The sequence below is a fragment of the Zosterops lateralis genome (genome assembly GCF_965231275.1).
Source record: "Zosterops lateralis genome assembly, chromosome: 1".
In the NCBI taxonomy this organism is placed as follows: Eukaryota; Metazoa; Chordata; class Aves; order Passeriformes; family Zosteropidae; genus Zosterops; species Zosterops lateralis.
The window spans coordinates 92367537-92511288 of record NC_139762.1 but is presented as its reverse complement, the minus strand read 5'-3'; the positions used below and the strand labels follow the sequence as shown (position 1 = coordinate 92511288).

At 42.1% G+C, this 143752-nt stretch overlaps 3 protein-coding genes across 5 annotated transcripts; all 3 read left to right on the top strand.

Moving 5' to 3' along the window:
- Positions 1 to 29557: 29557 nt before the first annotated feature.
- On the top strand, positions 29558 to 95091 carry PARD6G (par-6 family cell polarity regulator gamma). Of its 2 annotated transcripts, none has more exons than XM_083878662.1 (3): positions 29558 to 29685; positions 42470 to 42692; positions 92379 to 95091. In XM_083878662.1, exons 1-3 carry the CDS (start codon positions 29614 to 29616, stop codon positions 93236 to 93238), a joined length of 1155 nt encoding a protein of 384 aa, XP_083734788.1. In that variant the 5' UTR covers positions 29558 to 29613; the 3' UTR covers positions 93239 to 95091. The 2 variants fall into 2 exon arrangements, with proteins under 2 accessions (XP_083734788.1, XP_083734789.1); XM_083878663.1 differs by lacking the exon at positions 29558 to 29685 and adding an exon at positions 31606 to 31667.
- A 656-nt stretch (positions 95092 to 95747) lies between these two features.
- LOC310919873 (biogenesis of lysosome-related organelles complex 1 subunit 4-like) lies at positions 95748 to 102721 on the top strand (the record flags this gene model as incomplete). Its single annotated transcript, XM_083879451.1, has 5 exons — positions 95748 to 95960; positions 96265 to 96336; positions 97550 to 97651; positions 98332 to 98466; positions 101741 to 102721. 5 exons carry the CDS (start codon positions 95748 to 95750, stop codon positions 101837 to 101839), a joined length of 621 nt encoding a protein of 206 aa, XP_083735577.1. The 3' UTR covers positions 101840 to 102721.
- An 11189-nt stretch (positions 102722 to 113910) lies between these two features.
- On the top strand, positions 113911 to 139302 carry GLIPR2 (GLI pathogenesis related 2). Of its 2 annotated transcripts, XM_083857261.1 has the most exons (5): positions 113911 to 114411; positions 126220 to 126328; positions 129682 to 129785; positions 136721 to 136798; positions 137742 to 139302. In XM_083857261.1, the coding sequence occupies exons 1-5, from the start codon at positions 114399 to 114401 to the stop codon at positions 137900 to 137902; spliced, it is 465 nt and encodes a 154-aa protein (XP_083713387.1). In that variant the 5' UTR covers positions 113911 to 114398; the 3' UTR covers positions 137903 to 139302. The 2 variants fall into 2 exon arrangements, with proteins under 2 accessions (XP_083713387.1, XP_083713386.1); XM_083857260.1 differs by lacking the exon at positions 113911 to 114411 and having other exon boundaries at positions 126138 to 126328.
- The last annotated feature ends 4450 nt before the right edge of the window (positions 139303 to 143752 follow it).

Here is a 143752-nt window from a genome sequence, read left to right as displayed (position 1 = left end):
TCATTTGTAATTAGCATATCAATCCCTCCTACTTAACTGGCTGCCAGTCTGAAAGTCCACAGCAGGCCACCATCCAAAACATGGACTTTAGGGTGGTGTTGGCTGCTAAGTTTTTATGTCCCTGCTGAAAGAAGAGGTGCCCTCTATGGTGTTTTTCATAAATATTCCTGACTCTCCCTGTCTCTATTATTGTGTCTTGCTCGTGTAGGATTGGATTGTTCATTTCTGAAGGCAATTTTAAAACATCTGGAAGCAATCACTTTGCTTTCAGGGCTTTTTTTATACTCACCTTTTTTTTTGCACTTCAATCAATTTCATTCGGCCACTGGGGACTCCAAAGAGCCCCTTTCTGAGCATACCCCAGCACGTGTGAAATAAAACATCATACTTTGCTTACTGCCATAGGGCAGGTTTTATTTCAGCTTAATCTTTAACTGATGTTCTCAGGCCTAATCTTACTTCCCTCCCCCTTGTGCTCCTGTGCAGGGAATATTGTTCAGAGCAGGCTGCAAATGCCTGGTGGATCTCTGTGCACTCATCCAACAAAAGCTGTGTGCCCAGAACCAAAATGGATTGTATTCATCAATTTTCTTAGTGCTTCCTTCCAAATAGGTGGCTCCAAGGACTTCCATGGGGACCTTCTCCACAGGTCTGCTGGGAACTTCCCCATTACAGCCCACTGTCCCAGCATGCTATCTCCCATTGATACAGGGATCTTTTCAGCTGCATCCCTTCAGATTCGCCCACAGCTTCTCTCCTGGTTTCCAGCTAGTAAAAAAGCCAAAGGAAAAAAATGCCACCAGCCACCTGTGCCCACTGAGCTGTTTGGCTGGGGCTCCAGGGCACAACCACAGCATAGCCAGTGCAATGTCCCACACTTCTTCTCCTGACTGTAGGTACCATCAGGAGTTTCAGATGGAAGTGAAGGACACGCTGCTGGTTCCCAAGAGACGAAGTTTCTGAAGGTGCTGCATGATGCTTTGTGTTGTATGCATACAACAGTGCTTGTGGCCCTTCTCACAGGATCTTCATCCTTGGCTGCTTGATTCATCAAACATCCTCTTGTGTGGGTGCAGCCTAGCCAACATGTCCTGTGTGCAAAACCTCTGTCCTGTGTGACTCCTGTGTGACTCCCTGTGCACCAGGGCACAGAAAGGTAATGGCACATTGCACTGGAGCTCCAGATGTAGAGAGCATTTTTGACACTTGTACATGTTTTCAGTAACTATTCTCATTCTTGCTGTTCTCTTATATTTTGATGTTTATTTTGACTTTTATTCAACACGTACAATAGAAATTATTAAATCTTGCATGAAACATACACAAATTTGCTGTATTACTGGAACATTTCATTTGTTGCCATTTAACAGATGAGGCTGGAGAAAGGGAAGAGTATTTTTGTATACAAGATTGAATTTCTAACTTTCAACCATATAAATAACCAAAAAAGAGTAATGCATGATACATAACTCATTCTCTGAAAAAGCCACCTCTGAAAAAAAATTACTGATGCTGCATAGTTTGGGATCCTTTTTTGAATTTCTTAGTTTTTCAAATCATCTAATTCAATGGGGCTTTTTATGTCTTACTAATAATTCTGAAAGTTTTAAAATGTACTCATTCTAACCCAAGGAAAAGGCATCTCAAAGCATCATACCTTTTACATATAAGTGTATATGTACACACACTCATTTGCAGTAAGTCCATCTATTATAACACACATATAAATATATATATATTTCAATATACTTCTAAAAACAAAACCACAAGGAAAATCCTCTCATCTCCTTGACAGCTCTTTGTGTCTTTGACAGATGTTTCTAATAAAGCAGTACGATGCAAAGTGTTAAACAATAGTTCTGTTCAAGTCAGTGTGGCTTCTGCCACTCATTCCTTGTAGGGCCAGTACTGTACTCCAATCTCTGCCCAGACAAATTAACAGAAATGTTAACATCACAAGCTTTCCATGTGGGTTTGGATTCAGTGTGAGTATCAAATCATCTGTGAGACCCTCTCCCCCCTCCCTTTCTGAGTGCTCTTAACAGCTTGAAAGGATCATCTCTAATGTTATTAGAAAAAGAAAAAATATTTGATTAATGTAATTTGCTGTTGCTTATGCATTTGCCTTATATTTTCTGCTGTTGCAATATAAAAATTAAAAGATACATTTCTGTATTTGCATATTATGTCAATTGAACACTTTTATACAACACATTGAATATGTCTCTCTAGCTTTATCTCCAGGAGACAGAGCAAATATCCCCAGATTGAGGGTAATATAGGGCACTTTGCAAAGTGTCTGAATCCAGAAATAATTCTGAGAAGCGCTGCTGCAGAGTGTAATTCTCTCTCTGCCTGCTTTTTGCTCCTTTCCTTCCACAGGAAAAAAAAGTGGGGGAGTTATTAAAAACATTTCTGTTACCCATCTTTGAAATGGTTCTGTGTTAAAGCTAAAGGGAGACAGGAGGTGTTTCTCTCCTCATTATCTTCAGAGTGACCTCAGCACTGGTTTTGCCTATGGAATGCAGGGGTACATCTGCTCCACATCAAAGTTCATTCCACATTTTTCTGCCCTCTGTCATCCCATATTTGCAGTACATTCCCTTCTCTTTTCTTAATTTTCTTTTGCTTTTCCCCATTCTTGGCAGACTTCAAGGACACTGGAAAATTCACCATAGCATGTGTTACAAAAACAAAGAAGAATAAGCCTTTGTTATTTGAGGATCATCAGAACAATTTCTGATGAATTCTCAGCACTCTTGCATGTGGTCTGCTTTTCTAATGCTGTTATTCATATAATTTCCAATATAAACTCTTTCCATCTACTGTTTATTTTATTAGGTTTTGGTGAGCTTTGCTGCACATGGATTGCAGTTTGGATTACAAAGGTACCTTTAATGCTGCAACAGCAAACTGCTCTGTAAGACATGAGTTTTTCTTTTGTTTATGGTGCAGAGGTGCCAAAATACACACATACACACACAAAAGAAAGTGTGACAAACCTCAATAAAGACTGACTGCTCAGCATAGCACACAAGCACACATTTACTAAAATGAGATGCTGCTGAGCTAGGAGATATGTTCCTCATATGTCCCAAGAAGTGAACAGGCAGATCTAATGCAGTATTTTCCTCACAAGGATGGAGCCAAAGATTATTTGACTCTGGCCTGACTAAGCTATGAAGCAATAGTGGTCAGAGTAAATTTTAAATGCCAGATGATTTTGCGTGGTCTGCAACTTTTAGCCATCTGCACTACACTGGAGATATTGAGGTTCTTGGGTTCCCTTTTTAAAAAGTTGTTTGATTTCCTTTAGGGCAATGTCTGGAGCTCAAGCTCATCTCCTAAAGGACTAAATGATTAGTGTTCTAATCTAGAACAGCACTGGAATGACATAGGTTTTAGTCCCACACACCACCACAACAGTTTGTACTCTCAGGCTGTTCCCTGTGCCCCAAGTTAGTGCATGCAAGGTGCAAACTTCAGCTTCCTGTTATTAAAACACCCACTCTGGCTGCTATACATCCATTTCAGATGCACTGGAATAAAAACAAAGGTATTTTTGGGGTGCCACATTGGGAACAATGGAACCAGGCCATGTAATCTGCAAGGCAGGTGGAACTAGGCTGCCCTGGGGGTGGCTACTATGAGCAGCATGGATAAGATCTTTTCTATACCAAATGGCCTGGCCACACAAGCGCTTCATGTCCTGCCATAGATGTCATTGTGCCTGCAGGCACGTATCTGAAAACATTGAAAACTGCTCCACCAGTGATGACAAGAAGCATTATTCCTTTTTACTGCACAGTGAAGTACATAACATCCCTGAGCATCAATTTTTCTGAGCTAGAAGTGAACTGGGCTTCTATGATGGGCATATGGGTAAAAAGAAATGTTCTGGGCATCCTCCTGATCCCTTCTACTCAGGCTACTCCTGCTGGAGGCTGGGTTGCTTTATCCCATGTTTACATGTGAGCCTCTCAGTACCACAACACAGCACTGATGGTCACAGCAGGCTAAAAATTAGGTCTGCTTGTAAAATGCTTTGAAATCATCTTTTCCTTCTCTTCACACAAATCAACTTACTCACCCGTAACTAATTCCCAAATGACTTTGCTATTTGTCCTCAGTTACTTAACCCCCTCTACAGAATCTGCATGCATAATTTGCATGGATTTGAGATGGGAGAGGAAGATACAATTTTAGTTTTACTCAAACTCTTGGATGTGACTTTGGTATAGGAAGCTCAAAACCAAAGACCCCAAAAGGTCAGCTGAGTCCTACTTCATTTGCACATCTTTTATCCTCTTCAGGCTTTTTAACAGATATCTCTCTCAGAGAACAAACTTGAGTCCTTTGTCTTTCCCTCCTGTTGCCTTTTTTGTCTAGGAAGGCCACTCACTGGTGTAACACTGGATCAGCTTTCAACAGCTTCGCCAGTGTGACAAGGACCATTGCAGGGCCCAGATCACTATAAAGCAGGCATGGAAGAGAGTCTGTGGTTCTTCCCAAATTCATTGGTGGTGTGCTTTTTTTCATAGTTCCCATCTGCATTACATTTAGTGCCTCATTTTCCAATTGCTTTTGTTTTCAGGAAAATAGAAATAATTTGCGCCATCACATTGCATTTCTTGTCTATAGTCAGACAAAGGGTAAATGGTGAGAATCCATTGTGAGCATTTACCGAGTCTTCTCTGAGCTCTTCACTTCTCTGCCTTTGAATTCCAGGGATAAAACCCCTGCTATTCTCTTTTGCCTGTGAAGAAACTTTTCCGTTTCAATCCTGCCTTTTAGGTTCTGCTCTCCAGCTCATTGCGGGTTTCGCAGAACACAAATAGTTGGAATATGCCATCTATGGGCCTGAGGAAGGCTTGCAAGCTCTAATAATTGGTCACAGAGGCCTGTTCTGCTGTTTAAAGAGGGAGGCAAGCTGTATATTCCATTAAAAAAGTAATGGCAATGTTTGGAGACAACTCCCATCCCTCATCTTAAACCACTCCCATTCTAAATATAAACCTGCCTGGCCACAAAAGTGCTTCCTGTTAGCAAGCGAATACTGATTGTGTGTGATTCAATAGCACTTTATAGTGGTGATAGAAACAAATGGAACAAAACTTTCCTGATGTTGTTTTGATGTTTGGTTGGGGTTTTTTCAGATATAAATTAATGTCTTACCTCACACAGCTCCTACCAAAGTCCCAGCTGCTGAGCCAGCCTAGAGTTGTCTAAGATCAGCTGGACTTTCTGTTACTCCTATCCAAGTCATATTTGGGGATAAACAAGGCTCATTTGCCTTATTTAGTACCTTTTAAAGTGAAATATCATTTCAGCCAATAAAAGGCTGCAAGGAAAAACTTCAGATCGATCTAACACATGGGCTGAGCAAAAAAAGCTTTTCCTGGAAGTGCACAGCATGACAAATCATGAGACATATCAGTATGTAACCAAACCTCATCAGCACTGAGAGGTAGTTAAGAGGGGACAAGACTAATATTCTTATTCTTGAGGCTGGATTCACGGCTTTTCACATTGGAGCTGCTCCAGTGTGTCAGCAGAGCCAGAACCCAGCCCTGGTCCGTGGCATGCAGTTCAGTAACACACTGGAGGAGAAGAGAGGATCCAAGATACACAAAGTAGTCATTGCTCTGTGTAATTTGTGGTAATTACTTATGTGCATGCTTTAGGCCAAGGTTGATTGAGTTACCCCTCAATGAGAGATAGCTGATCAGCTCAAATCCCCTGAAATTTATCTTGACCTTAGAGCATGCACAGGGACCCTTATTTTGAAAAAGCACAACCTCTGGCCAGGGCTTAACTTCCCCTCACCATGCAGTGGTGTAAATTCTGTAAATTCTGCTCTTTGTTACATGTGCCTATAGAACCAGACAGATCAGGTTTATGTCCCAGTTTAAGTCATGGCCACCAGAAACTCACTCAATGAGACAACAATATCAGCCAGCACTTTCAAATTTGGAGTCTCTGGTTCAGACCCATAGATCCATATTTAGTGTCTTTTGACAAATGAAGGGACATTGTCTGTCCAGCACCTTTTAAGAGAAAGAAACATTGCTTTTTAAATATTCTAGGCATTTAAGCCAAAGAGGACAGCTGATACTGTCTCCTCAGAGGTTGCTGTCAAGCCAAGTCTTTCTTGGAATGATCCTTCTGCTTTGTGCTACAAGTTTGTGTTAAACCTGTGTAAACCTGTTTGTTCATCAATGGCCAGAAAGGTTGTTCCCAGAGCAAAATCAAACATAAAAATCCTCAAATTCTCATGGAGCTACTGCTCAGAATCTATTTCCTGAAAAATATTACAAAGGGCATGCAGTAGAAAAGGCAACCTAGTCAAGAGAGAGCCACTAGCAGGCACTTTACACTGGACACTAAGAATAAGCAGAGGAAGAGGCCTCTGGCCAGAGACACTGAAGCTGCTCATGCCACAGGCATAAGCAACCTCTGAATTAAATCTGCTGCCACCTTCTTGAGTAAGGCTGACTTTCAGTGATATGTTGGTGTGGTTCACTAGATGCTCCCTCAGACTAGAAGTGATGCAAAGCCTAGATATTCTTCTCAGTCAGCCTCCAAGCGATTCTTGGTTATGCCTCCTGGTGATGTTATCTTGAGGTTAGTGGCCTTGAGAAATAGTGACCAAGTCAATTACACTCATTAAAGAGAATGGCTGAAAGGAGAAAGTGTTAAAGGTGTGTGAACAGTTTCTCTAAACAGCAAGCTAATCTAGAAGGAGCAGCTGCTCTGCACTCTGATTTGATTGTTTCTGAATTAAAGTGTTCTTCAGCAAAGTGTGATATGGATTCACTTGCTGCAGACACCACAGCCATTATGCTCCTCTCATACATCTACAGCTTATCCATGAACTGTTACTTTGACCTGATACTCTTTTTTCATATCCTCAGATACTGGCAGCATCTAAATCATGCCAATTTTCTGCACAGCTTTTTGCTCAGCTCATACACATATCTAAATACTAATCTTTCTCTAATCTCCTAAAGCTCTCCTCCAGGCTCGTGCTACTTTCTTTGCATCCCTACCACAGATCTCACTTCTTGACAGCATCAAATACAGGCATTTTCAAAGCCCTTCATGAGTGAATTAAGGATCCAGTCTCCCTTTCTGGATACAGACAGGACCTTTGAAGACCTTCAGTGATGGGCAGAGAGGACTGTGGGTGTCCACTTCTTGTAAGTTAAAAACCTAAAAAAAAAAAAAAAGATAATTGCTAGCTGTACTCAGATGAGTGTCAGTGGTCTTCCTCATCACATAGCTCCACAAGGAGCTCCAGGAATTACTGTGGGGGAGACTCCTTTGAGCAGCACGAACTGCATCTCTTCCCTCCTTCTTGTCTTTCTCCATTGAGTGTAACTCATAAAAGAAAGTGAGTGCCTGGAGGATGTGAGGATCTATCACCAGTTGCTAGTGCTCCTTGCGAGAGCTCAGACCTGTGTCTTGAGAGCTGTGCATGTGGCTTGAAACAACACGGACACACCAGTGCTGGTGTCATGGCATTATGAGGTGTGTGCTCTGGTGAAGCACCAACATGTGCTTATGCTGAAATTCAGAGCTAAGTAGGAAAACAGATTCCATATGCATCAGCCCCAGTTTCCCATTAGTTATTCACAGTTTGTTAGACAGAGCAGGTAGTTCACTTAAAGTTCTGCTTTTCAAATCCATATGATTGCTGAAAGTGATGGTTGGATTATTATGCCAGGTGCAGAGCAATGAGTAGGAGCACTCAGCTTTTCATCCACAAATAAACATTTTTCCAAAACATTTTTGAAGTACCAATCCCAGCATTTAGGCTTCATTATGCTTAATTCTGTTGTTTTTCCTGTGGGTTTGTTTAAAAACAGGAGAGAAAAAGCAAAGGAAGTTCATAATTTAGTAACTATTGTAACCTTTCCAAGGACAAAAAGGAGACCTGATCATGTGTATGTGCTTTCTGGTAGGACACAGGAAGGAAGAAAAATAGACTAGTCTAGATTAGACTAGAAGCTCAGTTTGGAGACATAGTGGCTCACCTTTATCCACTATAAATGTATTCTTCCAGATGCATGTCCTAAGTCTGACATGCATAAACCACATGCTGTGAGCTGCTGGGCCTATCAGTCCAAAATATCTAAGAGACCACAGAATAAATCTCATTACAGCCTGGTGGCTGTTGTGCAAAGCTTTAAATTCATGTTTTGTTCTTACCTTAGTGTTTGTGGGCTTTGGATGGGGAGCAGAATGTTAATATTTCCTTCACTTGGCAGGAGATGGCTGTACACTCCACACTATGTTTTGTCGCTCAGTTTGTGGCTGGCTCTCTTCTTCCACTGCATTGGCACAAGCACCAGTGAAACCCAGTATTTCCAGCTAGTTGAGTGATGAAGCCACTAAAAAAGCTTACTAAAAGAGCAGCCCTTGTAACTGTGAAGCAATTAACACCTTCATGAGGGTGATAAAAGAAATAATGGTGGTGGAGACAAAGAGGCTTCTCAAGGTCACAGCAGGGTCGGGGCAATGCCAGTGGCAAAACCTATGGCTCTCCCTTCCGGGACATGGCTTCAGTCACCTCTGTCCTGGCTCAGCACTGCTCCCGCTGACCAGAGCACAGGATACATGTTGCTCCTTGTTACATGGCCACCTTTGTTCAAAAACAAGAACTTTGAGGTTTAATTCTGCTTTCTTTGACTGGTTCACATGCATGCAGAAGTTCCAATGCATCAATACTGTAAATAAAAGAGAGATGTGAAACTGAGGGGGTTTTAGGCTCCTACCACAAATGGTTATTTATTTTGCATTGCTTTGTGGCCTCACTGGCATGCTGCCTGTCTCATTTTACAGTCAAGAAATGTGGACCTCCATCACATGGTACTTGTCACTTGTCAGACAAGCTCTGACATCTTTTGTTATTTCTAGATGAACAAAACAGAAAAAAATAGCTGATGTGTATAGAGAAATTACGTATCTTGTGATTTCAAAAGAACAACATTTTCACATTGTCTTTATATGGAGAAGAAGTTTTGCTGCTTCAGGAGTCCTTGGACATCTTCTATTTGAGTCTCTGTGAAATCGGGTGACACCCAATGCCTCTCTGCTCCTGTATGCTGGGCTCTCTGTCTGCTCAGTAAGTTTTACCAGTGCCAGAAACTCAGAAATGGTAATTTATGCTTATTGGAACAAGCATTGCCTGCAACAAGAGTATCTGCTCCTGTGTAAGAGACTTTTCGCTTTGCAAGGTGATCAGTCCTGCCTGTCCTTCCTTTTTGCACTATAGTACCTGATATGAAGTTGCCCCAGAAATCCTGGTTTAAAAGCTTGCACTGTGCTTGATGATGGACCACTCTGAGCCCTTCAACATATCACTGTAAGCCCAGACAAAGAAAAAGGATTAGGGCTTGTGCTCCAGCTGTGCAATAACCCTACTCATCAGAGACTGAAATCCAAACAAAGTCAAGACATATGCTTATATACATTACATACTGAAACACCAATCTCCACTCCCATACAACCAAGTGCAGCATGTGTTTAATGGACATAACCTGGGAGCAGTGAAAATATGGATAGAAAGTAGCAGAGAAGGCAAAACAGGGTAATGTCAGTCTCAGGGAACAAGCTCTAAGAAAGCAGGACTAGAATAAGAGTGAGTTGTTTTTTAAATTGCTATTTACCAGATAGGATGTATGTCTATTTGAAATTAACAGCAGCATTAGTAAAAAAATCTACTAAAATCTGCTGAAGTCAACAGAAAAGAGGGTTGGTCACTGTAATATCTGCCAGATCCAAATTCATGTCTGAGTAGGAAGGTAGATTTGGGATTTAAAAGGACAACCCAGACCAAAACAGGGAAGTCCAAATGCCATGTTAAATGCTTGTTAACCAGATTTATTTTCCTCCCTGTTCCCATTCTTGCAAAAAAATTGGTAAATGGAGTAAATAGCTCTTTCCTCTCTTGGATACCTCTGCTGCTGGCTGAAGACAGCACAGCACTCCTCAGATGGCAAAAGCAGGAGGAATTCCTTTCGTAACATCTGCCTACGTGAGGGTCCTGGAATCTGCATCTTCCCTGAGCCTGCTTTAGCTCACCTCCCTGCCTTCTTGACATTCCCCTCTTGTCCAGCAGATAAGAGCACATTTTTGAACCAGTTTTGCAATTACCCATCTTCTCAGTTTTCTTTCCTGACCTTTAAAGGGGATGCACCAAATAAATGCCTTTGTACAAGCGCCAGACTTTCTGCAGGGTGGCTGTTTCAAAGGAGTAAATATGATCTTTTCATAAATACCATGTCAGGCCCATGTAACTCACAACTTATTTATTACAGCCGTAATGCACACCGTGGAAGCCGGGGCTAGTGTTGCACAAGAACATCTATCTAAAGCATTTCAGAACTGCAGAGCAAGGTAGAGAGCTAAATTTTTGTGCAAGCTGCTTGGCCATTGTTGAGTCTAGCTTTTACTTGAGTTTCATGAAGCATTTAAAGCTATTCAGAGTTTAGAATAAAATGATAAAAATATTGCGGCCTGTGAATTCCTTGTTAAGCATGTGGTCTTGATATTCAAAATCCAAACTAGCCACCTAGGTAAAAGGACAGAAAACTCTTCTGTGACATTGAGTGTATCAGTTTGCCCCCACTGACTAAGTATTTCCAGCCTCCTTCAAAGCCTTTTGGGGTTTACACACCCCCACAGGGCTCACCTGAGCTGGACAGAAAGCTGCTTTAATGAAAATCTTTCCCACACTGTGCTGTCGTCATGATACCATCAGGAGGAGAAGATGGCCCCTGTCTTTGGTGGGCATTGGCTCCACACTTGTGTCCCAAAATGTGGGCAGTGGGAAGCCAAGAGAAATTCCTTGTTTTACTGAGAAGCTCAGCATGGACCTGAGGTGTCCTTATCCAGATGGCAGTCAAAAAGTAGTATTGGTAGGGAAGCATGGCTGGGTGACAAGTGCCACTGCTTTGGTTAACCCCTTCATTTCCCAAACACAGCAGTGTATGGGAGGATTACAGCTAGTATGGAAGAGCCATGAATTCAGAGCATCACACCCTGCAGCTGGCTTTCCTGCCATACATGTGTAGTATAATTGCTAAATTCTCCTTGACTCCTCTGTCTTCTCCTGGTGTACACATGGCTGGTAGATTGTGAACCTTGAGGAGGTGGTGGGTCCCTGGGCTTCAATGCAGTTGTGGTCAATGTGATTGTGTTCAATGCCTTTGCTCACAGTTTCTGCCGTGGAAGTTGTGTGTGTAGCTCTAACAGATCAGAGACAAATATTTTATACTTAGCAAAAGCAGAGATACCATCTCAGAGTTTTTTTTTGGTCCCAGTGAGTATGCCTTGGCATTTTTACAGGACTGGGTGCCTCTTGAAAATGTAGCTCCAAGACCTTTGGTGGAAGCAATTTGTTCTTAAGATGAAAAAAATTTTCAAAGCCCTTTCTGTCTGCTGTCATTCTGCACAATAGCATTTGATAGTGTTTGATACATCCTGAGACAAAGGCTGGCATACCAATAGTAAATGCACGAGATAAAAATAGTTAATGAGCAAACTGCACTTGCTTCACTCTGCTTCATGAATAGTCATAGAGAGATCTTAACCTAAAAAGATCTGGTGTAGCATGCATTGCTGTTGAGGTGAAAACACTTGTGTATTCTTCATCTCACACAGCCTATTTTTGTTTATCAAGACACAAGTAGGTATCAGTACTGGATGCTTAGCTTTCACCTCTAAATCTGGCTTTCAGATCTAGTGGTCTGACTTCTTCCATTTTTGGGGGGATTTGAATTAAACATCAATTCTTTTCCATGATGGAAGTGATTTAAAAGCAGCAACTCCATCAAGAGGTTTTGAGAATCAGATTTCTTGAGAGCAAGTTAAATGAAATGCGAATAACTTTGCTTTTTTACTGTAATTTTCAGATGAGAAGAATAAATCAGAACCACAAAAGGGATGTTAACAGAGCTAAAGTTATTTAGAGTTTAAGTTTTGTAGAGCTATTGGCAAGATAAAGTCTTTTGTGGCTCTATATCACCCTTCTGACAAATAATCCAGAAAGTTATACTATCTGCTGAGCCTGGGGGTAACTTCATTAGTAGTCATCATATCTTATTTGAATTACACATACAGTTGAGTGTTTAAATTACAGGAAGACTTTGTGTTTAAGGGTTTCCGCATCATGCCGAGGCTTGGGGAAAAGAGTCAGGTTTGACACATAATAGCGATTGATGTGCTACTTCAAATGCTGGTGTTACTGGAAAGGAAGGAACTTCCACAGGAAGAGCAAAGGAAATTATACAGGAATCAATAAAGAATGCTAAAAATAGTGCTTGACTTATCTTCCATGTGAGACAAAATACCCTACTCAAGGGATACACATGCTCTGTCTTGGCTGGTATATCCAAACTGCTCTTACTGGTGTACAGGCTGTCAGGATTTCCTCCAAAGTCAACGGAGAGAGGCAAGCGTCTCTAGAGGACAGTTCATCCAACTTACCTAAGGAATTGTCAGCAAAAAGAGAATGCTATAGAATCTGCCATTTTCCTAATTGCCATCAGCTTCACATGCTTAAAGTCAAGCATGTGCTTAATTAATTTCCTGGAGGGTGCTCATGGAGCTGAACACCTGGCAGGACTAAACAGCTAGCTTGGAGGAAAACGAAGAAATTTGCAAATGTTCTGGATGAACCTGATGAACAAAACTGGGAAACGAGGAGAGCTTGCCTGCAAGGATGACTAAGTTGCAAGCTTGGAAACATAATAGGTCCCGAGAGAGAATATGATTAGTCAGGTAATTTACAGGTAATATGCTTTCATCGTTTTCTACTTAGCATTAATTTTCTAAAGCACCAGGCAGGAGCTTGCTCAGAGGGAAGGAGGAAGGTGGCAGTGGAGCAAGGGGCTGGGGTGGCATTGTCCCTGAGGGATGCCATGCCATGCCATGCAGGGAGCAGAGCTCCAGTCCCTGAACCATGCCCAGCCTTGTCTGGCTATGCTTTTGCTTATCCATGAGCATCCTCTTTCCATCCACCAGGCGCCTCTGACACCATCAGCACAGGGTGGTCATGCTTGGAAAGGGGAATAGCCACAGCCATTTGCTTACACATTGGAAAAACCTTGATATTTTGGGATTCAAACCAGAAGCTTCAGCTCGGAAGTTCACAGGGATTTTAGCTGTGCAAAGCAGAAGCAAAACTGAGCAGTGTGAGTTGGGAGATGGTGTTGTTAACTGAGGCACTAGCAAACAGTGGAGAATGTGACAGGGAAAATGATGGGTATATGGCAGATTCTGGGGGGAAGAGAGGGTGTCACATGGCTTTCTTCACACTTGGGATTAACCTTTCCACACTGCAGTGGCTATTATATCTGACTAGGCATCTGGTCAGATCTGTTAATTAGATCTATTTTAAGCCCATGTTTAGAGGAGCACTCTTAAAGAACAACAGATTACATGAAGGACAAATACATTTGTATCCAAGGTCCTTCTGCAAAATGTGAGAAACGATGGTTTGGGCACAATTAAGGAGGAGATTTTGTTTTTTAGATGTTATTAAAGCCTATTATACAAACTTCTCAGGGCTCCCTACACTCCTTAATGGGGATTCTATGACTAGATTGAGAGCAATACAAGGCCCTAAATTTGAAGATTATAGCCTGTAACATGTCACAGAAAGTTTTTAACATCGCCCCTCTTAATCAGCACCAGACAAACATGTGCAAGGAATAATACCCTCCCTACATGCCTCCCACTTCCAACCTCCCCATCTTGCAAACAAAAAACTGCAAGAGCCAACAGATCTGCTCTGGCTTGTTTTACTTCACTTTGAGCTTATTAAAATGCTGTGTTTGCAGTTTATATTTGTTGGCACACTGTTATTTCAGCGACATTTAAACAAGAACTACATAAGCAACGGGTAGATCAAGAGAGTAGCTCATTTCATTCTGTGTTTTGAAGGGATCTTATGTAGTCTTATAATCACCAATTACATTATCTGTGCTATTTATTTGCTTTTGATTTACTTACTTCAGAGGATGACTGACTTACTTCAGCTGTTTCCCTTTGTTTCTTCTCATTTCTGCTTTCAGTTTCTTGAGTAGCAGCATGACAAATGCAGCAACAACCAAATTAATCTACCAGCAGCAAGTGTTTACAACTCTAAAGGATTGTCTGTGTGGATGTTTAAATTAAATAGGAAAAAATAAATCTTTATTAAAAACAGTGTTTGTAATGTATGACTTCACTCTCTTCTCTTCTACAAGGCCAGACCTTGGTATCCAAAGTCCCTGGCATGGAGTGAGTCCTGCTTCCATGGCTGGCCATCCCCCAGCTGATAGCTGCTCTCTTACTGGTGTGAGGCTTGGACAGGGCAGCAGAAAAGGCTGCCTGCAGCCCTTCATGGGTTGGTACCATCCAGAGAATTGCTGCAGGCCTTTGCTTTGGTTTGCTAAATGCCCTTTTTAAAATCATTGCTGGTTCCCAAATAGGTTGATCAGGAGCACTCAAATGAAGCAGCTACCTTCTCTGTACAAGTTGTAGCTATGTCTGTACAAGTAAATTTATTGTGCCCTGCTCCACTCCCTGGAACTAAGAGCCCCAATACCAAATGTTTAACCTCTGCTACTCACCAATGTGTGTGTCTATCTCAAGCTGCCTTCTGGGAACAGTTTCCGGACCAGGAGATCTTTGGAAGATGATCTTTGGCAGGGGCTATGATAACAATTTGACAATACTTTGCAATTGTTCAACAATTTGAACAAAACTGTTTAATAATAGAACAAGCAGGTTCTGCCTCCTGGGAATGGTCCCAGACATTGTTATTGGTTGTGTGCTTGGACTCGTAAATTAAAAAATAAATTTACATGTGACTCCTCTTCCTGCTGTTCAGCAAAGCTCAGCTTGGTCCCACCCCAAGTTCTAGCCTTGTACTCCTTCATCCCAGAACTGAATGTCCACAGCCAGGCAGCACAAACTTCATGTCATCCACAAACTGCCTGAACTTCACCCCCTTGTTGTGTTTTTCAAGCAATCAGTCTGTCACTTGGGACTCTAATTTGAATGTCCTTAATAAATGTGAATCTTCTTTATCATGTACTGAGCTCATGCAATTCCCAGGCAATACCTACAACTTTTTCTGAAATTCAGAACCAAAATTCAGTTGACTCTTAGCAGAATCAATATCATAACTGTGGATGCTCTGCTTTCCTGGATTCATTGGTGCATTCATATGGTGAGGAGTTGGGCTACAGCAAAAAAGTTTTAAGATAAATTCATCTTCTGTGTGCTGCACAAGGCAGCTTTACCTCTATCTACTGAAACCAAGCCAAGAAGAGAAGGCAAAATGTTTCCTTTCCCATAGTCCAACAATGATAACATTTTTCATATCAGGTTCTTTTAAGAAAAAAATATACTATGCCTGCATATGTGGGAAATAAGTTTGTCTGACTATTTCATCTCCATAATTTTTTCCCTTTCTTGTCAGCTTCATTTTTTCCATAGACTCTGAGAAATGAGCTATTTTTCCCTCTTTGTCACTGGAAATAAACAGCTATTCTGTGTGAGCTTTTCCATCAGGAAGCAAAGCTGAATCTGCTATTCCCCTACACACAGATTACCAATTGCTTGGTCTCTTGGGTGGAACTGGTACTTTTTCTGCCCTGTCAAGGGTGATATCAATGGTGAAACCTCTGACAAAGGCCAGTGAAATTTTGAATGCTCTTATATGTATATATAATAATAGAATAATTGTGGGTCAGGCTTCACTGTCTAGCAAGACCTCCCTCATCCTCACTGCGAGCCCTGAATGTCTTTCCTGTTCTCCACTTCTCCATCTTCTAAAGGTTAAGGAAGCTGGAGTGACAGTTAATCACCCTGCAGCAGATCTGCTGTAGGTTAGCATAAAAGTTCCAGAATGAGTCAATGTTTTACCTGCAGGAGAGCTTTGCCTTCCTGTTAGAAACAGAACTGAGAATCGTTTATATCACATTGCTCAAATAGGCAGGGAAATGGGGAAAATAGTCAGAAATTATTAGGACTTGGTGAAATGAATGCAAGACATTTAGACAGGAAGTCATCCATGGTCTGAAGGAAAGAAAATCTTGTATCAGGAAATGACAAGATGATGTGTAAATGCAGATGAAGAAGGGATGATAACTTTGTGGCAGTAGGTTCTTAAAGGCTGGAGGAGAATCTTATCATGATGTGGGATCTGATATCAAAAGCTCACTGAACACTGAGGAGGTGGACACAGTCCAGTCTGATGTCCTGACACTGAAAAGGCAGAAGAAAACATTTCCCACAGCTTTCTTTTCTAGGAAGAGGAAGTCTTACTGGTATCACAAAAGACATTGGGTTTTAACTCCCCAGGCTTCCATATGGAGAAGAACAATGGTGGGGAATGTCATGGTAAAAGCAAGGAGCTGCTCCATGCTGTGTCAGACTGTGCCCAGCCATGGCAGTCACTTCAGTGCCATCAGCAACCTCACAATAAAGTGATGGTGAACAGCAGAGGAGGCAAAATGTGGGGTATCTGAAAGGCACAGTTGTGTAAAGCCACCTATTTCCATCAACAACGGGTTTGAGGTCCTTTATTCAAGGTGGGATGATCTGGATGAAACTTGAAGGTATCAGACAGCAGGGTCCTAAGGAGCTTCAGACAGATTCCTCCAGGAAGAAATAAACAAACAAGAAGGAGTCCTGGCCTGGTTTTGGTGTTCTTTTACTCATACAGGTTCATTAGCAGACAAAATTGTCTTGAAGGCAGCACAGGCTTCATATGCTTTTCCAGCTTCTCTGACAGGAGATAATGACTTGCCAACTGTCTTAGGCTCATTAGCAGCATAATTTCATATTTTAACTTTCCTGCTACTATGTTTGAGGGTGAATCCTGGCTTCCCTGTCCCTGTGAACTAACTCTTCCTGTTGTAGAGAAAACTCTTGGCAGTGTATTAAAGAGAAAACCTTTGGAGATTTTTTTTCCCAGTCATTCACTTTGAAGCTGATTTAAACTGGGAGACCTGCTTTTGCAATATGGTGGCTGGCTAAAAAACTCACAGGTTCCAAGGTAATGCTTATCTTCTCAGGAGTACTCAAATTGCACATGACAAGCTCAGTGACAGAGGGTTCACCATTCTTTTTTAATGTTTATGCCTGTCACACACTCCTTTACTTCATCTGTTACCAGATCACCTAACTGGTAGCACATTTTTCAAAAAATAATTTTGAATAGTGAAGTTAGACATTTCCCATGAGTATCTCCAGGAAGAAATATGTAGGTTTTATCAGTATTAATTCTTACCTGGCGCTTCCTCCCAAGAATTATTGTCCCCCTAAGAAATGGTTTGGAGGCAACTACACAACATAACTTAAAACATGCTGCACATTACTCCATTCTCATCCTTTTTGTGAAGAGAGAAGACCAGCAGCCAGTCAAAGCACTCTTTGTACTTGCCTTGCTTATGGCTATTTTATAGACTGTAACCTTCCTAAGGAAGCACAACCCACTAAACTTAGCTGGAAGGGACTAATGCTCCAAGCAGCTACTTGTAGGAAATGAACAGTACAAATTGATGCCTGATGTAGTTCTGCTGATGGGGTGTTAATGAACCTCCAGCCCAGAGAACCCTGTCTTGGACATGTGGTTTTCCCAGTTGCCTCAAATGATAGATGGTGCATTTTCACAATTGTTGCACTGTAAGTAAAACAACCACCTCATGTGTAATGCCACTCAGCCTGTAGCCTCAGAAAAATGTTAGCAATGATTACAAAAGGAATATTTTTTTAAAAAAAATTAGGATTTGGACAGCATACAGTACTGCTCCTCCTGGTGTGTTGCTCTGGCTTCTAGCAGCTGGCAGACAGAGGTTTCCAGACATAAAGAACATGCATGCAGCTCTGTGTTTATTAGCCCTGATAGTGTGTCTTCCATATGCCAAAGTGCTTTAGAACTAATTTAATCTTTTAGCTTTAATAGTATCCTATGGCATCCCATTGTTTAATGAAGTGCTATTGGGGAAAAATATTTTCTCTTTTTTGCTTTAAACCTCCATCTGAAGGTTCCTGATTTTTATCTTATAAGCAAATGCCAATAACTACTCCTTATTCACCTTCCTGCCCCAGCACAGGAAGGACATCAAATTCTTGAAGTGAGTCCAGGGCCACCAAGATGATTGGAGAAAGATGGAGCAACTCTCCTATGAGGAAAGGCTGAGAGAATTTGTTTTGTTCAGCCTGGAAAAGGGAAGGCTTAGGGGTGACCTAATTGTGTCCTTCCAGTAACCTGAAGAGAGCCCACAAGAAAGATGGAGAGGGACTATTCACGAGAGCATGTAACGACAGCACAAATGGAGAGTAGGTTAAGATTAGATATTAGGAAAAAAATCTTTACTCAGAGGGTGATGAGGCACTGGAACAGGTTGCCCAGAGAATTGTGGATGTCCCATTCCTGGAAATGTTCAACACCAGGTTGGATGGAGCTCTTAGAAACCTGGTCCAGTGACGGGTATGTCTGGCCCATGGCAGGAGGTTGGAACTTGATCTTTAAGTTTTCTTCCAACCCAAAGCATTCTGTGATTCATTCACTTAATAATTTTATAACCTGTCCAGTTTCTCCTCTCAGTCCTCTTTTTTCCCCAGACTGTGGAACTTCAATTCATCTTCTGTATTAGAGAAGCTGTATCACACCTATGGCCAGCTTTGTTGGCCCTTTATGCACCTCACTGTGGGTTTATGTAATGGCATTGCTGAAGCTTTGCCCTTGCCCTCCTAATAAACCCAAGAGTCCATTTGTGTTATCCACTAATACAGAATCAATGTCACAGGAAATTGTTGTTTCAGAAAGCAGGTACCAAGTCTCTGCACAGTGATTACCCAAACTGCCTCACGTAGTCCTTACTACTTCACATGCTTCAAACTGCTTTGCATGAAAAGTCGCTGTACTGCTTTTCAGGTGCAGGCTTGCCAGCAGGAATTCATAAGAGAGGCTACCTGCCATACACTACCAACGCACCTGGAATGGAGTGCCAAGTGCCCAGGCCAGCTCAGCGGGCAAGAGGAGCAGCCTGCCTCAGGTTCAGGTTGCTGGCATTTCCTGGCATGAGATCCTGCCTTTGCTTCCTTACGGCACAGCCAAAAGTGAGCAAGCTGAAATCTTCTCCGAGTGCCTACCTCAGGCTAGTTAAGTCCTGTTGGGAGTTGATTTCAGCTTGGGATTTTTGTGGTTTGGAGGGGGTTGTTTGCGATTATTTTGTATTGTTTCTCCAAGGCAAAACGGCTCTACCATTGCCAAGGAAAAAGCTAGGGAAGGTACCTCTTACCCATTTTTAAAAGAAATAAATTGTGTGATCTTTCATTTGGAAATTACTAACAGTAGCAGGACCTGAGAGAAAGATTGTACTTACGCAGATGACATTTTTACACACTGTTTGGCTGAGTACACTGAGTAGGAGACTGATGGCATTGCCACTGACATACACCTAATTTCCTCCAAACATGTGAAGAGCCCTAGTTTGAACAACTTTCAGAGATCTAAGTGGTTAAATTTGCAGAAAACCTTTCCTGGTTAGCCACTCACAGCTCCTGCAGGTCATGCTGGGCCAGAGCACCCCAGTGGGGTAAGAGCGACATCAGTCCTGTGAGCAGCAAGGACCCCAGGCTTGGTGGGAAACAGCTCCAGGCTGCAACAGAAGAAAAAGCATCCAGCTAAGGAGAAGGAATGCAGTGAAACAAAGGAGCCAGGGGAACTTTCAAGAAACAATAGGGTAAGAGCAGGATAACCAAGATTCACCTTAATGCAAAGGACTGACTTGCTCCGGAGAGGAAGGAGAGTAATGAGGGCACTTGTTATTTACAGGATCCTGTTTTACATCTGTTCTCCCACCTGGATCCAGACCATTGAGCTCCCAGCCTTTACCCAGTGTAGGTACCTTCATCTCCCTCCTGTCCATGTATGCCACTAAGTCAGGCACCAACAGTATGTCTGCTCTGCAGACAGGCATTTTTTTCTAACAAATTTCAAGTTTAAAGCATGGAGCAGGCTAAAACCAAACATCATCACTTCCCCCTGAAAATCACCTGGGGCCCATCAACACTATGCTGACTCCTCCCAAAACACCCACTCTCCAGGGACTGCTTTCTCCTTTCACTCAGGGGAATAATGTCAGATTCTAGCCAGCTGCATGGCGCCAGTGCAAAGGAAACAAAAGCCAAGGCAGTTGTGGGAAAAGGCCATTGTTCCAAAAAAATTTAAGTGATGTCACTCTGCTCCCTAACAGTGTCAGTAAAGCATGCTTTCCAATACCAAGTGCCTCTCTCTTGCAGTTGCCTGCAGTGAGGGTAGAAGGCATGGAACAGATTAATCTGCTTTGCAGAGACTGCATGATTATCATAAAACACCATTCATTTTTCAGCATAGTCTCCATTTCCCCTGGACATGGAGCTGAGCAGCACTGTGGTGTGCGGCTGGATCCCTTGAAGGGACCTCACCCAACATGAGGGTGTGTGGGCAGCAGTGATGGTGTGAATGTACCTGTTCTCAGAGGAAGGAGAGCTGCTCGTGCTCCTCATTACTCTACTCCCAGGTCACCACCATTTGCATTGTGGCATCTGCGAGAAATCTTAGTCACGGGTTGTGACCCCAGCCCTGAACAGATGTAAGAGTTACATTTCTAATTATCTTAACACTCTTTTGGCTGGGTGTCATAAACACAAGTTAATTAAGCCTCGTGCTAAGCCTGTGATGCACAGTTACAGCTATTTCTCTTCATTCTGATTAACAAATGAAGAAGGTGAAGCAGCTTATACCTGCTACTCAGTCTTAAACCTCAAGCCCTCTGCTGGCCTCTCCACTTTAGTCACCGGGTGCACTCCCACCTGGACTTGGCAGATATTCAACAAGTTTGGACCTGTTGTTGATAAAATTGACAGACTACATTCAGTGTCCCTGCAAAATCCTGACAAAGTTTTCTTACAAAGATGAACATCATAAAGAATTTCAATGTTTGTTATTCTCCCTACATCACTGCCCTGGAAGTGCTTCCCCCCTCTTTCAAAAACCTGTGAGATCACTCCTGAAGACACCCATACCCATATGAATCATTAGGCAGGGTGAGGGATGATTCTTAATTGTCCATGGGGTGTATCTCTCTGTCATTCCCAGCATGTGGCCCTCATGACTTCTGCACCTACAGCTGAATCCAAGGAGCGAAAGCCAGACATATCTCCTTATCTCCATTGCACCCTACAATCCACTCACACTGAACTGCCTGCATCATGGTAAGACCCAGCCAGCAGGAAAACCTGTGCAATGGGTGGCAGCTGTAATACCTACATCTTGTGAGAAACCTCCTGGGAGATCAGGATGCTGACAGAGCTGCAGAGCCATGCTGGTGCACCACACATACTCAGGTGGACTTTGGGCAAGAAGGGTGGAATAAGACTTGATAGATATCCTGCCCTCCCTCTGAACCTTTACAGGAAAGCAGAAAACAACTTCAGCCCCTGTCTTGAAAGGCATCTCCCTTCCAGTCCTCTTGCTATCCACGAGCTGGTATTTCCAGGCTCCTCTAGCCTGGAAACAAGGGAAGTTGGGGCAAACTGGGCTTGGTGGGCACCACTCTTTATCCACAGGCAAAGTGTGTGTACCAGCAAGGCTGACTCCCCAGACCAACAACAATCCCTTTCCACAGGCAAGCACTGAAATGGCATTTCATTTTTTCAGATCAGATTCTCTAAGGAAAAGCACAAGCAGAGCTGTCAAAGGAATCTCAGTCAGATGGATCAACTGTAAGAGGACTTCGAAGTAACTCAAAGCAGACACTTAGAAATGGAGATATGCAGAATTAAGCAACTATAAAACTCTAACCTGGGGTTTCTATAAGCTCTTCATTGCACTTGCTAAGCAAAATTTGCTGATGTTCATGGTGATGATAAAAATCCCAGGCACCAGTCCTCAGTTAGTGGAATCCCACAAATGAAATCCTCTCTCTTTTATTTCATAATCTTTTTTATTGCAGAATTGTTCTAGTAAACTAGCGTAAACCTAGAGTGCTGCAATCAGGCCCTCTTCATTCAAAACTCTTCAAGCTGTAAAGGGAAAAAAAAGAAGTCTATTTTAGCCCAGTTTTAATCCATCAGTTCTGAGATTAATATGGGTTTTTAATAATTTATTGTGGATTTGAAAGAATTGGCAAAACTGATCACAGAGAAAGCTTAATTTGTGAGTGCTCTAGTGCTCTACTACTCTGCAGTGCCCTTAGCAGTCAAAATAGTATTTAAGAAAATACACCTTGGCAAATGTGCAAATTATTAGAAGCCCTTTCTACTGCTGTCTTGTATTTTGAAGAAAATATTATCATAGAAAGCTGAGGCTCCTTTGTTGAGCTGCTTATTCTGGTGAGTGACAGGCAGAACTGTACTTAGTGGGAATGCTGTTGAACAGATGGGATCCCTGTTTTGCACATGATTCTGGAATGCAATAAAATTGTTTGGTTCTGGGAAACAGTTTTTTCCTCCCATGACACTGTCAAAATGACCAAAAGATCTGATTCTGAAATCCATACTCCCATGATGAATTCTTGTTCATATTTCAGGAAAGTACAAGTTATGAAGGAAACAAAAATACTGGAACATCACCTCTACTTAGAAATATTCTCATTTCCTGATCTTAAGAGGACAGAAAAGTGAACTTGGTTTGGGAGTAAACAGAAAAAAAGAACCTATGTACATTGCTAGCAGCAGAAACACAGAAGGAAAATATGTAAATGCATCACAACCAAAAGCCTGCACTCACTTCAGCAATCTGGCCTGGAGAAGTGGTGTCAGGAATCTTCTGGGACATTTCTCTTTTCAGCACCTTTGGCCAGTAATCCTGAACACTTCCCATCTCTTCTCACCTCACAAAACCATGCTCTTCAGCAGCAGAGGTTGGGAAAGTCAATTGGCTGAAACACAAAGGGCCAGATTCTAGACTGGTATAAATCATTGTGGCCCCCCAAAAAGCCACACTGAGGCTCTGTTGCTTTACACCCACTGAACATCTGGCCCTCAGCCTGTGGGAAGAGAATATAATGTGCCTCATGCTTCATGCATTTCTAAACAGCTGCTCTGAAGGACTTCTTCAAGCCTCACATGAGGCTGTTTGCCTCCACTGAAAGCTCTGGAAAGGATTGATTGTGCACAAATGATTTAAATTACAGTGTTTGCAGGGCACAAAGGCACGCTGAAGGACATCTCCAATGCAGTAAGCCGCTTCTTGGCAAATCTCTTTGTAAATCAGGTGGGTGAAGAAGAGATTATGTCCAGTCCCAGCCAATTAGAGCTTCACAGTGCCTTTCCATACAGGAGTTTGCTTCAGTAACTCTGACAGGATCAGGTGATTTCAGGCTGGTACAACTATGGGCAGTAAATATCAGATGGAGTTTGCTATGTGAATATGTGACTTTTCCCTCTAACCTTTTTTTTTGTTATTATTTTTAATCAGGAATGACATCTTTGACTCTATCTTAACACTGCCGCTGGTCTAGCAGATCTGCCAAAGAAATTTTACAAAGAGCAGACTTAAAAAGTCATCTGAAAATTTTTTATGTTTTTTCCTACGAAGCTTTCAGCTGCAGCATGTTACATTTTTTAGGAATTCAAGTCAGTAAGCAAACAGACAAGATTTGTTTGTTGTATGACTCGCATGACTAGGACAGTTTCTTATTATTTCCTTTATTAGCAGGTGAGACCACAAACCACCACTTCTGAGAGGGCTTGGCTTACTAGCTAGACATAGTGCCTTACAAATTGCCTAAAGCTGCAACTGAGGGATATTGAGGTTGTTTATTTAAGGTGACATTTAGTCACTTCCCAAGTGGAAGTTCTCAATAAATTATATTCTCACATTCTGGTTGCTCCTTGCAGTAAATTGCATTCCATGCAAAGCTAAAAACCTCTCTGTGCTCTTGGTGAGGGAGTGAGCCAGTCTGGGCAAAATTCATACCCTGTTATGAAATTGTGAAATTCTCTTACCCTGTTACTAGACTCTCCACTTCAGCTGCCAGGAAACAAAGATGGTACATGGCATTCAGATGAGTTAAATTGCAACCCAAAAGAGATTAAAGCCAGTTTGTGATTGAGAAGAATGGCAGAAAGGTTCCACAGGCAGGATTCTCTGTTCACTGAGCAAGTTAGATAAGCACTTCAAAGGAAAGTGTGATTATATCTTCATGATAGCAGTTTTCTCCAAAAGGCATTAACTTTGAAAATTAACAACATTAAATTTCTTTTCAGATCTGACCAGCTTAACTCCATTAGAAAATTTGGTAACTACTGCAGAAAAATTACTCCAGTGTCACAGTGTGTTTCAGTATTCATAGTTTCACACAGAAAAATGCTTGGGAAGATAAAGATGATGCCCTCTGCATAAATTATTTGATAGCATTGGACTAATTAGAAGATGTATGCTGCATTGCCAGCTTCCAGTTATGCTTCAGCTTCCTGTAGAAGTAGGACCAGCAACAAAGGTAGAAGAGAACCAGGCAGACCCTTGGACACCCTAGGCCTGTGATCGGCAGTACTGCCTTTATATCAACAATATTTTAAAAGTATTTGCAGTAATCATTCTAACATCATGAGTAGCTGCTATCTGCAGAGCAGCACATTGTAAACAAAGTTTTTAACCTAAGTGGAAGTAGAAGGACCTACTTCTGGACACTGGGAGGGCATGACATCCATTTCTCTGCTGCAATGAATGACATCTGGGAAATGTTATTGCTTTTCCTGTTTTCCTCCTTGGTAAAGAATAGAAAACCAAGAATCAAAGCAATTGAAAGGGAGGTAAAGATCATTAAATTCAGCAGATTAATGTACAGAATAAATAATTTTTGAGTATTTTTATATTTCATGAAAAATGTCGAATTTCGGTGAGTCATGTAGTTAAAGCATACTTTGGATGCAGAATAAGGAGCATGATCCTCTCTCTTCCCTCCTTCCAACCCTAAACTCATCTCTGGCAACAAAACTCACCTTTCCCATCCTTGTAAAGCACTGCTGATATTAATCCCAACTGAGGTGTAATTTGGAAAAAGGATCTCATAACGCACCTTACTCCCTCCCTCGTGGTGCTCAGAGTTTGGCTGCTGGGATTGTGGTATCCCAGCAGCTTTGATTCCTGAATTATTTTCACACTGATGCATGTCAAAGTGTAACTGGTTATATGATATTCACCAGTAAAGCCAAATGGGATAATTTTCAGCTGACACAGGAGCATGTTGGTTTGATCTGCTGAAGCCAGAGTTACCTGCGTGCAGACAGCTTGGGGACCTCCATCCACTCCCCCGGCACATCTCTCTGGAAAAATACTGGGAGCTGCCACAGCAAGTGCTCATCCTCATGCTTGCTTTTGAGCTCTGCATGCAGATCAGCAGGTGCCATTCCCTCAACTACTGTTCTGGTCTCCCTTCTTCAAGTGTTTTGTAGTAAAGTCACACAAGAGGTTTCCTCAAGTGCTTCATCATCCTTGGTAGAAAAGAAGCATCAAGTTTCCCATGTCTTGAGAACAACCCTCCCCTGTTTCTGCTCTTTCTCCTCTTAAATGCACATACATCTCTTGTAGGCCTGAAGGCAAAAGCTCTTAAAAGGAATGGAAAAGATGATATTTTACTACCACAAGGGATGAAACAATGGAAAACCATTGGAGCAGCTGGTCTCTGGTCCTGGAGCATCCATTACTGCTGTGGCTGGTGGCATTATTCTTCTTGTTCCCCTCTAGGTCGCTCCTGCACTAAGGCAATGATGTTCCCTGGCATTGTACTCTGAGTCTGATGAAGTAGAAACGATCTTCACTGTGGCAGGAACACTGCTTGCTACAAGCAAAACAATAGTTGTCATGCTCCCTCTTTTCCTTCTTCGTGCTATGCTTCATTTTGGTTTACATTTAAAGAAACCAAAACCAGTCTGTTTTTTCAGCAGTTTCCCCAAGCCCTTCAGTTATTTGTAACTCTTGCAAGTTCAATGCAGGGTGCGGAGTTAGAAAAATAGCTCCTTGGATGTGAGTCTGGGGTATTTTTTCCTCTCAGAGCATGTAGATGACTTGTTAATACTGATGAGGCCTGCAGCAAGTCAGAGGGAAACCCCTTGCAAGCTGAAAGGCAGAATTGCAGGAATGTGAGTCTGGCACGTGTTGCAGCACTTTTTGTTGGTCTGGTAAATAAAAAGCAGTGAAGACAGGGAAATCTGAGTATTTTTTTAAATGGCCTGTTAGGATCCCTGCACTGTGGCTTCCCTGCCCGGTTTAGGGCAAGAAACAAGAATATTTGGTGAAGTATTCGCATGCAGGAAGGGGCTGGGTGACAGCAAATGTCCCGTCCCCCGTCCTCCGTCCCCCCCCCCCCCCCACGTTCCACATGCATCTGGGAACAGGGCTGCAAGAAAGGGCTGAGAGACGGGCACGCGGGAAGAAACAGTGATTTAAAAGCTCTGCAGGTCAGAAACAGGGTAAAGTAACCACAGATTACTAAAACAGATGAAGATTTATAGAAATTGTCAAAGGAATGCTGTGCCCTTGGCAAGCGATGAGAAAAAAAAAAAAAAAAGCAAACCCTGAAAGGTGGCTGAGCAAAAGCAGTTAAATTAAAACCATCTTTGTGACCGAGTCTGAGGAGGAAAACAGCTGGCAGAGGCTGCAGAGCCTCTGCAACCCGGGCTGGGGCGGCCTGGGAGCACCCCCAGTGCTTTGGATCCTGCTGCAGGGAGCCAAAGTCACTGCTCAGTACAGCAGCTCGGGCATGGAAAGGGGAGGCAAGACAAAAGGGAATTTTCTCAAGCTGTCCCAGTTGTGCCTCAGCTTTGCCCTGGAGGAAAGGGGCCAAAGTGGCACCTAGTTTGGAAATAGGGAAAAGTGTATCTTAGAGAATTTACAAGAACGGGCTGAATTGGATTTCAGGGAGGCTTGATTGAGAAGTATGCACGTTTAATAAATTATTAAGTGCTATAAAGAAATAATATTGATAAATCATACACAATTTATAAATACTTATGTAATATTCTATCTTTCTGCTAACAAAAGAATACAACCAGTTTCTTATACTGTGACCCCCTATTTTAGCCTTATTAACAAGCTGTCCAGAAACTGGTCATTTCTCAGATCAGAGTGGGTTAAAGGTGTCAACACTGACCTACAAAAGAATGGATATTTATCTCAGATTGAGACAAAACAGCAGAAATCAGATTTTGCTGAAGTAATTTGAAAGGAACCTTTACTAGCAGTGGCCTCTTTGGAGGTATAAAAAGCATATTTCCTCATATTAGTGTATTCACCTTGTTGCTATAATAACTGTTTAATGCAAGGTTTAAAAAAATGGGAAGGAATGAAACAGCCAAAAAGCAGCTTTTCTTACAGGTGAATTAAAAAAAAAAAAAAAAAAGGAAAAAGGAGAGGCAGTAATCTACCATTTCTAAATTCTTGCAGGATAGAAGAAATATTAGCTCCACTCCTCAAATAAAGTAGTTTTGTCCTCAATATACCTGTTAGCTTCAAAGACAGGGTAGATGAGAAAAAGAGGATTGTCTATTCATGTGGTGCTATAAATATGAACAGGATCTGCAGTGGCTGGGGAAGGGAGAGTAGAAATCCCTTTAGCTCTGCTGGTAAATAAACCCCTGTTTTATGCTTTGAAACATACATCTCCATTCTTTATTACTTCATACGGCTTACCAGCTTTTATCTCATCCAAATATATATATATTTAATTCTTTGTCATTGAATTCTCATTCTGGTTACACACAACTTGGTAAGCATTATTAGTTTGAAGAGTCTTTATTAATATAAAAGAGACAGTAATGAAAAGTTTGCACGCCCTGAAGTAAGCATAAAATAAAAGACAAGCAAGTTTAATGTGTACTTCTCAAATGGGCATCACAAACACAAGTACCCAATTTAAAATTAAGACTAAAATTGCTTGCTGGTTTCTGCCTATGTTTCTTAAAAAAACAAAAACAAAAACAGACTAAAGAAATTGAAACAAAAAAAATATCAAAAAACTGGACCGAAGAGCAGTTCTTCAGCTACTGATTAACTCCATGCCAGTGAACTGGCCTTGTTGCTCCAGCTGTTGCAGCACTAAACCACACAGGTCCAGCTGCTGGATTTCAAGATCCGTCTTTACACTGAAACATCCCAACAGGGCTGTTCAGCCCCTGAGCCCTGAGCACCCCGGGGATGCTGTATCTCCACAGCCTGGCCTTGGCCATCACAGCAGGAAAGCAAGGCTGCTGCACTGCTCATGCTAAGATGAAAAGAGGAAAAGATCAAGTTCATACAAACATTTCCTTTCTCAGCTCTCTAGACTTTATTTTTCCAGTTTAACTTACGGCAAGCCTTCCAAACACAGTGCAAGCCCAGAACATGTGGCAAATGTTCATTTCGGGTCCATTTTCCAGTAAGATGGAGCTGGTTTGTATTTGGGGTATGTGCTTTGATCCTCCTACTTGGAGTCACATGAAAAGTCAACTCAGTTCTTGCTTTTTTGCCCCTAAATTCGTGAGTATTCCCATCACTGCCACTGCCACCTGCCCAGCAAGCCTGGAGAAGAGATGGGTGCCTTGTAACGTCTGTAAGGACTTTGTGCTCCTGCCTTGGAAGGGCAGACGATCCCAGGAGATGCCGAGCAGCAGGGAACTGGTTGCACAGGTCTGTGCCGTGTCCTGAGCTTCCCTGCATCACGACTTAATGTTTTGGGCAGGATTGTGTAGGAAAAAACCACCACTTTCAAAGGCTCTCAGTGACTAAAAGATGCCGACTGAAGGAAAAAGGTCTTTTAAAGTTAAAAAGATCCTCTGCAGAAGACGTAAAGAATTTAAGTCCCTTCGAGATTCTCAAATTAATAGCCTCCCTAATTAGTAAGAGCTTCTAGCAGAGGGAGGCGGTCCACCGATTTATTTCAACGAGGGCGTGGTGGAAACTCTCCTCCCAAACCCGGCGATCTGTGGTCTCAAATTAACGACTCGCAGCACTTTTCAGATCCCAACCCTCTTTCAAGAACAATCAGCGCCGCCTGGGAAAGTTTGTGCGGGTCCCTTTTGTGGCGCACAACGGGCACCTCCGAGCGGTGCCGCGGGAGCGCTTCGAGCCCGGTGCGGGGCTGAGCAGCGGGGCCCGAGCCGCCGCTTCCCGCACCAATTCCTGCCGCGCCGCTTCCCGCACCAATTCCTGCCGCGCCGCTTCCCGCACCAATTCCTGCCGCGCCGCTTCCCGCACCAATTCCTGCCGCGCCGCTTCCCGCACCAATTCCTGCCGCGCCGCTGCCCCGCCGGGAGCGCCGGACCCCGCGGCCGCCCAGGGGCGTGTCGGGCAGAGCGGGGGCGTGTCCGGGGCGTGCAGGGGGCGTGTCCGGGCAGCACAGGGGGCGTGCCGGGGGCGTGTCCCGCCGTCCCAAGGCTCCCGCCCGCCGCCGGCCCAGCCGGAGCGCGAGCCCCGCGCGGATCCTGCGGGCGCCGCCGCTGCCGTTGGCGCGCGCGCGCCGGGAACAAAGTGGCCGCGGGAGCGGAGCGCGGCGCGAGCGGGGCCGGGGCCGCGCGGGAGGGAGGGAAGCGGCGGCGGCGGCGGCGCGGGAAAGGGAAAGGGAAGGCAGCGGGGCCGGGAAGATGAACCGGAGTTTCAACAAATCTCAGACTCTGCGGTATCTGGAGTGCAGCGCGGTGGAAGTGAAGAGTAAGGTGAGCAAAGCGCGGCCTCGGCCCGGAGCGCCCCTGCCCCGAGGTGCTCCCGAAAATGAATGGAGCCCCCCTCCCCGCCCCCTTCCCCCGTGTCTCCGCTCCCCGCAGAGCGGTGCGGTGCGGTGCGGCCGGAGGCGCGTCCCGGGCTCAGCCCGCAGAGCGGTGCCGGGCCGGCGGGGAGGCGGGATCAGCGCTCCGGGCGCAGCTCCCGGCCAGCCCGGCCCTTCCCCGCCCGCCGCTCCCGCTCCGCCTTTTGTTTCGCCGCGGGGACTCCGGCGGTGGCTCCGTGGGGCGGCTCGGGAAGCGCCGGGCGGGCCGGGGCTGGGGCTGGGACTGGGGCTGGGCTCGGCCCGGGGACACCGGGCGGCGGTGCCGGTGCCGCTCCCGCCCCACCCGGGACGCTTCTGCCCCCCGGTGCTCCCGCCGGCTCCCGGGGGGCGGGATGAGCGCCCCGACGCCTCCTGAGGAGAGGAGCGGAGCCCCGGGAGGGAGAAGACCCGGGTCCCCCCCGGTGCTGGCGGTCCTGCCGCAGGTCCGAGCCGCGGGAGGCAGAGGAGACCCGCGGGAAGGTTCCCCCCCGGCGGTGGCCGTGCCGGGATAGGCTGTGCCCGCTGGCGGGGCCGGGGAAGGAGCCGAGACCCGCAGGGCGGCCGGAGCTGCCCCACCAAGGGATGGGGCCGGGGGGCTGTGCCTGGCCTGGGTCTGGCTGAGCTCTCGTCAAGAGACTTTGATCGCTCTCGGTGGAACCAGCACACCAAAATCTTGCCTGTGCCTCCGAGGGCAAAAATAAGTTTGCGTTTAAGCAAAACTGAGACATCTCCCCGAAAGCCCGTGTGTGTACACATATAAGAGATAAGGTGTAGGGAATGCTTAAGTTGACAAGAGTCCAGATAACTTAAACCTTGCGGGAGTCCCTGAACACCTGTTGAGATGGTGTTGAAGGTGGTGTCTTTGGGACTCTCTGCTTGGTTCTGTTCACTTTTGTCCACTTTTGCTGTTAAATTTTGCACTCAGATCAAATGGCCTTGAGCAACACATAGAGCGGAGATGGCCTCAGTGGAAGAAGTACCTCGTGTTCAAGGGAGGCTCCAATAATTTTTAAACATGGCACCTGAAATGTGGGTTCAGCCCCTGATTTCCTAACCTCCTGTTGCCACTTGAAAGGGCTCAACTGGCCTAGAAAGTTTCATTCTGCTTCCATAGCTGGAAAGTTTTGGTTCGGCTTGTACTGGTTCTGAGAGGTAACCCACCCACAACATTCCTTGTGGCTCCCAAATGCTCCAGATCCTGTCTTCTGAATTATACCCCTTACATTCTGTGAGTGTTAAACTAAAGCCTTGACCACATACAAGAATTTTTAAGCTCTTCCTCTGTCTTCTACTCCAATATTGCAATAGCTTGAGTATGTTCTATTAAAAATTAGAAAGCAGCCTTACAGTAAAGAGCTCGCAGCTTCCCTTACACCTGCAGGAATTCTGTAAGTGAATCCTGCCTGGCACTATAGACACAGAGTGATATATAGGGAGATTGTAAGCCTAGGAATGACTGTGGATTTTTGGAGGGAAGGAAAATAAACTTGTATGAGTGGGACAGGTTTACTGAAGGCCTTCTGTAGCTCAGCGTTGTCACTGCTGTTGGCCCAGAAGTTAGTATGAAGAGCTCTATTGCATTGGAAGAAAACTTAAAATAGAGGCTAAATTCAAAATACCCTGTTAAAGGCCTACACCCAGCAATGATCTGTGAACCTGCAGCCTGTGTCAGTGGGAGCTGTGCTGTTGAATTTCCTGGTGCTGCTGAGTTTTACTGTTAGCATGACTTGGGCACAATAACAGCCAGGCTGTTGATGTAGCAGGCTGTTGGTGCTGACATTGCAAGATAGTTTTATTTTGCCTGCAAAGCTCGTGGGTTCCCTCTCATAGAGTTACTCTTCAGTGATCTGAAGGAGGTCTGGTGAAAAGCTCTGGCCAATGGTACCTTGCAGGGTGCTGTATAAAAACCTTATACCTCTTAAAAAAAGATGGTACTCTTGTAGGGTGGCAGCCTTGTCCCTGTGGGTCACGGTGTTGTTGTGCTGTGATCATCTAGAAATACAGAGCGTTGAGATTTTTTCTGTTTGCATGGACTATCTGACGCTGGGGAAACAAAAAGGTTCAGTAATGCTACTTTTGGTAGCCCTATGTAGTCAACCTTTTAAACACTTAGTTGCTTGTGTTTTGTAAGTATGAGGCCTGTCTGGGCTTGCCTGAGAACTTGAAAGTTGAGTCTGAGAAGTCATGATTTTGCAGCTATCGCCTGAGAGCGCAGGCTGCCAGGTGAGCGGAGGTGGGTGCAGCTCAGCCTCTGCGCCGGGGCATGCTGCTGGCCGCCGATCAAGGGATTCTTGGTGGCTTTTCAAAGGCTGGGGAAGTGGCAGTCTGTGGGCAGGTGGAATCCCTTTTAGCAGAGGAGCTGAGTGTGAGAGAGCACTGCTTTTACACAATGGTGTGAAATAGCTTTTCTCCTCTGAAGATTGAGTTTGATCAGAGGGAGCTCTGGAAAAAATGGTTGTGGGGAGTTGGGAGGGAGATAGTTTGCAGATGCTGGGGTTTTGATATCCCTGCTTCTGTTATGATTACCAGGTGGTTCCTTCCTTAAGGATAAACCAGCATCCTGCTGGTGTCTTGCATTAGTCACAATTCAGAAATGCCTCCTGTGAAGTCTGATTTTTTTTCTGGATTTTCTGAATTTCTTTCCTTTTCTCCAAAAAACAAGTTCTCGAAAGCCAGTTTATGCCCTTGATTATTGGAAGGGGAGAGAGTTTGTCAGTGCTAAGTACTACACTTCTCTGGAAATCCCCAAGTATCCTTAAGTTGTAAGATTCTTGATGTGTGCCAGAGGGTTGTTAAAAGCAGGGTTTGTGTGTGTGTATTTGTGTGTTGGAAGAGGGTGGGGAGAGGAGGACAAGGAGGGAGCATCTTGATGGCTGAACTCATTCCAGTTTTCAACATCCTTCTTGTGCCAGAGGGCCAAAACCTGCAGGCCATATTCCTCTTTTTTTTGTCCAGTAGACGCGTGAGGTTTGTGGATGATCGGATTTCAGCGGGTCTGAACCAGCCTGTACCTCTGCTGAACCTAGCCTGACCCATCACCCCCGCTGGGAATGTGGCCCAAAGCATGCTTCAGCTCACGATTCTTGTGTCTGGACTTTTCATGTCTGTGACTGCCTGATGGGGACACTGGCAGTGATATATTCTCTGGCTATGTCACTGCAGAAGGATGAGCTTTGTACCTTTTGGTGTATGTCAGGTCACTTTTTCTGAGTGACTGTAAGGTGCTACAAAAGCTTCATGGATCTCTGTGATGCAGCAAATACTGAAGGGGAAAACCCTCTGCCATCTGTGCACACCTCTGTTTTCAGACATGGCGGTGGTGGAAATTGCATCAGTCTTTTGCTTTAAGAAGTCTTCTTCTGTCTGGCTCTCTGCTTTCTCCCTTTCTCTGCCTCATCCTCAGTGGGCTGGCCTTAAAATCAAAACACTTAAAAGCTTATTGCTAGATAGGAAAGAGGAAGGGTAAAGGGAAACCTGCTTAGAAGTTGGTGCATGTCATAAGAAAATATTAATTGAATTGTAATTACACCTTAGCCCTTCTCTCCCGTCTTTCATGACAAAATAAATTAGAAGCTCAGTTCTTATCTAGGTGTTGTCTCTGTAGGTCAGGATTAATGTTTCAGCCCTTTTAGACAGGATCTGAAAACACATTATCTTGCTGGCTTAGAACAACTGTGTATTCTCATGTGTCTAGTACTCGCTGGCTCCTTTCCTCTGTTGGGTGACAAGTGAAGGATCTGTCCCCTCTCAAGAAACTGCCTCTAATCTCTGAAAAAGGTTTCCAGATGACCCTTTCTCTCCCCTTTTCTCCCTTTTGCCAAGAGCTCCAATGCCTGCAATGTGTGGGGCTTTTTGTGTTTGTTTTGTTTGGGATCTTGTGGCCACAGGCAGAGTTCTTAACCTATTTTTCATTTACTGTCTTTAGCTTTGCAGAGAGGTTACAGGCTTCTTTGCCTGTGAATATAAGCCTACAGAAGAACGAATGCTTTTAAAATAGGAATTCCTACATTAGTGATGGAACTTCACTTGAATTATATGTCCATGTAGCCAATCTTCTTTTGTCTTGCTCTGAGCGAAAGGAGATTTTTACGTTTTGTTCCCTTGAATGTTATATGCAGTTTTTCAAACAGGGGGTAACTATCAGCCCAAATTTGTATTTCTTTTCCAATCTCTTAGATATTTTGGAATAGTAGAAGATTTCCTCAGGCCTTTAAATGATAGCACTTTGAATTGTTTGTGAAAGTGTATGTTAGGGTTTTTTTCAACTTTGAAATTGACAGGTACATGTTTCTGGCTTAAAAGCAGTGGAGTACTGTTTTTCTGTTACTACTATATGAATTCCTATGAACTGTATGTACTAGTAAGAATTAATGTTCATGATTTCAAAGATGGCTAAATGTACTTGTTGTTCCCTGATAGAAGTGCTTTGCAAAAGAACCCTTTGTTGTTGATGAACCCTCTGGGACAATGGAACTTTTGATACTGACTGAGGATTGTAAAAACACAGCTACCTGACTCACGTGCTGACTGTCACATTTCTGCCTTATTAATAGTGTCATGATTTTATGCATTGCAAACTGATTTACAAATTAACAATAATGTGACTAACATCCTACTACTATAAACAAACTCATTAAGATAAATAGAAACAGTTATTTATAACCATTTTTTTATTCTCTCTTCTCGTATTCTGTTTTGGCTCTCATTAAATGTTGGTATTTAGATGGGTGCCGCAAATGGATCATTAATAAATCTTTAATCATTTTCTGCTGTGTCCTGAGTAGACATGATACTGTTACGGTGTTCAAAGACAAAAAGCATGTTTGGGATCAACTGTGCTCTGTGCTCTCACAAAGTCACTAGCAGCTGAAAGACTGTTTTGGTCTGAGGCACATGTAGCAGTCAGGGCTTTAGCAAGCCTGCCCAGCTGCCATAGATGTAGCATTCAAACAGCTTGTGGGTGCTTTGTCCTGCTCACGTGTTGTCCCCCCTTCTTGGAAGAAGTGTGCCTGTGCTGTTACATAAAGATCAATGGTTTAAACCTTTTGCATCATCTCCCCTGCCAAAGTTGCTGATATTGCATGTCCACATGACTGTTCAGCTGTGGCAGTATATGTATACACATTGTGTATTTGAAACTTATGAAGTGTAACATCAAGCAGTGTTAAAACTGCACCAATAGCAGAAAGAGCAAGCTTACTTTTAATAGCCCTCTCCAAAGAGATTTTAAAGGTCTGGTTCTGCACTGTCTGGTGTTAACTGAGAGAGGTCTACAAATTGTTTTCCAGCCTTGTGTACTTTGATTTCACTCTAACCCTGAAGCTGTATAGGCCTTCTGAAGTTTTAAGAAAAGTTTTCCATGTGTAGCACACTTCAAAATAGATCAAAAAGCAGTGCTCTTTTTAAATGCTACAGAATGTTAAAACAGACTTTAAGTCTGCTTAAAGTTTTTAAGCAGTACTTTAGATTCTTCCAAGTTAAGGTCATACTTGTCATACCTGGCATAAGACTAAAATAAGTGCAGTAAAAAGTCCTGTAACCATCTGATTTAACTTCTGTTTTTGAGCTTGAAAACATATTCGATTATATGCAAACCAAATGTGGCACGGACTCAGAAAACCGCAGTGCTTCCCCCTCTCAAATGAAGACAGTGTGCCACAGTAATAGCAACTTGAGATGGTCTGGATTGTTGCAAAACATGTCAAGAGAAAGAGACTGTAAACATTAATCTCTTAAGAGGTGTTGCCTCTGTTCCTTTCCCTCCCAGTTTGCTGGGCTTCTCACAGCAGGTATTGTTCTTATTCTGATGTGCTAAATAGCACCTGCTAAACTCCTGGTTCCTCTTTCATTACAAACAAATCTTTGTTTCTCATGGTAGGATAGCTTTCTGAAGTGGTCATACCTAGTAACCTTAGGTCTGTCTGCTAGGTGACATGAGAGAAAGTGACCACAGCTTTCATCTGAGCCACAACACTGGGTACTGTGCATGCTTGCTGCCCTTCACGGATGAGAGGCCAAACCTTTCAGCTGAAAAGTGTGGCACAGAAGTGTCTGTGAACAATTCTCTTCAGGTGACAGCTGCAATAAGCACCAGCACAGTGTAACTCTCTTCTTTGACCTGTACTCTGGCACTATGGGAGTAGTAGTGCCTCTAGGAGATACAGGGAAGGCTGGAACATTGTTTTGAGCTACCTGATGTCACAGAGCATGGTGTGGTGGAGGATATGCTCTGGTGCTCAGGTTTGATGTAGTCTCAGGTCTGTTTTATCACAGAGAGATGGTAGTTCCTCCAACAGTGTTCCTGAAGCAAGTATATTGGTATGGGCTTGGGTACCAGCTGTGCAAACTGGATGGTTGGCACTGACCAGAAGGCTGCTGTCTTGCATTCCAGTGTTCCCATGCTTTCCCATTCTTGATCCTGCCTCTAGCTTCTCTCCTGTTTGTAATACTTCTTAGTCTAGTAACTTGGGAATTTCTGATTTGCTTAAAACTTCATCCAGCCAGTCTGTCTTATGTGAGTAGTCTTCTCAAATTTAGTCTCGCCACACTAAAACAGTCCTAAAGGACACTGAACAATGGACCTTTCAACTTTAAAGAGCACCTCAGAAAATTAAATGTTGTTTACAGCCAAGTCAGAAAGGAATGTCTCTCGTGTGAGGTTAAAATACCTGTGGAGGCTCTGTCTAACAGGCTTCAGGACTAGCCACCTCCAAGGAGCTCTTGAGAGGCGCAGTTAATAGTGCCTTCCCCTGTAGTCCCTTATAATTCCCTTTGTGATAGACTTTGTGTGCACTTAATCTGAGCTTTTAGGGACCAAAAAAGGTTTTCCAGGGATTTGCTGCTTGCCTCTAATTACCTTCACAATGGCAGGCCAGGAGTTAAAGGATGAAATGTACCTTGGGAGACATTGCCTCCCTCTAAGTGAAGGCAAAATCTCCCGGTACAGAGGTATTCCCGTTCCCACTGGAAAAGCCTGAAGTTTGTTCAAGCAGAAATATCTGGGGAAGGGTGTGGTGCACCAGCCCCTGGGCCACCCAGCCTTGTGCCATTCCTCCTTTTTCCGCCCTGCACAGCTGTTCCCAGTCCCCCTTCAGGTCTGGCCAGGGGTGTGCGTGCATCTGTGTCAAATTACTTCTCTGCAGCTGTTGCTGGCACTGAGCTCGTGGGGAAACCTCTGGCGGCAGCCAAAAGGGTCTTCAATAAGTTTGCAACCAGCCAGAGCCCTTACTGGTTACAGGTTTCTTGTATCCATATAGATACCTCTCAGTAAGTGTTCTGAAAGTGGTTTGCTCTCTCTGGAGACCTTCAGTAGGGCAGGGCTGCCTTTCTGCAGGAAGCTAGGCTCATGGGCTTATCACAGTGTTGACCAGACCTGATTGCTTTGTCCCTTTGGATGGCAAGGTGCTAAATCTTCTTCTCCCTCATGCTGATGGTGACATGCCATGGATGTGTGCATCCTGTGTTGTATTTGTGCTTAAGCTCTGTGGTGCGATAGAGGGTGTGTTGCATAAAAATACAGGACCATCTCGGTGTACATCATTTGCAAACAGACTTTGGTTTGTTTCCAGAGATGCAAGGGACTGGAATAAAGAAAGGAAGACATTTGCTTTTGGAAAGGTAGACTTGACACTTAAATCACAGATTTATTTTAAAGGCTTTGCTTTCCTGCAATCAATTGTTTCTTGAAGAACAACACTAGGGGTTTAAATGTTAGGACATGAGGCAGTGAGGAAGGCTGGCAGTGCTTGGAGGCAGCGTGACAGAGATGGTAGGGAAAAAGCAGCCACATGGGTGACCTGATAGGAGAGGAACTACTGGAGCAAGGCTGGCAAAGAAAGGGATGATGGTTCCAAACATCCCTTTGGATAGCTGTTTTCACAGACTGCCCTGTGGTAGTGAGGCAAAATAAGCAGTGTCATAGTCTAGTTCCCAAAAATTGTGAAGTAAGGTAGCTGAGGCAGAGGAAAGGGTGACCTTGGCTTTAAGTTTCCCTTGAGCTGACAGCCAAGCATCTGTGAAGAGATCTCTATGAGACTAAATGCGAGGTGTATCTCATGAGCAGAAGATGACCTGAGGGTGCTGGGAACAGAGAAAGAAGAAATTCTCTTCCAAGTAGATGAAGGAGAAAAAAGGTTGTCCTGAACTGAGCCTTACAGACCCCTGAGGAGGGTTGAAGGAGTTACAAAGTTTTTCTTCAAAGGAAAAGGAGAGATGTGAAACATTGTGTCAAAGAAGTAGCAAAAAGAAGAGAAACTGTTCTAAACATTTAAGATACTAAAGCATGGCTGTGTTTTTCTGGGAGAGTTAAAGGAAGGAAAGAAGGAAGTAGAGTTAGAAGTATGGCATGGTGTCAATCAGGAAGAAAGGTTGGGGGATAAGGTAGTGCAATTGTGTCCCTGATGGGGTTTCTATGAAGGGCAAATAGAAGAGATGCTGTCTTGCTCTTACTCTCTCTTGGAAGAAATAGCAAGATGTGAGCAGAGGACTGAGCAGAACATGAAATCTCACACTTTCCATCAGGTCAATCATTTTAGTGAAACAGAGCTGCTCTGGAGGAAGCCATTGAAGAGAGAACTTGTTGCAGAGAACATCTGCATACTTGGTGGCTTCTTGCCACTAGTGACAACCACTCTGAGACTGGGAGCAGAGCCAGAGAATGCTGTGTGAGCTGGGGAGGATGTAACTGGGGGAGAAAGAGGGAGCAGAGGAATAGACATGAATGTGACAGCAGAGCTCTGAAGTCTCAGGTGAAGTCAGCAAGCACAAAACCATTTACACTGTTTTCCCTCCTCCCCTTTCTTGCCCTCTGCTCATTCTCACTGATAAAGCATCCCTGATTAGGTCTTTCCAGTTTTGAAAATCTCACATGTAAGCAGAAATTACAGTCTATGCAAGGATGAAAGTGTTTAGTTTTCTTTCTGTTCTTGATTTTTTTTACTTCATGAGAGAAGTAGGTGGCTAATGTAATTCATGTTTATTGCTAAATGTTGCTCTTTGATGTCTTCTTATTACAATAGCCTGATTTCAAAGCCAGCAATAAACTAGAGGGATGGCACCTCATAAACATAGGGCTTCATTTTTGGCCCTGTAAACATCTTGAAACTTAAAATTTAAAGAAAAAAAAGAGTTGCTCTCTTTTGCTTGCAAATAACTCCTTCATTTCACAAAATAACAGCTCTCTAAGTAAACAAGCCTCAAAATCCTGTTGCCTCATCTCCTCTGACCTCTTATGTCCTCTAGCCAGAAAAAAAAGCCACAGAAAGCAGTTGATTGCTCTTGATCAGCCTGTGTAAGTTTTGATCAGCTGTGTCTTTTTAAGCTAGCTGTGTCTTCCCTCTTTAGCACAACTTTTATCAGAACACTTTTCTGGGCATCTGTTTTTGTTAGGGGTTCCTGCCTGATGTGTTGCATTTTGTTGTGTGCTTTTTGTCATCAAACTGCAGACAACAAATACAGTGATTGGCTGATACTTTGAGGATCTTGGGATGGAGGTTTTTTTGTGAAACAAAATGTACAGTTCTTTCTAAGTTGTTGGTTTGTTGTTTTTTTTTTTCAGTCATAATAAGCTCTGTCAGACTAAATTCTTTTTAAGTTCCCTGCATTCCTTCTGTCCTCTGAATTCTGCAATACAGGATGCAGTATTTGCATTGGTTAAATAGGCCTGAGTAACTTACTTCATTATGGAAAACTGATCTGCTTGTTAAAACTGTTAGTTTATCAAACAGTGTAATACAGTATTGTTCCAGCAGAAACTTTGCTGGCAGACACCAGTCCTTGTGTATCTTTCTGTGAAGGGATGTGATAAGATGGACTTTGTGACTTAGAGAAGCAGATCAGTCGTTTTGGCTATCAGAATTTGTAGTTTCTGTAAGATACATGGTGGATGTTATCTTGAAATCCTGGCTGAATACAATGCAGAGCGCCCAGTCTCCAAGCTGAGTGATACTGCAAACCCCATTCTTGCTGTGATACTCTAACAGCCTCATTAGGGATGATGAATGAGCTGAAGCAGTTTTTTCCCCTCCTCTGAAAAGACCTGCTGACAATGGTTGCTGCCTGTGTATATGCACAGGGTGAATAAATCAGCTAAACTATTACTACGGTAATACTAACCTTTAAACAAAAAGAAACTCAGTCTCATTATCTGCTTAAATCTCTTGACTCTTCCCTTCTCCTCTACAGAATCACCTTCTAGCTCCCTTGCCTTAAAAAGCTAGGTCATACAGAAAGCACAAGTGAAATCTTTTGCATTTGTTTACTACTGTGCTATTCCCAGGCAAATGAAATTGACTCTCGGGCTTTCCTAAGGCTGAACATATGAACAAGTCAATTTGACTGTACAGCATTCCTGTCAGACCTCAGTGCCCCAAGCCTGCAGTGGCATTCCCACATGTCAGGCTCCACTGATCCAGTAGTTTGCAGTGTGCCTGCAGGGGTTAGGCTGGGAGGCTTGGCCCTTTTGACAGCTGTCTTCTCATGTGGCAACTTAAGCTGAGCTTTGGGTCATACCAGTCAAGCACAAGTAACCATCCTTAGTTTTCTCCTCTGACCTTTTCCGTGTCACTTTCCTGCTGGGTGTGATGTCCCTGCACAGGTCCTGGGCTCTACCTTGGCTGTCTTGGGCAGAGCAGGTTGGGTGGGTTCCCTCAGCAGACCATGGGGCCCAGGGGGCTGTGCAGGGTGGGTGTTGTGCTGCCTGGGGTACAACTGCACAGCAGCTGCTTCCCATTTACCATGCATGCTAATGGTCCTGAACGAGCTGTCCAGTAAACAAATGGTTGCTGGGATGGGCACCTGAGTGCCCTGGCATTTTGTCTATAGGAATCCTAAGGAATCCCAGGTTCCTGCTCAGCTGTGCAGAGCAGTAGATGCAGCTTTAAGCAAAACCTACAAAGACCTTGTTCCTGCCCCTTTAGTTTTCTCAGGTAGATAGGCATTAAACTTGACAATTGAAGATGACTTTTTCTGGCTTGAACCTAAGAAAAAGAAAACTTTAGGATACTTTTTAAATAAAAAGATTTAAGCTTGAAGCATGTCCACAGAAGTAAGTTCTCACTCGGATTTTTTCTGAAGAGGAGTAGGGGGTGGAGGACAAAGAAGAGCTGTTTTTCCTCCATTGGAACCAGCTGTGGTTTGTTCACATTTTGTGCATTTAGATGGGCACTCTGAAATCCAAACTGGAACTAGCAGGTAATATTGCAAACAAGCAGTGTAATTTGACTAAACAAGCTTTCAGATGATCACAACTAGGCTTTGATGCTCAAGAGTGGGATTTTCATAACTGAGGAAGTAATTTGAGAACATGCTTGTGCCCAAAGCCAGTAGGGTTATGTTGGCTTCTTTTTATCCTTTTTGCTTGAAGATGATTATGGTGATGATTCATACTTTTAGTCTCAACGAAAGAGTGGCTTGCATGGATAGTTGATTTAACAGCTGAGAACCTCTAAGCAAGTCATTCTCCATTTTGAGGAAGAATTTGTCTAGAGAAGATTCTCCTCCTTTTTATTTCTTTTGTGTGCTTGTTAGTTTTGTGTCTCTGGTTTCTAGCCCTGGTATTGGCTGACTTTGCAAATAAGAACTTCCATGACGTCCTAGTTACAGCCTTCTTCTTGGATCTTACTTGTTCATGGTGTTTCCATGTGTTCAAGAGTGAATTAGGATAGTTTTAGACATTCATTTGATGAACAGTAGTTTACTCATACTATACAATCTAAAATATTTCATTAAATGTACTAGAAAGGTGATTTAAGCTCTTTAGTCTAACTAGATGCCCGTTTTCATTATTTTAATTTCCTTAAATAGAGATCAGATTTTCCCCTCCTGTTCTTAACAGTATATTTTGTTTCCAATATCAGAAATAAGGACCATTAAAATCTTTTCTTCAGTCACTTTGACTTACTTAAAACAGCTTCATGGATTTATAACATTTTCTATTGTCTTGTGCCAAATCACACCCTCCTACTCCTGCTTTTTTTTTTTTTGACAATCATTTAATGGTCTATAAAAATAAAAGCCAGTGGAGTGACATAAAAATTAAAGCCATGAACATTAGCTTTCCTTCTGCTGCATGGATTGCCAGGAAATTCAGGGGTCATGTAGAGTGAGTATATTTTCTAACAACAAGCTGTGTGCTCACATGCCATGCTTCTTTAAAGGTCTTGTGGTTGGGATCCCAGTGGTATTGATGGGAAATGTGCAAAGAATTTTTATAAGGTTGTTTGAATAGCTGAGTAACTTCTTTTGAAAGCAGTAGAGTGAATGCTTCTGCTTTGGAGAAGACTGGTTCTGTGGATGCCTGAGGTGATGATAGTGAATGATGGACCTTCAAAGTTAAGTCCTACAAATGCAGTTACTTCTAGAGGATTTAATGAAAACGTAATACTTTAAAAATGGAATTTCTTTTAAGATGAAACACACCTGTGATGTCTTTGTAGCTATGGTTATGTTCTGATGGGAGGACCTAAAAGGCCATTAGTAGACTTGTAAGCATCAACATGTGACTGTATTCACCACAGAATAGGTTTGAATAGAAGAAGTTGGACTCAATGACCTCAGAAGTCTTTTCCAACCTGACTGATCCTCTGGCTCTCTAATTCTATGAAAAGAGAGGTGATATATACCACATTCAGGTGCCAAACTGGAGCATTGACCTGTGGTGACACATCTGCTGATGCTCTGTTTGCTTTCTCTTGCAGTTTGGGGCAGAGTTCAGGAGGTTCTCTCTGGATCGCTACAAGCCAGGAAAGTTCGAAGACTTCTACAAACTGATTCTTCACATTCATCACATAGCCAACCTGGAAGTGATGATCGGATATGCTGATGTGCATGGAGACCTTCTCCCTATTAATAATGATGACAACTTCTTCAAGGCTGTTTCAAGTGCTCATCCACTGCTCAGGGTTTTTATCCAAAGACAAGGTAAGATGCAGTTTCATTTCAGTGCCTCAAAGTGTGCTGCGGCAAGGAGAAGAGTGGATCTTTGGCACCCATTTAAAGGCTGAAATTATGTAAGAGGCATCTGGGAGTCATCTTGCTCTTCCTCACAGGCACTTCATTGCAGCTGGCAGGAGTGGCATGGCTTCATGGCAGGTAGAGGGACTGCACTGCTGCCTGCAAGATGTTTGAAGGGTACCATGCTGAGAATCACCATGAGCGCCTTTGTTGTCTGAGGCGAATGTACCTTGTGCTGCTGGTACCGTGTCATCACTTGAGCATGCCAAGTGCACCATTCCACTTGGTGGAGGGAGGGGAGCTTAGTTCTGCAACTTCACATTCAGAAATCTTATCTCTCCATCTTGATAGTTAGTGTCATACCCAAGTTATTCATACCTGTGTGTGAATGCACACAGATGTGTAGTTCTGAAAGGAAAAAAAGATAGTCAAACAAGATGTCATTTGTGACAATGTTAACCTGGAAAACAGGGAAATTATGATTTTTTTTTTCCCCTCTGTCCTTACACTAAGGAATACTGATTCTTCCCATTTTGAATCATCAAGCAAACCTTGGGCAGAATTGCCTGAATGTCAAGATGACATCAGGTTTAAGTGGCCTGTGTGTTGTTGTCCTTAAGGACCATGTTTGGCGGTTGCTTCAGAAGACGACTGGCTTCTTTAACAAGGTGTCTTCTCGTAGAGCTCCTTAAATCCCAGGGCAACCTAACACTGTTAGCACTTCCTCCACAGGTTTTTTTCAGCCATGCAGTGATTTATAGCACAGGGCTTTTGGAATTAAAATCTCATCAGCAACAGATTCAGAAACAAGACTTGATTTGAGACCTGGAGCAGTCATGTAGCTTTTTTTGGCCTGGACTCTTGCTGTGTACTGATAAGGATTTAGCAAGTGGCTTCCAGCTGCTCATTGGTGTGAGCTGGTGTAATGTGTGGTTTGATTTGGTGCCATCAGATACATCCAGGGCTGTGTGGCTCCTCTCTGTTCATGTTCAGAGCATATTGTCTGCCACCTTTTAGATGTGATTTTTAGATGCTCAAGGAGCCAGTTGAGGGTTTAGAGCAGTTTGTTTAGTTGATCTGTCTATTAGGTGAGTGGAACTGTCCGTGGGAGAAAACTTGCTCCTCCTTCTTGTGCAGAAAGTGCAAATGTGGATCACAAATCTGATTAGGTCTTCCTGCAATGCCTGTTAGGGCTTGTGAGTGTTCATGGTGGGTCAAGTAATGAGAAATCCCTTGCATGACTTTGTCGTGCCTACTTCAGTTTAAGTTTGTTCATGTCTCTGGATCAGTCCTGTTCAGAACACAGTCCATGCTCTGGACAGACTGCTGAAGCCACTGACCTAACCCTGCACTGGGAGGGGTTTGCCACTGAAATGCTGATCACAGAAGTAGGCAAATCAGAGAACTGTTGCCTACATATAGAAAAAAATTCTCCCTCTTCTTCTAGAAGTGTGCTGGTTATTAAGGTTTCTAACTTTTAACCTTAATAGAAAAGGGCAATATTTCCTTTTTAAAAAAGCTTTTATTTTACCTGTTGCTCAGTGAGAAGAATCAAGCTGACAAGTAAAGGAAGACAGGCCTGTTCTTCCTCACGTGTGGCAAAGCCTGAAATCTTTCCCAACACACCTTCTCCCTCTATAAAGCTGAAGGGAACAGTGAATTATGGCCTATCCCTTTGCTTAGTGCTAACTTTCATAAAGGACTCCTGAGGTTAACATTGGAGATTCCTACTTGTGGATGGTCCCTAACAGTCATGCTCATCTCCTTTGCTTAGACAAAGCCTTTAGAATTTCTTCCCTTCAAGAATGAAGGTGAAATCTTCATCTCTTTGTCCTTTGCTCTGCCGGGGGAATAGAGCAGTGCTGGTCCTTCTGTTGGAGACCTGCACAAGAGAACAAGGTGACTAGCAGCAAGAAATCATTGCGCCACTCAGGGGAATGTGGTGTGCCTGCACCCTAAATTCTGACTTCAGAGGCAGGAAATTAGTGTGACAGGGATGCTAGTAAAATATGTGAGCAGTCCTCTCCTGGGACTTTGAAGGAGACTGCAGAGCATGGGCTCTCTAGGCTGTTGGATCAGGGATCACTGCTTTTCAGTGGGAGTAGTCCTGAGACCTGGCTGCCAGAGGTTGTTCTCACAGGGGGGAGTTCCAGGGAACAGGGCAGAAGTATGCAGGCATAGAAGGACTGAATAGTTGAAGGTCAGGTCTCTTTTTCTAGCATAGCAAACTGTTTATCAAATGCATGATTAGTCATCCTGTCTGTTTTCCCAGTTTATAGCTGAGTTACCCTTTCTCTTGTCAGGTCAATTTCACAGTCATGTTAAAACACTTAAAACATTCTCAGAGTGGCAAAATAGGTAACTTAGTCTGTGAATAATAATCAAGCAACAATTTCCTAGTTTGATGTTTTTGTTTGCCTAGGTGTCTGAGCATAGTTTTGTGTTTTTTCAGTTCAAAAGGTTTTTTGTCAGTTGTCCCCAGAGGCAAACATTGTGCTCATTGCTTGGACTCTTCATGCCAGGTTGGTGTCCAGGTATGGGATCACAGTAGTCTCACACAGGGAATGTTAGTGTTTATTAGCCAGCCATTTTAGTAAGGACTAGAATTGATGTTCTCAGTATGCTTGCAAAAATTGCTGTTCCTAGTTTCTGGGTCTTGAAGAATCTGGGACATTTGCAGGTTATGTTTGAGTAAAGTGAGCTATAGCAAGTTTTTATAGCTCATAGTGATTTGTCTGCTTAAAGTATATGGTGCTCTTTTTTTTTCCTCCAATACCAAATTACAGTGTGGACAAAAATCCTAATTAGAGAACCAGGCTATAAAAAGAAAAAGCAGTTTTCCTTTGACTTGCTTTCCCAGGCTGCAAGTATGGGTCATGTCCTGTGTTGTCAACTGACGTGGCTCTCTTTTGCTTCATTAGTACAGTGGTGATTTACATCAACTGATACTTTGAGCATGAGGATTTGTTCAGTCAGCTGTAACTGATACCAGACATACACAGAACTCCCTATGGAAAGTGCCTGCTGCTGTGGAAGGGATAGATGTCTCTAAGACCTTAGAACAATGCAGGAACTTGAGGATGTGTTTGATTTGCTCCATAATAACTTCTGCATTTTAGCCAAGACCTGCATCAAGGAAAAGCTTATCTGATGATGCTGATCATGTTTTTCAAGACTGTTTGGTCTGTGTCTGACTTAAATTATAGCGCTTGAAACAATCTCTTGTATACTGCAAAAATATTTTAATTGTAAGCTATGAATTCAAGCAGAAACATAAACTAGAAAAACTGAAAGGAGTTAGTATTACATACTGTGAATGCATTACATTATTTCTTGGATGATTAAATGGAATGAAATTATTATCAAATCTTGCTTTAATGCCTATCTCACAGAGGCACAGTATGTGTTCAAACTGATCTGTATTGGAGCATCTTAAATAGAATGGAATGAATAGCAGAATTTTAATGAATTCTTCATTGTAAACCTGCCTCAAATGACTCCTTTGTGGGGAGGGAGGGGTATAAGGATGTAAGTGGAGGTCTACCAAGTAAAAGAGATTTGAGAATTTCTCCTCTTTTTCTTGTGTTACCTACTGGGGTGTGTTCAACCTAGAAAGTTCAGAAACTCAAGGAAGTGTGGCAAAATGAACAAGCTGATCACCCTGTAGGTACTCTGTGCAGTGCTGGTTTTCCAAGGTTTCTTTTTTTCCAAGTGGTATGTCTAGGACCAAGTAGAGCAAGCAGAGTGAAGAGAGTGGTTAACTGAGCACACCACTGTAAATCCAGGCTAATGATTTGGATTCTGATACTGGGAGAACTGATGAAGTCTGCTGATGACCAGACCATCACTTCCTACCAGGGTTGGCAGGGTTTATAGTGTTTGCATGGGCAGTAACAGAAAATCAGCTGAGGCTCAAGTTGCAAAGGAGGTGGGAGAGGCGGTGCACAGCCTGTCTAGTCTCATCCTGATGCCAGACTGAGGTCAAATGAACTCACCTGAGAAGCTTTTCTGTTTTGTCCACAACAGGAGTATGTTCTGATTCTATAAAAATAACAACAAATTAATTAATGTGGGGGCACTTCATCAATACTTAAGCAAATTCTAGCTCAAATTAACAATCTTTCCATCAGTAAAGTTATTTTTAAAGCATTCTAGAGGCTTAAATGGTTTCATTATAAGTGTTGTGCAAGTAGGAGACAGATGAAGCACTGAAGTGTCAGGTGACAAATTTGTATTTCAGGTTAACTTTGTCAAGTAATACACTTTTTGCAGGAACATGAAAGGCAAAAAAAATCTGAACAAGCTGAAGAGCGTTCTAATAGCCAATACACTGAACTACACTCCTCAGCAAAGTGGAGCAGGGCCTTACATCATAAATTAGTAAATACCACAAATTAACTGCAGCTGTTAATTGACATGGATGGAAGTTAGAGAAGGCTGATGACTTCTGATATCTGTGTTGTCTTGCATTTTGCAATGTGGAAAACTGACAGTGTGTAGAAAGCCATCAAGTACCACCTTCAGAAATTTGATACGTGTCTTTTCTTTTTTAGTTATATTTTTTAATAGTCCATTACTGTTACAGTAAACCAGTACTGAACACCAGTCATTGCTTTCCTCCTTCAGTGGTTAGAACTGCTGTCTACCATCAGTTCTCACTTAAAGCTTGATCCAAAACCAACAGGGGAAAAATGTGTGGTTACCTGGTTGGGTTTTGGATTTGGTTTCTTTTAATGTAAAGACTGGAAGATGCTGTTTTTCTCCAACTGCATACAGTGGCTAATATATTTAAAGTACTGTGCCATGCAATATATTTGTGCATGTTCAGAAGCAGTTCATTACTCTGCAGTTTGTTATTTACCTGGCAAAGTTTTGTGCAGCTCTAAGTACCAACATCTGTGCTTAGCTTTCTTTTATTTTAAATTCAGAGCAATCACATTCAGTTTTAAAATAAAAATGTGCTAATGGGAATCATGCCCAGGTCTGCCTGAAAAACCAGTGGTGGGTTGTTTTATTGTCTTTCATACTCTGAGCAGATAATCCCCAGGAATGGTTGTTGGCTGTCTAACTGCATGTGTTAAACACAAAAACTGGCTTTGAGGCAGCAGCTATTTCCAGCTACCTAAAACTTTTAACTCTCTGCTCAGCCTTCTAGAGTGGGTACAGTTACAAAAGTTTAAGTTCAATTCTTTCACACTTTCTTTTTGGTTCTTCAGTAATCATCCTGTTTGTTTTTCAGCACATACATTGACTTTGTTTTCTCAAAATATTGTATTTCTAAACAAGAACAATGTCATTTTACTGCTTTTGTCAAAGGTATTTGATATATTAAATAATACAGCAGGTTGAAGCACATATTAAGAGAAAATACTGAACTCATTCCAGTCTTCCTTTTGCTTGAGCTGAGCAGATTTTCAGAATGGTCTTTTAGGAGTCCGAGGGAATAGAATAAATTTTATTAAAATACAGAGAAGATGATTTGAGGTCTTCAGTTTATCTGCTCCAAAGCAGGGTGGGAGGGTGAAGAAGAAACTCTGCTGACACTTGGTGTAGCTCATGGGTGCACTGGAGGATGTGGCTCTGCTGTTTGTCTGTCTGTCCCAAGGCTGCTTCCCTGTGTCCTCTGCCCTGGCACTAATGTGCTCCAGTGGCTGAACTCCCTGAGCCAGCTCTTTGGCAGAAAACAAGTTGCTTCAGTGAGGAGCTAGCATGGGATAGGCTGATTTCAAGCAGCTGAACACTGCCATGAAGCCTCTGTTTCCTGGGTGGAAGAACTTGTCTGCCTTTGGAAGTGTGCAATTCCACTGGATTTGGAAAGGAGGCAAAGCATCTTGTCTTAGCTTTGGCAAGATTAGAGGATGGTGGTAAATTTTGTGCTAGTATATAGGACTTGCTGCTAGGCTTATATTAAATCCTTTCATGATTTTCTTCAGAAACATTTCTGGTTTTGAGCTGGAAGAGTCTTTGAAAGCTTGTCAAGCCGAGTAATCTTTGTCCTACTCAAGTACTTTGATATTTGAAGATAAGTAAAATGCAGCTGTTTGTTCCAGTGAAGTTTGGCAACAAATTACTGTAACTTCTCTGTTCCACCTTTCATGTGCAAATGATGAGGCTGGGTAATCATTATCTTTCTACTGGTTTATTAAGCAATTTTAAAAACATAAAGTTTTTAATCTGGCTTGTCAGACATAAACAAAAAATGGGCTTGGATTTTGTTGCTTGCATGGTTAGTGATACCTGGTGGCTGAGCAGAGCCAATGTGAGGCTGCTTCTTTCCTTCTCCTCAAAAGCTCCATTTCTAGGGCATGAGAATATTTGATTTTCATAATCAGTTACTTTCAATTGCAACCAGAACAGCTGTTAAGGAAGCATTTCAGTGAAAGAGGGATGGAAATAGCATAGCCTACAGCTAGGCTCTGTGGGGTCAGTCAATAGCCGATAGTGGGAACTGTTGCAGAAATATGTGCTGCATAAATATTTGCAGTTGCAGTGTACAGTAATCACAGAACAGAAGCTTGGCAAAAACAGCAAACAGTTATTGCACTTCAGTGTTAAAGCTACATGGCATTTGCTTTCAGTTTCCAAGTTTATTAATTTAATAATAACTACACATAACCAACTATATTAAGAATAAAATAGATTTTCACAGTCTTAAAAATTGCATCAGGCTTATACCAGCACCACACACTGTGCTGAATTTAGGCTAAAGAAACTTGTTTACAGTGGGAACTCCTGCAGCCTTTAATAGAAGCCTCTCCTCAACTCCATGCCTAGCTTCAGTTCCTAACCCACGTAAGAATGAGCAAATAAATACTCTTCTGTCCCTCCAAACTTCTGTTTGTTGTCATAGAGTTGTGGATTGCTGCCCAAAAAGTAGTTAAAAGAAACAAAATAAAAGATCTTCCCAATTATGTGTACTCACGGATAGTCTTAAGTAATGGTATTTCTTGTTTCCTTCCTTGGTCTGATGCTTTTTCTTTAAGATAGTGAAGCTACTCTGACAGGTGGTTTGGTGAGGAAGACTTGTCAAATGACCCACCTCTGTTATGGCCCCTGTATGAGGGGAATTTTCCACTATTTACCTTTTCTTACCTTAGTAGTCAAAACAAGAGATTCTGTTTCCTGCTCATGGCTCAGGTTTTTTCCTGTTGGACCTAATTGTCATTTCCCTTCTATGAGTGATGGAAACAAGTACAATGTGCAGATAATAATGAGAGTGGACAGTCTCTTCTTTGACACTGGATTTTACCTGACAAGACCTCACAAACTCGAAGTAGCTTTCACAAAGCACATGAAGGTAGATAGCACAGTGCAAATACAAATATTAACTCAAGATTCAGGCCTTCAGGAATAGGTTTTCTGCTAAAGTTTTGAGTGTTCTAAACCCTTAAGTACATTAAAGATCTTAGGACAACTTAATTGGTAGAGTCTTGCACTGAAAACAAGCATGCAGTGAAGGATATTTCTGCTAGGCGTTTGTGGTAGGCATTAAAAAATTAACTTCAAATATAGTTCAGCAAATATAACTCCACTCAAACTATTTTTTTAAGTGAATGAAACCTCTTTTGTCTTCAGTCTGCCTGTGTTGTTTCAAATTAGAATGGGTCAGTGTTAATACTGCATAGGAACTCTGGGTATTTTTCAGCTCCAAGAGAGAAAGCAGTCTGGGGGAAGTTGAAAGAACCCTTTCTTGAACCTGCCCCTGATGATGATCTCCTCGGATCTTATTTTTTCCTCTGCGCTATGTTTAGAGTAGTAAAGAACCCTGTGGGAATATTAAGGAAACTATTAACCTAGAAAACTTCACTGTTGTTCTTGCTCTTCAGGCCCCTGCCATATGCTGATATTAAGTAACCTCTAAAAGCTCCACATGAATAACCTCTGTACTACTTATCTCCCCTGCCACCCCCAATTTTCTTGTAGTTTTTCTCTTCTGCTTTTTCTCCCGTGTTTTGCTTTTTCTTCCTCTCAGCTGTCGGTTTTCTACTCCTTGCCTCAGCTTTTTAATTGCTCTGTGATGCTTTTGCTCCCTGGGCAGGAGAATGTGTTAGGTGAAAACACACAGGTGCTGGTGTTGCTTTACTCCCAGCACTAGAAGAAAGACTTGGAGAGCAGTGACAGAACAGGTGTGGAAGTAACACTTAATGAGGAGAATTGGCCTTTTGCTGTGAGTCTTGGACCAGTTAATTTTCTTCTCTGATTATCTCTTTAGAAATAATAGATTATTTGAGAATTTTTTAAAAAATGAAGTTGTAAAGTTTTGAAGAAAAATTATTATTTACTTGATATATAAATGAGAAATTCTGTACTGTCTGCTGTCTTTGGAAATCAGCTGGAATTCAGTGGAGTTGGGGAAAAGCTCTGTCTGAAAGGGCACTGCAAGGCTGCCCAGCTGCTGGTAGTGGCGAGCTCTGAGCCAGCCTTTCTGCCTCTTCAGCTGCTGTAGATGAACACAACTGCTTCCTTTAAAGATGAGTTACCAGCTGGGATTTGAAAAGAGCTAAAACTGTATTCCCTGGATGCCATGAAGGTGTCCTAAGAGGAGTTCTGTTAGCTATGGCCTCAGGATGGACACATGTGGCAGCCCATTTTTTCACTTTATTAGCCTGGCTTTGTTTTCATTCTGCCAAGAAATTGGGTAGTTTTAGTAGTATGATGTAATGATTTTGTATACAAAATAATGTAATGTCTACATTTTTGCATTTGTGTGCTTATTAAGGTCTAGTTTGAAATGCAGCTGATGTGAGTAAAGGGGAGGAAAACACGTTGCATTAACAAAACACATTGTGCTAATCAGAAAACCATTAAGTTTCTTGCAGTTTTCAGAAAATGAAAAATTCTTTCTGACTCTGAGTGAATAAATGAATGCTTTATAATAGAGCCCATAAATAACTCCAAGGGTAGTGCCTTTGTGGCTAATAAAAATTAAAAATGGAGTTTCCTAAACTTGTATTCTTTGAAGCAGCATGATTCTAACATGACTTATCCTTTGTAGGGGGGAAGAAAAAAAAGTATAAGACATTTGGAGTAGAGTATGCAATAAGAACTGTTAAAAATTTTGTTTCAGAACAATGCTTAGCTGAGACAAAGAATATCAATAGCAGGAGGAGTGTTTGTGTCTGCATTATTCTTCAGTCACTGAAAAGTGTACTGAACACTGGTGCAATATACTCATTGCATTTTAAAATCCCTGCATGTTAGAGAGGAGAAGGTAGCACGTAGGGAGTCAACATTTGTCCATCAAATCCTGGTAAAGGATTTATCTGTACTGCTCAAAATGTGAGGTACTTGTTTCCAGTGTTAAACTGAGCTTGGGTCATACAGTGCTATGGTTCAAAAGTTACTTCTTCATCCATGAGGTTCTCTAATGAGGAAGTGACTTTTCTGTATGGCTAACCACACCATGTCTCCATTTATCAGCTTGCACCCAAAAGTATCCCAAATGTTTGCCCTGGGTAGAAAATAATAGAGGGCAAACAGTGCTGACAACGATCTGCTAGTGAGCTCGACATGTGCATGGGTGACTGAAAATGCTAATACTGGTCGTGATTTTCACTAGATCTGGCTAACACTTCTTGTGTAAATAGACCAAGCCCAGAGGCACATCAGATTACTATTTTTTTAGTTGATTTCAGTAGTTGTCTGGCTGGTGGCTTTCTGACCTCTTCAAGGTATCTGTGCTTGTAATGGGCTGTGACTCTGAAAAACAGGAAACTTTTTTATTTAACTTAGTCTTCTGTCCAGGTCTCTTGTCTTTTGCTTGTGGATGCAAAGGTGCTGTTGTTAGTATTGTGGAATTTTCCCTTCCCTGTTTTTTTGGCTGATTTCAAAGGCAATGTGACAGCATTACCTGGCAGCTTTTGTCACTCTTGTGCAGAGTTAACATTTCTTGCCCTGAAAGAGGGGAATTGAATAGCTGCCTGCAGGCTGTCCCGAGGGTCCCAGCCTGTTCCCCAGAAGAACACTAGTTCCCTGTGTTGTATTTTGCTTAAAGTGGGATTTAACTTCTCCTTCCTTGATGTACTTGGCTACCATACCATAGCACTCATCATGCTGCCACACGCAGTTTCCAGTTGCCTGGCAGGGGACACGCTGAGTAACAAAGGAGTGTGGTGCTTGTGGGTAGAGGGTCTGTGTTGGAGGTTGTTCTTTGCTGTATGCTGCTCTCTGTTGTACAGGCACTGCTGGGCACTCTGGGGTGCTCATCTTTAAGCTCATCTCACAGGCATGCCATGCCACCTAGAAGGGATGGAGAGAAGAGAGAGGGGGAGCTCTGGGAGAAGCTGCAGCCTGGATATCTGTTGTGATTTAACATGCTCTGCTGTGGGCAGAGTGGCTTGGCAGTACCTCAGAACCTATCTCCTGTCTCTGAAACATTCCCAGAAGCAGCTGGCCACAGGAGCCAGCTCATGGGGTGCAGATCACAGGAAACAGCTTGCCACAACAAACTCGTCTTCCTTTGCTCAGATGACCCCTCAGCAAGGGTACGTGTCATCTGCATCAACTCTGGCAAGTGCACAGTGCTGGTGAGCAAGAGAAAGGATATTGTTGGAATTGTGTGCCAAGCCCTGTCTTACAGTGGACTTCACCAGTGTTGATCACCAGACCATGTGCAGAGCATCCCTGCAGCTAGTTTGTCCTGCCTCTGGATGCCTGGAATAATAATTTCCCTGGGTGGATTTTTTTAGCACTGTACCTCATTCGGTTCCAGTTCAGCTGGTAAGTGGCAGCAATATCCCACACCCTTCCTCTCACCAGTTGCATCCTGAGATCCTAGAGCTGTATTGCATCATGAGGAAGTTCTGGAGCTGCAGAGTATGGTCCAGGTGCCTTTCTACCATGATGGGTGTCATACAGTGTGTGGGTAGCACGCTCCTGAGTCTTGTTGGTCTGGTTTATGGGTGTGTGCTTATCGTGGAAAATCAGAGTTCCGAGCACCATCTGTCTTCAGAAATGTTATTGCCCCTGTTTCAGACCACTTCAGTTCCATGTAGATATCCCAAGAGAGCTGAAAGAGATCAATGTGATGAAAATGCTTACGTATGTGCAGCAGCCATACCTGCTAGTGTAACCCTGATTAGCCAGGCTGCTTGCCAGCATCTGGCTGAATGGTACCTTTCCATGGTGGCTGTCACAACTGGTGGAACTGAACAATTCCAGCAAACCAGGTCTCCCTGCCTTAGAGACCTCCTGGCACTACCAGGCACATCACTGTCAGTAACAAATTGCTGGATAACTGCTTGCACATGGAAGTAAGGAGCAGAGGTTGCATCCCTGCTCCGGAGGGATCACTGTGGAGGGAATGCTGCTGGAAGTATTTCAGGGGTTGTGCTGAGATGCAAAGATCTGAAAAGGTGGCTTGCTACAGTCCTGTGTCTGTAAGGTACACAAAGGCTCTGGCATGGCCTTGCCTCCCTCCTTCATGATAGGGCTGTGTCAGCTCTGCCATGCAGTTATGGGGTCTCTGTCCCTGCTCATTGCAGGGGGGTCAGACTAGATGACCTTTAAAACTACCTTCCAGCCCAAACTACTCTGTGATTACTCATATTTTGTTCCTGCTGTCTTGCTGAGACATTGTTCCTTGCCTCTTAGTGTTTGTACTGTTTCAAGGCAAACATAAGATTTGCTTATGTTATTAGCTTTCATGCAGCCTAAAATGAATCAGGAATGCTTGTTATTGCATGCAGTGAACCCTGTCCTGTTGGACACGGTGTTTGGCTACGGCACACGTGGATGGGCTCTGTGAGCTGATCCAGAGGTTGGTACACTTTGGTGCAGAGTATCAGGGCAGAGTTCAGGAACAAAGGGGAAGTCTTGTCCCTGTTCAGGTGCAGTCTGGGTCTTTGGGCTCACATGGCACCTAGCTTCCAACTGTGCACATGGCTGCTTCATTAGCTTGTGGGAAGTCTGATGGTTCTGAGACTGCTGCCTTCAGAGCTCTGAGGTTTCCTCCAGAATCTACCTCCCACAAACACAAAGTTCTAGTAAAATTCAAAAAGCAGGGGAAGAGAGAATGCACAGGAAATATCTATGGGAAAGATGAGGGGAAGAAAACTGGAGGAAAAAAAATGCAGAAGCTCATTGGTTTTAAAAAGAAAGACTTCTGTTCCAAAATCACATTTTTTATCTGCAAAACCTTGCTTCCTAGATGTTTGCCTAAAGACTTTATCTTAATGTAGTTAAAACACAAATAATTTTAAAACAAATAATCATCTTAACTCTATAGCACTTAGCATTCTCAACTAACTGGCTTGAAAATACTAGTGCAGAAACAGTAGCTGTTCTGAACAGTAATTTGAGAGGCTTAGGTAGCTGATATCCTACAATTTGTCTTGAATGGCTTTGAAGAAACTCTATCAGGGAGGACATCACAAGGAGGCTGGATGTTGAATTTGGGTAGTAAAGTACAGAATACAGTTCAAGCATTTTATCAGTCAATGGCACTGAAAATATTGGCATTTGGAAGGAACAGAGTGGTTGTAATATTTGTTTACACCTGTTGTTTTTATTTAAGTCTCAACTCAATCTTTGGCAACTTGAATATCAGTAAAATAAAGTTGCTTTGTAAGGTGTGGAAGAGTAGAGCTCCTGAAACACAGCCCCTGAAGTTGCTTGCAGTGTAGAGGTTCTGTAGAGGGTTTTGTTTTTTATTCTTCAGAGTGCTGCTTCTTTTGAAAACCGAGGGTGGGTGACAGATGATTGCCAAGCTGCCAGTTCACACAAGTGGTGTGTCTGCCAGGGTGGTGGCACAGTCACTGCCACCAGCCACTCCTGAATAATGTAATCATTTCCATGATAGAGCATATGAGCTTTTGCAACTTGCAGAATCCTGCTTTCCCAACAGCCGGAGGTGGGTACGCTTCTTTTTTCTCCTCTTGTGATGTGCAAGTTGTATATTTCTTTATCATCCCAGTAGGAGCTGGGTGAACAGCTTTTGCACTGGTTTGATAAGATTTTATTGAGGGCAACAATCATCAGGTGTTTTTAAGACGCTTAGATCCCATGCCACTTAATTGTTTTTAATGATGGGGAAAAAAACTAAGGAGTTTAGGTTTGCTGTCTAGTGCACCTTCAATTGGGAATCCACATCAGCTGGGAAATAATTGCCAGCTAATAGTTTTAAAATGGTTATGATGAGTAATCTGCTCAGAACACATGTATCCATTTCTGAGTGGTTTACTTTGACTAAAAGAACTGTCAAATGCACAATTCCACAATTTTAAAAAAGTTATTTCTTGTCTGTCATTTTCTCTATGTCTCTCCAAACACCAGCATGATACCACTGCTACGCTCTGCTGCACTTTATTTGTACTCTGATTCCCAGCCCTCCCAAGGTGGCAATGACCATTAACAATCTGAATAAGCAGCAGACCAGGACCTTTGGAGGATGGTGAGGTTCAAAGCTGATGGGCCAGGTTCAATTAAAGCCCTATAAAGACTCCAAGGAGAAGAATTGCTCCTCCAGATTGGGTTAGAAGATTCTGATTCCTCGTGTATGAAGATGGTTGTGTCTGACAGATCAGAGGATCTGATGTGACCAATGCAAGACAAAATCTCTTATGTCTGTGGGACCTCTCTTGCCCAGCAGATGTGCAAATTGAGGGCTGTTAAACTGCTCCTTCTCTTCAGACGAGGTGTGTTTGTCTGTTTTCAAAGCAAAAGATGGAGTTTAAAGGAAAGTCTACAACCACAGTCATCTTCCTCATGGTCGTCTCTGTGTGCATTCCCCTGGAAATGCTAGATATGGTATCTTTTGCCTGTAGTTTAAGTACAGATTTACAGGAAGGAAAGGAGTTTTATTTCAACTGTTTTGAAACTGTGTGGTACAATCTTTTTTTGTATTGAAATATATTTACAAGAAATCTTGGGCATATGTTACTCCCTGTGCTCTTGGCGTGGCAAAAATTGGAGAAAAACATCACTTTATACATCCACTCAGTAACTTTTTCTGCCAGGCCCTCTTTGAAATGAGGAATTTTCATTATTTTTTAAAAAAATGAACGAACCAACCAAACCTAACAGTGGCTGGTTTTTAATTTTGTATGTTGACTACCTTCTGCAACTGCTGGGAGGTGTTACATGTCCAGTTTTATTATCTCTGCAGAAGTTGAGTAAACAACTCCTGTGCTAGTGTGACATATTTAAAGCAGTCAAAAGCTGCTTCAGAGTGCAACACTTTTGTAGGTAGAGAGAGGAGCTGTGCTATAGGTGTGTTGTCTTGTGTTCCTGTATTATCTCTGAGAGGCAGGTGAGATACTGACTCCTTAAATAACAACTCTGGTCTTAAGCAAGCATTTCATAATGAAGTTATTTGACTCATCAGCTACTGGGAATAGCCCAGGTCCATTTTGCTCGTGGGGAAACAGGGCTCCATGGGAGAGGCTTTGTGAAGGCTTAGCACAATTCTCTGCCTGCAACTGCATTTAGTCTGTGTTTTCTCTTGTGGCTGGAATGCAGTGTGGTGGTAAATCGGTTAAGCTTAGGGCATGAGATCCTCTCCTAGGCTGCTTGTGCAGCTCCATGTTTTTTTTGCAGAAAAAGGAGAAAGAGACCTTATTTTGGAGTGCTGCCACTGTGTCTGCTGAATCATGACCATGAAAACTGCTGAAGGGGGTCTGTGCTAAATAACAAGTGTTGTATGCCAATGGTTATTTTTGGTGGTTTCAATTACAATCCTCCTTTCTCCAAGAACCACACTGGTGTTTGTGTAAAGGGATGCTGAACAGCAACAGCAAAGCCACTGAGTACCAGAGCCAAATCTGAAGAGGAGTGGACACGTTTGCAGCAATGTGCCTGTTCTTCTCAGCTGTTCCACCCTGTGACCCTCAGCCTCTTCCTTGTGTAAACATAGATGGAAACAGTCAGGGACATCTGTATTTAGGAGCAATATCAGGAGCTTAGCTGGGAAGAGGGAGCACAGAGGATGGAGCAGTTGTTAGGCTATTCAGGCTTTATCTCAGTGGGAAAGTATGAATGCATTTAATATTGTATTTGCTGGCTGGCATCCAGCACTGACCACGGTGCCTGCTGATGCTGCAGGGATTGCTTTGGATGGAGGAAGGAAGAATACTTCAGGAGCTTATTAGTAGGTTGAGAAGAGCAATATTCTTTCTTTCCTTTCACTTTTTGTTTTTCTTTTTTTTTCCCGTTCTTTCAGCAAGACTCACTGTTTAGACATCTTGTGAATAAATGGAGGAAATTTTTTGACTTCTGTTTTGAGGGGAAGCCAGGAGTGACTAACATTCCTTAATCTGATTTTATTGCACATTCTTGTCTTGGATATGTTTTCTCTTTTTTCCCTAACCAGAAGAAGAAAACAGTCCCTGATGCAAGTGGCTTCTAAGCTCTGTCTTCCTGTAGCTCCACATGTAGCTCTCTGTATCCGTTTGGGAACTGACTTCACATATTGTTTTTCTTTTCATGCAGAAGATCTTTCTGCAAACTGTGGCTTGAATAAAAACAGGAGGGAGTTCAGATACTGGGAGTCCCTGGTGTCAGCTGAGGCAGGCAGCAGATAATCCCTGCACTGTGCTGTACATTCATTAGCATTCTAGAAATACCTGACGGGTCTGTTTCCTGATTAGGAGATCTCTAGTCAAATGCTTATTTTCTCACAGGAAATAAAGTATTCAGAATTTGTCTGGAAAAATTTAGGAATGCCTTTCCGTGTACTTAACTGGCTTTTTTTCATTTGCACATGTTGCTGGCCCCATTTGTCAGGGACCTCTCTGCATCCTGGTAAAGTTTTTGACAGACAAACAAAGCACACTAGCTTGTTCCCTGTACTCCCATTAATTTCATTTTTTGCTTCTTCCTTTAATTGGCAGATGTGGGATGGGAGATGGGCTTGATGAGAGTTGAGAATTGAAAATTATTTGAAGGGGAGAGTTATCCTAAAGAAATGTGATCAAAGGCTATTATCACTGAAATATGATTGTTGCTATTGATGCTTGCTTACAGCTTGTTAAGTCTTACATATGTATAGTTTCATTTTGTTGGCATATGGCTTTTAAGTCAAATAACGAGTTCTCAGTGTGCTCTCCTAAAGTGAAACACTACTTCCTTCCTTTCCATCTTGCCCCCCCCCCAACATGAAGTTTAAAGTCTTCAGCTAACCAGGAGTGCTCCATTCTACCAAAGACAAAATGTGTCCTGTTTGTTTAAAAAATAATCAGCTGGCTTTGATTTTTTGGCTTAATTTAGTCCAAGTGCTTGGGGGTGGCTAGATGGGAATGTGGTGTAGGGGGTGGAGACTTCCAAGGAAAAATTCAAGGAGTAGAAAATTAAAGTAGCAGACTATATCCTCTGTGCAGGCTGGGGAGGCAGCACTGCAGCACAGGCTGGTGCTCGTAGTTTCAAAGAATGAAACAGTGACTTCCAAGAAAGTATGTTATAGTTAACATGCTCTTAGCTAGGTAAACTTCAGCTGCTTTATTTAGTTCTGGCAGTGCAGGGTGTTTTTATTTGCAAAGCCCTTGCATTCTAGAGTCTGTGGTCAACTTCCGAGACACTTCTAAAAGCTGTCTGTTTTTCATAGTTACCAAGGAAAAAAGAATTTGACCTGAAAACACAAGCAGTACAAGTATCTAAGGGCACAGTGGTACAGGCAGCTGCATCTTGGCTGCCCTGCTTTCTTGGCTGAACATGACCTGGTTTTGCTCCAGAAGCCACATAGCTGGGTTAATGTGGTGCCAAGCTCATACTCCTGTTCCTGGTGTCTGGAGTGGGCTGGGAGAGCAGCCATCTCCGTGGACAGGAGGGCAATGCCCTTGGCCATGGCCCTTTGTGGCTGAATTAACAGAACTATGTATATTTGTTTTATTTTCCCTGTGCTCTGCTCTCTTTCTGGGTGAGGAAGTGGAGGGGGGAATTTACAATGTGTGGCTCACACCAGTTATTCCCTATACTATAAACAGATATTTTCTCTACTGCACCTCAATTTTTGTAGCATAAGTGGTATGATCAGTTCTTTACCAGCATTAAAGTCAGTACCTGTGCAGCCAAAAGGCTGTCTCTGAGTGACAGTGAACAAATGCATGCCCTCAGGGGCAGTTTTTTCCTGAAAAGTTTGTATGGTCTCTATCAGCACACATTTCAGGCAGAAGATTGGTGGTTTCCAGAGGCTAACCTCTGTCCTTTGATGGTGACCACAGCAGTGGGGACTAGAAGGAAAGGTGGCCTCAGTGAGGAGTGGGACTGAAGGAGGCTGCTGTTTGAGGGAAGAGAAGCAGACCTGCTCCTGAAAGCATAGGGGTCTGGCTTTGCTACTCACACTGTTTCCTAGCTTGATTTGAATCCCCCTTTGCCTGCACCAAGTTACCCTGGTCGTTGCTTTCTGAACCAGCTGGGGAGAGTGATGCAGACAAGTGCTGTCAGCCTCAAGAGCATCAGTGACTGTGGCAATGGAGGGAGGAATTAAATGCCAGTGTGTTGATGTAAAACTCCTTTGGAAGAGGAGGAAAACTTACTTGATGCAGTTTTTCTACTTATACTCAGTTTTCTGCCATACAGCATTTCTGGGCCTGGCAGTGTCTTTCAGATCATTATTGCACAGAAGCTTGCAAGACTTTAAATTATAGTATGCATACTAATAAGAATTTATTGTTTCTTTTCCCTTGAAATAAACAAAAACACTCCCACTTGGTATCTCCTAGCTGGAGAAAAGCACACTGTTCCCCTTGTGCTTTCCTCTTCCCTATGTCAAGCACTCTTTTGTGCTGTGAGAAGTTCCTGCAGATCTGCTGTGTAGATCATGCAGCTTTGTTTCCCTCAGCTGCCAGAAATGTAACCCCTGTCTATCTTCATGTGGGCAACAGTGGATCTCTGGAAACCTGGGGGAGACATTCATGTGGTAAGAGGGAAAAGTGTATGGTCCTGTATTAAGCAATTAAACTGAGACAGCAACTGGAAGTCTTGGGAGTGTTTCGAGTGTTGCTTGAAGCTCTTCAGGGCATGAAAGGGTGTGTGCATGTGTGTGTTTGTGTGTAATTTGCATTCTCTGCAACAGCTTTCCACAAGTGACAGTCTCTTTTTAAAAGGGAGATTATTACATAGGACCAAGCTGTGCTTTCAGACTGCAGCCTAGCAAAGCATCCATATTTTCTTGGCCCATGGCCCTGCACAGCATTGCCCATAAGCCTGGTGCAACTGGTGGTAATGCCAATTTTCTGGGGAAGGTTCCTCAGCTGAGGAGCTTTCAAGTTCACAGAGTGGCTGCTGATATCCCTCCAGCTCCACCGGTAAGTGCTTTCACTGGACCACGCTCCTTGTCCTGGCTCCTGTTTCCCATTCCTCCCTCCTCCAGCAGCAGCCCAGCACCTGGCCCATGCAATGGACTTGTCAGTGCAGTGTCTTCTTCCTCCCTCATTGCTCCCAGCCTTGAGCCATTTTGTAAGCAGTGCTGCAAGTGGTGGGTGAGCTCTTGAAAAACAGTTGTAAAAGCTGTTCTTTAAGTCAGTGGCTTCACCCAGTGTTGTCAATGGCAATTGGAAAATAAAAACATGCTGCAAAGATTGCATTCATCAATAAAATCAGCACACTGGCAACTGAGAAGCAATTTGACACAGGAGGAGCCTCTATTTAATGTGCTCTGCCTTTTTTTACTATTAACCCTTCATCTTATGAAAGAAGATTCCAGAGGGATGCAGCAAGAAGGCAAAGAGACTTAGCAAACTTTTTCCTTCTCTTGCTTCTCAGAGTGAGCAGGTGAACTGAGGGTGGAGAACAAGTGTATGATACTGGTATGGGGTAAAGGCATTGGAAGTTGGGTATGCTTGCCCTTTATATTTTTATTTAGATGAGGAAGGCACTTCTGAAGTGAAGCTCTTGACTTCCTCCGGTATTGCTCTGTGTGCTGGCTGGCATTGCTGAGCAGCATCAGGAGCTGCCTAGAACAAAACCAGAGGCTGCATTCTCAAAACCCACCTGGCTCCCCTGATATGCTGGGTTGTTTGATCAGTGGCAGGAGACCTGGTATGAAATAAAAGCCTCATAGACCTAGAATAATCAGGCTGTTGAGACCTCCTATATCACTGTTCTATAGGTTGCTTCAAGTGGGCCAAGCTATTTGGAACTGCAGAGGCAGCTCTAGTGTGGTGGCAAGGACAGACTGCCTAGGGGCAAGGCTGGAAATGGTGAATGTTGACTTGCTGTAGCTGCAGATCCCCTTCTTCCAGTGGAAATGCATGGCACGCTTTTGTTCTCCTTTTCAGTGGAGTCACATTTTTGGGTGGGTGGTGTTTTTTTTTTTTTTTTTTTCTTTTTTTTTTTTTTTCTTTTTTGGGGGGGCGTTTTTATGGGGTTTTTTTGGTTGGTTGGGGGTTTTTGTTGTGTTGTTTTGTTGTTCTTTTATAGGTGCCTTTCATGCTGTCATTGAAAGTTGTCAGAAACCCTTTTTTCATCATCTTGCTATTTTCCCTTCCTGGGAAAGAATTGATTTTTGTCTTGCTGTAGAGAATTGCACTAAATGGGCTCTTGAGGAGCTTTTTCAGTCCCTGCATACCAAACAGGTGGTATGTGGCAGAGTTTTCCTTGGCTGCTGTGTGCTCCTGCAGAGATATTTAGAGATGCCTGTGTGCCTTTCACTATAAGCATATGATGTTGTTGCAGTCTTAGCATATTTTGCCCAGATTGAAATGATGGTTATGAGAGTGAATAAGACAAAAATCAAACATAAAGTGGGGGAAGCAAAGCCAAGCTTTTCCGCAGAACGGGGTTATAAAAGGTGACATAAGAAAGATTGGTCCCACTAGAAGTGATGTACCACCTTTCCTCATGGGAAGCACTGGAACAGATTGCCCAGAGAAGCTGGGGATGCCCCATCCCTGGAAATATTTCAGGCCAAGTTGGATGGAGATCTGAGCAACCAGGTCTAGCAGGAAGTGTCCCTGCCTGTTGGAGTCCTAGAAACTTGGAATTTGGGGTTTTAGTGTATAGTAACACATATGAGTCAAGATGGAGGACTTTGGGTGTTGTCTTTGTCCTCCTTCTTCACCTTCTTCATGAATCTGGGTGGTTTTCTGTAATTAGGTGAAAGAAGTCCGCATCATGGGTTTTGGGTGATCATAATTGGATTAGAAACATAGATAATATAGATGTCAACTGTTTATTGGATAATTGGGACTTAAATAGCCTTGAATAGACACTATTTTGGGCTCACTTTCTTGTTAGAGAGAGCTCACATCTCTTGAGTTTGTAATAGATAAGAATAATTAATTTCAGAGTGAGAATTCAAAAGCAACATCTCCTGAGTTTTATTTGCCCTGACTTTGCAGCAGGAAAGAGCCAGGAATTCCAACACCTGCCCATGGTATGGGAGTTGGGACTGAATAATCTTTAAAGGTCCCTTTCAACCCAGGCCATTCTATTATTCTATGATTTTGCTTCCTCTTCCTTCTTTCCCTCTCCTTTTCCCCCAGCATTTCAAATTGCCTAAGATGGAAGAGGAAGGAACATTATTCACTGATGTAAATAGTAAATAAATGAAACCTAATCTGAATGAAGGATGCTGTGTCCTAAATGGCACACACCTTGCATAAGCCCATTATGCTGTATGTTTAAATTTGGCCAGCTCAGGAAGCAGTTCTAACCATTGACTGCCATTAATTGCCCTGCGACTGGATGGTTGGGACACGCTCCTGACACAGGAGAGAGAGATGCATTAAAGGCTCTCCAGTTGTCTTGTTTTGAAACTCTAAGGCAGATATATGTCAGTGTTCTTAAACCCTCATCAGTAACACAGAGCAGTTCCAGAGCTTAGCAACTTAGTCCTTCACAGGGCTCTCCATTACTGAATTTGTAGTTTGTGCTCTGTGTCTTCTCTCTTCTTGGGGAGCTTGCTGCTTGCTGTCACTTTTGGCCATGCTCTGCCCTGTTCAGGTGCACCAGATGCTTGCTGTAAGTAGCTGACTGTGAGAAAAGCCTTTGTCTTTGGTGGCTAGACTGGTTTTTGCCCTGACGATGACTTCATCTTTTGACTATGCAACGTGTCTCAGACTAGGTCTGCTGGAGACACACCTGAGTAACTTCAGTTGTGGAGATTATTAAAGAAAAATGTTCCCCCTCTAGTTATAATAAAACTTCTGCCATCCATTTCCTGAGTCTTAGTGCAAAGGCAGTTTCTGAGTGAACTATTATGTTAATTATTTTTTTTAATAATTTCTCCCTTGTTGTTTGATCAGCATTCAATGTCAGCATTGCTGGATCAAGTTAAGTTCAGAAGACCTAGTTTTGCTGCTTTTATATGAGGGAAGGAAATGGTATGCTACTCTGTCCTAGAAAAGGAAATCCTCCCTGGATCAAGGCATAAAAACTTGATTCCATTTAAACATGGCATTTTATAGCAGGAAAGGGCAGGAGTGCCTTGAACCTGCTGAGGTTTAGGCTTTTTACTGTCCAGCCCTGTTTCTGTTAACTTCTTAAAATGGTCTCTGCTGGAATTCACATATATTGGAAGCTGCTGTTCACCTCCTTGATCTTCCTATATAAGTTGGCAATTGTAAGATGAAAGGAGTTCACAGCTGACTCTTGACTGCTTGGTCTCTTCTGTTTAGTAAGTTGAAGAGACTTCAATGATGTACTATGAACCTCTGGACTCAGAATTAATTCAATCTATAATTAAGTTTGCATTACATGACAACGTTATGGCCATCTGCACCGGCCTGTATCTAATTTATAGCATATGCTTCTGCCCCCATTTCTAAAGAAACATTTCCTGGCTGCAGCCTCCATCTCAGGGCCTGTGGGATCTGCCATCAAACATTGTTTGTGTTCATTGGTGGGCATAGAAAATAGGAAGGTGTGGAACTCCTCCTGCTTAACAGCATCTCTTTTTCTTCTCCTGAGCCAGAAGCTTTTACATGTGGCCTTGGGTGCAAAATCGTGTTCCAGCAGGTTGAATGGGAGGATTAGTAAGAGCCAGCTGTTGGCAGGAAGGCGCCTTACTGTCAGTGTCATGGCGTGAAATCGATTGGATCACTACAGCTCTTGTGTTGTACTGGGGAACTTTTTTAACATGCATTAATCACTGTGGGAAATCTGGAATCAGATACCAGACACTTCCCTCCACCTCCTCCAGCCCTAAACTGAGGTGAAAATCCTGGGAATTCTTGGGCTTTTTTTGATGACTGCTGTATGGGATAAATAAGGACCTGGCCTTTATGCAGTGGGCTTCTGTCCTGCTGTGTCTTAACTAAAGCTTCCCAAAATTTCCTCCTTTGGACTCTGAAACAAAGCTGCAGTCTTGCAGGGTTAAAAGCAAGCACCTCATAAACAGCAAAATTTTGAAGAATCTGAGATGTCCCCAGGGAACTGCTTACAGTGAGAAAATTCACTCACTCCAAGTATTGTGAGGTGGCTGCTGGCTCATGTGAGGAATTCTGCATTTCTCATGCCTGATAAAATATATAGCACAGTGTTGCAGAACTCTTGACCTTAGCTAGCAGGCAACATGACTGCAATTCATTTGGTACTGGCCAGTCTTCTGAGATAAGAGATTAAAGGACTTTCAAGATGGCTCTTCAGATGCCATTTCAGTAGATGGTTGTTTGTCCTGATGTTTTTAGACTATAAATTTGGCAGGGTGCCTTACAGAGTAACTTGTTCTTAAGTCTGTGTGTGCTCTGTAAACCAAATATTTTTATATCTGAGTTTGAATAGGCTGATCAGTAAGATATGACTCTGGCAGAGGTAGTGGCTAAGGTGGAAAAGCAATGGGTCATTAATGTGTGGGCTCTCTTTGACAGAGTATGTTGTTTTTCAGAGTTCTTCCATTGTGCATATTGGGTGTTTATCTTGGTTTGCAGTCATCAGTGATTTTCTCCTTAGATAAGTGACCAGTAGCTGAGCTGTCAGGCAGATGATTTCAGGCCTGCACCATCCCGACTGGGCACCTAAATGAGAACCAAAAACACAAACCTAGGGCTGCATATTGTGTGGCTGCTGCATTTCATAACTGCTGTGAAACAATCACAGTGGGGCTTTTCCTTTCCAAAATGTCAAGACAATAGAGATATTTCTTCTAAAGAAAGAACAAATGGAGGAGGAAGGCTCTAATTGCCCTTTAAAAACAAAATCCCTATCTTGCTGTGCTGCTTCTGGTCTAAAATTAAAATGTTAGATTAATCTTTGAAGCAATGCAAGAATCTCCAAGTGGTTTTCCTCTATCCACCCAGCACATGCTGGGTTTTCCACTTGATTTAGGAGCAGACCTCTCGTAGGGATGAGCTGAATTTTGTTTGTTGTTGCCATGAGCAGTGAGATGGATTCAAAATTGAGGACGCAAGAGGAGCAGCACACTGATCTCCCTTCTCCTCCTCCAAAACAAATAAGGGTTGGATTTTTATTAAAACCACAGTTAAGTTTTGTTTCTTAAATGAAAACACACGCTTTATTGACTTTTTAAATCAGGTCTAGCCCTTCCAGTCATGTTTTGTTATTAAATGTGCCCTTCTCTTAGTCTCTCTGAAATCACTTGCAAGTGGAGTTTAATAAAGAATATGTTTTGATATTTTTATAGTAAAGAGGGAGGAGATCAGGCTCTAGTTGATCTGCTAATGAGACTCTTCGAGGAAATCTATCCCCAGTGTTCATCTTTGTTTCAATTACTTCTACGATGGCTGACCTTCCCCTGTGCCTTGGCAGAAGGGCATCTGCTTTGCCAGCAGGCAGGGGATGAGATGCTGAAGGTGTTCTGATGTTTGTCTTGCTGATTTTGGCAATACTCCTTCCATCTTCTGCCTTCCTTCAGCAGCTGCCTCTGCTGAATGAGAAATGCACTTTTCATCTGTCCTGCTATGTATGAAGGGAGAACTCATTTTTTAGTTTTATCTTATTTCTTGCTTTGCTGAAAATGCCTTTACTGTCTGAGAAGAAATGAACATGTTTTTGTGCTCAAAACATCCAAGATGCATAATTTTCTATCCTTACTGCAGGAGTTGGTTAAATCTTGTATACGGCTTTGAAAAACTGTTCTCTGGAACCTTGCTTGCAGGTCTGACTTAGAGCATCAGGTGTTAACCACTGGTTTCCCTCCGATGCTGATGCCACTTTGGTTTGCTGGTTTTGGCAACTGTTTCTGCTTGCCAGCATTCCACAGGTCTCCTCAGCACACGGAGCCAAGCTGTGACTTCACAAGATGCGTAGGTGGCCGTGCAGTGTGTTGTTAAAGCTGCTTTAATTTCTTCAGAAATATGACTGTGCTGGCAAGATTCAAGCTGACTGTAACAGCAGTCTCACAGCACCACGGTTGTATGGCACAGCTGACTTCTTATCCTCTTGCTCCTGTGAAGAAAAGGACTTTTGCTGACTAGAAAGACTTGAATTGTTGGAATCTGGAGGAGGCAAGTGGCAGATACTGGGAAATGTCTTCTCCACACTATTTGCTGCAGAAGCAGCATTGTGTTTTGCTGATGTGAAATGGAGACTTGGTTATTTTGTTTTTGTTTGTTTTCTTTCATGTCTGTAGTATCAGCAGACCATCCTTGCTGGGGATCCACAGGAAATGGGTGGCTGGAGGGGTCTTACCACCTGATGAAAACATGTCAGTTGTGTGATGTCTGCTCTTTCACCAGGTGGTGCTTTTACAATGAGTAGCCTTACATGGGGTGTGGGAGGGCAGATTGAGTGAGGAGTGGTAATGCTGATTTGACATATTTGAAAATGTTCAAGCAATTTGTTGGAGTCTTTCATGATCAGGTCTAGTGCGATACAGAATGTCAGGGGAGACAAGGGGAGAGAAATAGATGCCAAAGTCTAGATTACACCCCCTCCCCCCCAAAGAAAAGGGCAACATAAGCAAATGCAGTAAAAAAAATGACTTAATTATCTTCTGTTAACTCTGGTGGAAGTGAAGGGTGAAGTTTAAATATAGGCAAAAAACATTAATGTTTTCTCAATAAGTTTCTCATAAAACTCTGAGACTTGTGCTATTTTTTTTTTTACTTGACATGCCCTAATGCTATTTTCAAGCCCCAGCTTGTCAAAACTAACATGCCTATTCCTATTCTGTTCTTGTAAACTCTTGACTTTGTCATAGGTGAAATAATGGAGCAGCAGCTCTGAAATGCTTCTGCTTGCAGTCCAGGCCCTTGCAGGCAAATGCCTTCAGGTCATTCAGAGCTAGAAAGATAAAAACTGGGAGCTCATTAGATGGCAAAGACCTCGCTATATCAATCCAAAGGTCACTGCTCCAGGCCAGAGAATCATGTAAGGAGGAGTTTTATGGATGTCAATATATGAAGCACTGATGAGTGAAACTGGGGAAGGGAAAGGAGATGAAGATGCTGAAGGCTTGTTTTGGCATAAGAATAAATGCTTGTGAACTGTTAGAAATACACCTGTGCTGCAGCTTAAATGGTCTCTAATCAATGAAGCATGTGATTTCAGAGAGCCTTCCCATGACACAAAATGAAAAGAAAAGCATCTAACTGGCTTCAGGAGACCACTCTATGAAAGTGAGTGTGGTGGTGAGGGATTGGACACATGTGCTCTGTGAAATTCCTCCAAACCTGAAAGCTTACAAATACCTTACTCTGCCCTTCTAGGGCTCTTGTTTCTGGGTTGAGGAGGAGCTGTATTATAAAGGAGGCTTGTGGTGGTAGAGTGTGCTGTGCTAGTCTGGAGAGTTGTTAAAGAACTATATATTCAAACAGGAATCAACTATGACAAACACCAAATCAATGTAGTGATCTGGCAGCACTGAATACTGGCATACAGCTATAGCTGCATCCTTTTGGACTTAAAATCCATGTTAAAACCTGCTCTGGTGAGGATGGAGCCATTCTGCCAGAAATAAGAGTTGGAGTATGTACTCCTGGAGTAATGTGGCTGCACTGTACAGACACTCACTGCAGGAGATGGGTCAGTCTGGTGGTGCTGACTCAGGAAAGGCTTGGTGATATTCCTAAGTCATGACCATATTTATCATGTGACAAAGATTTCTAAATTGAGTGGCTTTTATAGTGAATCCTTTCAGCCTTTGGCTTCTGTGACAGTGAGAGAGGAGTGAAATGGCTGATTAACGCTAATCATCCAGCTGTTAAGGAAGTATATGCTCAGTTTTTCAAGTTATGCAGAAGAATTTTTAAGTGGGTTGAATCCAGTATCCAAACTTGAATGGGCATGTTTTCAGGCTAAGTGTTGGGTACAGTTGTACTGGAATACCTTTATAGCAAAGGTAGGGTGGAAGATCTTTTGTTTTAATTACCTAAACAAGCTTAGGCTGGAATGTGTTTTCGCAAGGCGGTGTCATGTTTTGTGGGATTAAGTCTGTAACTTGGTGTTATCCGGCTTGCTTTTTTTCTTCCCTAGGAAGCAAGCTGACCACCTCTTCTGGACTGCTGAAGTTGTGAACACACATGCTTAGTAAACTAATGGTGATAGTTCAATATCTAATTCTCATCATCCTGTTCCACAGAATGGTTCTGTGAATTATTCTCTTTTGACAGAGTTGCATGACTAGTAAGTCGACTGAAAACTCACTGCATCCTTCCTTCAGCAGCTGTTTGTTTCATAGATTGCAGCATAGCAGTCACCACTCCTGAAAAAGAAATGATGTTTTGGGAGAGTCTGATGTAAGTGGGAATATGAAGGAAGTCAGCAATGTGGCACTGGTTATTCAAAGGAGGTGAGATAAGAATTGTTGCAGGCATACGGCACAGGGGCGTTTTGTATGTCTTGGCTTTTCCCAAACATAATGTTTGTGCTGCTTCTTATGCTCTCCCCTCTTCTCATATCTGCTCTTCTCTTCCTGTCGAGAGCCTGTTGGAGCCATCCTTCAATTCCCATCTTTTATTCCTCAGGAGTTCTGTAGTGCATACACACACAAGTGATTGATAAGCCTTTAGTTGCAGAACTGCTTTTACTTCCACAACTCCCAAGAGACTGGCGTGGTTTTGGGCCAGCCCTGTTCTTGTTCAGACATCTCTTAACATGTCTGTCAGGTGTGCTTTCTTTCCTCTCCCTCTCTCCTGTTTTTCTTGATAGCTGTGTGAGATCATCTCTTACCACCACCTCTATCCACCACCCTTGTCCCTCCTCCCAGCACCTTAGCATTCATTACTCGAGAGAACAGAGTTGCAGCAGTGAGAGATTTTTTCTGTGTGGCCTCATCAGTTCAGGGAACAAGAATTCTCTGCTGAGTGCAGTGCAGCAGCTGGCTCAACCTCCTGTCTCCTCTGCCTTTAGTTCTGTTTTTGTGCTCTGCTGTAGGAGTGGAGCTGTACAACTCGATTGCTTTAGCGGCCGAGAGCAAGAAGCATGGGGAATAGGCATAAAATTACTTTAGGGTAGGGTCAAAATTTATTTTCCATGATGTATTGCTGGGTTGGAAATGCCATGTCTTTTCCTAGTTTTAAGCAGTACTCCTGCTTTCTGCAGCACTGAAGTGGAATTGTGTGGCTCCTGCCCACTTGCAAGTTAACCTTAGCCTTCCTAGAGAAGTCACCAAGACATGATGCGATAGATCTATCGCTGTAGGCTAAAGAGCTTATAAAGCACTCTTCATTGAACACCTGTGTAGACTTTGGACAATGTAATCCACCTATGTGGATGTTGCAGGAGTAAGTCTTCAGAGGACATCTCAGTATTGTTAGGCTGCAAATGTTGGTGCCAAGTTTTGAACAGTTGAGGCAGGTGCTGGCTTTGATGGCCTCCAGAAGACTAGGCCCAGACCTTGAAGACTTGACAAAAAACAGAAGTCAGGATTCACTGTCTTGGTAGAAAACATATAAACCTCTGAAAGATAATCTTTTTTTTCTGCAACTTGACAGCACATCAGGCTGATGTTTAAATAGTGAAGTTCATGAAGCAGATGCAGCTGCAGCTCCACTGACTTCAGTGGAGTGATAGTGATACATGACAGCTGATGATGCAGCCCTGTAAATATAGTCACAGCACATGGAGGCCTTACAATATAGAGTTCTTAATGTTTCATTTGACAATAAAAGCTACAGCTTTCTTTTTCTAGAGGTAAAAATGAAAGATTTTGATGTGGGTTTGGAATAGGGTTTTCTGTCTGTATACTGTCTTCAGTGGAAAGAAAAGAGGATACAAATAAATCAGCACTTTGTATCTAAGTGGGGTGAATTGTAAACTTTTTCTTCAGATGCCTCCTGGAATCTGCATTAAGAAGAGCATATGTCAGAGTGAAGTGAGGTGTTTGAGGAAGTGTGTGTAGTTCTATTAACAGAAGTCCTTTCAGTCTTTAGCACTGGTTTTGGTTCCATCCTGTCCTTTCTCAGTGTTGGCCACAGTGCTCTTTCTACTTCATGAGCTGATGCCTTACCCTCTAGTTTTCTTATCTTCTTTCCCTGTGGCCAGCCTTCTAAGACTTTGACTCTTGTAAATGCTCTCACTATTCCTTTTCCATGATATGTGCTCCTTGTAATGTAGTCATTAGCTCAGCACTAACCCCCTCTACACTCCCCTTTTCTTCCTCTCTCCTCTGCTCCTGATAATTTTTATTATTTCTCTTTCTCCACTGTGCTCCTCTAAATATCTCTATAACTGAGCATCCATGACTTTGGCTCTCTGTATGTACACTGGGCTACTGCCTTGTATGCCTCTGCTGTAAAATCCAGATTCTTAGAGTAGATATCTATAAAGTTGACTCTCTGAAGAACAGGCTGTGCTTGCTTTTGTTTTTCTGGAAGTTAATTTCTTTGCTTAAGTAGCCACTGTTTCAGTGAGCTCAGCAGATGGTCAGATGCTTTTTGTTCCCGCCACAGTAGCACTCAACACTGTTTTCCATCTGCTGGCATATCACCATAGCTCTGCTGGCCCTTGTTAGTGATGCTGACCAGACCCTAAGTATTGCTTTAAGATCCTGTCAGAACCTCCTAGGACAAACAACTCTGGTTTTTATCTGCTCTTACTCCAAGTCTCACTCAACATCAGATGCAAACCTTTCCTTTCTTTAGATGTTCCTTCAGAATTTAACTGGATTGTCAAAGCGAGCCGCAGGACTGTCCCTTCTCCAGATTCCTCTGCTCATACTGAAGTAATTTGCTGTCAGTTCTCTGCAGATTGGACTGGAAAGTTGTCTGACATTGGGAACAGAATCTGGGTTATAGCCCTGTGTTTAGGAACTTGGAGTTACATTCATGAGTGGTAAATCCACAGATCAGCTTCTCTTTTGCACTTCAAGGCAATGAGCAGCCATACAGACAGCACTAATCCTTTTGGAGCAAGTTGCTGGCTGGTAACAGTAGGAGCAGCACATCCCACAGTCAGCACTGTGACTTGAAAGGCCTTTTCTATGCAGATATACTCACACAGAGTTTATCACCTCTCTGGTGTTGGCCACATGGCCTAGCTCTGCAGAGCTTATCATCTGTACTCCAGTGCTTGTGCTGTGCATGTACATCTTTGTTCCAGAAGGAGTTTGATGAGGGCAGAGGTTCTTCACTGTCCTTTTGATCCTGGGCTGCTCGAGGATTGGTAGACAAATTTCAAGGATTTATTCTGAAGCCAAGACACATGAACAGCCAGTTACTACTAGCTTGCTATCTTTATGGTTTTTGTTAGTAGTCCTTCAAGTGTTTCCCTTATCTCCAAAGCAGAAGTCATGACTTTACTTCCTGCCTGTTTTCCTCAGTAGCTGCTTCAGAGGTGGTGTCTGTATAGTCAGGTGGTAACATGTATAAGATTGCTGATTACTGCTATAAAGGCATCCAGAAATAGCTGATACAGAACTATCATATGTATCTGACTTTATTTAACAGGCCTCTCTTGACTTGAAAAGAATCCTTTCCAAAGCAAAGTCTGCAAATCAAACTCGGAGCAGGCAAGGCTTAGGCTTTTGAGCTAAGACAACATGGGAAACATTTATCTCTAAGGACCAATGTTTTCAATGTGTGATATAACTTACTGATCCTGAATTGGTAGTCTTCTACAGATTTGCACATAAACTGCATTAAATAATTCTGTACTCTGAGAAAATGCATGTGGGTTTGTTGTTGTTTTTTGGGTTTTTTTTGTCATCCTGGGCACTTCTTAGGAAGGGAGCAAGAGAGCAATGAAGTGAAAACTTTCTCATTATAGTAGAAATTCTAGGAGAGAGCTGGGTGAATTGACTTGGCCTGGAAACATCTCATTGTTTAGCTAGGAAGACTCAGAAGAAACACTTAATGCACTAGACATCTTGTAGTCAAGAAAAGGTTAAAGTAAAAATCATCTTGTTAATACTGGTCTGTGAAACTGCTGGCAGCATTACTGCTACTTCATTAACCTGATGAATCCTAAACTTCTAGTTTCCCATGGGGAGAGACTAAAAGCCATAGTTGGTTATCTGCAGGAACTAGCAGCGATTGCCTCCTGATGGCTTGGAGACTGTCAGGAAGGAAACACTCTTACCTGGCCACAAAACCTGCTGTCCTGGGAAAGTGGAGAAAGATACAGCAGTGGGTTTGACTTGCTGCAGCAATCCTGAGATCAGGCTACAGTCATACCATGGCACAGCTTATGGCAGCCTGAGAAGATAGAGGCAGGGACCAATTGGATTAGCCACAAAAGCTGGATGGAAGTGTAGGCAAGAAGTCAACCCAAATTCAAGCTTAAGTACACTGGGCATTTAAAATTCTCAGTGACACCTAAACTTGTAGCCTTGAACCATGGAGGCATACTGGAATTGCTCATGGATTGAATCTGTCCTTTCTGCAAAACTACCACCAGGCTGGACGTAGTCCTTGTTACTCACATGTCTGTTCAGAGGCCTTCTTCAGAACTTAACAGTATTGATACTTCTTTCCTACTGCCTCTCAAATGGTTTTCCAAATTGCTTTTTTACTTTTCATGGTGTAAACAGAGAAAAACTTTCACATTGAAAATCTCTCTGTGACTGAAATGGAATGTAACACTGACATGAGCCTTTCCTTCTCTTAGGTTGCCTCTTCACAAGCAGAATTGCCAATAAAGTTCAATTGAGGCAAAATTGCTTTTTGTGTTGAATCCAGATTGTCTTCAGGCCTGTTCTGTCTAAACTTGGAAACGATGGAATATTCAATACAGTGTGGCTGTCTTCCAGACAGCAGTGGGCCAAAGCAAATGAAAATGTGTGATTGAAAATTGTGAAATGCTTGTTCATATGTATGCATTAATGTAATTTTCATATATATATATATATATAGGAAAGACATTGCATTCTTTTTAAAAGAAAATTTTGTAGCTTGTTTACATACCCTTTCTCTGCTTGCATTTTCCACAAGCTTCAATGATCTCTGTATTGTGTTTAGAATTTGAAGGCTCAGTGTACCAAAAATGTGAATCCAGTCCCTGCCCTGAAAGAAGTCTGTCAGGAGAGACTAGACAGAATTGCTGCGGGATCAGAGCGAAGCAGGCCAATGGCTGACAAATTATTTGCTTTTCCAAGTGGTTCATCTGTCAATGGCCCTGTTTTTTATTGGTGTGGTGATTGGGTTTTTGTCTCCTCAAGCTTTCTGTTGTGTAGAGGCAGCTGCTAGAGTGCTGCCTGTATTAATATAACCAGCAGTAATCAAAAGGAGTTTGCTTATCAGCCAGGAGCATCCTGGACAACCTAGTCTCTTGTCAGGATGAAAGAGCTGAGGGTGGAGTTTAGTTAGCAGAGATCAGGTTTGTCCATGGGAAGCTGGCAGCATTGGAGGTTTCAGACTGGGCCTGTTGGGTGGGTTTGGCAGAGCTGCACTATTGGTATGAATCAGCCACCCGTGAATAGGCAGAAATGAGCTCTGTCTGCCTATAGCTCAGTAATGAGCCAGCCTGTGTTCTGAAGGCCTCACTGCCCTCACTCAGGAGAGATGTGGTGATATCCTGATCAGCTGCGTTTTTCCCCAACACGAGGCAGGAATCTGGCTTTTATTTGGGTTGGGAGCTTTCATTAGAAGACTCACAGTGTGTCTGCTTCTCCTTTCCCCATTTTGCAGCGATCGACTGAGTAAGAGTAGGACAGAGCTGTGCTCAGCCCTGGCTGGAGCAGGTGGCATCCACTTGTGCACACTGCAGGATGTTAGGTATGTTCTCCTTGCAGTGGCAGTCCCAGCTTTGCCAGCTATATTTGACTTTCACACTTGGATACTAGTGACTCTGTCTGACTTTTGTGGTCAGGTATGAGTTTCAAGTCTAAGGTACCTTTTAGCGAGCCAACTCCAGCTAACAGCTCATGCTTAACTTCTAAGGGACCTGTAAAAGTAATACAGCATCTAAAATAAAACATAACAAAGTCAAGCCTGTCCTAAAATGAAATGACAAATCTTAGCTTTTGGAAGTTGTAGTCTGTGCATGCCTGGCAGCTCAGTGTCAGAATCCATAAGCAGTCTGAGCCCTGACAATGACATTTGGGAGTGCAGTACCGTGACACAGAGTACACCTTCTTTTGCATGGTTGTCCTCTGAGAGAACAGGGCCATGTCTCTCCTCTGGTATCACTTCCTACCCTAACAGGCATTGAGCAATGTTTTTCTGCATGTCCTATTCCGCTCATGGTAGTTGCTGGTCACCCTTCTGCAATGATTCTCCATCCACAAACATTAGGTTGGTCTTCTAAATAAACATCTGTGCTAATGACACACAAATTGGTGTGGTGTTTCAGGTATTAGCTTGTAACTGGAAGTCCTTTCCCCAGTAAATTTTCAAGTCTAAGTAAATGGGAATTCCTCCACTTTCTGTGCCCCACTGACAGCATGACTTCTTCTGATGAAATTTGGAGGATGTGATCTGGTATATTTTTTTATATTAGAGGTGCCGACTGGTTATAATACAGTCAGTAGGTTTTAAAGCTAAAATTTCTTGGCTGTATTGCTGGTAGAGAGAGACAGCAGAGGGGACAGAGCAACAGCTTTCATGCTTCATTAGACATGTGAAGGGAGGAAAATAAAAATGTTGGAGGAGGGAAGAAGTCTAATACAGTAGTCTGTCTTTTTTTTTTTCATGTGGCTTTCCCTCCTAGAGCAATAGAGAAAAATTTATCAGTATTGATCTTGTGTAAATTCCTAGAAACAAAAGAACTTCTTCATCATTCTGAGTCAAAGCTCCACAGTAGAAGAAGTCTGAATTTTCTTGCCATTTTTGGCTGCCTTACCTTGCCCCTAGACTACAAGGCTTGACAGTGAAGTTGAATTTGGAAGCAGTTTTGTCAGGTGGCAGTGCTGGCTGCTGCTGAGCTGATGAAAACTGGCAGTAGGCAGCAGAGCTGGCAAAGCCCCCTGTGAGAGGAATTGTGGTTCAGCGTTTCAGCCAGTTTCAATGACAGCTTAGTCATCTAAAGAGAACTTGCTGTGCAAACATTCTGCCTAAACCAAATTCTCAAACTTTACAAGTTACTCCAATTGTAAACGCTTTATCAAAATGATCACTTTCATTTGTTTACCTCCGTTGTAATGTGAGTGATTTCTTGATATGGGTGTAGTGAGAACACTATTATAGAAAGGCAGTCTTTCTCTTGAAGAGTCTGCAAATAATTATGGTCCGTGATAAGTGTGTGCTGACAATTAATATCTGCATGAGCAATTAATGAGCATTCAACCTGCAATAACTGCAAATGCCAAGTAGGGACACTTCGAGTGTGCTGCTGCCCCATGTGCTGATACCTCAAAAATGGAAATCTGAAAGTGAAATTCAGAAAACTGTTTCCTCATAAGAAGAAATTAACATGGGTCTTGTAAGGCTGCCTTCCTTGAGTTTGCTAAGACAAAGTTTCTGTTAGCTTAGAAAATAAGGATGTTTGAAATGCCCTCACAAGTGGGCAGCAAAAACTTAGTATTTTATTAAAAGAAAATGAGGTCCTTGCAAGGCTTTATTTTGTGGGTTTGGGGTTACAGTGTTAAAAGCCTATGACACCTTTGTTTCTGCCTATTAACTGTTGGTAGCTGATAGGGCACAGAGTGAACGAGATAAAACCTGGGGATTTAAGCATTTTGGTCAAATTGTTGTGCCTTACTTTAAGTCTTACTTAAGGCATCTATAAATTCCTGAGAGGAATAGGGAAGAGTTTGTACTCATGGTTACTTTCTTCCATTTTAAAGCAAAGCATCCTAGGGACTTGCTATAATATACACAAATAAAAAGACTTGAAAGGATGTCTATGTAGTCTATTGTCAGTTTTAAAATTTCTTAGGGCGGGGCAAAGGTGACAAGATATGTCTCCTGATTTCTGAATCAGTGTAGTGGAAGGGGTTTGCATCCTCATTTTTTGCAGACCATTTTGAAAACATGCAATTGTTGCATGTGATACTTGCTCATACAAGTGTCCAGCCTTTTATAAAGCATTTCTAGTAATGAAGGCAGTTGGCATGCTTTGGAAAGAATAAATCCTCTGAGGGTAATAGATCTATTAGAAGTAGACAAAAAACAGCTTAAGGGTCTTGCTTCATTAATACACTTTCTCTCAAGTGGCTGCTTAGTGGTATTCTCACAGCTTCCTAGCCAGCCCTTGGTGTGACATTCATCCTAACTCGACCATGCCATAAACTTGGCTCTGTACTGCTCTGTCACTGTCTGCTTCAAAGGTGCAGTCAATGCATCTCCATTAGCCCTTTTCAAAAGTAAACTTTTAGCTCAAGATATGAGTAAGTCATATGCAGAGTGTATTTGCCATGAAGTAAGAAAGATTTCCTTAAGTGCACTGCTGAGTGTCTTACCACTGCTCATCAGGTAGCACAGCGTAGATTGCTAGAGCTTATGGAGTAAACTGATGTGTTGAGAGCCCTTAATTCCTCAGTTTATTCTTAGCCTTAGCTAGTGCCACCTTGTACAGTATTAACCATCTCATTTGACACATAAGCAGTTCTCTTAATTATTCAGTGCCTTGTTTATTGGTATCTCCCTCGAAACTCAGCTTGACCAGTACAAAATGGCTTGGGGTGGGGGCCTTGTTTGTTCATCTTTTTCCTAACTAGCTCGGTCACACCTTGCAAACTCTTGATGATGGTCAACTGTAGCTGCTGAAATGCCTAAACCCTCCTGAGGCTGTCAAAATCAATCAGGTTGACATCTCCTTACCTCGCTCCTGTCTGTGCTGAGCTGCTGTGGTTGCTGCCCTCCAGGTGCCCTGTGCCACCACACCTGGCTCCTGTTGGTGAAGGCTTCCTCCTGTTTCCCAGAGGTAGGACAAGGTGGCAGCCACTCTGACATTTTGCATTTCCAGTGTCCAAACCTCCTGCTCTGCTAAAGGCCTGGCAGAGATCAGGCAAGGACAGACAATATGGTATTTATTCAAAAGAACTCACCATTTCGTGTGACTCTAATATCTAGTATTCTTCAGTCATTGGGATAACTTTTGAAGATCTCTAATTTTCAGACATATTAAATTGTAAATTACTTCTGAACTGGAAGTTTTATGACCTGTGGAGATTTGCTGTTGGCCACACTTAACTAAAAGTACTGAGACATGAGCTTGTTTAGGCTGGTAAACATAGCTGCTGCCTCACCAACTGGTGACATTATTTCCTTCTGGATATTCCCTGTTGGCCTGCAAGTCACTGCCAAGGTATATAGAGTGACTCACTCCTTGTAGTGCTTCCAAGATGGAAATTCTAAAATCTAAGTCTGGAGGTGACAATAGTAATATTTTTTACTTGTTAGGCTAGGGGTGAGCCCAAAGGGGACACATCTATATCCAGTAACTCCCCAGCTAGCAACTACCTTTTGCTTACCGAGTGGATTTTTGAGAGACAGGCTTTCTGTTTGGGAAATTTTCTCGGACAGGCTTGTAGTTTCAGGGAGGATTTTTTGTTGCTCTTTGGCAGAAAGCTCCCATTGTGAAGGAGCTCGGGCTGACGCTGCATAACGTGAGGAGTCTCCCACGCAGCATCCTCCCACAGGCTGCCAGCCCGGGAGCACAGCGCTGGTGCTCTGCAGAGCGCCGGGGAGAGGAGCGCTGGGAGCTATTGGCTAACGTGATTATGAAGTTAGGCATCTCCTCCTCACTTCCTGTGGGCTGTGTAACATGAGAGCAAGACTTTTTAATTAACACAACAATCTGAAGCAAGAAAAAGAGCAGAGCTCAGCTAAAACAGTTTTCCCAGCTGTTTGGGCAATGTGAAGTCTGGCATGTTAACTTTACATTGGCCTTTGACTGATCTGACATGAGAGGCATAAAACCAAACAGGACAGTGGTGCTTTCCCAGGAGAAACATGAGTTACAAATGAGATTCTCCCTTCTGTTGACTGGCTTTTTGATCTCTATGGTGCCTAGCTGGTCTTGAATGCCTCACCACTTTTTCACTGTACTAGTCTTAGTATCAGGATTTTCCAGATTTTTTTTTTTTCCGCAGACAAACAGGTAATTCATAGCCACAGACCATTTCCCATTTTTCTTTCTTAAACTTTCAGTACTGTATCTGTATTAAAAAGTGGAGACTAAGAGTTCAAGTGGATTCCTTTCAACTAACATATAATTTGATTTGCCATGGTCAAAGGCCTGACTTGTGTGAAATGAGTTGATAGAGACAATGGCAAGATGAGCTGTCTTGTGTAGAATTTTAGCGTAGTGATGTGGTTGTTAAATTGCATAAAACGCAGAAGGAAAAACTGGAGCGGAGCAGATAAATACAATCTGCCTGGGTAAGGAAAAGAAGCCCAGAAAAAAAAAAATTACTTCTCTTTTGTTTTATTTTTTTCTCACTGCAGCTCCCTGACTTAATATGGTGTTAGCTGCTAAGGACAGGTGTCGTTAACGTTGGAACTTGTTTAACCTGTCTCTTTGATGCTCTCTATCTGTCCTTCAGCATGGGAGGAAGCTCCGGGATCTTCCCAGTTTCTGCAGGAGGTGCCCTCCACTGATGCTTGTACAGAACAAAAAGGTGCTGCACTTTGGTTCTTGCCCACCTTTAAACATGTCCATAACACTTAATCACAAAGAAAACTTCCTTAACCCTGAGAGTGAGTTGTTGGTTCTTAATGTTGATCTCTACACTGCAGCTGCAAAACTTTGTCAAGCTGGTAGACTGTAAATAAGATGTTCCATTAGCTAGTGTGTTAATGAATACACATTAAAATATGGCACAGCTTAGTGCTGAGTGTTTGTATTCCCCCCAAGAGCATCTTACCAAGAAGGTATTTTAATCACATCAACCTCTAAGCCATTGTTTTGTTTTATATATAGCTATTTGTCTTCACTTTTCATGTCCTTGGAATATTTTTCTTCTGAAGATGGAACACATCATTGAATAAAAATTCTTGTCTTGGTCACCATTTGGCTCCCGTTGTGGGAATTTAGTATGGATTTAGTAATACTGCCTCATCTTATTATTAAAGATCTTGCCAATTCCTGATGCTGTCTAGCAATTTAAGTGAGGTGAGGAAAGACAGAAAAGGGACACTGGGCTTTTGTCTAAAGAAAAGCAGAAGGTGTTTTTAATTCATTCTTGTTTCATACGGGAGATGAAGATGTGATCTGGCTGCTCACAGTAGAGCCCCCGAGGGACTGAAGGGGTAGAAAGGCCTCAGAAGCAGACACAAGAAGTGGTGAGCCAAGGTTACTGGTAGCAGCTCACTGTCTTTGGGCTGGGACACAGCTTGTGTCGAAGCTTGTCAGCTTAACAAGCACTTGCCTTTTGTATGGAGAGGATGCTTCTATTGAAAGCATTCGTGGAAACAAACTATGCAGCGTAGTGAAAATAAGTCCTAACATACCTCATCTGTTCTTTCCTGCCTTTGAACCCTGCAAATCCCTCCTCTTTCCTTTAAAGCTGCTGGGCTTTGCGTAACCTCTGATGTATTCTCCAGGTTTTTAGTTTAACCATTTTAACGGGAGCGTAGTCTCCTGTGAACAGTAAACTTTTATTTTTAGCACTTCAGGATTCACAGATGAAAAGGACTTTATGTAATTAGTTCTCTAGTGTGGGGTGCTTTTCTTTAAGGTGTCTTTTCTGGAACTTGAAATGGTAGTAAATCAGGAAGAGGAATTCCACACTAAGGAGTTGCACAGCGGTAGTCTGGCCACAAGTTAATTTTCCAGCTACAGTAAAATTCATGTCCTAACATAGTTTGTGCACTTAGAGCAGGGATCAGACTGTGAAGGCTGTATGTTTTTTCAGGTAGATGTCTGCCCCTACCCCCCAACAATTAACAGGCAAACGTGGTGATGACTCAGTGTTGTTATCTCTTGTGTAACAGGAAAACTGAGATCATTAAGGGAATTCCCAGTGGCATGAATACTGGGTGTACCCGTGGCATTGGGAACCTCCGTTCTTTGTGGCAGGAGATTGTTAGCAACAGAGATGAGGGCTGAACTTGGACAGTGTCTGTATTTAGCATATCTGGTGCAGCTGTGCCAGTCAAACCATGAGCAGAAGTGCTATCACTTGGTTCTGCTACTGGCAGAGTTATGCTTTCATTCAAAAAAACTTGTTTGGCTGGAAGCTGTAGGTCTGTATTTCTGTGTTCGGTGTAACTTTGCTGGTGAAATACATGGAGTAACTGGTGCTCCCAGGAGACATGTCGATGCTCACAGCTGCCAACACTGATACTCGTTAAGGAGGCAAAATGCTTGCATGAGGCCTGAATTATATTTAGTAAATAAAGAAAAGTTATCTTACATTTGAGCCAGTAAATGTCAGCTTCACTTGTCATGTGTCATGTTTTGTTCTGATATCATGGAACCTGATCTAATTCTTTAATTTCTGAATAATCACTTCCTGTCTGCCACTCCCTTGTTTGTATCATGTGCTCATAGGAAGAAGCACTTTTTTAAAGGAAAAAGCCCAGCAGTCACAAGCTTACTACACTCACGTAATGATGTAGTGTCTCAAGAGTTGGAAGAAAGAGGCCAAGTTTTAAGCAGTGTAAACATAGGTGGTGTACTTGGGATTCTTTTTCCTTCTGTTTGTTTTTTTCAGTGTTGCAGATCAGTGCTTAATGTTCTAGGAAAAGAGGAACTTCACAGTCCAGTTAGTGGTCATCTATGGGATAAGCCCCTCAAGTATTCAGGTGCTATGAGTGTCAGCAGATCTTGGGGAGTCTCCTCAGGTGCAAAGTTTGCCCAAGCTGCTGTCTTTAATTACTTTGCGTACCTAATTGGGTACAGAGCTGTAGCCACTGATGGAGAAAAGAATACAGCATTATGAAAATGTTAGGGAAATCACGTAGCCCGTAACTACACAGCTGATCCTTCTGCCTGAATCACCATGATCCTTTAAGCTGCTTCTAAGTAAAACATGCAGTTTTTACTGACAGAATTGGGGATGAGAGTTAAGGGCCTCTCGCTTTCTGATGATGGCCAGGAAAGGTTATTGCTAATCTAACATCAAAAGTAACAAGTTGATTTTGTTTTAAGCAGTGGAAGCCATAGTTCTTGTATGTTAGGCAAGGCTTCATTTCTGTTTTGAGGAAGAGGGGTGGGGACATTGCTATAACCCTCTTGATTCATGGCGTTAAGGCAGGAAAGGAAATGAGGAGGTGACATGCTGCTGGAGCTCAGGTAAGGGCCACCATTGCAGCAGGGGTTATGGGAGCCACACAGTAATGTGCCACATATGTGTACGTGTGTAAAGACCACAGGGATTATGATAAATATCACACTGAGAACCAGTGAGATGAAGTTTTTCTTTAAATATCTACTGTTTTACTGGAAAAAAAAAGCTTCTCCCTCCACCAAGATGGCCAGTGTGTCCTTGGCTCTGTAGGGAGGCTGTACATGGGGCAAAGACAGGTGGCCCTCCTTGCACTGACTATTTTTTCATCCCTTCCTTAGCTTGTGGGCAAGGGCTCAGGTTACACCAGCAGCAGTGTTCAGCTGGGGGCAGCTGTGCACTGGAGACGGGGTTGGCATTTTGTTTCCCAAGTGGGGAGTTCTTCCCAGCCTCTCTCTGTAGAGCAGATTGGCTCTGCACTGCCTGGCACACCGCTGGGCCTCTGCAGGAGCAACTCAGCTCTAGAGAAACACCTCCTTTGCTTCTGCCTTCATGATCATTCAGGAAAATTCTGACCTTGCATTCTGCAGGCAGCTTTTACTGCTTTGCAACCTGTCCTCAGGAAAGAGGGTTTCCTGGCTTTTGCTTTGTTTATAACTGGGAAGAAGATGATTCCCATTTGTGAGGTGAGCAGCCATTGTCCTCTGAAGGGGGAAGAGTGCTGGCAACTTGGAGAAGTGTTACAGATGCAGTTTGAATTGTAATAGACTGGGCTCTTGACCTTGCTTCTCCTCTGCATTAGAAAACTGAACAATAAATATATTTATATAGTAGGCGTTTGCAACTTTTCTGCTTTGCAGCAGGAGCACTTTGAAGTTGCTCCTCCCTTGTCCCCCACCACTTGAGGAGCCCAGGATTTTGCTTCACTTGCTGATGCTCCTTTTCAGTGCGGTGTGGGACGCACAGGTTGCACTGGCCGGACTCCTTGGCACGGCTGATGACTGGCTCAGACCTGCTTCTGCCAGGGCTCGCTGCCGCTCCTTCTCCTCCTGCCCGAGGGCTCGCTCCTGCCTGCCCCAGCCTGCCCCAGCCTGGGGAACAGGGGGCTGGAAAACGTGTCTCTGCAGGGGCAGTGCCGCCTGTTCTTGCCCCAGCAGAAGACAGGAGATAAGCTGTCTGGGATTCCCACAGTCCCACCAGGCAGGAGGGCGTCCCGGTGCATCCGGGATGCCGCAGGTGGAGGCAGGAGGCTGCCAGCCCTTAGGGCCCGGGGCACCCGGGGCAGCGGCCGAGCAGAGGTGCAGCTGTCGGGGCTGGCCACGGCGGTGTTTATCTTGTGACTAACCTGACTCCAGCCAGCAAAGGTTGGGAGACTCCCAGAGGTCGTGACTTGAAAGACAAGTGTTGTAATTAATTTCTTATGCCACGCTTGTTTTGAAGCCTTTTTAATTCCACGATAAGAGGCAGAATCTGGACTTCATTTACAATCCGCCGGGTTGGAGGCAGGAACCAGAAAAGTGCTTTGTGAAGCACTGCAAATGTTTTTCTCTCTCTCCCCACTCCTTTGCAGGATGTATGTGGTATTATCACTCCACAACAGTGAAGCTATAAAAGCATTATTGCGTCTTTTTTTTTTTTTTTTTTTTTTTTTGGAAGAGAGAAAACAGAAACTTAGAAAAACTTTTACCTGCATAAAACCACATCTTTCTCTGAGAAAATCTTTTAGCAACTTCAGCACACTCCAGGATAAAGAGTGTGGAAGACACTGCCATTTACTTCTTTGAGACTTATATTTTCATTAAATATGAACTTCTCCACAGTTCGGTGATTTTTAAAAAAAAATATTTTTACTGGGAATTTAGAAGAATAAGTGAAAAGGCACCTCCTAGTTGCCTGTCTGAACTAGCTTGGGATGAATATGGTGTTACTCAGCAAAAGAATGCATGAGAAAGAATTACTTCAGAACAGAAAACAGTCTTTTTAGTAGTATCCTTTAGTAGTATGTCATGGATTTAATGTTTGCAGCAATCGAATGTCTCTATTGCCACCTTTGAAGAAGTGCTCCCAGTTCTGGGATATCTTTTCCTTCCAAGAAGAAAAATGGCTTGCATGCTACAGAAACATGATTAGCAGCAGTTGGCTGAGCACGGGATAATAAAAGAATCTTGATGGCTACCAGTTTTGCTTTTAGCTGCAGAGGGAGGATCACTCTGGACTGAACAGGAGGAGAGCACCTGGCAGAGAAGGCGTGCATAAGTGGCAGACTGTAGCAGGAGGGAGTGTGAAGTAGCACACTAGATTTGGGTTCCCTCGGGTGAGCCACAAGCTGTGTCTGCTGGGTCATAGAAGTCCTGCCTTCCTGGAATGGCTCACCTCTGTTAGCTGTTGAAATGATCTTTGATGCTGATCAAGTTACCTCTGAAAAGAGGAAAAGGCTGTGTTTTAATATTGTCATCTGCAGGATAATGGTTCTGATCAGGTTCAGTATTGCAGCCCTTAAAAATAATTTCCTTTCACCTATGGCTGTGTAAATAGTTTTGTCATGCAAATACACCGCCTCTATTTTGTGCTGCCTTTCCAAGCTACATTTGGAGCTTCTCCTGAGACTAGAATGAGACAAATTTTTTTTCTTTTTAGAGGTATAAAATTTGTATTCTGAATTAATGTGATCCTGAGGTGAATTTTTTTTATTACTTGTGATTTTTCCAAATACTGCAGCTATGAAAAATAGAATTATATTCTCCTGAATTTGCTCTTTGGCTTGATCTGTAACTATTTTGTGCCTTCCACACTTCAGACTTATGCAAGAAGTAATATTTTCTACTACCAGTTGGGAAACTGTTATATCAATGTTCACTTGATAAAGTTTACCACTTTTTGTGTCATTAATGAGATTTTTATTGTATCTGCACTGGCTAATAAGAGTTATTGCAGTTTTGTCTCTCATTTTGTTTTGCATAACGCATACACATTTTCTGTTGGAAAAAGTGATTTCTTTAGTGCCTGTTTGAGGGAGCAAATAGTGCTCCCTCAACTGCCTGATTCTGATCTAAATAGGACAGTGTTTGCAGGTGAAAAATGGAGTCGTTGAAATAGAATAATTAAAGGTTGTTTTTTAATAGCTTTAAATCTTAAAGTTTATAATGATGACTTGCTGAATAGATTGTATGAAGTTATCAGTTTGAGAGGGTGGTTTTGAGCGTGATTTTTTTTTTTTTTTTTTTTTTTCCCCCCAAACATCTTTGAATAGGATTGATAGCCCTCTCATTTTGATACCATCAGCTGAGTGAATACAGTTGTTGATGGTTGCTGGGAGTTGTTGGATACACGAGGATAGGCTTCTTTAGCCAGGGCAGCAGGAGAGCTGTTCACAGGTGATGCTGTTGCTCTCTGTGTGCATCACCGATCAAGTGCTCACTGCTGACTGTCCTGGGAAGCCATCTCAACATCAAAACCTCCCGGGCGGCACCTGTGACCCGGGATGAACATAATGATTGATGTCTGAGAAGTGCAGCAGAAACATTACTCCTCCCAACTTCCGACTGACCCCCTGCAGGAAGTGGGAAAGATTAACTAATACTTTAAAAAAACCCAGCAATGAAGCCAAAGCTCAAACCCCACGATTTTCTAGTGCTTCGATAACGTAATCTTGGCATAATGTGGTTTGTGGAAAGCAGCAATGGGAGATAGGCTGTTGTTTCTGGCATGTTTTAGGATAGAAGAGAACTCACATAACAAACTTAGAAGAAGACAACTCTGACAATCCTAGTAATCGTTATCTGCACTTTCACTGTAAAATTTGGAATCCGATAGTTGGCTTATGGGACAGTTTGGAGAGCTGGGTTTTGATATTTCTGAGGACAAGGATAACTTTGGGAGGTACATGCCTGGGTGTTTACTTACATTTAGTAGCACCTGTCTCTTCCAAAAACCTCACTTCTTTCATGGAGCGAACTTGCAGGTCGTGCTTCTGCTCCATTGGAGCAGAGCTAGGAGTCAAAAATAAGGGCCTTCTGCTGGGAAGGGAAGAGACTCAGCAAGGGAACAGTGGCCTCTGATGACAAGCACTGAGAAGTGCAGGAGGCTACACCAGTGGCACAGGCAGAAGTCTCAAGGAATTGATTGTCTCCATCCTCAAGGCCACCAGCTTAAAAATGTTTAATACATTTATACATTTTTACTCAGTAAAGAGACTGCGATTAATACAATTCTAGTTCTGACTGTTCTAACATGCTAAACCAAAGAACAAAATAACATTTACTTTCTTGAAAGAATGTAGGATATTACAAGTTTATAAACATGTTGGAAGTAGAGATACATTTCTATTACACATCTGTGTTAGATTTTAATCCTAACCTGCTAATGAACACTTCCTAAGTAGGAAGGCAAATTTATCTCTCTAGTACTGACTGAATAACTGGAGAAAGAAGGTTGCCTTTTGCAAAACTTCAGTTTATTAGGCATAGTTCCTGCTTCAATAGTCCTGTTGAGTGTTAATGATAAACTATACCATTTAGGTGGTCTTCTTAATGTTGATGAGATCGTGTCCAGTTTCTTCTGATAAAGTGATATGAGGGGAGAGAGAGGATGGAGTATCTGTGTGTGGGTCTGTGCATGTGTGGGATACATTACTTGTTTTTTGACAGAATAGCAGCTACAACTGCTTTACCTACAGCGTGTTTTTTTGGTTTGGTTCACCCAGAGGTTGCTGGCAGCAGTATGGCTGGATTTTTTTTTTTAATATTCCTGCAACACATACAATGCAATGTTAGCATTCAGATAACCTTCCTTTTCCCGCCATTAAATACTCCGTGATGAGCAGTATTGGCACTGGTCCTCCCCCCAAGTCATCGTTCATTTCATATCTGTTTCCTCTTAAATCCCTTTGCATGCAGTCAGCCTTACAGCTCATAAATGAGAGACTGCCAGCTTATTTGCTGTCTGATTGCTTTCACAAATGCTTCTGGTGTTGATCTTTCTGAGAAAATAGAAAGTGATTGCAGTTTCTGTCAAACATGGACAGTGTTTTGTAGCCAGGACACAGAAAGGTAGAAGGGTTAAACATGACATGTTCCCTTGAAGTGGCTTTATGACTGCTGCTAATTTGAATGCTCACTAATAGAGATCTGTTGGATGGAGGGGTTGCCCTTCACTATTAATGACTCATTGGCCTTCTTCCCAAGCTGCCTGAAGTGCTGCTCTCCCTAGTGGAAGTAATTTTGTCTTTGAAGTACTTTCCAGAGCTGTCAACTAATGTTCCACAGTTCCCAGAGGAAATAATAAGCCATGAGTGCATGTACACTGAAAATGTAGAGTCTGAAACTAACTGTTCTTATAGGAGCCTGGCAGTCTGCTTCTCTGTGGAATTCAGCTTGTTTATATAATCTTATCTGGCTAAGCTTTGGTATTTTATCTGGCAGGCAGTTCCTATGAAAAGCAGCTGTCCAAGCAGTGGGAGTGGTGCTCCTGGTGGCTTTTTCAGAAAGTCTATAATTTCTTGTTTCATGTAAATTACAGAAATACAATACTCTCTTGGCTACAACCAAATGCTCTAAGCAGTTTTCTTAGCCTTATAAATAGCCCTTTAGTATGCTCTGCTGTTGTGTCCTGTGTGACTTAATGATAGGATTCGTGATGCCCACTAGGAAAGTGTAAGGTGTTCTGTAAAGGCACGGGCTGACTACAGAATTGTTAGAAGAGCACCTCAAAGTTACAGATTTTTACAGGTGTGTTTTTAACCACCATCATCGCCATTGTCAAGAAAGTGAGCACACTCTCCATCTCTGCATGAAGAGATCTGTACATGTATCTACTCTAACAGAAAGGTCACTATGGGTAAGTAGATAGTGACAATGGTATTAGAAAAACACCAAAAACCCAAAACATCCCACTAATCAAACACACAGTAATGGAAAAGACTCAACCAAAATACTTCAGATTTTGTGTAACTCATTAATAGAGAAAATGTTTTTTCAAACATACTGAAAGCTGAAGCTTTTGGAGAAAAGAGTGGCTATTTAGTGCCTGCAGAAGAGTTTGAAGTATTTTTGTGTAGCTTTGCATTGCAGATTCAAGTAAGAGAGAATTGAAAAGGTCAGGAGTTCTTCACCTGTGGTAAATTATGTTCCTCATCTCTTTTTACAGGAACAGTATTTTCAGTCAGAAGCAAATTATGGGCACAAGTAAAATTCAGTCCAAGTCTTAAAGTTTAGTTGTTATCCAGGATTATCCATCGAGTTCATTGTACATCTTATCTGAAAGCACTGTATGTTGTAGATTAAAATGATCCATATAATCTGGCATATTCTGAGAAATGAGGGACATATTCAAGACCTAAAAGACTAATTCTCTCTCTCTCACCTGTATGTAACATTTAACTCTGACCTCCTTTGAGACATAAGAAAATATGACACCCTGTAAGATTCAGTGCTTTAAGCGTTGTTCAGCTGTGCCATTTGATGACACTTCTCATGCTGGCATACATGCAGAGTTCTATATACCCTTTTTGCAGAGCAAAAGGGGAATTTGATATTGCAACAAATAAAAAATGAAATATGAGCTCTGCCTGGTTCCATATGGTACATTCTGCTCTTGCATCAAGCACAGCCCATTTCTTTAGCTGAAGTGGCAATCCTGCTTGAAATTCTGTGTGGTGAGAAACTCAAAACCTAACAAGCTGCTGACCTTCATTAAATAGGTGTCATCATAAATTATGCACTGATACAATTTCATTTCAGCCTGACACATATCACCTGAGCAATGCACCATTGTGTGACCACCCCTTAGGGGATAAAAGTGAATGATGCTGGCTTACTTCTCCCAGTTCCCTTGTGAAGAAGGAAATTTTGTTTCCATTGTGGTAGTGAGTGATGACTTTCTGCTGCCACAGCAACAGCTGATGTTAAACTTCAGTTGAGACACTTTGCTTTATTCCTTCAGCAAGAGTAGTGGTTCTAAACGACATTGAGGGTGTAGGTGTTTTGCTTTACAGGATTTTTGTTTTTGTTTTATATTTTTTTAAAAAATTTAAGATGATGTCTTAAGAGAATGTAATGGCTAGAGAGCAGATTATCTTGAAGTAAAAATTCCTGTATTGCCAAAGAGCGTGAATTCTGAACTTCAAATCATTTCTAGAAAATAAATTCAGTATTTTTTGTTAAAAACTCTTCAAATTAGCTCTCATTTCTCCAACCTGTAATAGCTTGTAACATTTTTTACCTGTTACAATTAGATTTCATCTTCCTCATATAGAATCCCATTTATAGTCAGAGTTGGGAATGCTGCTTGGCACTGCTTTAAAAACAAAAATCCAGTCATCAGCAGGACATGGACTTCATTTTTTAACATGGTCTAGCCCTGTAATACTAAATTCTAGAACAGTCAGTGGTCCCACGCTGAAGGAAACCTGCATCACTTGTAATGTAATCCCCGCTCACGCCTGGTTTGTGTTTGGAGGAAAAAGTGAGCATTTTTGTGGTGAGATGGGCTTTTTGTTATTAAAGGAGGTGGTTGTTTTGAAGCTGTTCAGAGGTTAGGAATGCTGGCAGTCATCTGGGGCGACTAGTTAGTGGTCTGGGCACAGGTGAGGAGGTCACAGCACAAAACAACCATTTCTTTTGTGCCAATGCCTTGCTGGTGCTTCAGCTCAAGGGAGGTGCTTCAGAAATTACTTACGTCTGTTAGGAGGGGCATCATACTTCTATGACTTTGCTACTTTGTCATCACAAACTTGCATCTTGTGAGAATTAACTCTCTAGGTTGTTGTTAATTTAAGGGAAATAAAACAGTTTTGTCAACAAATATTCACAGATTAATTATTTGGTAAAGCTTTTGCAAGTTTGCCCTAAAGTAATTAAGTATTAATATAATAACAGAGAGAGACAGGGAGATAACAGCTACCTGCGTGCTTCCAGGGGATAGATGGCTAACTAGGGCATGTGCTTCATTTTACTTGCAGTGCAATGAACTGGACTGACCTGACTAATTTTCTGAGTCTTTAAGGAATGCAGGTTTTGTTTTAGCCTTTTTTGCCAGTACTCCTAGAGACAGTCTTAAATGCATAAACCTATGTGTAATTTTAATTGACATGTTAAACTGAAAATTTGTGATAAAAGTTCTCTTAGGCCTTAAGGCACAGCATTACTATTCTGCAGAACTGTATTTCAAGTAAGAAAGAATTTGGATTCTAGATCTGAAGCCCGAAGTTGTTTTCATAAGACTGTCACAGAAATTTATTAATGAATTGTGGGGGTGAGCTGGGCATAGTGTTGGAGACTGTGGTGATGAAAGATATCTTTTGTACACCCATATTTTACAAGGAAAAAAATTGTTGCGAACCTTAGGAATCATCCATCAGAAGTAGCTGAAGGTAGATGGTGATCCTGTTGATGGAAGAAGAGGAATAATACCTGGCTTTGGCTGCAGTAATTGGCGGCTGTACTCAAAAGAGTACTCACTGCACTGACTGTTCACCAGGTGGACTTGAGGAGGTGCCATCTCTCCACAGTCACTGTTTTGGCTGGGAATACCCTGCCAGAAACCAGTTGGGAGCTTCTTGTGTTTGGGTGATTTTAAGGACTTCCAATCCTGTACCTCACAGCTGCACAATAGGGCATGTGCTGCTGGTACAGGTCTGAACATCCTGTGGGGACAGAGAAGAGGTGAATGTGAGGTTAAACACAACAGATTTGTCCAAGGAATATCTTGATTTCACAGAAACTTTTTCTTCAGGATGACCTTCCAGATGCCTTGTGATCTCCTCAGGGTTACTATAGCCAGTGTAAACAAGTTATAGGAGAATGCAGAAATAATCTTTTTGAAGTTTTTAAATTATTTTTTCCAGGCCAAAGGACTATGTAGGATCACTGTATAACTTAGATTGCAGGGGACCAGCTAGTCTAACACCCTGCTCTGAGGAGGCTCAGTTAGATCAAGTTCATCTGACCACTGATCAGGATCTACTGACCATTTTTTTTTAGTGTCCTTTAATTAGGGTAAATTAATGTCATTTAACTGAAGTCTGTCAATAATATGTCTTGAAAGTGGGCTTGAAAATTAAACCTTGTAAGAAATAAAAATGCAATTATAAGCTTTTTTTTTTTTTTTTTAACTAACACCCTTTCCCCCCCTCCAACCTTTATCAGGTAGAGGCATTGTTTTACTCTCTCAAACATTGCTATGCAAGGTTAATTAGTCAGATAAGCAATTTTCTTAGTGGCAGTTCTGTAATTGTACTTTGTATGGTACTGCTCATCTTCAACAGGAGAATAAACTGAAAGTCTGTTAGTTAATCTGAAAAGCATGCTGAAACTCCTGGTGAAATAACTTTCCAGCTAATGCATGGTTCATGTTTAAAATATGTACAGTATTTTTACTGTGAGATGCAGTGACACCATTTGTACACTAACAGCTTCATGACTTAAGTATTTTTTATGCAAAGCACAACATGAACTTCTTCTGTGGAATAACTTAGTTTACTTGGATGAATTTAAGGTGGTCACTTTTCACATGCCCTTGAGATAACTGCTATAGAGACTGAAATATTTAAACAATTCCTTAAACTGCAGACCCCAGAAAGGCATTTTCCTGTGAATCTTGCTCTCAAAGGCAGGAGTGTCTGTGTGAATCCAGGTCCATTCTGTGATCCTTAGCATACAGACTAAGCAGAGGAGTTTCCTTCTACCCACTTCTCTTTTTACCAGGCTGCTTGCTTACACAGTACCTTTCATTATCTGTCACTTTTAGCACTTTTTATTGCTGTCAAGTTCAGCTGAACTGAAGTAAAATCCTCCAGAGAGAAAACTGATGTGCCAAGAGTGGCTTATTAACAAAACTCCCTTACTAGAAAAGCCTAGGCTGAAAAACCACTCTCTTGCACTGTTGCTTTCATGTTTGTACCTAAGGTTAAGGCAGTGTATTGAATATTAAAATACTCCCCAATTCAGACTTTTAGGTAAGGAATGTGTAAAGTTATAATCCAGCCCTGAAAATACAGTCTAATATCCAAGATGGTGTATCAGGCTTGCAGCAAGAAATTGCCTTCTGCACAGTTGACAAGAGTTGAGAATCAGAAGTCTCTTTTCTCCAAAACATGGAAGTATGGGGAGTCATTGTAAACAATTAATTCATTCTGAATGTTGTGCTGATGGACATGAAGTGAAACAAAGATTAGAGTAAATGGAACAAATAATTTGATTTTTTACCATATTAGTATTATTTTTTTCATATTATTTCTGTATTACTATTAGTGCTTTCACTGAACCAGTTGGAGGAGGAAAATACTCTGCAGATTAATTATTTTGTTTGATACATTGGTCTTGTTTCTCTTTCAGATGAAGTGGACTACAGCAATTTTGGGACCAATACACTGTCGAGGAAGAAGAAGGCTCTGGTGACGCTGCGCAATGACAACCTCCGGCGGCGTCCCCACATCAACATCAGCATGCCTCATGATTTCAGACCAGTGTCTTCCATAATCGACGTGGACATTCTACCCGAAACACACCGGAGAGTGAGGCTGTACCGGCACGGCTGTGAGAAACCCCTGGGGTTTTACATCCGCGATGGCACCAGCGTAAGGGTGACTCCCCACGGGCTGGAAAAAGTACCCGGTATCTTCATCTCCCGTATGGTTCCTGGTGGCTTGGCAGAGAGCACAGGCTTGCTGGCTGTGAATGACGAAGTCCTGGAAGTTAATGGCATCGAAGTAGCGGGAAAGACTCTTGACCAAGTCACAGACATGATGATTGCCAACAGCCATAATCTCATTATCACGGTCAAGCCAGCAAACCAGAGGAACAATATTATTCGGAGCAGTAGGATGTCTGGTAGCTCAGGCCAGTCTACAGACAGCACTGCGAGTCACCACAGCTTGTCTACATCCCACGTGCTGCAGAACTTCCATCCTGATGAAATGGAGAGCGATGAAGAGGCTGACATTGTCATCGAGGGTGGTCTGGAGCCACAACACATTCCTAAACTGCACAGCCTTACTTCCAGTAGCCTCTCTCGAATCAATGGCAGCAGCCTTAGCCACAGACTTCAAAGGGACCTGGTGCTCAACAACAACTCTGGCCGAGAAAGCAACGGCAACATCCACAAATTACTCAGTTCCTTAAAAACTGATCCCCGACACAGTCTGGTTATCCCCAGAGGAGGTATTGAGGAGGACGGAACAGTCATTACACTTTAGTAGCAATTTCTGCAATTCTTCTTACAGTCTTAAGTGCCAATTGGGACAATTGACTTGTGCAACACATGCACAAAACAGGAAGCTGATATTCTCACAGACCTCACGGGTGCAGAAAATTGTTGCTTTCTAGGAAACGTGGCATCTGGAGTTAGACATAAAACTGTCATGCACTGCAGAATTTGTCAGGAGAAAGCCAGACTGCAAAACCTGGTTTATGTCCCAGCCCTGGAGTGAGAACACAAATTTGTTTAAGATCTAAGCAGTCTTACAGGCTACCCATGGCAGTGTTATATATTCAGGTTTGAAAGCATGGGTAGATGTATTTATACATGCATGTATATGAATTAGATTTTAATAGTAACAGATGTGTCTATTTGAAGTGGAACCTGGTTTTCTTCTAATACCAGCTAGGGAGAGAGTGCTTCTTAATAGCCATCTCGTCTTCTTCTGTTACATACAGCCCTTCTGCCTACTTGTTTACACCATCTTCCCAGCGTTATGTCTAATCCAGACGAGCTCAGTAAAAGCAGCCGTTTCCTATTCCGGTAGTAACAGCGTTCGGGAGACGCTGCAGACACATTTTCCAAAGGAAACTAGAAATCCATATCCATGTAAACCGCGCGGCTGCCGGGCCATGGGCGCCACCTGCCGGCCGGCGGGGGCAGCGCCGCTGCCTTCTTGGATTCTCTTACCATATTTATTAGATAATACCTCCTTTTTTGTTGTTGTTGTTTTTGTTGTTTTTCCCCGCTCCGCATCATCTCTGTTTTTTTCAAAATCATGGTTCGTGTGAGTTTTAGGCGTGCAAGCCTCAGAGCTGATACAGCCCTTGCTGTACCTTTGGGGCGACCCGAATCCACAAGGTCTTTCCTTGGCAAGAGATTGCCCTATGGAGGGGAGGGGTGCTGACTGACTCTCAAGCCTAACTTAGAATAGTTCTGTTATTTTTTGACTCCTCCGGTAATAAAGCTTAATGTCTACACAGGACTTCCAGAAAGCTAAAATATACTGGATATTTGTGAAGGTCAGACGCCTTTGCTGGGTGGCCAGGTGGCCAGTGAGTGACCAGTGACTTTGAGTCAGTACCTGTCTGCTTCTGGAAACACCATGACTTTTATGAAAGTGGTCTAATCTAAAATATTTTGTTATATCTTGATCAGTGTAAGGAACAAAATATAAATGTTTTAAAATGTATTTTTCTACTTTTAGCTTGTGTCATTTGCTCTTTGTTTTTAACTTTGTAGTACATTAAAGCTTTTTTTATATGGTGGAATAGACATTTCTTAAATATTTTATGAATATGAAAATTCAGGAGTCTTGGTTTGGAAAAATTACATTCCGTTTTGGAATCTGTAATGGCTGGAAAAAGGATGTGTGGACTAATTAATTGTCGCTAATTTAGAATACCTGTGGAACAACCAGTCTTCTGCTCATGGTTAAATATCTTTGGGACATTGAACTTAGTTTATTTCTTTTAGATTTGCTTTAAGAGTTTATTTTAAAAGTTTTTCACTTACTCTAATTAAAACTTTTCTAGGTATCAAAGCAGCTGTAGAGCTGTACTTACTTTTCCCAGCACAGTAAGAATGGAACATTGATCCTGTTCATCTTAAAACTGTGTCTGTACTTTACCAAAGGTTTTCATTAATAAAAAAAAAAAATCCGATTATTGGTGCAGTAAAATAAACGAGTAGCTGGATATACTTCAGTCAATCAGACCATTTTATCTGGAAAAAAATGTTACACCTTAAATAAGACTACTTGGATGAATAAGTGGATTTGTTTGGCTGAAGTTAGTCATTTTACCTTAGTTAACTGATGAAAATGTGACCTTGTCTGCAATAAAATGTTCACTGTCTTACTTCTACTCTGCATTTCTTCCCGGTGCCTCAAGCATTTTTTGTGGAAGTATCTCCCCTCCCTATGAAAACAAGGCCTCAGGTTGAGGTGGCTCTAAAACTACGCAATCATTTTAGCGCAGTGGGGTTTTTTTCAGCGCTGCTTTTACTAAAGGTTCCTGTTATTCTGATTTCCATGGGAACCAAGTAGCTTCCTGCCCTCCTCACAGCATGGCCTGCTGCAGACCTGGGGAAAATAAACACACACACACACACACACACACCAGCTTCTATTCTGAGCGCCCCATAGCCACAGGTGAAGCTGCGTTGTGCAGTGTCCGCTCACAGCGAGCTCCCTTCCCAGCTCGGGCCGGAACGGGAGGAATCCGCGTGGAAAGGCGGCAGAGCCGCTCGGGTTTCCCAGGCCGGGCCCTCGGCTGTGGGGTTAACCCGGGGCTCTCGGGGTGTGCCTGAGGGAGCAGCGGCCCGCCGGCCCCCGCTAAAGGCCAATCCTCCACAAACGCTCCCGCACATGGAGCCGCCTCCCTTTCCCAGCGCGCAGCAGGGGCGGAGCCCGAGTTTCCTCCAGCCAGGCGCGATTCCCTGTCCCGTGTGCGCTCCGCCCGCTCCCGCCCCCGCCGGGTCATGTGAGGGGCGGAGCGGGCCGGGCCATGGCGGCGGCGGCCGGAGCGGGGGAGCGGGCTGGGGCCGAGCTGCCGGACACCGGCCCCGGCGCGGACAGCGGGAACGTGTCCCAGAGCCAGAGCAGAGCCTCCGGCCTCGGCGAGGCGGAGGACGAGGACGCCTCGGAGGCGTCGCTCAGCGCCACGGCCGCCGCCTACTCGGCGTACCTGCTCGCCGACCGCAGCCTCTTCAGCGAGCAGGTGAGGGGGGCCGGGCCGGGCCGGGCCGGGGAGCGCGCACAGAGCCCCGCGCAGGGAAAGGGCCTGGCGGGAGCGCCGCCCCTGGGGCTGGACACGCTCCCGGGCTGGGGCCGGGCAGGACGGGCCCTACCGGGGGCCGCGTCCCTTCGCTGAGCGAAGCCGAGAGAGGGGAAAGCCATGGAATTCCTGTGGGACCGGCTGTAGTCTGACCCGTGTCTGTACTCAGTAGCCTTGTCTGCGGGACTGGCTGGGGTTTTGTGTGTGTGTGTGTTTTGAAGCACTTTAAGTGATCTGTGTTTTGCAGATAGAAAGCTTAGACAAGAGTCTAGAAGACTTACTGACCAGGGTGGATGAATTCGTGGGAATGCTGGACATGGTATGTATAATTTACACATGGTTGTGTTTCTGAACTCACATTAAACACAGTTTGATCGCTGTTTGTAGGGAAGACACACAGAGAAAGAAGCTTTTAGTCTAGGCATGTTCCAGTATGAAAACACATTTGATAGTCGGATGACTTACTTTGGTAATCAGGTAACTCAGGGTGAAAACTGCCAAGCTTTCATGTCAGAGCAAAATGTGCTCATATAGCTATAAAGTCGTAGAATCATATAGAACTTCTTTGTTTGGAAAAGACCCCGAAGATCATCACATCCAACCATTAACCCAGCACTGCCATATTCACCCCTAAACCATGTCCCAAAGTGCCACATCTTCTAAATACTTCCGGGGATGGTGACTGAAACACTTCCCTGGGCAGCCTACTTCAATGCTTGACAACCCTTTCAGTAAAGAAATTTTTCCTAACTGCATGTTTATGTAGTTGTATTTGTATTCTTTTCTGTGTATATGCACAGAATCCCATTTTGAATGGTGCAGTGACAGAGGTTTTAAAGAACAGATATTCTGCTTATTCTTAAAAATTCATAAAGACATCCTTTGTTGGTTTTATAATGAAAGTATCTAATTGGAGTTCCCAGACCACCAAAGCTGAATTTGTCTTTAGGGGACCCTCTTTTCTGAAAGGCAGCTTTGTTTTCACTTTTTTCATGAGGTTAGATGGGGGAACTGAATGGAAAGTTCCTGTAAGCTGACATTGGTAGATAGGCTGTCTTTTAAAGTGTGGCAGATATTGTTTTCCCACACAATTCTGTTCTAGGTTTGGGGGGTTTTTTAATACCAGTAAACTAAGATTTTTGTTTTTCAAGATTTTTGACTTTTTCAACAAACCCGAGGAAAAGTATAGGTAGTAAAACTTAAGATAAAACTTTAGCTTAATATATTTAATTCTTTAGTGTGTCTTAGAAGATGTTCCATCTCAGTTCAGAAGATTAGCCTATTTTTAAATTTAAATATAGAGGCAAATATTAGTCTCTGCAAAATACGTTTTCTACAAAGTTACTTGGAAACTGTACAAAAAGCTATAGCATATTTATTTTAATTTAGTGTTTTTATGTTAATTTATTCAGGTATTTTTAAACTGAATTTTAGTCTGTTCATTGGAGCACAGTTCTAGTTTCCACAATAAAATCTACCAAACATTTTGTTTCATTCATTGATTTTTGTATTATTTCCTTCATTGTTTTTAGATTCGAAGTGATTCCTCTCAAGTTGTCAATGAAAGTATACCTCAAATTTACACAAAAGCTACAGAAATGAGGCAGATATATAGGAAGATTGACAAACTAGAGGTATGTATTTGCTGTCTTCTGGATGCATTTTGTTTCCTAACAGAGGGAAAAGTCAATGTCTGCATATCTCTGTGTGTGTGTGCACCCATGTGGAGTGAGCTCAGGTGAGTTCTGCTCTCCATGTCCCCACTGGGTTCAATACTTCAGAATTAATAAAGAGGACTACATTTATGAAGAATTTTTGGGGACTGTGGGAATTCCAGACACGTTTTAGATATTTTTTTAACATATTAAAAATATATATAATTTGTTCATCGACTGTTTGAAGCAAGGCAGTTTTTTGTCTTAGCTTTCAAAGTTTCAGAAACAAGTAGAATGAGAGATGTCTTGATCCCCAACAACGCTTCAAAACTGTGGTTCAGATCCTTGGTCTTTCTTCTGGTAGTAGAAAGGCAGATAGAAGTCTAGGTTCTGAAAACTCCAAATTAGTTATTTGAAACTGGAAAAGGAAGATTATTTTATTAGATTTAACCTGGTTTTATTAGATTTAACCTGGCCTTTTAAGTATCCCAAGTAATTTCTAGCATTAAAATGGACTTTTAGGCAAAAGGGAAATAGAGCATTTTTAACTCCTCATTTAAGGAAGGAATCTTTCACCATTGTTTTGCAATACATAATACCATTTTATTTTGTTAGTGAAAATGTCATATTTATTTTGTTGGGGTTTTTTGTCACACTAGGCTTTTGTGAAAATGATTGGAAATAGCGTGGCTGGACTGGAAGAACGGGTCACTAAGGCAGAAACAGACCTTGGAGCTTTTCCGAGCACTTTCAAGAAAATCTTGCACACAATCAGCATGCCTTCCTTCCTTAATGTAAGTAAAGTTTTGCTGACCAGCTTAGTTGCTCTGCATACTAGAGTAGATGATGAAAATAATGTTTGTTACACGTGTATCTGAATGTAGCTGTACATTTTTTATATACTTTATTAGGATTTTTACAGAGTTCTCAGGCATCTTTACAAAAAATCGAAGGAAACAACCAAACTTAAAAATAAAATTTCTTACAAGGATTTGTGAAAGATTGCAAAAGAAGGCCGAGCACACAACAAAATGAATGTGAAGGACACAAAAAAGCACACAATGCACAAGCCTTTATACTAAAGCACCCCTGATCTCTGGTGGTATGCAAAGCAAGTAGGAAAAGCCTGTACAGGCAACACTGTTAAAGGATCCTTCTGCATTGATAACATCACTGTGCAAATATTAACAAAAAAAGAAAATGAAAGCTAATTGGCACAGTATTTTTAAAGTAAAAGTCATGTTTATATTCAATCCACACAGTTTGATAATCACGTTACCTACTGCCTTGGTAAACTTTCTAACGATGCAGTTTTCTCTGTTTTTCCTTGTGGACTGTTCCCTTACAAAAGGCGTGAGGTGCTCTCTCTGGTATATTTCAAAGATGCCTTATCTAACACTGAACTGTCATTATGCCTTGGGTTTAAAATAACATTTTGGTTAAAAAAAAATCAGCTGAATACCTGATGCTTCTTGACATCACCTGGCAGTACACCATTTTTAAGTTCTACTCTTTTGCATCTTGTCAGCTCACAGATTGTTTTATCTTTTCATATGTTCATCCTGTACTAACTCAGTTTTCTGTATTCTGGTAAGAATGATGAAAAAAATAGTTTTGTAGAGGGGGAGAGGAAGAAGGTTGTGGCTCCTCAAGATGTTTTTCTTCCTACATCTTCCAAGCATGTATGGCAGCAGAGAAAAATACATACAAAAAGAGCATGTGTTGTCTTGTTAAGGCTCAGTTCAAGGAACTTGTTTTTCACTGCTCTTTACTGTGCAGTCTTTAAGTTAGTTAATATCTCATTCCTTCATTTTTCTTGGTATTTAAGTTTAGAGTTCTGTCATTTTTTTCTTTTAAAAATCTCTCGAAACAGCACAAAGCTGCACTTTATGGGCCAGTTACAAAATCAAAAACAGCACAAGTTGCCTTGAACAATGTTGATCAGTATTTTCCATTTTTTTTCTAGAAGTAGTTATCAACCAAGGAATTACAATTTTCACTTTAAAAGTTTGATAGTTCTAAGAAAGTACCTTTTTTAGTGTTGTGTGGGAACATTTTGTCAAATTAGCACTTTTTTCCACAATTTAAAAGGTAGAAGATCTTTGAAAGTGTCATGAAGGTGAACCTGGCATCTCCAGTGGTTTCTTAGTTTGATTATGGATAGCAATAAAATAACCCTCAGAACTTCCTGGCATTATTTTATTCACTAAAAGGCAGGTTACTGTTCCACGGTGGTTCTGGGTGTTGCATAGTAAAATACCTACTTTCAGTAGTAAACACAAACATTTGTGAATGAAAATGCCTATAGAGATTTCTCCACATGCCTGATATTTAACTAGCTCAATACATCAATGGTAAAATGCATGGTTTGGAAAAGAAGGTTATTCTGGTGTCATGATTTTCACTGTAGCTGTAGTTCACATTTTACTGCTAGTTTAAATTTACTCAGGTTCCCTCATTCTCTTCCCATTTAAATGTATCTGTTTCTTTACACAAAGGCTGTATTTTCTGTTTCTCAAGGCGTGTATTTATAATCTCCCTTTCAGATTTTGCCCAAAGTTCTTCCCTTGTGAATATCAGGCATTGTAAAGAACAGTACTATAAGACTTCTAATATCACTAAGAATGTAGACTCTCAAAAAGTATAAATGTCTGCTAAGCAGCTGCAAAAATAACTAATGATAAATGTGTGCTTAGGCAATCGTGGGTAGTGTGCCTGCCTATAAATTCCCTCACTGGATTGAAATTACCCCCTTCTTGCACAGAGGCAAATACAAATCCTGTTAAATCCGTGTCAGGAGTTGCAGAAAACCTGTGACCTTAGTTTCCCATGCTTGCAGGTGGTTATCTGATAGGACAGTGCAGGGTAGGAAATGATTTTAAAAAACAGAACTTTGATTTTAAAGGTTGCTTTTACTTTTGGCAAAATTTGTGATACAGAGAACACTCATAATATACACTGTTTATAGATCAGATCTTTGTATTTTTTAATTTCATTGCAACTTGAATTGCAAAACAAACTTAGAGAAATTAATGGTATTGTAAAGTTAAAGACATAAATTAAAATATCAGCAATTTTGTATACAGCAGGAAAATTTGTACTTACTTCATATGGAATACAAGTATACACTCATCTGAATATTGAGAAGTTTCCTCTTTGTTTTGTAGGTGTGGTTACTTATATTTTTATTTTGGTGCTGTAAAACCATTCTAAACTCCAAGGCTACAAATTATGTTTGGTATAATTTCAACTTTATTATTGAGGAAGGCTAATTTCCTCATTCCAAATTGACAGGGCTCTACAAAATAGTTCATCAAAACCTTTTTGTTTCTTGAAAAGAATTTTTAATGAATAAAATCTTGATTTTAAGCATTCTATTTAATGTCAGGCATTGAAAACATACCGTGTCTGTGTTGTGTTGCAGCGTTATTTACACACAGCAAGGCTGACACAGTAATCACTGGTGGTCCTTGATGTTGTCTCTTTCAATGAGCCATTTGACATAGCAAAACAATGTACAGTTAATTTTTAAAAGAAACATGTAAACCTTTCCTGAAAAACAGTGTAACAGCTCTTTTCCAGTCCACTGCCAGATTATTTTTAACAATATGTCATATGAAGAAGCTCAGCAGAAGCAGCAACCTTCTTGAAAGAATCATTTGCTAGGTGTGTTTGCACAGGAAGACTTTTTGAGTAACTAAATGAGAAGCCAGGCCCAGAGTTGACTCAAAAGAAGTGGCTGAGGAGAATTTGAGGGCTGGAGCAGGAAAGGTGAAGGTTACAATGACTCTCCCATCTGCTGGATGGTACAGTTTGGCTCCTGCAGTGCTGGCAAGTCATACATGTTCCAGGACTGGGTCTGTTTAAGTGCTGAAATGGCAAAGGTCAAAGGCTGCATTTCTTCACTAACATTAGGAATATGCCAGACTCATCTGAGCTATGATTAAGAATTTATTCAGCTAAGGAGATATGCCTTAGAAACTTTCCTTGTTTTGCAATTTAGCTCTGCAGTCTTTGTTTTAAAATGCTTCATGAAAAAGGCAAAAAATAAATTTATCTGTTTTGCAGAAATCGTCTTCCTCACGACAACAGCAGACCCTCTATGAACCTCCAGTCCTCTTCAAGACTGAAGACTATTTTCCATGTCTTAATGAAGCACCTTATTGATGATTTTTGCATTGGGATTGATGTGAATCAGCTGGAATAGAGAGAGCCAAGTGAACAAAAGGAATGCCAACCTCAGAACAGCTGCATTTTCTAAGCACTATTGATGGCATATTGCCATTCTGATTCTCATTGTCTTCCTTCAGGCAATATTTTCAGGTAATCTTTGTTTGTGCACATTATTTCATAAGCCTTCCTAAAACACCATGTAAGTTTTCAGATTATTCTGGGGAAGGAATTTAAGAATATTTTTGCATTACATTTTTTTTAATATGGAAATAATAGGAAACATACTATTGTATGTAAGTTTTTTAACGCATAAATATCTGTGTTGCTGCAAGTGTAAGTAGCTATACCACAAGGATGGGGCTTTATTTGTCTTTTTTCATAATGTGCTGATTGAGGTGAAAGAAAAACTATGCATAAAATCATCTATTCCAAGGTTTTAAGCCTGGTCCCTGCAGTTTGTAAAGACAAATGCACCACAGTGGGATGTGCTTGTTGCAGGAACAGGACTTGGAAGATCATCAAGGAATCAAGGGCATGGTTCAATGCATGTGATGTAGTCCTAGTTCACAGAGCAAACATCCTGCCTCCACTGATGATCCTCAGGTCACAGTGGCCCAAGCTTTTAATTAGTGCATCTTTGTATTGTTTGATGTGTAACCAGGTGGGCATGAAATAGATTTATGTATATAGAGAGATGTATAGATGTATAAAACCTGCTGTCAAAAAGAACAAGTATCTGAGTTGAGGGAGGGATGACTGGACTGAACCTTGATCAGGTACCTGACCAGATTGCTTTTCCTTCACAACTTTCTGTGGTTACTGAGGCTTCCCATGCTGTTTGCAATTTATATTATCAATAAACTAATAGCTGGCTAACCCCTGTTGTGGTCTTGCATTTCCCTGGACAGTATTGACCCACCTAGCAGGTGTTACTGATGTATTTCTCTGAACAAGTTTTATCTCTGCTGCTCTATTGCCAATGTAGCTCATTAACAATACTCAAAATTCAAGTCTGGGAGAAATGCTTTAGAGAAACAATATTTCTCTAGATTTCATGTTGCATGCACAAAACAGGTATGGAGTTGCAGAGCAGAGATTATATATTGATAGATCCTGTCTCAAAGACCAGCAGGGATTGGGTTCTAAACATCTTCAGTATCTGAAGCAACATTTATTAAAAATTAAACCAAAGATTTTCAAGTCAAAGTTAGTAGGCTCCAAAAGCAGTTATGATGTAAAACCTACCTGAATTTTAACCTCAAGACTCTAGAAAAATAATAACATATAAACAGACAGAAAGAAACAGACATGACTTTGAAGAAGAGCTCCCCTCCCATTCTCCTTGTTTTAATTTATAATTCATTATTCAGGTGTTCCACTGGAGCAACAGTTGCGTTTCTGAAAGGCATGGTGTAGCAACATCAGGCTACAGTCAAATACTCTTAAACATACTAACAGTGGTATGAAAAAAAAAAAGGTATCTTTAGAAGAACTTTCTAATTAAATTAATCACCTTCTCAAATAACTTTGTCCTCCACTGTGTGGAGCCAAAATGCAGTTTCTTTTAAACAGATGATGATTGAAAGATAAATAAAGATTTTAGCAAGTTTATATAGGTGAGTATTTTTTTGCACAGTATTGTTCATATTAATGAGAGTGAAAATTCATATATTTTGAAGTGTGCATTTTTTTTTGAACTGTTGAATGAAAAAAAAGTTATATCTTCAAGGCACACCACAAACAAAAATCAGACAGTTCCTATAGTTAGTATAGTTGGAAATTCTCCAAAATACTTTTATTACTGAAAATAATGGACAATATATCGAAAATTTTTTAAGGAAATGCTATAAAAGTACAGACAATAAAGTTGAGGCTTTTAAAAAATACATGGTACAAAATACCAGTTCATCTGTTATGAAATTAAGCTCATGGTTATGAAATTAAGGCATTCTCATGATACTGACAGAATGGAGTCTGCTAGTTTGTTTGTGCCTTGGCTGTCTCCTTATTCATGGTCAGTGTCATGACATAGGAATAACATAAAACACATCCCAAGTGTTCACACTTGGTAAAGAAAGACCCAAAATATTCTTTTTTTCTGTCTGCTGTTACCTTGGATTAGTGTAAAACCAGTAATAACTGTATTATGAAATAGATTCAGGATTAACTGGGTTTGATAGCTGTAAACAAAGTCTGAATCTCAAAATCACTGAAACCAATATTCACAGCCCCAGAAGGCTGTACTTCTATTTCTCCCTACACAACATTTTTCCTCTTGCCCGAGTTCCAAGATACAAGCCAGTAACTATGGGGCTACATCACCTGTTTTCAACATGAAGAGCTCTTCATCTAGAACTGATGTAAAGGAAGGTGTGGTTACTGTACTGAGCTGCTAAAGGTTGGGTATCAGGCACATGAAATGAGCTAGTGCTCAATATCAACAAAGGAGTCTGCATGCAAATCTTACTTCTGTGTCGTTAAGCAAACATTTTAAAGCAATCCTAGCAAAAGTGATGCTAAAAGTTTCTGTATTCTTATAGTTATGTACATTTTAGGCCAATGTTGATTAGCATTAGCCTAATGCTAATTGAAACTAATGCTTCAGCTTTCTAAAAATTACCTGTTTGCCATACAATGTATGTCAATATGTCACAGAAGCTGCATTCACAAAATACTCACAGTGAGGTTATGTCACAGTCACGTTGGACTGAATGTTAGAGGTCTACACTTTTCATAGCTCCTGGACAAAAATCAGTGTGATCTGTCTTACATAGATGTTTAGATAAATGATAAACTATGCCTGAAGTTGGTGCATATAGATTGAGATTTGTATTTAATTATTTTTGGACTGGCAGATTTTGTTCCAGTCAAGCAGTGCTGCTGCAACTGCAATAAAGCCCAAAGAAATTACAGAAGGGTGCAGATGACTGAAATGAAAAGAAACAGGCTTGATGGTTTATCTGATCAAATAAGATAAATTACTTAAAGATGCACTGGATTACATTGACATCAAAACCTATGGCATTTCATTACTTCTGCTGACAATAACCTTCAAGATTAAGTAGTTTTACCTGCAATACTAAGAATTAAGTAGCAAACTTAAGCTGTAAAGAGTGATTCTGAGTGGAAGATCTCCCAGAATGAGAAGGAAAAGCAAGATAGCTTGCACCTTCATCTGTGAAAAGAACTTTATATTCACAATTGGTAAATAAGGTTCCCATTAAAAAAAAAAAAAAAAAAAAAAAAAAAAAAAAAAAAAAAGTGATTACTTTTTTAAACTTCCTCACATTTTGTAGAAGAGAAATCTCATCTTGGACCAGCTACTTATAAAATCCTTGAAAAGCCAAGATTCCTGTCAGGTACAGCTATGGTCAAAGAGGACCATAAGAGGAGTCAGTACCTTTCTGGCCACTGCAGCTAAATCCATCAGGGACGAGGAGTTTCCAGCTGCTGGGATTCACATTCCTGTAGGAGCTGAGCTGCTGGCAGGCTGTGCTGCAGCGGCAGAGCAGAGGCTTTGTCCACTCAGCTGCTTTTGTTGATTCTGCTTCGAACCGATGGGTGGTGGTATAACCTAAAGATGGTAGTACAGACTCCAGCTGATCTCAGAGATTTTGGGAGTTTTCTTGGCTTTCTTGCTTGATTTTATCTACTCACAAACTCTTTCAATGCTAGCCATTTTTTATGATTGTGAAGAACTGTAAGGAGTATGTGAATGGTGAATGATGTCTTAAAAGTGCTAAGGAACAAGCAACACAGAAAAAAGGAGGACAGAAGGTGCTGCTCATGGGCAGTACAGTACAGTGTCAAGGAGACATAATGCAATCACCTATACATACAGAGTGTGAAAAGGAAAAATTGCAATAATGCCTTTGGGATTATGTGAGACTAAAGGATATGGTAGGGAAACTGAAATATCCTGTCTAAAATCTACATGGAAGACTCAAAATGATATTTCATATTTGTTGACTTTAATATTAGTTGTACATTCTTTGATGGACTACTAAAGTAATAAAAATACATTAAAATTGCATTAATAATCATTCCAATGTGCTATGTATATGGGACCTTAAATAGTACATTTAAAAAGTATATTGAAAATATATATTGAAAATTATATTGAAGATATATAAATGTGCTGACAAACTTAAGAAAATTAACTGAATGTTAGCAAGGATTTAATCAGGGAATTCTGAGTGAAAAGACAAAGAGACAGAATTCGTGCGGGGAAGTGCACTCATTGAGAAAAGAAGGATAAATATCCAGTTCAGTTTCTCATCTCCCACTGTTTCGGAAGCTGTAGGTTTCATGAGAATAGCTCAATGCCTACATTATTTAAAAATAAATTAATTGCCATCTGTTCCTTATAGGTGACACTGCCAGGAATTTCTTTACCAGTGAGAGGCCTAGAAAGCAACCTTTAAGGAAAAACAAAAGCAGAAATTTCCACAATCTAGGACCTTAAAAACTGAGGGCTGGCATTCATGACAGAAGCACCTGAGAACTGCAGACTGACAATAAAGCTGGTTCTAATTGATTAATTAGGAAAAAAAAAAAAAGGAATGGTAAGAGAGAGCCTTATGCAGGAATGGAAAAGACAGAAAATAGCATAGCCAGGAGATAAGCCAGGACACACTCCCAGGTGTGAACTCATGGTGACAGAGCTGTGAGCAGCATCAACAGATGAGGGCAAGATCCCTGAACTGAGAGGTATGAATGGAGATCCACAACAGACATGACATATATATGTGATGTTGTTATTTTTTCAGAGTTTAGGAGCCTTTTTTGTTCCCTCTAGTGTGCATTATTCCCAAGTACATAGTTTTAGGAGAGGCTATAACTGTACTAGAAGTTCTAGTGTGTGTGTCTGGACCAGGCTGCTGCTATTGCCTCTGGTTACTGCCTCTTTCTCAAAAGCAGTAGGACTTGTAGGTAGTTAGCTGGGTCATTGGACTGTTCTGCCTAAAAATCAGTCCTGCCAAGCCAAACAGTCCAGCCCCAGCACTGATGTCCTGGCACAAGGGTAAGGGGATGACACTCCTCTACTCCGAGCCACCCCCCTGAGAAGGCAGGCAAAGCACTTACCCTGGCAGTATCTCCTCATGTACAGCCGGGGAGATGCTTGCTATGGAATTAACATCTGTTTCCTTCATGTTTCTTGGATTAGCCCTTTTCTCTACAGGGATGGCTTTGCAATTTGATTGGAAACACAGAGGGAAGGAAGAACAGGAAAGAAATAAGGTACTGGGACTAACATTCTTGTTGTCATTGCAGAGATGTCTGTGTGTCCTGTTCAGAGGCCCGCTTTCAGCAACATTTTATCAACTAAAATGTGATGGTTCATCTGCTAGTGATAAGCAGTACCCTTATTCTTGGTGTCAGAGGTTGCTGGGAACTTTCTTAGAAGTGTGCCTGTTGTATCTAAAATCCAGTGTATAATTAAGCAAAAAAACCCCAAACCAAACAATATAATTGAACAAAAATTGTATTTTCTTTCTGGATTTATTAGCTTGACTTCTCCTGAATTTAATTGTGTTTCTGTAGTTGAAGGACAACACAAAGCAGTAATGCCAGAGGAATCTTGCCTAAGGAAAATCAAGTATGATGTTAGCCAACAAGGTAAATGAGCAGTGCCTTTGCAAACTCATTACATGTACCAGTGAGATAAGTCATGATTCTACTAAGTGAGTTGGATGAAACGATGGGGACACAGAGTCAATAATAGAAAGAGGTCAACGAAAGCAGGGTTATACAAGATACCAGTGCCCATCTTGAATAGCATTCTGTCTCTCATTAATTTGCACTATGGGACTGCTTCTGGGAGTAAAATGGATTCTTTTGGGATTGAATGCAGCCAGAGACTTGCTCAGGAGTTTAGCTGACTTGCTGCAATTGCTGTTGGGTATTCATTCCATGCTGCTGGCCCTGCACTAGTTTTAGGCCAAGATTAAACTCAATTAAAAATTAAGCTACAAATCTGCCGGAATTCTGCTGAAGTACTTGCTAGCTCAGACATAGCCCCAGGGTGGCAAAAAAGCACTCTGCAGGGGTAAAAAGACTGAACCAAAGTTCTGGGATAAATGCAGATATGATGGCGCTTGAATATGGACATTATGGGAATTGTGAAAAGCCTGATGTAAATGTTAGGTAGGAAAGCTGCTGCTGGAGAGGAGATGATGGAGCGACAGATACAGATCTAACTGGAGTTAGTTCAGTTCAGTTCAGGTGCACAAAGACAATTAAGGGACTGGAACATCTCCTGTGAGGAGTGCCTGAGCGAACTGGGATGGTTCATCCTGAAGAAGACTCAGGAGTGGTCTCATCAATCTATATAAATACCTGAAGGGAGGAAGTAGAGGAGGGGGAGACAAGCACTTTCACAAGCACCAAGCAGTGCCTGCTGGTAGGACAAGAGGCAGTGTGCACAAAAATAAAATCTCCTTGCCAAAGCACCTTCTCTGTTGCATCCCACATTCATATTTTTGAACCCTGTTCCTACAAGCTTCTTTTAATATCTCCTAATTCTTGTATTGGAGGACACAGTCAACAGTCATGAGCCATCTGTGTTGCTCATCCGCTTGTAGTAATGTCTGTTACTTCCTTTTCCATGATCTCTTCCATTGGCTGAAGAATCATAGAAAGGCCTGGGTTTGAAGGGACCTTAAAGATCATCTGGTTCCACCCCTCACCATGGGCAGAGATACTTTCCTCTAGAACAGGTTGCTTAAAGCCCTGCTATTTTGTGTATGAAGCTTCCACATCCTTTCTGCATTTCTCTGATGCTTTCCCATTTCTATTTGAGATCAGAAAACTAGGACTGCCCATGTACTTTAAGGCAGAAACAATCAGAGGTTTAAACAGTACCACAACCTGCATTTTTCCTGTTTCTTCTCTAGTTATTCCTCTGTATCAGATGTGCTTTCTTGTCTTGTTCTGAATGTTTAAACTGATGGTTTCCAGGACCTACCAGAGTTGTGTGATCTCATTTATGAGTAACTGCTCAAATTTACTTTCTGACTCATAATGTGGTTCATGTACAAGGATATTTTAATGTAATAGCTAAATCTGTGGCTGTTAAGCAGGAGCTACTTCCAATCAGTAGGATGAGGTTTTGCTAAAACAAAAGTTATGTGGGTCAGGTATAAAAAGTAGTAGATTGTGAGGCACTGCAGAAGAAGGTGAAATACAGGTGCTGCATTTGTCAGTGTGTTTGTGTGGGTATACCACTACTGGAGATCAGCAACTGGACTGAACCCCTTTGTGTATTTGTGCTCACCTGGGCTGTCATTTACCTTTTCTTATCATAGCTACAGAGCAGTGGTCCTGGTAAAATGGTCCTGAGGTACTGTGGTGAAGCAGAGAGCCCATGAAGCATGCTCCAGATACTGTTCAACCCACTTCAGCCTTGGAGGAGACAGGTAACACCTTGAGGAAACGACAGAACTCTCTTTCTTTTCAGTGCTCTCAAATCCTTCTTTGTGTCACAAGTGTGTCCAGGGTACCTTCTCCTCTGCCTCTTACAGAGCCCCTTTTCTCCCTGGGAGGGTGGAGGGGAAGCACGCTGAGCATCTGGACAGGTGGGAAGTGGCATTTCCTGTGGAGGCTCCTGCTTTAAGCTAGTTGAGAGCAACTAGAGTTTTAGTCTGATTCTTCCATGAAGCAAGAACCCCTGTAGTTCGAGCCGTGTTGGGGAACATCCCAAGTTCAAAGCGGGCATTTCACTGCCCTGCTCTGGTGAGATTAGTGCACTGTTACTCTCAGACATTTAGATGATCCTGAAGAATGTCAGCTGGGCCTCTCAAGAGAACAGCAGTGTTTGTGCTACACTCCTTTGGACAACAATACTCACAACATTTTGTTCCCCAGACCTTTGCTTGGCACCCAGTCCTTGGGACCATTGTTGGTTCCAACCCCCAATGTGGCGGAGAGATTGGAGCTAGGTGATCTTTAATGTCTCTTCCAACCCAAAGCGTTCCGTAATTCTATGATGATGATTAATCACGCGCTGCTTTTATCTTGCAGTGTGTAGGAAGAAGTTGAAGTCAATGACTATTCTGCAATCACAGTCTGGTGTTTTGTGTGTGAGGGTTTTGTGGATGTGGCCATCTAATAACAGCACAGTGCTGAGAAAAGAGGTATAGTCTTGCTTTTGCACTCTTCCTCTTTTCAGCTCAGTTCTTTTCATTTTCTTCAGCAACTGAGCATTATGGTCAAGCTAAAAAGCAGTATCTGGTCTTGCAAGGAAAATTAACATCTCCAACAGTGTTCAAGTTGACTTTTTGTGATCTGCTACACAACCTGGCTTAATTCACAGGTGAAATGGCAATAAAAATATAGAGCCCAGATGCAAAGCCTGGCATAACTGTAAGAGAAGGAATATTCTCAAATATTCTACCATCATTTTTTGCTATGTTTTCCTTTTACATCTTTAAAAATAAGCAGTTTTCTGGTTGACTGATACAGCTTTGTTCAGAAGTTTACAGTTTACTCATGGTTTTTGTAACTATATGTGATGTTATTCCTGTGTGATGGTTTTATTTAAATACTGTTGGTCCTTAGTGTCGCTTGTTAAGGGTGTCTGGGGAAAAAAGATTTGTTACATTTAGAATTGCTCACAAACCCTTTGTCTGCATGGTTTGACTTGTGGACAAACACTTGCTCAGTGTTGTATTTAAAAGCAGGATGGGATGCATTCACACCTCCCTGGCAGGGCCTGCCTGTGACAGTGTTGTCATGTGTCTGTCTCAGTCTGTGTAGACACTGTATTTTACCTGATAGATGCCGACCAGTTGAACGAATGAATGACTCAAAACATTGATGATGACAGGCATTTGCATCAACTGGACCCATCAGAGCATGCACACGTGGAAAGGTTCATCTCAGGTTTCCTTATATGTGTCTGAACCTGCCTGCCAGCAGTTGGGGATCTGCACAGGCAGCAGCTGGCTGGCTGTTACTTCCTTACTTGCACTGCTGCTGGAACAGAAATCTGCAGGCTGAAATCCATGATGCTACCAGGGCCCTTGCAACGGGCACACAGCTGCTGGGGACCCCTGCTTAGGGGGGTGCCCTTGCCAGATGGAGGGGAGTATTTAGCTGTGTGCAGGCAGACCTCTGGGAAGACAACAGGTAAACTGGGATCTGCCTGGGGCTCCTTCCTCTATCGAAAGACATCTGTTTAATCCTGAGTTTCTACAGATTTGGCCATATATGGCTGGCTGGTGGAGGGTCCTGGAGGAATATGGAAGGCTGTCGGCACACGGCTGTGAAGCCTGAGCTGGATGAGACAGCAGGCGGCAGCAGCAGCACAATCCCAGCTGAGCCCAGAAATCCACACTGCCACTTCCAGCACTGGCTTTGCCAGGTCCACAGCCCTGGGCAACCTGTGGGCACCACAGGGGTGCCTGTGGCTACCCAGGGCTGGTCACAATGCAAGCAGCAGGTCACTTGGGGCAGGCTGGTGCACAGCAGAAAGAAAGAGAGGTGCAGGAAGCTTCCAGAAGAGACAGGAAAGCAAAGAAGCACCAGAGGAAGTTATGAGACTGGGCATTAGGGTCAGTCACATCAAGGTAAAGAGAAGTGGCTGATGTGGGCAGTTGAAAGGAATTTGCTTTGTTACGAGAAAAGGGAAGATAGGATAAAAGGAGGAGGAATGCTTTGTCATCTGAATGGCCGAGTCAGTTTGACACCAAAATTTTAGCCACAGATTTTCAGGATGCAGATGAAATAGCTCTACTGCAGATGAGTTATCACTAACTGCCTGATTATAATGATTCATGCACTTCCTTTCAAATTCCATTTTTCCTTCTCATTTCCTTTCCTCCCTTTCCTGCTCTATAGCCTATTTCCAGAAAGAATATTTATTACACCAGTCTTTACTAGGTAAGTGTTACTTTTCTTAGACAGCTGTTTCTGTTCTGCTTTCCTTCTAACAGGAAGATGAAACAATTAAAAATTAGTCAGTCCACACTGCACCTTTTTTTTCTCCTTTTCCAGAAACATTTAGTAGGTGTGGCCATAAGAGGCAGAATACTGGACTCCTCTGACTGCACAGGGCATTTCTGTAGCTGTAATGTAATTTCCAATGTCCACTATTAGATAATACCAGTGTCAGCCTAATGTTTTCTCTGTGTAAAGGAATCATGCTTTTGGATGTGCTTTGACACATCATAAAGCAAATGGAAAATTCTGTTTGTTCACAAACAGGAAAATCCTGTTTGTTCACATTAGTTTGTTTGCCATTCACATTGTTTTGATACTGCCTGAAACTGGTCAAAGGATATTAATGGCTTACAGCTTGAAAATTAACACTAGCAGTGGCTTTTATTTAATCACTCTTACTATTTTCAGAGGCTTGTTTGCATTCTTAATTATTAGTGTATATACCTCCTCTAAACTTCCATCTGATAATATTCTTCAATAATGTTTTTTAGTGTGGAAATTTCAGCAGGTGATGTTGAAATAATAAAAAAGCCCAGGTCCCTCCTTCCTTTTTGCTTTTGTATGTCTCAGCTTACACTGCTCTCCTGTCTTTGATGAGTCATTGCATTTACTTTGTACTGATACTTTTACATTTCAGGCCAGAGCATTGATTTTGGTTTCCTTGTTTTCTGATCAGAAAAAATATGATTTTTTTTCCTTGTAGCTATCACTGGATTTTTTGTCAGCTCAGAGAAACATTCTTTTCCAAGTTGTGATTTCACAAGATGTTGTGTCAATGGCATGCAGGTGTATCTGGTCACTTTTGAAAATGCTTGGTGCTGTTTCCTGCAGCAGTCCAGGTCGTGAAGGGATGTTGCTTTATAATTCAGCTGGATATTATAAAGATCTAAAACATAAACAGTATAAAATATAACAGTCAAGTATGAGGATATAAATGAACATTTCAAATACCAGAGACTCCCAACTATACAAATATTAAAATCCCTTTTACTCCTTGTCTCGGCCATAGAGTGGCACTGGCTGTTGCTGAGCGCTGATTTATGTCCTTGGAGTAGTACAGTCCAGTATTTCAAGTTTAGCAGAGCATTTTCAGAGACTAGGGATCTGATTCATTGAGACTGGTCCATGGTTTGTTCACTCCTGCAAGCAAATGAAGCAGCAGCTTTTTCCTGATAGGGCTTTGATAGTGCCAACTCCAGCTCTCCACCCTCCTCCTAAGCCAACTACTGCTGCTTGCAGCAGAGAGACTGGGAAGAGATTTCCTTCTGCACCTTCTCTGACTTCCTTCTCTGTTCTGCTGCCTGCCTTGCTGCCAGCAAAGGGAAAATGCAGCTGTGAAGATGAATATGGTCTCACACCCTGTGGTTTCCTCCTCTGGGTGGTGATCAGTTGCCCTCATGCCTCTCCTCAGTGAGCCCATCAGCTGTCAGTGACACTCCCTGAACCTGTGTTTCAGCCCTTCAAGTGAAACAAGGAGTGGAGGAGCAGTGTCGTGGTGAGGGGATGTTGCCTTTCCCCACCTGCTGCTGCTACTTGCATAAGAAGAAAAAAATCCAACACTTGCATTTTTATTTTTTTTTTTTTTTTTTACTTTTCTTACCATGGAGCCAAGCCTACAAAGGTGGACAAAGGATAATTAAATCATACTGAGCCAGCAGACTTGGCACAAAACCAAGAAGAACCTTGAAATATTGAAAGGCATTGTAAAAAAAATTGGGAAGCATTAACCTCAGATGATTTTTGTGATGATGAGAAGATGAAAGTTTGAAACACGTAACTGAATTATTGTTTGTAGATATGCAGCACTACTGAAGTTAAATCAAAGTATCATGTTGCTGTAGTTAAAGTAGTTAATATTTGCCAGATTAGCTTGAGGCATTTCGATGTAACGTAAAGATAAACAGTGGCACAGCGTGCTTACACAGATGAAATGAAACATACTCACATCCAATGCTTTTCACAGAAACACACCATCAGCATGATTCCTCTTTAACCTGCAAAATCTTATTTTACTAATACCTTCTACAGATTATGTTGTAACAGTGCAGGAAGTGATTCATTTTAGACGTACGAATGTAGTTATACTTCAAAGTGCTTTATCACTTTTCTGTTTCAACTTTATGTGCAGCAAGTGGGTAAAACTACAACAGCGTTTAGCTGTATGAATTAGCCCCGTGGGCTATGCCCACTGTGGCAGTAGAACTATTTGTCAGCAGAATTTCTTCTCACAGCCTACTCTTATCAGAAGACAGATGCGATTACTAAGCTAAAATGGTATGTGAAAACATATGGTGTTTTGGAGCTGCTTGGTTACTGTGGAGGATAAATAGCTCCTGACCCTAACCAGGATCTTTTCACGAAAAAAGAGCAGTGCTCCTATGCCTTATAAAGGCATGGGCAGGCTTATTCCAGCGCTCAAGAAGGGGCGGTAGCGGGTTCGTGCCGCTGAGTTTTTTTCCAGCGGCGGTTGCAGGCGAATGAAGAAGTTGAGCTGAAACTGCGGGCGCTTCATCCGGCACTTAACGGCAAAACTCAGTCAAGAGAGGAGGAAGCAGGTGAAATTAAAAAAAAAAAACCAACCAAACCTAAAAAACAAAAAACCCACTTGGTCATGGGGAAATCAGGTGAGCAAACGCCTTCGTGCCGTTGGCTGTGTGTTCGCACAAAGTCCGTGCCTGGTTTTGTGCTTGCAAAGCGTTGCTAAAGCGTTCAGTGGCTTTCCTCGGAGAAGGGGAGAAGGCTGCTTTCATTTGTGCATAGTACAGCCTGGGAGGAGCTTTCTCTCTGACAAAGGGTTGGATTGAAAAAAAAAAAAAAAAAAAAAAAAAAAAAAAAAAAAAAAAAAAAAAAAAAAAGCGACCCCCCTCCTCAGCCTGCACGGTGCAAAGGTACTTGTACTTCATTTACAGTTTGTATTTCGTAACCTAAAGTACTTTCGCTTTGCTGTAAAAAATGACTGTGAATCCTGTAGCTTTAAAGTTATTTTGTGTCTTGCTGTCTGACAAAACTTCCTAGCCTTGCAGATAAGCAGCAGGATGCTTCGAGGGGGGTAAGTTTTATCACCCTTCCTGTCGGAAGGATTTAAACGAAAAATTTGGTTACCATTTAACTGAGGACAGCCTTGCTCAGCTCCTAAGTCTCTCCCCAGCTGTGCAAATATTCTTTAAGCCTTTCCCTGCTGCTGCTGCCTGTGCTGTCGTTTCTTTCCCCACTGCTGCTGACTGCCTGTGTGCCCTGCTCTGTTTGGGCTGGGAGAGACTTCTCCAAAGCTGCCAAGGAGCCAGAGGCTTTAAGAAGGGAGTGCTCAGTACCCTGAGTTTTCTCCACCTTTGTCCTGTTAAGGCCATGAGTGAAAAATTGTCCTGAATTTCTGAAACAGCTGTGAAACTGGGTGAGACTTTTTGTTCTTGTTCTTAGGGCATTGTTTCTGTGACAAATCAGAGCCTGGTGGCATGTTGTCTGTCTGTTCTATGTGTGTCCTATGTGTGAACAGCACATATGGGGACATGCTCAGCAAAACCTAGTACTTGATTAACTCAAGACTATAGGCCTCTTCAGAAAAACTTAAGGAAAATCTTTGTGTGAGTAACACTTTAAAGGGCCTCAGCATGGGTGTATTGAGGGTTTTTCCCTTTATTTTTAAAGGTCAGCTTGCTAGATGAGATCAGAATTTTCTGCAAATGTGACTGTAGAGGGCTTACTGGTATGACACCCAGTCCAGACAAACCACCTGCTTTTTTTTTGGCAAGTCCAGCTGCTAGTGAGTGGGTTTGGCCTCCTATCCTGGCAGCTAGATTGGGATAAATAACCATATGACAATTTAAGTAAGTGTAGTTGCTGTGAAGTATCAAGTTCAGCATTTCCCATGCTAACATAGTAAGAAGTTCAAATACCCAATTAGTGTAAAGCCTTTACATTAGCAAAGCACATGGGGCAAAAGCAGTAGAGATACTCCACTGTGCACCTCCCAATCCCCAAAGGAATAAAAGTGTTATTTTGTTCTAATACATGCAAATTGCTAAAACAGTCATAAGGCAATTACCATCTTCTTTTTTTTTCCCCTGCAAATTTATTGATGTGCATTAGTTGATTTTTACAAACTTAGGAACCATGACAGACCAGAAACTTCCTTTGCCAAGGCTTGGGTAATGTTTGCATCCCTAAGTGGTTATACAAATAGAGCTTGAGATCTAGGTATGTGATAAAAGAGTTTCGTCGCTTGTGTCACGCTTTTCAAACCAATGTTAAACTGGGTCCAGGTTATTGTCTTTGGGCTGTGTGCAATATTTTTAGATGAATCATAAAACTGAAATCCTGTCCTGACAATTGGTTTATTGATTAAATCCCATCTGCCCTTTAGAGTTCACTGAAGTCTTCAAATTCCTGTGTGAGATCATTCAGTGTGGTTTGCCTTCGAATGGGGAGAGCAGCTGTTTTACAGAGCACTGCTTCCTCTGTGTTCTGTGTGAAATACAGAATGGGTTCCTGCTCTAGTACTCTTAAGGTGTGATGCAGACAAATTTCTCTGTGCTAGGGTACATGAACATGTAACAGGTTACATGACAGATCTGTCTGACCTCAAAACAGATTCCTTGCTCCTCTCCTGGGTCAGAAAGATTAAAGGAGAGGTTATCTGAAGGTTTAATTTAAGGATGCTCTAATGCATGACAAGCAGGGCCACTACTTTAATATAAATGAGTAGTTTCTTTAACTTTTTGGTTTTGGTAAATCTATCTTGAGGTCTAAGTATCCCCACACAAAGAAAACCTGCTGTTGGAAATCTCAGTTCTTCGATAAAAACTCTGCAATAATGTTGTGTTAGTGGTTGTTAGATTATATTTGAAGCAATGTTCATTCCAAGTGTCAGAGCTAGAGACTTATCATTGCTGAGTTTCATTGGATAGAGCTGAGTTTTGAAAGCATCAGCACCTCTGACTCAGCTTTCTTCCCTGGAAGCTGCAGGCTGATGAAACCAAACTCATACTGAAACTTCCTTGTCAGGGTTAGAAAAATGCCTCCCGTGGTCATAACTCCTGCACCCCCCTCTGCCCTCCCCCGGGTCTTCTCTTTTCAGACATCATTTGGATTAGTGGGGAGTGCAGGCAGCCTTCCCCGCAGATCCCAGAGAGCTCTAACCAAAAAGACAGGGATAAGTGTTTCTGCAGGAAAGGAGGGGATGCTGAGCTGGCAGCTTTTCATGGTTGCCCTGTTGCTGGCCGGTGTCTGACCCCGCTGCAGCTGTGCCGGGGGCCGGGGTCCTGCGGGCAGCCCCCGCCCCACAGGGGATCTCCATCCCTGGGGCAGCTGCCGGCGATGCTCAGGAGAGCAGCTGGCTGCAGCTCCACTCCTCCGCTCTGCAGCACGTGGATTCCTGCTGAGCAGTGGGAGTCTCTGAAAAGGCTGGGATGGTGCTAGGAAAGGCTGCTAGAAGTCTTACTTCTCCCACTTGCCCCCGGGTTCAACCTCCTGGGGGAAGGGAGCTTGCCCCGCTTGCTCCCTACGGGGGAAGAGCCCTCGTTATTCGGGCAAGTGGGTGCAGACGGTGTCAAAGTCAAGGTCAGGCTCAGTAAATACTATCATTTTATAGAGTTTGGTTTTCTTTTTATAGTTTGCTTTTATTTTTCTGCTGTTTTTCCTTTTTCTTTTTCCCCCTTTCTGCGAATGTGGGTGGGACTCCAGGGAAAAGACTGGGAGTTACACACTGTTCTGCCTGTTGAGTCAGTACAAAAATACAAAGAGAGGCTGAGAAAGGGTTTTGACAAAAGGAAAAGAGACAGGAACCAGACTCAGTGCAGTTTTCCATGCTGGTTTTAATCTAATTTAGAAGCATGTGCTATTTTTTTAACTCTTAAGATGCATCTTCAGAGTTACAGTAAAAAGGACTGTTCTGCAGAACAAGCTACATCTTCAGCTGAAATGCTGACTTATACTTCAGCATCCTGGTAAGAGACAGCTGTGGCAGGTTGTGACAAAAGTACAGGCATACTAGACAAGTGACCTGTTTGCTTTCTGAGAAATGAAATACTCCCAAGCTGCCAAAATGATGAAGAGTTGTGCTGGCTGGTTTTACAGGACTGGTGGGAATAAGGGAGATGGATTGTTCTGAACTGCTAGAAATTGAGTTTTTGCATTTGGTAATATTGGGACATTTGTAGAACTTGCCAACATAAGTTACTGCCTGTTATTGACACCAGAACTGACCTGGAGGTGTGGTGGGAAAATGATGTTTCAAACCCAAAGTTAATTCAATTCACTGATAATTCAGTTCAATAAATAGCAGATAAAAAAACCCTTCCAGGAATGTGTCAGGCTTTGGCAGTATTCTGGGCCCATTTTTTACCCATCTATTAAACTATCAGAGTTTTGTTGGGGGAGGAGAATGCAGCAGCCACCCCATGCAACAGTGGTTGCTCCTGTCAGCTGTTAGATTACACTTGTAGCTCCTCATGTTCAAGGCAGATAAATACCAAAACAAGTGAGAAGGGCTCAGGCATAAGATAGAATCTGATGGTTTGTAGTAACTGAGATACCTACCAAGGTTTCCCTGCATTTTCTATCAGTACAGTGTGTCTGTCTTTTCTGGGTTTGAATTTGCTTCTGTTGCTCTTCTATCTGCAGGAACAAAAAGTATGAGAAAACAAGTATTATTGATTTTAACTGTTTTGTTGTTTATTATTTATCTCAACAAGCCAGAAGACTGTCAAATCTCTCTTTCTGTAGAGGCTGTGCTGTTCTCTGAAAGATAAGATGGAGCCTGTTCTGTTTTTACAGGCAGATGTAGGCAAGTTCTGCCCAGTTTGTGAAGGTCTGAACAGCAGCCAGAGCTGAGCTGGGTGGCCCTGCAGAGGGGGATGAGGTGAGGCTGTGAGTGCCCAATCTCCCTGGTGCAGAACTGGCTCCTGTGCAAGTAGATGTGAAGAGGTGGTAGGAGTCTGGGGTGTTGTGTAGGAAGACAACATGGGCCTGTTTAGATCTCTGTAAACATAATTTAATGTACCCCTGGAAATATCCAAGGTCAGGTCAGATGAAGCTCTGAGCAACCTGGTATAGTTGAGGGTGTCTCTGCTCATTGCAGGAGGATTGGACTAGATGACCTTCAAGGGTCCTTTTTAATCCAAACCATTCCATTATTCTGTGATTCTACAAAATAAATATCTTGTTCAAAAGATTTTGAATTGTGAGTACTGGAGTTTAACCTGTTGAGTAGAGGGATGAAAAACATGTGATGTAATTGATAGTAAATGTGAGTAAAGAAAGATTTCTGTCCCTCCCTGCCTGGCTTTGGCTACTGCATAAGTGGGTTCACACACATCAGTGCTCAGAAGAAATGTGCATGGCCATATTTCCATGCCTCAGGGAGGGTGCTTTAGTAAACATACTTCATGCATTGCCACAGCTATCTTGGACATCCTTGGCAGAAAAGCAAGGTGGGAGGATATTGGAGCTGATAAGATTAAAGCTAGTTCAGCTATGCCTACCCCAAAACATGATAGAACATGTATGGTAGAGGTGTAAAATGAAGGAGCATATCCCAGGAGATATGGGATAGTTCTTCTATCTCTCTTTGGTTCTTGTTTGCAAAATTCTTCACCTTCCAAAGACTTTGGTTGGCACCATGCAGCTAGTAGTGGTATGTAAAATGAACTTGGCATTGGGTAAGAACCAGGTTCTGTCTGTTGTTGTCCATCCACAGAGCATAAAAACATGCAGCATCCAAAATATGAATAGGTGACCAGAAAAAAAAAATTCCATTTCAATTTCTTGTTTTCAATTACTCAAAACAACTGATTTCTGTTGTTACTCATTAATGTAGTTGTGCCTTATTTTTTTCAATAAATTTCTGTAATTATAAACCCTAAGCAGATACAATGTTGGGGAAAGAAGAGATGGAGAAGATTGCCTGAATTACCTCTCCTGTGTTGTGTGATTCTAACACATGCAGGTCATTTGTGGCTTTGTATTTGGAAGTGCATGTGCCCTAGGAATTCTGTGGCAGTTGGACTTTAAGAATAGAAGTTCTTTCTGATGGGAGGGTCTCCTTAGTCTTTTTAAAAGGGACAGCAGCATGCACATTAGCTGCCTACAGATGCTTTTTCTGGGGGGTGTGTGTGGCATGATTACAATATTAAGGTGTCCTTCCTGGCAGAATAGTAATAAAAACAACACTTTTGATTGTCTTTCATGCAAAGCCAGGAATGGCTGCTCTGGAGATGATGGGCAGTCAGTTCCAAATTTATGTAAGATGAGCACTCCATGGAAGTGACTGCTTGCTGTTCTGATTGTTGGTCAGTTTGGAGGAGACAGGGGCTACAAGCCAGGGACTTCTCACACCCTTGCCTCCAGTGAAAGTGAAAACTTGCTTCTGTGAGTGCTCAAGGCCTCAAGACTGCTGATTAGTGCTGCTTGTTTTTTTAAATGCTTGTATCACAGAAGGCTCTGCTGCTTCTCAGAGCTGTGCAGACTCCAGTTTACCAGGTGTTCCTTTTTAATCAGGGCAGTCAATTGCCTTACTGTTTATAAAAAGCCTTAAGTGAGGAAATAATCAGCAATGTCTATTATAGCAAGAATAGGATTTGCAATCAAAAAGTGACATGACTAATGTCATCGAAATGTTATTGCATCAGCAGCTTCATATTCTCAGGCCACATGCCCCAAATTGGGTATGGGGGAAAAGTGTGTTGCATCATGTGGCACAGGTAATGCAAGGTTATTAAGTTGCCAGTTTGATGTAGAGCAAGACCAGATACTAAAATATGTGGGGTCCTTGTCCATCAGATCCAGTTAATTCAGACATCCCGATGTTGTCCTGGAGCTCACTGCAGTGATAAGCAGGTGTGTGAGCAAAGTTCAGGCAAAATTGGATGCTGAGAAACATCACAGAAACTCCTCCCTGAAGAAGGAACTCCTGAGCTGAAGGGAAAGCTATTTTGAGCAGTAAATATAAGAACGTTCCAGGAAACTACTCCCATTTAAACTAGTATCTAATTATAACTCCCAATTCCTTTCGCTTCCATAAGCAATACTTTCTCTTCTAGCTTTTAGTAAGGTTGCAGGATAATTCAGATTGGAAGGGAAATCATGTACCAACAATTATGATATCTCTCATAAATGCCTATTGTATAGGATGGAGACCTTGCCTCTTTATTGAATTCTTGATTGTGTAAAAGGAGACAAGGAAACCCCACCCAGGATACAATACTTTCTAAACATAGTATGATTTTATCTTTCCTTTCCTCAGGGATTTATACGTGGTTTCATTTCTTCTGTATACCTCCAACCAATCAGCCAGTTATGTTAGAGAAAAAGGGAGTTTAACACTGAGGGAGATCAGTTTTTATGGCTGGAAATGATCCATGAATTGGAACGTCAGATCTATTTTCCCAAATGACATATAGCATTAAGGGCCAGTCTTGGAAGATGTTACAGTCCCAGCTGGGGTGCAAGAAAGTGCAGTTAAATACGTGGAGAAAGAAGCATGGAACATTCACTCCCTGTGTTTCTGCAGACACCAGCCAGCATGAGACCACCCTGAAGCATTTGTGGCTTCAAACCAAAGAGCTGAGTCAAAGTGCAGTAGAACATGGCTATCTTAACATTTCTCATATCAGTTAGACATCCATCACTTCTCCATAGAAGGAATGCTATTCTCAGAGTGTGAAAGATTCAGCTAGGGATGGTTTCCAGTGAGTTACATTTTAAGTGTGGATAAAGATTAATAAATGTCAGTTCTCTTAGAAGAGTCTAGATCAAAATGTGATCTTTAGAAGCTGGGATCTGTTTTACTCGAGAATTTTGTTTGTTTCCAGTTGGTGAATATATTTTGAGAAGTTTGTCACAATGGAAGTGTCAGTTACCTGGGACAGTAACAAAGGACTTTTTGGTGTAATTACTTTACAGTTCCCTAAAGCTTCTAATTATTTTTTTCCACAAAACTGTTGGGCATACTAAAAGCTGTATTTTCTGCGTTCTTATTCCATAACCCACTTCTGCTTCTAGGTTAGAGTAATTCTCCAGAATCAAGGGAGGCTGAAATTATTTCAGTTTTAAAGCAGAGCTTTAAACTCAGTGTTTAAACAGTTATTTCATTACCTTTTATGTGTTTTCTATCTACTTTGCCTGTGTCTTCTTCATGTATTCTGGTACTTGGCTTCTGTTGTGCTTTAGGAATGGTATTCTCCAATTTAGTGTTCCCACTGAAACCACCCCAAATGATGCACGACTCTCTCAATCCCCTCTCTCCCTGTCCATGGGTGGCTGGAGAGGAGAAGCAAAAAGTAAAGACATGGTGAGAAAGAACAATTTACTGGAAACAGCAATGAGAAACAATTTACTGGAAACAGGAAGAAAACAAAGAGTAATAGCAACAATATTAATAGAAACATGTACAAGACAGGTGAGCAATTCATATGCAAATGCTCACTACCACTCAGAGCCTAAAATACCTGATCTTGCCACACTAACTTGACATGGAAGAGACCCCGTCCTCCATTCCTGGAAAATTATGAGAGGTTGTATAGAATAATCCCCAGGTCCTAGCTGTGCTTCCTCCTGGCTACTGCAAAAACTACCCGGGCCTGGCTGGGGGCAGGACAGTTTCTTTCTGCTCAGGTTCTGGGCCTAAAAGAGTAACATGGAAGTAACATTCAGTGTCCTGTTATAACAAGAGCACATTTCTAGTTATTTACTTTTGGAGGAAGATTGAAAGGTGAGGTCATTATCTCAATTTACCTCTAATGCACACATTGGGTAGAGAATTTGAAGCCTCTCTCGTTGTTCAAAGAGAGATTGAGACAGATATAATGGTACCCTTCTCTGTAGGATTCTGAATGAGGTTTGTTTCATAGTAACATAGGGCAATTTGGGTTGGAAGAGACTGTTGAAGGTCCTCTAATGCAATCTCCAGAGCAGGTATATCTTCAATTGCATCAGGTTGCTCAGAGTCCAACCTGACCTTGAATGTTTCCAGGGATTGGTTCTTCACCACCTCTCTGGGCAGCCTGTGCCAGTGTTTCACCACCCTCATCATAAAAAAAAAAAAAAAAATTCTTCCATACATCTGCATGCCTGAATTGACTTTCTTTTATTTTAAATCTGTTACTCCTTGTCCTAGCACTACAGGCCCTAATAAATTGTCCACCTCTATCTTTCTTATAAGCTCCCTTTAAGCAGAGGCTACAATAAGGTGTCCCCAAAGCTTTGTCTTCTCTAGACTGAACAGTACCAACTCTCTCTTGTTGATAGCATTATATATTAATTATTTGAAGACTAAATAGAAAAATTTGATATTTGTGGAAAGTAAAACATTACCAGTGAAGGTTAATCCATAAACACTAGGACAAAAAGCACTGAGAAGAATCAATACCTCTAGAGATTGATACAGGGCTCATTTTTGAGTGGATACTTAGGCATAAAAATGTATGCCTGCTTTGTTAGTAACGTGTGTGCCTGCTATAATGTGTGTCCTGAGTGCTGAGGTGAAGGCTACCCACAGCATTCCTGCTGTGTAGGGATTTGGTGCTTTGTGGAACAATTCACTGTTATCAACTTGCGGCTTCACAAGACCAGTGGAGTAGGTGCAGTTGACAGCTGCAAAGGTGATGCAGGGCAGCTCATGTGGTGGGACACATGTTTGGGTAACTCACCTCTGCTTTGGTGCCCAAACTAAGGCAGAAATGGCAGGAGAAGACAGCTCTAAGAAGAGGCTCTATGGATTCAGGCATGAAGAGCTCTTCATGCAAGAAAGACTGAGTAGATTGGCACTGTTTAGAGACAGTGAGAATTGAGAAATAGAATTCTCTGAAAAACAAATCTGATGGGAAAAGGCAACTTAGATTCCTTTGCTTATTTTTCCCTGTCACACAAAGTTGATCAGTGAAACTGGAAGTCCAAGAGCATAACAGCTCTAAGGTATGTTCTGTACCACATCATAACCTAGAAATTCATTGTCACATGCTGCCATTATCTTAGCCAATGTTCCAGAAGAATAAGAAATAGAGGCAAATAATTGAATATTGAGAAGCAAGCAACTGTATCTAATACCTTCAGTTGTTTTACTTATTAAGCTGTGTAATGATTCATGACCAAACTTAACTCTCTGGCAGTAGAAAATGGTTATTTTCAAGCAGCTTACATGAAGGGAAAGAAGTACGTCTCCACAGCTGTTTGGGAAGCTGTTCCCTTTTGGGTGGGAGCCTGAAAACTCCCATTAACTCTCACTTTTAATGCCTGGCTTCTCAGTGTATGGAACACTGGTGAAATGGAAAAACTTAACATGCATTCTGAAACAAAACTGAAATATATCTGGCACTTGGGCGTCCCTCTCCACACATCATCAGGCACGGGAGAAGCTGTACAGAGGGAGGTGGTTAGCACATGAGCTTGAGTCACAGAAGATAAGCATTTCTATAGCAGCCACCTTTGAGGGAAGGGGAGGATGGAGGTTCTCCAGGGACAGCATAGAAGTGCCTGCTGTAGCTAGAAGCAACTCAGTTTGGTCCATGACTTGTTACTGTTTGTAAGTCAGAAAGTTAGTACAGAGCTACATTATGCAGTTATTTCTGTTAATGTAGTGACTGAGCACTGACAAAATCCATATTTCAATTAACTTTTTTTTTTTTAAATTAGAATTTCAATTTGATGTTGTCATTGAGACCAAACAATTTGGATATAAACTTCCATACTTGCAGGTCAGATTGTTTATCTACTATTCAGTGCTGAGTGCGTGGGATATTAAGTCTAGGTGATAACAGCCACAAGTTTAGCATGGTCTCAAGCAAAAAAATTAGTCTGGGGTATGTGATGTAGCTTTCATAGCTGTGTTTTCACTGTCTTTAACTTGTCGGCTGTCTTAACATTTCCTTGCTGGAAAGTTGGACCACCTGCATGAGGGAAGGGGGTGAATTGGATGTAGGCTTGCTTTCCTCAGCAACTTCTGACAGATGCTGTAGAAATTGGCTACCTCTATAACAGAGCAGATGGGAGGTTTAGGACTTTGGCCTGATAGAATCAGTGAGCTGTGAGCAATGGTAACAAAAGTAATGGGACAGGTTCATTAGCAAAAAGGAATTTGTGTGCTTCAATACCAGAATGGAGGTGTCTGGGTTTTTTTTAATGTGCAACTTGTGACACACAAAGCTGAGGGAAAACTGAAGAGGAGGAAGGTGGTGGGCAGATGTCACCTTGCTCAACAGGGCTGCTGTGCTATACCAACAAACTGATACCAAAAAAAGTGAGCCTGAAAGCATGTTATGGAGAATATATTAGATATATGTCCACAATAACACTTTGGTCAGGAAAGAGTCAGCCCAACTTCAGACTGTGTTCAAAAGATGTAAGGTACTTCATGAAACTGTAATGGCTTTCTCATGTGCACTGGGTACTGAGATTATTTTAGGCTGCTATATTATCCCAGTGCTATTGAGGAAACTGGAGAAAATTCCAAGAACAGCCTAAAGCATGAGAGTAAGCTGGATATTCACCTTAGGAAAAGGTTCTGAGAGCAGTGTGTGCAAACTGACAGCTCTATCGTAGGGAAAGTACATCATTACAAACACCAGAAGACAATAATGGTAATGCAACAGAGAATGACTGATTTTAGTTGTTAGGATCAAGTGAGATCCTAAGCTAGTGAGAGGAAGTTGAAAAATCTGAGGTTAATAACAGGAAACACTTTCTAGTCATAGGATCTGTTTGGGTCTCCCAAGTGCTTTACAAGGAAAATTATGGTAGTTATGCTAATTGGGATATTCAGAAATGAATCTGATGAGTCATTAATAAATATAAAAACCCATGCCACAGGAGTTGTTTCTTTCCTTGCCACTTGCTGTTTGTGAGCATTTATTTGTCTTGAGCCAAATAAAGGTACATTTTGAGATTTCTATGAATTTGTATTATAAAATAAATTAGAGGAATGGTGCATGTTTCAAAATACTTGCAGATATCTAAATATTTTAGTATCTTCATTCTCTTTAGGTGGTGCCCTGACTAATACAGACAATTCTTGTACAGAGGGACAATCATTTGCATTTTTAATGCATCTCCTCGAAGGACTTATTTATTGCTTACTCTGAGATTGGAATGATGATGCAATGCACTGATAGCTTAAAATGAAAGTCAGTCACACTGATTTCTGTTTTAAACTGAAACTGATTGACTAACCTTAAATCACCTTGCTATTGAGGAAAGCAGCAAGGATCACAGTTTTCTTTAACATTTGGTGAGTCTGTAGCTTCCCAATGGGAGTGTCTGTTAGAGTTTGTGTCTGGATGGAAGTCATTAGCGGTTAATTTCATCCTGCTGTCAGGTAATGAGGGTGGTACTCTTGTGTTCTTCTGTCCAACCTGCACCAGTGGCTTAGGTACAGGGTATGCTTTTTCTGTCTTCACTAATGTATATATTTGACAGACTTTTCCAATTTTTTAATGTGATTTCAGCTTCCAAACAATTTGCTGAAGAAGTCTTGAAAGTACACAATGACTACAGGAAGAAACATGGAGTCCCCCCATTAAAACTCTGCAAGAAGTTAAACAGAGGAGCCCAACAGTGAGTTCAGTCCTTTCTTTTCTCTAATGAGATTTATGACACTTTTGTCTGCTAGGTTTGACTGTGTTTACTGCAAAGATATCTGCCTTGATAACCAGAGAAGACTTACTGAGTAGAAAGTGAGGGACTCTACTCTTTTCATCCCCTCTTTTTCCATCACATAGCAGTAGCTGATCGCACGGACACTTCTGCGGTCAGAACTGTTTAAATCTTTCTTGGAGCCTTTTTCAGATGTGGACTACATCTGTCTGCACTGGTAGGCATCCTCTGCAGAGGGCAGTTGTCTAAAACCTGCTCTACCACCACTTCTGTCAGATGAGGAATTGTCATCTGCAGGAGAATATCTACCCCTGCTGAAAATAGTGAGAAAATAACTTTTTCATGGTAAGAAGTGGTGACAGGTCTAAGATCATTGGAATCAGGAGGAAGTAATTTCAAAATAATTTATCGATCTCCCAGCCCCAAAACTAAAAGTATTGTATGTTCTCTGTTCTGTCAGGAAGGCAACATCTTGCCTCTTCCCCAGTGTTGAAGACTGCACAACTTCTCAGTCTAACATCAGTGGATCCATCTTCCTGCTCTCTGACTTGAGTCTTCCTTACAGAAATTTGAGTTCAATACTGCTTATCCTCCTTACTGTAGCTACAATAACCAGACTAATTCCCTTCTCTTTACAGCAATTTTTTACAAAAAGTAGATTTAAAAAGCTTCAATTTTTTCATGTGATCCTCACAGTACAAAGGAGATAAATGAAGGAGTAAATGCTGATTAAACTATTCAGAAGATAAATTGTACTAAATGATGGGCAATTTGATCCCCACTCTAGACATAAGATCTCCCATTAGCTTTCTACCATAACCATGCAGATTTCTCTGTGCTGGGTGATTGGGAGACAGAGATCCTGTAGTCTTTCCAGAACCTGATTTATTGTCCCAGCATGATGGGACACAGATGTCACAGAAATGAGCTGGCTCCTGGCTCCTAGATTTCTCCCAGGTATTGTGCTGTACGACACACCATGTAAATGGCTTGTGGCTATGACCTCTGCCAGCAAGAAAAATCTTGGTGTTTTCACTTTTTCCTGCCTTTTTTTTTTTTTTCTTTAACACATCATTATAACTGGATACAGTATTCCTAAGATGTGGAATGCCAGTGACTCATTCACCAATTTTGTAATCTGCTGGGGCTTTCCTTCTGTTCTTCTAAGGGTTTTTTCTTGTTGTTGTTTCTGTTTATCATGCTCACAGTGAGGAAGAGATTTCATTGACATGTCAATAGCACTTGTTGGGTCTCAGAAGTGCAACACTTGGTTTGAACAAGTCGGCTTGTATGAATAGTTCAGATTATTCTATCAAATATGCATTGCTCCTCATTTATCTCTAAGCATGCTGTTGCCCTTGCTGGCTATTTTTAGATCCTTGAAAAATTCCTCACAGCCATCTTTGGTCTCAGCTGATGCCCTGCTGTGATGAACAGCAATAGGAAACCTCTTTTTGGTTGAGGTCAGTAACTTAACTTATAAGAATTAAAAGGCATGTTCAGAGACTGCTAAAACTGGTTGATAACAAGAACAATAAATGTTTTGGTCTGAATAAAATTAATGAAATTTAAGAAATCTCATATTTGTCAAGACAGATTTTGCATATTCTTAAATTAAAAGGAGAACTTCACCTTTTCTTTGGGTATATCCTATATATATATGTATATACACCTTTTTTGTTATGTATTTGGTGTATCTCTGGGTACTTTTCTGTGCTTCTCCACCTGCGTTGAAAATGTTTCCTACTATTTTCAGGTCCAGTTATTGTGGTAGGTGAACTGACTATTGGATGCCTGCTTTAACATGAGATGAGTCAGCCTCAGCAGGTGTCTGTCTCTGACTGTAATGAAGCATAGGGTGATGATCTCAGATGAAAATCTCATGCTTTCAACTGCCTGAGCTGGAGTGGATTAATTACCGTGTCTCAAATCCCTGGGAGCTTCATCCATCTGCACTAATCTGTGTCCCAGTCCTGCCTCTAACTTGGGATATGAGGATCCTGAGAAAAATTATAGGACTGTAGAGATTGCATCTAAAGATCCTCTAGTCCAGGATCTAGCAAACTGACAACTGACAAGTTTTCATTATTTCTAAATTAATAGGTGTAGGTAAATACTCATTTTATTTTGGTGGGAGGATTAGGCAGAAGGAAATTAGAACCTAATGACTGAAGTACTGGCTTGGGTCAAAATGTTCAGCTGGACAAAATTAATGTCTCTGGCAGATGCCAGTAACTTATGATTATGGAAGGAGTAGAAGGACAAGACAAATATGATCCTTCATTCTCTTCTTCTGGAAATTCGTTTCCCTAAGCAGTGAGTTGTATCCTCATTTATTTGTTGCAGTTGTTTATTATGCCGTGAAGATTCCTCCCCACATCCATAAACTGTGAATTTGCCTCTCTTTTTCAAACTCACATGTGCTTTGGTGTTCATTATCCTGTGGCAATGACTTCTGCTGCACAGTGTGGAAGCAGTGCTTTGTCTCACTTGAATTTTAAATCTACAACCTTTTGACTCTGTGTTGCCACTATAAGAAATAACAAATGGTCTTTCCAATTTCCCTGTCTCTGTACTGAAGCCTTTCCAATGTTGAATAAAGAGAGTAATTGTTTTACCTATTATGTTCTTCTTAACCCTATTGTTCTAAGAAAATAAAATACATCCCACACTTGCACACATGTCAAATTCTATAGAAACAGTGCTGCTTATCCCTATGTTGGTTTACACAGTTGTTGCCTCAGGGTGTCCATGTGGTCCCCTTCTCTTCCATCTTGTTGCCTAGGGTACATTGCTCTTTTTTTCTGCATTTGACTTTTTTTTCTTTAATTTTTAAATGTAGGGGGTTTACACTTGCTTTGACTAAATCCCCACTTCTGGGTTTTTTCCAGCCTCACTGAGAACATTTAATTTACTCCTGTGAGGGACCTAGAAATGCCAGGAGGTCACACCTATAGCAATTGCTGTAGGTACTTCCCTTTTCACCAGCAGCTGTGGCTAAGGATGGACAGTAGATTTCCAGGTGCTGGTTAAAATGTGATGCGAGGGGATCTGCCCTTTGATTTCTTCTATGCCCTTCTCAGAATTTATATAGATACTCATAAAGACAGAGAAAATGTGTTTTTCCTTTGCCTAACTCATAGATCTATGTAACCTTAATGCATCTCTGGCTTCAGGGCTTTGCAACTTGACTTAAATCCATCATCTTCCAGCACAATTCCTTGCTTGCATATCCTTCTTTTCCTCCTGTTTTTCCTCCTTTTCTGCTCATTGCAGCTGTGGTCCCTGACCCAATGTGTGGATTCCTTTGCTAGGTATGCAGAAGAATTGGCTGCCACAAGGGTCCTCAAGCACAGCTCCGAGTCTGCTAATGGGAATTGTGGAGAAAACCTGGCATGGGCATCCTATGACCAATCAGGTGAGCCCTCTCCTCTTGTTGTCTCACAGACACCTGGTAAATGCTTTATCTCAAGTACTTTGGGCTCAGAACATCTGGTTGCAAGGTGCTGGAGCTTCCTCTACTTCAAAAATCTATCCAGCACAGCCCTGCCCAGCCCAGGCTCCCTGGGGACAGGCTGGTGGTTTGTAGTCACCTATGTGTCCTGAGAGCAGGAAGCATATATGGGCACAGAGGAAGTAAGGGACTGTGGTGGTGTGTTATGTCCCTTTGGAGGCAGGACTTTGGCAGCTAGGCTGCTCCGTATGTCCCTGCTGTGGAGATGTCTTTGGTGGCACTTGTGTGTCCATGGCAGGAGAGAGGGAAGCTGACAATGCCCCCAACTTCACCTCTATCCTTAGTTTGTCCCAGCCAAAGAGAGGTCTGCCCACAGCCCAGCTGTGGTGAGGGAAGTGGAAAAATGTTTCTTGCAGACTGCACACCAGCTCCTGCTTGTGGGGGCAAAAGCAAGGGACTGGACACTAAAGTGACAGTGGCTAATGTCCTTCCACTGATATCTCCCACTCTGTCAGCAAACAAGCTTTAAGCCCTTTTCCATTATTACATTTTTGAAGTCTATTTTACTTCATGTATTTTCTGGTTGTAAATGTAATATATAACTGGGAGCCTTTGGTTTGGGTGCCCCAGGAGCTGAATTTTGGTCAGGCTGACAGCCTGCAGTGAGCCCTCAGCTGGAGAGAGATTCAGCAGGCTCTTCCCTCCTGCCTCCTGAGGCTCGTGCCTCAGCCTGCTGGGACAGCAGGTGGGATGTATTAAAAGTGACCACTTGCCTTCTTTCTTTTTCTTATCTACCCCTGGAATTTCCACCACAGCCTCAAAGAAACAGAAGCTCATTTCTGCAGGCTGGAGGCTTTGTTTGAAGGACCTGGAATTTTTTGTGAATTTTAGTCCCAGGGACACTGTTTGATTTCTCTTCAAGTGCCAACTCTAGTCCCAAGCGGGTACCTTTTCATGTTGAAAAAGAAACCTATGGATGAAAAATACAATTTCATCTGCTCATATTTGGCATCTTGTCCTTTGCAAGGGTATGAGGAAAGGATTTGGAGCAGCATGGGAAAACACAGATGTATGGCAGAGTTTACATAGTGGCTATGACTCACTGCCTTCTTGTTTGTGTTAATGGCCTGTGCTCCTTCCCTCGAGGTTTAAGCCACAGAATTCCCATTTAGAGAGCTGGAAACATAACACACAAATCCTTCTACATAATGTCTGTCTTTTCTCTGGATCTGGTCTGTTTTCTTCAATGCACAGTTTCCATACATAACTTTCCAATTTCGAGAAATTTTGCTGTTTTTTTTCCGCAGGATTAAATACCATGTTGAAAAAATTAAGTTACATCCTCTTTTGTTCTGAGAAACATTTCTACATTTCCAATGCAGCAGGATGACTCAAAGTACCAGAATGAGAAAGCTAGTTCTTTAAAGGAAGTTATTTGTTCATCTAGGCTTAGTCTTCACCTCTGTGGAGTTGGTTCATTCTTCCTCTTTTTCTCATATAGTTCCCTCTGGATAGTTAATTTGTAACCTGCTCAATGAGGCTGAAATTTGGATTAAGACATCCATTCAGGGGCTTAACAAAGGCAGGCAGTGTCTTCTGGTTTCTTTCCCAGATAAAGCAAGACTGAATAAACCTGTAGAATACTCTGTATTCTCTCTCAAAAAGTGATGCTGTTGTTTATTTTGGCTCTTGCTGAGTTCTGTAATAATGCCAGAAGATGCATTTCTTGTTTCAGGGAAGATTTAAGCTTTCAAGTATAAAGCCTTCTAATATGACTCCTCTCCCGGTACAAGAATACCTTGAATTCTATTCAGGATTTTAGAGTTACATAGCCTAAAGCTGTTGCTAGAAATATGTTTATCCCTGTAATCCAAGAAATAGTTGACAGCTGTGTCCTCCCTCCAGTCCTGCAGGAACTGCTCTGTGGCAGACTTTTCTTTGTCTGTGTTCAAATAGTGAGCTGTCATCTGCCACTAATGCGAGAGACCGCAGCCTGCCTTGGCAGCTGTGCTATGTCAGCCTTCTCAGGAAGTCTCATATCATTTCTTGTGTGTTGGGAGGCTGAAGGCAAGGACTGCATGTGTGAATTCTCTTTGGGATGGCTGGTGTGGCTGAGAAGAACATGCCCTGTTGCTGGTCGAAACACTGCAGCTTATGAACTCTCATGAGAGCTCATAAGAGAAATCCATGGTCAGCTATCCCCCAAATCTGCCATGGGAGGAATTTGGGTCTCCTAAGGTTGGGACTAGTGTGCAGAACAGCACAAGCACTGTCTGTCCAAATCCTGGAGGAGTGTGCTCTGACTGCAGGCCTGCCTTGATATATCTCTTGCTGTCCAACATCAAGCTCATACAATACTGTTAAATAAAGTAAAATAAAATAAGCACCTTCATGAGTCATGTTGAAAGTAGAGAATTACTTCCAAGAGCCATTGGTATGACTTTAGTCTAGGTAGATATTTTATTTTGAAGGCAATGTTAAATCTACCCTCTTTCCCCTAAGAGTAATGGCAGAAATGTTGTGAAAACTCAGTTTTTAAGTAGATCACCAAGGTGCTGCCCATTTGCAGAGAAATATGGTCTATGTGATTCTGTTAGAATGTTTTTAGCAACTAACTGGGATTACTTGAGGATTTAAACATTCTTTGGTATGAGGAGAAACAGTAAGACGGGGCCCAGAGAAATTAAATGTTAAGGGGAGCTGAATACAGGAATAGGGCTGCCACAGCATTCCCAGTGTTCCCAAGGGTGAGGCTGGGAATGTGTGTCCAGCCTTACACACACAAACACACATATAGCATGGGTGTGTTTATGTGCAGAGCAGCACAAACAGATGTAGTCAGGATTAAAATGAACAGCACCAGTGGCCTCTTCCTCTTTCCTTTTCCAGCTGATTCCAATATATGTTCCAATATATGTTACTAGAGTATACATAAAAAATATAGTATATAAAAATACAAATATCTGTTTCTCAGGAGATGATTTAAAAGTAGATATAATGTATATTTTGTAGTGTTAAATTACATACATATATATACATAACTATATATATATATAAAAATAATGGAAATAGAATTCCAGTGTGGATCTCAACAGTAACTAAGCTCAGACACTCAGTCTGCCCAGTAGGTGTCCCTGGATCCCAATCTCACCAGTACCTTGCACCTGGACACACCAATTCTTGAGGCTGCAGTCCCACTCCAGTTGCCAGTACACTGCATCTCACTCACAGGTCCCTGGCTGCTGACTAGAACCCACCCTGCAGTAGCCGTGCATTTCTGTAGCACCTCCTCCCAGAGCACTTCACCTGCTCACCAGCAGGTCCCTTTTTGCTGGTGCTGCAGTTGCTGGCACCACAGACACGGAGGTCCCTGCAAGCCTTGGTCTGGTGAATTGTTGGCACTCACAGCCTCAACATCCACACAGGATGGAGCTCCTTGCCCAGGAGAATAGCTGGAAGTTATATTTAATGGGACAAGAGCACAACTGATGAGATGCAGAGCATGGCCAGGCAAGAGTAATGGCACCTGCTTACATACAGTGGCCTTGTGATAATGGGGGGGACATAATTCAGACTGTTAGTCCTACATATGGACTGAGCCCACGTGGTCACTCCTCTGACCCTCTGAGGAAGCTTGAGGCATGGTCAGTGTGGCCACGTTGCAAGCATGTAGCTTGTGTAAATGAAATCAAATCACTATGCTGGTTCTGATCCTAGTCTTGGGCAAAAGTGTACTTGGACACTAGTTCAAGAGTTGTTGCACCAAGTTTTCATGTGAGGAAGATTGTCCATCATGATTGACACTTATTAGAGTGAGATTCGGCCTGTTCTGAAATGAACATCTAGTAAGCTTAGCTGAGCAAGTCACCAGTGAGCTCTCACACTGGGACAAGGGTGGAGTCAAATTTTGTTTCCATAGAGAAAGTGTTGAAACTCTGACTGTGGTTTACAGCAGTGCAAAGAAGAAGGGTGATAAAAAAGGCCAGCAGAATGTTTATGAATCGGTTCCACAAACAGAGCAACAGAAGAGAAGCTGCAGTTCTTACTGCAGGGCAGATCCATGTGCTTCTTGAAAGGGGTAAACTTGATCATTTCTGCTCTGATCAGGAATGAGTGTTGTGAGCAATTTCTTTTCTGCATTTTTTTTTTCCTTCTGACTGAAAAGTATTTTGAACAGGAGTCAAACTTCCTCTGTTTTGGGAGAACTTTGGGAGCAGGGGGAGCTGGTTTCAATGAAACATTGAAAAGCAATCAAAACAGATCCCAAATATGACTGCATAATTTATTCCATAATACATTTAAATGTATTTAATGTATTGTGGTCAGTTTTCTGAACCAGTAAGTCTGAAGATGCAAGTTGTTGCTAAAGCATGTAGGCTTAGGGCACTCCTCACCCTTGTGCTATTTTCTCTCTGGAAGCCTGGGTATCACTGGGTCCAATACAGGGGTTTTCTTTAATCCCCTGTGTGCCAGCTACCACTTTCAACACTGGTTTGGTTTGTGTCCCACCAGGGCATTGTTTACTGTTCCACAAAGGGCAAAGAATCAGAAGGAAAGTACTTCAGAGGAAAGAGAGACTGTTTAATCACTAGGTACCTACCTGTCTTCTCACATGGTGATAACTTCCACATTGCACTCCCCCTCACTTCCTGTGCCATGTGACAGATACGATTCATTCCCTTCACTTACAGGACATTTCTTTAACATGATTTCAAGATGGAGTTTGTCAAAAGTTGTCTAGTCTTTTGGTGACCTTCTCTTTTGCTGGAAAAAAATCAGCCTTTATTTTCTCACAGCTTATGAGGCCACGACTCTTAATTCAAGGATGATGACAGCAATGCTATGTAATGAAAACTTGATCCTGCATGTGAGAAATGGAGAATAGTGATCAGCTTCTCGGCTTTAACTGCCTGGCTTCAGTCAGTTGAAAGCTTTCATCCTTGAAATTTGGGAATTAACACATGATAGACTGTGCTGCCCAACTATGCTCATTTTCTTTCAGGTACAGGATTGAGGCAGTCTTACCTGATACCATTGCTATCTCCCTTGAATTAAAAAGCAAACAAGTTTTCAAATGCTAGTATTCTTTAAATTAAAAGCAAATTAATTATGAAGAGATAGTGTTTGTCAAAACTTCCATGTGCCCTGCAATACTTGCATTATGGAGATTTTAAGTTCTGTCACATGCAGCCTAGGCACACTTCTCAGGGCTACAGTAAGCAGAGTGGGGATGACTTTCTCTTTAAATACTGTTTATACTACATCACACTGATACATTAACAGAGGGAATAAAAAGCTAGCAGCAGTGAGAATGCAGTCCTACATCTGCTAAAATCCTACTTATGCAGTATAGTCACTTCAGCACTTGTACACATAAAATACATGAGCTTCATAAGGCTTGATATGTCAGCAGTCACATTCTGTACTTCTGTTACACCCACCTTACCACAAACCCATCTAAATCCTTCATAGCCATGAAATCTGGAGTGGGACAGGATGATCTGCATGGTTTGTTGTGTGGTTTTTTTAATATATGCTTTTTCTTTTCCACTTGTATTGCATAAAGGTCACTATTTCCACTTTCTTTTAGTCTTCATTTTAGCTTTAGTGTGAGTAAGAAACAAACAAACAAGAATGTTATATACTTCAATATAATATACTTCAACCATATACTTCAACCATAATACAGGTCTACTGGGTTTGGTTTTTTTGGTGCAAGGAGAGCATGAAAAGAAGAAACCAATTGTTATTCCTGAAACTTTTACTTTGCGAGATGTTTTGTTGCCTTTTTATGTAGAAAAAATAATTTACTAAGCACTATTTCTAATAAGCAGTGTGGCATACAAGTTTGTAGTACTTCCAGTTCATAAGCCTCTCTAGAGATGGCATTTCATTGAATATTTGCTTATCAGCTAGGGCTCTGACAGCCAGCCTGCCAGGCTAACAGCATCATCCTTTAGCTGACTTCAGTCATAACAAACTGAAGTTTAAAGAAGTGAACAGTGTCTGACTTCTAGAAGTGCGCAAGTTTAAGACTTCTTGCTGCAAAATAGCAAAGCATGAGTCATTGCTCTTCTGCAGCCAACAGTCCACTAGGGACCAGCATTCTTCACAATGGCAGGCTTAACAACTTTGGCAGCTTGCTTTGAAATCTCCTGGCCTTGCCTTGATGATGCATCCTGGAATGCTGAGCAGAAATTTCATTATCGAGGTTGCTCCGGGAAAAACCTGACCCCTCTCATCCCCCTGGTGTTTGACACAAGAATTTCCTAACAACCAGTAATGGAAAACAAGTAACATTTGGCATTTGTCTGCATAGCATCTGCACATTCTGGTCTGAGCTACATCCCTGGACGTAGTCATGATCCTCATACAGCTGTTGTCAGGGAAAACCTTGGATGGGACGGGACAGGGTTGGACACACAGACTTCCATATAGAAGCAGCTTCTAAGAATGAGTATTTCAGGTTTCTGTAGTATCCCAGATTATAGTGCCTCAAAATGGACCTTCACAATGGCTTTGGTGCTAGGTAGAAACCACTAAAAATAAATTAACTCAGAAATCTAAAATATTCAATGCTGATGAGAAAATGGGAAACTAAAAGACATCAGAAATTTCATTTTTCTTTGGTTTACCTGGAAGGGGTAAATATTCACAGGTGTGGCCTTTGGCTTAGAAAACGTGGCACACAGGCATTTTCAAGCACATTCCAAGAGGAAGAAATTGGTGAAAGCTGTATGTATAAGCCTGATGACAGGAGGACTTACGCAAGATCGGGAGATATTTCTTCATTATCTTTCAAGCTGAAAGTTACAGAAGATCTTACTGGCCAGGCTGCATGTCAGCTACACTTTTGTGTTTGTGCCATGATTTTGCAGCACATTTCTTTTGTCTTTCAGGAAAAGATGTGGCTGACAGATGGTACAGTGAAATAAAAAATTACAGCTTTCAAAACCCAGGGTTTTCTTCTAGGACAGGTAAGTTCAGACTGGGAACTCTCTCTTCAAAGACAAAACTTCTACTATTATGCTAAAAACTGACAAAAATCTAAAAAACCCTGAGAAATTAGAAACTAAGCAAAGTTTATAGGGTTTTTTTTAGTACTGCATTTTTCCTCCAACTTCGAAGTTTTGAACAGGCAACTTATTTTTAAGGCAAATAATTTGTAGGAAATACTAAATTGCAATCATATAGGAGTCTTATTATATATACTGTGTTGTTATGTACATTGACATGTGACTTCTGCTGAATTGTATCACTCCACTCACAGAGATCACTTCAGCTAAAATTTGGAGGTTGGGAAGAGGTCATTGGCTAAGTATTGACAATCTAGTGAACATTGTTCCTCAAATAATGCTTGAGCAAGAAAGGTACCTGACCTTGTTTCAGGTTGAGAAAATCACGCTTTTCTCCCTGATTTTGGGATTTGCCTATGCATAGTGGGCACAACAATGTAGGGGGTGGTTATTAAACTAGGCAGAAGAAACCACAGAAACAGTGAGATTCTTTGAAGAGCTGCACATGCAAACACATGGGGGAGTATAAGATGGTTAAAGCAAATGAATAATAGTCACTCTCAGATCTGCTGTTCATCCTGCAGGGAGTCAAGACTGTGATGTCTGTCAAATTTTAACTCAGATACTTACCAAACTACTTCTTTCATGATTCTCCTGCTACATATTCATATCATTTGGATATAGGACATGGAAATGGGAATAGTAGTATATGAAAACAGATCAGATTAGGAGTTTTCAAGACAAAATTCTAGAGGTAGGGTCCATTTCATGACAGCTTGTTCTCATGTTAGACAAAGAAGCAGCTGTGTATTGTTCTTTTTTCTCCCAGCACTTCACAAGTTAAACGGGATATTACAGATTTAGTATCTAAAGGGAATGTTTATGTTTCTCTCTCTGTCTTCAGGTCACTTTACAGCAATGGTTTGGAAGAACACAAAAAAGATGGGAGTTGGAAAGGCATCTGCTAGTGATGGCTCAACCTTTGTGGTGGCTAGATATGATCCAGCTGGAAATGTAGTAAATCCAGGCTACTATGAAGAAAATGTTCTTCCTCCAAGAAAATAACTTAATTTTTTTAAAGTAGTCTTATTGCTTAATGAGAAGTGAACCTGGATTTGGACCTAACAGCATTTGAAATGAAGCCCAATTCAATAAAATCTCCTGTTTGATACTGCTATTCATGTCTCAGTGTGGAGGAAGCAATTACATGTTGCTTGAGTCAATCTGTACATCAGCAAAATCCATGTTGTTTCTGAGGGGACCTCAATTTATTTGAGGATGAACCTTATGCAGCATTTCTGAAGGATGAAATGGGTAAGATTTTTTTTTTTAATTGTTTGCGTGAACTCTGTGTCAGCATGTAAGCACATGTTGGATTTTTTTGTTGGGTTTTTAATTTTTTTTTATTTTAAACAAACAAATGTATAGCTTTCTGTAAACTGAAGATACCAGCTTGTAAATATATTATGTACTCCCAGCTGTCCAGTACTTTTAAATAACTGTACCTCTGTTGATCTTCCTGCTGTTGTGGGACCTACTCTGTGCAGATGGAACACATGCAAAACTTCCTGTATGAAAGGTACATGTGTAAAATGTAGTGGAATTCAGACCTGTGTGTTTTTATTAAGAGGATCTCGCAGAACACTAAAAGGCTGCTGGCAAAAGTGTAGCCATCAAGCAAGCTGTAACTAATGCATGATCTAAAAAAACCCTAAATTTTTTTAATCCCATTTTAGATGCTGATATAAAAAATGTTTTTGAGATGAGTGTATTTTAAGTTCAAAGTGCATCCTACAGTTTACAGTATGTACCTTGTATTATAATCAAATTGTTTAATTCCAGTGCAGAAAATAAAGATTCTGCTTTTTTGATATTTATGCACAAAAAAAGTTTCTTTGATGGTGCACTTTGGATTTTATTTCTCAGTAACTTATTTTTATTTCCTAAGGAATATCTTTCGAAGATGTCATGCTATACAGGTGATAACATTCCCAAATCATCTCATCTCCTTTAATAATGTAACAGTAGGGGTATTCACATTGTCATAATTAAGGGATGTTTGCTCTTTATTCATATTATTCAATAATAGTACTATTTCACATGCTCTATTGATGCCTTGAAATAAATGAAGATTTAATTTCCTTAAGAGCAAGCCAAGTAAAAATCTCTTTTCTCTGATTAAATGTGGATTGGGCCATTTTGGCCAGGTTCATGTATTGTGCTTCAGTCTGGGGGTTTGTTTTCTTTGTAAAAGTTTCTGTTGACTTTTGCTGAGATTCTGTATGCCATAATCTGGTTCATGGACAGTGCCATTACAGAGAAACTTCTTTTTGTTTACACAGTTGTAATAAACTGCACTCTTATGGCTTGATTATGTGTCACTGTGATGCTGTTTGTTACAATTTTTTGCTGTAACCAAGAATTTGACATGTATCATGAACAACTGAAAAATAAATATTTTTGAATATGAACTACTCAAGCCTTTGCTGTTACCTGATTCTTAATTGAATAATCCTCAGATTTTATTTCCAGGACATTAACATATGACATTATTACTTTTGTAACGTGGGAAGAAATAAAAGCAGCAATTGCTCTAGTCCAGGAAAGAAAGAAGAGACCTTTTAAGAGGCTAAATCATACAGCAGATCATAAACCCTCACTTCATACAATGTCTAAGTGAAGAGTTGAAGCTGAAGAGGCTCTCCTCTTTGTCTCCTGAGCTCCTGCTCTGTAGCTTGTTTCATTCTGCTGCTCCTTCTCTCGGCTGATGTGTTGTCAGTAAAGAAAACCCACTCGACTCCCACTCAGGAGTGTGTGTGTGTGTGTGTTTCAGGAACTGCAGCCTTGGGGCCTTCCTCCCCTCAGCCCTCAGCTGACAAGAAAGATGGTAACGGAAACAGGACTTTCTAAAATAAATAACTGACGTAAAGTTAAAAGCTGATGTTAAAGAATTTGGCAGAGTTAAAATACTCTGGATAATTCCTAATGACTTTCATACTATTGGCCCTATGATTCCTTGAATGACTGATGCAAAACTACATATTGTAGCTGTGTGAATCAAGTCAGAATCTTTCTCTGCTGCCACCTAGATTTTATTCTAAGTTCAGAGAGAACCGGGAAGGTAGGTAAAGAGAGGACAAAATAAAGCTTTGCTTATCTTTATTTAAATTGAGAATGGCAAGTGAACTTCTGGAGCTTTTCTGACAGACCATTTTGAAGGGGCATCAGAAGTGACTGCACGTGGAAGAAGCACAAAGCCACTCAGATTGCCTCAGCGCTTGCTTCATGCTCTCCACAAAGAGTCCATGCAAATATGACTGTAAGAATTAAAAAAAAAAAACCCAAACTGTTAATTTACTTCTTCCTGACCCAAGATGCTTACGATGCTGATACTTCTGCAAATGAACTCTGGCTGTGCAGGAAACCATGGTGCATGTAGGAGTCCAAAAGCAAAGAGAAGGGTAATGTTGCTGATGTGACTCACTCAAAAGCCACGTGATTTTTGGGAATTGTACACTGAACCTTGACTTGCCAGCCATCAGTATTAAAAGACTCTGTTGGTGTATTTACCCATTCTCTACCACATCTTGGAGAGTTGTGGAGATTTGGAGGTGGCAAAGAAAGTTTATTTCCTGTCATGTTAGAGCAAAACAAGATGTTCCTCAGACAGAGTTTTAGAGGTAGAAGTAACATTTGCCCTGGAAACAAAGAATAGGCTAAACTGAGAAAAATACCAATTTTTAGAGGCTGCAGATGATTTCTGAGCAGGAGCAGGAGAAAGGGGAAGAGAAAGAGGAGGAATACTTGTTGGTCTCAGACTTAATTTCTAGTCTTCTGGGTTAAATAATAACAGAGCATTTGGGGAAGAACTGGGATTGGTCTTTAAAAAGTGCTGCTTTAAAAGGAAGTCTGCATTAAGCATTTTCAATTGCCAGCTTCCCTCCTTCACCTTCCCAAAATGACAAAACCTTCTTCTGAGGAGACACGAGGCTGCTGGTTGACATGGGACTCATCATGACCTGACAATGTGCACTTGCAATCCAGAAAGCCAAAGGTGTCCTGGGATGTATCAAATCCCCTCCCAGCAGGGCAAGGGAGGGGATTCAGCCCCTCTACTCTGCTCTGGTGGGACCCTCTCCCTGCTCCCAGAGTACAGAGTACTGCACCCCTGGAGAGTCTGGGGCCCCTGGTGTAAAAAGGATGTGGGCCCGTTGGACTGTCCAGAGGAGGCCATGAAGATGATCAGGGGGCTGGAGCACTTCTCCTCTGAAGACAGGCTGAGAGAGATGGGGCTGCTCAGCCTGGAAAAGAGAAGGTTCCTGGAAGACTTTGTAGCGTTCTTCCAGTGTGTATAAGGGCCCTGCATGAGAGCTGGGGAGGGACTTCCTACAAGGGCATGTGGTGATGTGGGGAATGGCTTTAAACTGACTTTAACGAAGGTAGGTTTAGAATAGATATTAGGAAGAGATTCTTCACTGTGGGGGTGGTGAGGCACTGGAACAGGTTGTCCAGAAAAACTGTCCATACCCCCATCCTTGAAAGTGCTCAAAGCCGGGCTGGATGGGGCTGGCAAGGATTCTAACTTGATGATCTTTAAGGTTCCTTAAAAATCTTTAAGGTTCCTTAAAAATCTTTAAGGTTCCAGCCCGACCCGTTCTGTGATTCTATGACCAGATACCCCTTAGTCTAGCACACATTTTGCAGGTTCTGACCCCTTACCCTCCCCATCACTCCGCTCCCCTCCCCGCCGGTCCCATTGGAGCCCAGCCCTGCCCGGCCGTGTCCCGGCGGGCCCCGGAGCGCCGTTCCCGGCGCGGCCGGCAGGGGGCAGCCGAGCCCCGCGCATCCCGCCCGGCCCCGCTGCATCCCCCGCTGCGCTCCAGCCTCGCCCGGCATCCTTCATCCTTAATCCTTAACCCTTAACCGCACGGCGCCCGCTGGAATAACTCAGGCTGGGGTTTGGGGCTCTGCTGCACGGATTTGAGTGGAAACGCGATTTGGAAGCGGTTTAACTGAGCCCGCCCAAATATACAGTGAATAAAGTGATGGGAACAGGGAGTGGGTTTATATTCTGTCCTTTTCGGTGAGCCCAGTGTCTGCACGTGTAGCTGTGGCTCAGGGGCTGCAGGGCCACCCACATCTGCATCCAAAATTCAAATTAAGCTGCCAGAAAACAAAGCAATAATGTAGAAATTTACAAAAAAGCTTGCGTTTATTCAAGTGTCCTGGCTGACACCGTTCTCAGTGTTGTTTTGTAGTCCTGACTCCGTATCTAAACGTGGTCTCTGTCCCTTGGCACAGGGAGAAGGCGGTGCTGGACACCTGTACGTGCACTGATGGCTGTTTGTCGATGTGTTGGGAGTGGCAGAACACAGAAGAGGGAATGACTACCTGGAATGCTGCTTCAGAGCAGCTTGGCTGGACCTGAAGGGCTTCCTCCCATCTGAGGGAAAGCAATGTCCTTCCAGGCTGCAATAGGGAATCTAGATGGCTTCCCTACTCCTCCTGCCTCCACTTTTTTTTATCCCCCCCCCCCCCCCCCCCCACCCCCCCCCCCGTTTAGTTAGGCTTTCTGCAAAACAGAGAAGATACGCCCTGCAACAGAGAGTTGACTTTTTGGGATTGCCAGGAAGGGTTCATTTGCCTTATGACAGTGGCAAACTCCTGCACAAAATTACCTGTCCCGTATGTTTCTTACCCAAAGCAGATAGCTTGGAGTGCCTGGCATGCTTTGTGTCCGTGCTGTGCACTGGCTGAATCTCCTCTTAGAAACCTCTTTACAAAAGCCAAGTGTAAGGAGCAGGAAGGGATCTCCCCCTGCCCTTCCATCACAGACACCTTACCAAATACCTTGCTCCAGACAGAGTTAAATTGTGGGAAATGTGTTGAGTCACCATCTCTAGAGACATTTTAAAAATTCAGAGTTTCAGGACATGGTTTAATGCTGGAATTGGCAATGCTGGATTCATGGCTGGATTTGATAATCTTACAGGTCTCTTCCATCTTAAAGCATACTATGTTTCTCTGTTTCTATGAATTGTTTCTCCAACAGGCTGGCTATTTCTCTCCTATATTTGATAATAACTTTTGGCTGCTTGCCCACTTCCCTTGACAAGTGCAGAGCTTGCACGTAAAGCTCAAAGAGTCTTATGCAATTATTTTGGTTTGTGTTGTCTCTCTTTTCCTTGGTTGGGAATTGCTAGTGAACACAGTGCCTTCAGGCTGTAATTTCCTGTTGCATATTTTCTGAAACCATGTGAGGGATTGTTCCTGATGAGCTTTCCAGGAGCCTGCTACAATTGAACTTGTCTAATTATCAGCCAGTTATAGCCTTCAGCTTCTTGCCACCCTTTTTCTCTTGTCGTTCAGGATTGTTTTATTTTCCCCTCCTGGGATTTGAGTGCTAATATGGATCATGGAGTCTCTGACAGTAGGTGTCACAAGTTTGTCTGAGTTAGCACAGAAAAATGTCAGGAAGAGAGGGCTCTGAGCAGTAGGGATGCTTCATTAAAAGGTTTATATGGTGCCTATATCCTAGACCAGGGCTTACCAAAGGATAGTCCAGGAGACAGCAATGACTGTTCATGAGAGTGAATCACCCTTATACTACTCTTCAGTAGAGACATGATCTGGTGGGCAGAGGTCATTGTGAAATTCCTGGGGCTGAAGGTGGCAGGTGGCTCAAGAAATATGGGAGGATTGACAGAAATGTCAGCAGGACCTCAAAGGTTCTTTCTGTGCACGTCTGGCTCATGCAGCAGAGCAGACAGAGGAGATGCTCCAGCTGTTTCTGAAGTGAGTTGAGGACTCTTAGGGCTGGAAAGATCATTCAGCAACACGGAGCTGGTTCTGACAGACTTGTGTACCAACACATCCTGCCTACCACACAGTCAGCTGAAAGGTACATCACTTCAA

What these genes read in the sequence shown, in the direction of transcription:
- PARD6G (XM_083878662.1), top strand. Translation starts at nt 29,614, where the DNA reads ATGAACCGGAGTTTCAACAAATCTCAGACTCTGCGGTATCTGGAGTGC. An exon ending in CGGTGGAAGTGAAGAGTAAG is followed by an intron (nt 29,686 to 42,469) that starts GTGAGCAAAGCG and finishes TTTCTCTTGCAG; the next exon opens with TTTGGGGCAGAGTTCAGGAG. An exon ending in GGTTTTTATCCAAAGACAAG is followed by an intron (nt 42,693 to 92,378) that starts GTAAGATGCAGT and finishes TTTCTCTTTCAG; the next exon opens with ATGAAGTGGACTACAGCAAT.
- GLIPR2 (XM_083857260.1), top strand. Translation starts at nt 126,153, where the DNA reads ATGCTTTTTCTGTCTTCACTAATGTATATATTTGACAGACTTTTCCAA. An exon ending in TTAAACAGAGGAGCCCAACA is followed by an intron (nt 126,329 to 129,681) that starts GTGAGTTCAGTC and finishes TTCCTTTGCTAG; the next exon opens with GTATGCAGAAGAATTGGCTG. An exon ending in GGCATCCTATGACCAATCAG is followed by an intron (nt 129,786 to 136,720) that starts GTGAGCCCTCTC and finishes TTTGTCTTTCAG; the next exon opens with GAAAAGATGTGGCTGACAGA.